This window comes from Bactrocera dorsalis, chromosome 5, assembly GCF_023373825.1.
Source record: "Bactrocera dorsalis isolate Fly_Bdor chromosome 5, ASM2337382v1, whole genome shotgun sequence".
NCBI classification, from domain to species: Eukaryota; Metazoa; Arthropoda; class Insecta; order Diptera; family Tephritidae; genus Bactrocera; species Bactrocera dorsalis.
The window spans coordinates 53202375-53330776 of record NC_064307.1 but is presented as its reverse complement, the minus strand read 5'-3'; the positions used below and the strand labels follow the sequence as shown (position 1 = coordinate 53330776).

Genomic DNA, 128402 nt, shown 5'->3' with positions numbered 1-128402 from the left:
GCAATGTTTGTGGCTCAAAGGTGGAGAAATGTTGTCAGGTGTTGATATAAGCCTAACCAAAGAGGCTAAGAGGCAAGTATATTGGCATAAGCCTCATAAAGTCTACAGGAATAGCAAAAATAATTATTTAGTGTGTACATAGTTATGCTGGGATAATCCTTTGACCAATTTTTTCTATTAAACTTTAGTATATTCAATATTAGATGTTCACATAATTTTGATAAGATATCTAAACCTACCAAAACTCTGAAATCCTTATATTGGGTATAAGGGTAAAATTGTTGTCGTATAGGTACATTATTATCAGAAAAACATTATTTCCGAATTTTAAATACAATATATATCTCACATGTTGACCAAGATTTTCGGTAGAAATTCAGATAGATATGGGAGTACAAATATTCACTTGAATACTTGTAGTCCAATTTTGACAATTTTTAGGCATATCTTAAATACACTATTTGAGCAAAGTTTTTTTCCGATATGTTCATTGATTTGTACACTGCAACATTGAAATGTCAAGATAGTGTTATGTGCCAAATTTGACAGGCCTTCTGTACCAACACGTTGTAAAAATTGAGGGTACATAGTTTTAAACACAACCGTTGTATATGAGAAAAGTATTTTTTGAGCAAACTTAGTTGATTAGGCTTTAGTAGCTTAGTAAACATACAGGGTTTATCTGGAAAGTAATGGAACTGATTGTCTTTCGCCGCGACTGTACTTCGAAGCGTGCGCGCACAGACTGGATTCGGTAAAGGGTGTTCTTAGCTAACGAACGAGTGGCTGGTCAGTTGTCCCCGAGCACCTAGAGAGTCAGGACAAACATTTTCGCGCGACGTGTTTCTGTGAGTGGTGCAAGCCGAAAATGCAGCGTTCGTTAGAGCAGAGGTACGCGCTTAAAAACTGTGTAAAACGCGGTAAATCTACAACAGAGACGTTCGATGTTATTAAGTAGGCTTACCCAGATGTTGCTTTAGCAAGAAATGGTGTGATTCGGTGGCACTAGACCTTTTTGAGGGGCGGGAAGAAGTCGCTGATGAAGACATCATGCTCATATTTTGTTTGATATCAAAAGCATAGTCAACCATGGATTTGTTCCTCCTGGATAACCCGTCAACGCCAATTTTTACGTGAAAGTTCTCAAAAAACTTAAACGAAGGGTCAATCGGGTTCGACAAGACATCACAGCCGATTAGAAGTTACACCACGATAACGCCCCGGCTCACACCGCCTTTCTTGTGAACAACTACCTAACCAGCCGGAAAGGCAAGGCTTTTGAGACGACAGAGGGGATCCAAGAATCATGCTCCTCGGCTCGGCAAATTGGTTGGTTAGAGTCTTATGAATATGTTTCTGCTATTTTATTTTTAAAACTGCTTAAAATTTAAATAATAAAAATAAAATGCAATCCAAAATAAAACTTGGAGAAAAAATTAACAGAAAAAGCTATTTTTACATATTTATTCTCTTCCATTTTCATAATCAATTTCATTTTCATCATCCCTAAATTCAGCCAAATTTTCTGTTGCGCTTTTTCACGACCTACTACATTCAAGGTTTGGTGCTTGATGGATTCCAAGAGTTTTGTGTCGGATCTGTGCTAGAGCTGGGCATTCACAGAGAAAGTGGAAAATTCTTTCCTGTTCCCTGCTTCTCCGCAGCCTCGGCAGATGTCGTTGTAGAGCATATCCATTTTGGACGCATGTTCCCCAAATGGCCAGTGCCCTTTTGTGGTAGCTGTTACTCTGTAGATACTTTTTCTTGACCTATTTAATAAGTCATTGGTTCTTAGTTATGACGCACTTTGTAATGTTTTCCCACTTTTTATTTGCAACTTGTTGAAATTGTCTATTGATCTATCCTTTGATCGATCCTAGCGGGCTTGGTTTTAGATCCGCCTCGGATTCGTTGAGGAAAGCTCCTTCCTTTATCAACTCGTCTGCTTTTTCATTACCGAAAATGTTCCTATGGCCGGGAACCCATATCAAGTCTAGTTGGAGCTTGTCTTTTATTGAGCTTAGTGCTCTCTTGCAGTTGTGAACTATACTGGAATTTGTCATGGGTGAAGACAAGGACAGGAGCGCCGCCTGGATATCCGTAAATATAGTTCTTCTTCTTCTTAATTGGCGTAGACACCGCTTACGCGATTATAGCCGAGTTAACAACCGCGCCAATTGGATATTCCAAGCAAAGCCAAAGTACTGCGTCGAATGCTTTCAGAGCTGGAGTGTTTTCATCCATCCGGACAACATGACTTAGCCAGCGTAGCCGCTGTCTTTTAATTCGCTGAACTATGTCAATGTCGTCGTATATCTCGTACAGCTCATCGTTCCATCGAATGCGATATTCGCCGTGGCCAACGCGCAAAGGACCATAAATCTTTCGCAGAATTTTTCTCTCGAAAACTCGCAACGTCGACTCATCCGCTGTTGACATCGTCCAAGCCTCTGCACCATATAGCAGAACGGGAAATATGAGTGACTTATAGAGTTTGGTTTTTGTCTGTCGAGAGAGGACTTTGCTTCTCAATTGCCTACTCAGTCCGAAGTAGCACCTGTTGGCAAGAGTTATCCTGCGTTGGATTTCTAGGCTGACATTGTTGTAAATATAGTTGCTTTATGTATATTCTCGTGGTTTTCTAATAGAACTTTGCAGGTTTTTTCTATGCCTAGTACTTCTGCTTGGAAGATGCTAGCCGAGTTCGATAGACGTATAGAGAGATATATGCCTAGATCAGCGGAGAATACCCCCGTGCCTACTCCGCAGTCCATTTTGAACCCGTCGGTATAGACTGAGATTGTATCCTCCTCTCCTATTGAACCTCTTCTCCATTTCATCTCGATGGTATCCTCACCTGGAAGTGTCTATTGAAATCCAGCTTGGAATAATACTATCGATAGTTTTTCCCTTGAAATTTATTTTCGTTTTTCTGGTTTAAAATAAAAGACCATTAAACACACTTCATTTAAATGAAATTATCTTTAGATTTAAGACCCAATTAAATAAGACCCAATTAATAAGAAATCTGAATTGCGGCTGTTTGTATAAATAACTGAGGTTATGCGCAGTCGACATTTCTGAGCAATAGAAAGTCATACCTAATTATAACTATTTCCGCAACATTCCAATACCTAATTAGGGTATAAAAGTTAACTTTAATAATTTGTATATTACTTTTTAAATTGCTCTATACACGATCTCTTATTTTCATTGGCCGATATATGCGGTACAAATTCAAACGAAAGTTAGAAAATATATATTGGGTTGTCAAAAAAGTCGTGCAGTATTTTCGCTAGTTGGAGCTGAAAGCGCGTAGTTCTAGTTTTATTCATCGCATCATTCATGCTATACCTTTTTGGAAAGCTCATTTGACGCGCTAACACATGTTTGATTGATTGTCGTTCCTTTTAAGTCGTTCGTGAGTTATAGCGTCGCAAACATGGAGCAAAATAAACAGAAAATACAGTATATTTTACGATAAAGGCAAAAATGCATCTCAAGCCGCCAATAAAATTTGTGCAGTTTATGGACCCGATACAGTTTCCATTTCCACCGCACAACGATGGTTTCAACGTTTTCGTTCTGGTGTAGAGGTGATCGAAGATGCGCCACGCTCCGGAAGGTCTGTCGTCGAAAATCGCGATAAAATCGCTGAATTGGTCGAAAGAGTAGTCATCAAATCGTTATAAACCATTTGAAGAAGCTTGGAGTCACTAAGAAGTTCGATATATGGGTGCCACACGAATTGATTCAATAAAAATACCGCAAGACTTTTTGACAACCCAATATAAGGGAAGTATTAGTCCTATTCAACCCATTTTTGATATACGGGCATACCATTATAAAAGAAAGATTATCCCTTAATATCAGTTATTTATATCACACATTGACCGACATTTTCGATCAAAAGCCAACTACAGGTACCAGGGTCTAAATATTCGGTACCTAGGGGATTGAACAGCATTTATTGGATTTAAGCAATTTTTTGTCATAAAGCGGCACAAAACGATTATTGATTTGTGTAGTGGAAACTGAACGAATCAAGTGGAATTTAAAATTGTGCTATTTTCACACTCTGATATTAGAAAGTAAGAAGAATGCCACATACTTAAATTTGTCGAAATAGGTTGGACGGGTCACGAGATATGGGATTTCACCAAAAAGTGGGTGGTACAAACGCTATTTTGTTATGTCCGTGCATAACGCCCGAACTACAGCATTTTTTTGTTTTTTTTTTTTGTTTCGAAGGGGAAATGTTTCATAGATACCGTCAGTCCTAGACGGCATGCACGATTCATACTGCACGCTAAGGGTACACCTCTTTCGGGACCACGCTCAGTATGAATGACCATGTTGAACTTGCGTAACAATACGCCTACGTACTAAACCCTAACTCCGACTGCGTTTCACTGATCCTACGGGACTGCCGTTAAGCATAATAATTTCTAAGTCTTTTCTTTCTGCTTCGAATTTCGGGCAGTGAAAGAAAATATGCTCTGCGTTTTCGCTGCCATTGCCGCAGAATGAACATTCTGTTCCGTTATCGTGACCGTATTTGTACAGGTACTCTCGAAAGCATCCGTGTCCGGTCAGGAATTGCGTCATGTAGTAATCAGAATTGCCGTTCTTGCTCTCCACCCATGTTTTCACGTTTCTGATTAGCTTATATGTCCACCTTCCATTTTCTGCTATGTCCTAGCGCCTCTGCCACTCACATAAGCTTTCCTCCCTTTCCTTATTTCGCTCCGCTGTTGTAAGACGCCTCATTGCGCTTCTTGACTTTTCGTAGACTCTTTTGAGCTCTAACGCCATTATCTGCCATTATCCGCCTCGTGTGACACTGTGCGGAATCCAGAAATAACTCTTATTGCATTAAGCCGAGTCAGAGATCTTGCTTTCTTCGCGTATGTTTTATTATACAGCGCTGGTCCCCATATTGGCGCCGCATACATTAGCACCGATTGACTCTCTTTAGCCAAGAGTGCTCGCTTGCCCTAGCTTTGTCCTCCAATATTACCCATCATCCTGGACAGGGCCACCGTTATTCGCGTCGCTTTTGCACATGCTTTTTCAATGTGCGTGTAATAATTAAGCCGCGTGTCTATTAAAACGCTTAGGTATTTTAACGACTGCTGAATCGTTATGCTATGGCCATCAATATTAAAAGTAGCATTTTCGACTTTTTTTCTGCTGACAATTAGCACTGCTTCCGTTTTTTGGGCTGCTAGTTGGAGCTTTTTTGTCGTGAGCCAACTCTTTATTCTTAAGGCGGTGTCTTCACATAAGCTTTCTACTTGACTGATTTCTTTCCCTACCACCGTTACCGCAATGTCATCGGCGTACCCGATAATTTGGACTCCTCTTTCTAATGGTAGCACTCCGTCATATAACACGTTCCACAGCAGTGGACCTAGCACTGAGCTTTGTGGTACCCCTCCCGTCACCCTGTACCGCTTTGGTCCCTCATTTGTATCGTAGAGTAGCAGCCTATTCGACAGGTATTTGGAGATAATTCTCAACAGATACTTGGATGTTCGTTTGCTTTCGAGAGCGCTCATTATATATGGCCAATACGCAGAATTAAACGCATTTTTAACGTCAAACGTTACGCCTGCGTACCATACATCCACCTCATTCCTTCGATGGCCTTGCTTGCCACATTTGTCACTTTTGTGATCGCATCGATGGTTGAACGGTGCTTACGAAAACCAAATTGGTTTTCGGCGAGTCCTGGATATTCTTGCTCCAGATGCTTCTCCAGACATACGCGTATTATTCTCTCCAAGGTCTTTTCAAGCGTGTCTAGCATGCAGAGAGGGCGGTACGAACTTGGTTCTCCAGCCGGTTTGTTTGGTTTCTGCAAAGCTCTAGGCGCTGTTTCTTCCATATTTTTAGAAAGACACCTTCTTGCATACAGCGGGTAAAGAGCTGTGAGAAGGGGCTCGCTTTGTATGTTATAGCCGTTTTTAAGGCCCTGTTGGGGATTCCGTCTAGACCCGGTGTTTTGGTATTTCCAAACCTTTTGGCTGTATCAATCACTTCATCGTCGGTGACCGATAGTGCGTCTATTATCGTATATATATTTGATAATACATATCCTTCGTTCCTCTGCGTAGGGAAAAGGGTTTCCACGATGCTTTTCAATAGGGTGGGACAGGTTGGTGCTCTCCCTTTGCTTCCTTTGAGTTTTGTCATCACTATTGTGTACGCATCGCCCCATGGATTCTCATCGGCATTTTCGCAGAGCTTTTTGAAACAGGAGAGTTTGCTTCTTTTGATTGCTTTCTTGAGCTCACGGCGTTTCCTTTTAAAACTTTCGCGCAGGTTTTCGTATTCTGGTGAACTTCGTCTTCTCTGGCAGGAGCGCCTGGCTTTGTTGCAGTCAGTTCTCAGGATGTCGATTGCACTATTCCACCAGTATGCAGGCTGTCTATAAGCGTTTGCGCCTACAGCATGGAAAGACGTGAAAATGTGCACGGGTATTCTTTTAGTCCTGGAGAAGGTCTTAACGACGACGGTTTTTGCAAAATCACCCTCGATTTCGCAATTTATGTGTATATTTATAACTCAAGGACGGCTACACCGATTTGCTGAAAATGAAGAGATAGCTTAAAACGTCGGGACGGGGATAGGCTACTTCCTATAGTTTTATATTAAAAGTCACAACAATTCATAAATAAAAACAACTGTATATCAAAACATAAGCATGTGTTTAATATTCACTTAAGAATTATTGAATATTTAAATAATTCAAAAAAAAATTACATCACACATCTACTGGCGGGGTTTTCATAAGTATGTCTAAGGATTATAATGATAGTTGTTCCTAAATAAAAAAAAGTTGAATCATAATTTGAAATGAGTGCATAATAGCTCACAAATATTCCTGAATCATTGTGTCAAGTTTGTGTCTTCTGGCGTGTGTGTCTGGGTTTTAGCTGTAACATTCGATGAATATTGAACAATACATTACCATATGATTATATAGTACCTAGGGCATTCGACGCGCCATCTTCTGCTTTATTCTTGCACCGTCATACATTATAACTACTATATACTGTCGATAAGTTATTGGTAAGGCAGAGTGCTGATTTAACCCTTCGTTGCATATATGCAATGTTAACTTCTCGTTGATCTGGCACCTACATCGTTCCTTAATTTACAGTTATTTTTTCGACAAATGAAAACCTTATCACTATTCTCCTTTGGTAGAGCTTCGAAAATATTGTTGAGTTTGTGTGAATATACGTAATAAAGAGTAAACTTCTTTCTGATATATTGAAAATGCAGTGCTAAATTTTCATTATTTTTTTTAATTATTGAGAATGTATAATAAATGTAAGTATTTCCTATTAAGTTGGAGAGTTTCTTGCACAAATAACAAATTCGGTCTTCACACGAATTATTTTTTTTTTATATTTTTATACAAAGCTTACAAAATAATTAATTATTGTGTAAACTAAAGCAAACGCAGCGCTAGCAGCAGAGGCTTTCGGCCGTTCACACGAATTATTTTTGCAAGAGTTATGATGTTACATTGCACATGTGCAATACCATGCAACAAGCCAACCGAAAAAATTAGTTTCCGAAATAGATGAATTGAGACAAAAATTGAAAGATCTAGAACAATTATGCGAACAATTAAAAAGAGAAAATCAAAAGCTTAAAGAACAAAATAATCGTCCACTTGTGCCTAATTATAGTCAATCTCAATACGAAGCTGATGAAGAAGAATTAGCTATGGAAACAGACTGGATTTTGAAGAAAAATAAAAGGCCTAGTAAAAAGCGTAAGGCCGAAGCTTCACCAGAAATGATCTTAAAAGAAAATACTTTTTCATCGAGTGAAAACCACACAGTTAAAAATGAAAAACCGAAATATGAACCGCGGCCTCCACCTATGTATTATGATTTCGAATATCTCTAATTATAAAGAACTAAATAACATAATTAAATATAATACTAAGGGTTCATTTGTATTTAAACTATTAAATAACCATATTCATAAGATAAGCGTTACATCAAGTGATGACTACAGATCAGTGACAAAAATGTTGTCTGCGTCGGGAGCTTCATGGTATTCCTTTGAAGACAAACAAACGCGTCCAATAAAGGTCATGATTAAAAATCTCCACCATTCGTACAGCATTAGTGATATTATCGCTGATTTAAAAGAACAAGGTTTAAATGTTATGAACGTCGTAAATAAACTCAAGTGGAAAACACGAGAACCTTTAAACATGTTTTTAGCCACTTGATTCTAATAAAGACATCAAGAAAATTTATGAAATCAAACACATTCTTCACACCGTTGTTCTTATCGAGCCTGTTAGGAATTCTAAACTTATTCCACAATGAAAAAATTGCCAGGCATTTGGACACACCAAGAACTTCTGTGGCAAAATGTCAAAGTGCGCTAAATGCGGTGGTAAGCACAAAACCATCGAGTGCCAAAAAACCAACTCAGAAAAACCAAAATGCTGTAACTGTGGCGAAAGCCATCCGGCAAACTACAGAGGATGTATTGTTGCCAAGGAGCTTCAAAGTATTCGTAACAAAGCCTTGAAGAAACAAAAAATTTCCACAAATTTGCCCAGTACATCAAAAAATCTACCCATTGGTAATAAAAGTACTGTCAACAAGCAGAATCGTGTACAGACGAGTAAGCTCACTTTTTCTGAAGTATTGAAAAACAACTCAAACGTGGTGAACGAAAAACAAAACACAAAGATTACCGAAGACCTACTAACTCAAATCCTTGAGAAGTTAAATAAACAAGAAAAATTCAATAACGATCTGTGCAGCCGTTTGGATAACCTCGAAAAAAATAAAAATAAAACAAAATCTAAGGTATGAATGGTGCTCTCCGAGTTATGACATGGAATGCAAATGGACTATTAAAGCACCAAGAAGAGCTTCTACTTATTTTACAAAAAGAGAAAATAGATGTATGTCTAATATCCGAAACTCATTTTACGAGACACAGTCATATAACTTTCCAAAATTACGATGTCTATCATACAAACCACCCTAGTAATTGTGCGAGGGGAGGCACTGCTGTTATTGTTATAAACAGCATTAAACATTATGAGGATAGAAAAATCAGTACGCACAATATTCAAACCACAAGTATTACATTAAAAGCAATGAACCAACCCTTGTCAATTACTGCAATATATTGCCCGCCGAGATACAAAATCCTCGTTGAAGAATACAAAGAACTTCTCAATATGCACAAACACAAATTTATTATGGGAGGCGACTTTAACGCTAAGCATGTTTACTGGGGATCGCGCCCAACGACAGCTAAAGGGCGAGACTTATTACAGGCAGCTCAGGAAACCGGGTGTGAGTTTGTATCGACTGGAACTCCAACTTATTGGCCAACGGACACCAACAAAATACCAGATGTTATAGACTTCTTTATAACCAGGAAAATATCTCGAAATTTCATAGAAATAGAAGGTGGGTTAGATCTAAGCTCTGACCACTCCCCATTATATTTAACAGTAAGTGAAACACTAATTCAAAGAGATACTAGTCTAAAGTTATACAACAAAAATACGGACTGGACTTCGTTCAAACAAATACTTCAGACTAAAATAAAGTGTCCGAAAATCACAACAATTGAACAACTAGAGTTAGAAGTTAACACATTTACGAAAGAAATTCAACAAGCAGCTAGGGATAATACTCCGGAGATGAAGCGGAAAATTATAGATTCAAATTACCCTAAAGAAATAAAAATCCTTCTAATTAAGAAAAGAAAGTTACGACGGAAATGGCAACAAACCCGCTCACCTCTCGACAAAACCAACCTTAATAAGGCAACAGCAGAATTAAAACGAGAAATTGCTCATATTAAGAATGAATCAATTAATAAATATTTATCTCAACTATCCGCTGACAAAAAAGATGATTACTCACTCTGGAAAAGTACAAAGTATCTGAAACGTCCAATAAGTCACGTTGCACCACTAAAAGTTGCTTCAAATACATGGGGTAGAAGTGATTGTGATAAAGCTAATGCATTTGCAAAACACCTAGCTGAAACTTTTCGTCCAAACGAAGATAGTGAAATCGCGTTCCTCAGTAGTATTCAACAGGATCATGCAAAAATCCCAGCAATCACCATTTGTGAACTTAAAAGTGAAATTAAAAAGCTTAAAGTTAAGAAAGCAGCTGGCTTCGATTTAATTACTGCTGAAATGCTAAAGCAGTTACCATACAAAAGTTTACGGAAGCTCACCTATCTTTACAATACAGCAATCCGTCTGACACATTTTCCAAGCCTTTGGAAAGTCGCCGAAGTTGTTATGGTTCCTAAGCCAGGAAAGGATCCTCACGTAGTCTCGTCATATAGACCAATTTCACTACTTCCACAAATCTCAAAACTTTTTGAAAAATTAATTTACCTAAGATTAAAATCTATAATCGACGAAAAGCAGTTAATCCCATCGCATCAGTTCGGTTTTAGAAATAAGCATTCAACAATAGAACAAATTCACAGAATAACATCAGAAATAGAAAAATCCCTGGAGGAGGGAAACGTATGCTCAGCTGTATTTGTATTTGTATATTATGGCACGAAGGCCTTATGCAAAAACTAAAATCATGCCTTACGGTTGAGTATTGTGCTCTTTTAGAATCATATATCACCACGAGATTTTTCCGTGTAAAACAAGGAAATGAATTCACAAAACTTAAAGAAATTGAAGCAGGAGTTCCTCAGGGAAGTATCTTAGGTCCACTTTTATATATTCTGTATACAAGAGACTTACCGTTAGCACCAAACAGTATGACTGCCACTTTTGCTGATGACACCGCAATACTATGCGTCGAAAAAACAGCAGAAAAAGCTGCGCTAAACCTGCAACATGCGATCAACTCTGTAGTAAGTTGGACTAAAAAATGGAGAATAAAACTAAACGGTGGCAAATCGGTTCATGTAAATTTTACAAACAAAAGAATCACTTATCAACCTATAAGTATTCTAGATGTCTGCATACCATACGCAAATACAGCTAAATATCTTGGCATCACGCTTGATGCTAGATTACGTTGGAAAGAGCATATTAAAATAAAAAGGATTGAACTTAACCTGAAATTGTCGAAAATGAAATGGCTAATTGGGCGAAGGTCAAACCTGTCCATATACAACAAATTACTTCTTTATAAACAAATAATCAAGCCGGTATGGTCATATGGTGCGCAACTGTGGGGGTGTGCCAATGATGGCAGTATTAATATTATACAACGTTTTCAAAACAAGGTGCTAATAGGCATTGTAAATGCTCCCTGGTACTGCAGAAATGCGGATATTCATCGAGACCTAAGGATGAATACAGTCGCCGAAGAAATAAGGAGTCAGGCAGATGCCCACTACAAAAGGCTTAGTGCACATGTGAACGAGGAGGCGAGAAATCTTCTTTTAGACACATGCCGCTCTAGTCGATTATGTCGCAAAAAACCACATAGCTTAGTTGGAAGCTAAAATATAAAGGAATTAATTAATTATTTACCATCTATGTATGAATATTACTATTAATTTCTATGTAATTCGTTTTTAAGTTATTCAAATCAAACTGCTCGTTAGTTTTGAAACTAGTTGTAGTGATATCAAACATTGTTAAAGTTTTAAAAATGTTTGTAATAATAAAAAAAAAAAAAAAAAAAAAATACCATGCTTTTAAGCCTAAATTTTTACTTTTTGGTCGCTTACTTGTAATGATAGCAAAAGATGAGTATTTAGATGAAGGTGATGAAGCAAATTTTAAATTAGATATACATCAATTCGAATATAACCAGGAAGAAGCAAGCCAATCAGTACATAATTTTAAAGAAGTTAATGTAGACGTAGGATGATCAGATGATTTAATGGATATTTACGCACTTGTCAAAAAGAGCCAAAATGAATGTTATCGACAAACAAGATCTGAAAAAGTTTTTACGGATATGTATTTTGATGTCTATTGTTCCAATCCCTAATATTCGAAGATTTTGGACGCCAAGAGAAGGGATGAACTGAATACAGGACACCATGTCAGTGAATAAATTCGAAAAAAAATAAATAAAAAATTGTATGTTTTGGCTGTTATATGTGGATACAATTACAACTCCGAAATATATAAAACAACAGCATCAATAGACTTCCTGAGGAAATTGATTTGAGATCAAGTCCCAACATAGTTATAAGATTACTAAAGGATATTCCCCCATAAAAGAACTAACAAGTTTTTTTTTGATAGATACTACACATCTTTTGGCACCTATGTAAATGTGGAATTTACTCACTGCGAACAGTTCGTGTGATTTGGGTTCTCAATTTAAAGCTTCTAGACAAGAAATTACGATGAAGAAATCCCTTGAATATGCAAAAGTGGACAACTTTCATATATCTGTAGTTTCCTGAAGAGATAAAACAATCGTTACTTTTAATTTCTAGTTACTGCGGCAAAACTCCAGAACTAGCAGTTTAACGGTTTGATGCGGAAAATAAGTGTCGCTTGCCCAAACGTTCTATCAAAGTATAACAAATTCATGAAGGGTGTTGATTTGCTAGATTTCTATATAGGCCGATACAAAATCAAAATACGCTCTAAGAAGTGGTATTTGCGACGTATAAGTATAATCCTTGTATTTTATTTCTATAGAAAACACCAGAGAAGTGGACCTATCACTGAAAATGAAGTACGGTTGAACCACATAGATCACTGGCCAACATGGATGGGCACTCGAGTCACTTGCAAATTACCAAGTTGGGACGGATATATGGTGCTACCTCAGAGTGTTCGGTGCAAAAACGTGAAATTACTTTATGTTTCAGCAAATCAAGAAATTGTTTCAAAAAATTTAATATAGAATAAACTGAAATTTATTGTAAAAGTAATGAATTTACTTTTGTCCACTTTTATGCAATAAAATAAAGAGCATATCCATTCAGTAACCACCTTGTAAATTTATTAGATTTACTGCATGATATTGCATATATGCAATGTTGCGTAACTCTGTTGCTAGAAACACGGCAATCATAAAATTTCAAATTTGTCATCTTATAAGAGCCCACATTAAAATTATGATTCAAAAAAATTTGTATTCTCACAGAAATTAAATCATGCAACGAATGGTTACGTACATAACGCCTGGGAGCAAACTCTCCTTTTGGTAGTTTAACAGCTCCGTTTAGATCAAGGTTTAGTAAAAATTTTTTGGTACTTCGTCTTCCATTCTTTTAAACCAAATCCCCACAGAACTTTTATTTTAAATACACTAAAGCACTGATCGGCATACTTACACATTACAATTAAATAAATAACGGGTGATTTTTTTGAGGTTAGGATTTTCATGCATTAGTATTTGACAGATCACGTGGGATTTCAGACATGGTGTCAAAGAGAAAGATGCTCAGTATGCTTTGACATTTCATCATGAATAGACTTACTAACGAGCAACGCTTGCAAATCATTGAATTTTATTACCAAAATCAGTGTTCGGTTCGAAATGTGTTTCGCGCTTTACGTCCGATTTAAATTTTGTTCAGCGATGAGGCTCATTTCTGGTTGAATGGCTACGTAAATAAGCAAAATTGCCGCATTTGGGGTGAAGAGCAACCAGAAGCCGTTCAAGAACTGCCCATGCATCCCGAAAAATGCACTGTTTGGTGTGGTTTGTACGCTGGTGGAATCATTGGACCGTATTTTTTCAAAGATGCTGTTGGACGCAACGTTACGGTGAATGGCGATCGCTATCGTTCGATGCTAACAAACTTTTTGTTGCCAAAAATGGAAGAACTGAACTTGGTTGACATGTGGTTTCAACAAGATGGCGCTACATGCCACACAGCTCGCGATTCTATGGCCATTTTGAGGGAAAACTTCGGACAACAATTCATCTCAAGAAATGGACCCGTAAGTTGGCCACCAAGATCATGCGATTTAACGCCTTTAGACTATTTTTTGTGGGGCTACGTCAAGTCTAAAGTCTACAGAAATAAGCCAGCAACTATTCCAGCTTTGGAAGACAACATTTCCGAAGAAATTCGGGCTATTCCGGCCGAAATGCTCGAAAAAGTTGCCCAAAATTGGACTTTCCGAATGGACCACCTAAGACGCAGCCGCAGTCAACATTTAAATGAAATTATCTTCAAAAAGTAAATGTCATGAACCAATCTAACGTTTCAAATAAAGAACCGATGAGATTTTGCAAATTTTATGCGTTTTTTTTTTTAAAAAAGTTATCAAGCTCTTAAAAAATCACCCTTTACATTATATGTTTTTAATCCAGTCATCTTGGATTAAAAATTAGAAATCCCAACGTCAAAAAATTAATTGATTTACAATGTCAATAAAAAATGGTGATTGCTTATTTAACTATTCCATTATATTATTATCATGTTTAGTGATATCCCTGACAACAAGGGGCGAGCGGAGCGGTGGATTTAGTCTAGTAACTCCTATAAAACAAAAAATAACTATGTATGTATAAATTTATTACATATAGCATATCAACTTAAGAATTAAAATAAAAAGGCAAAAGAAAAAAAGGAAATTTTAAAAAAATTGTCAAATCCAATAAATAGGGGACGCTACGATTTAGAGGTGAGAGAGATAACACCACGAATATCAAAAAGCGCATAGGCATTAAGTAAACATAAATTTAAAACCACTAATGTCATCATTAAGTAATCAAAAGCCATACAATTAAATTTGTTAGATGCAAGCACATTTTCCAGAATGTAAGCCTAGGTTTTGCCTGACTTCCCAAAATACCTGTAGTTGCAGCTGCATGACCCTAAATCCCTTGTAATATAGTTTTATTATTTCTAAAATGTTTGCAAATACAATGTCATCAATTCGAAGGCGGTATATGCAATCGTTAAGCTTAGGTGTTTGTTGATGTCGTTGTCATGTGTTGAGTTGTTGACGAATGCTCAGTAATCGCTGATATTAACTACCCTCCTACTTGAATTAAAGGCGTTCTCGGCTTCTTTCCGATCTTGTTCAATACCACGGTGTTGGTCTTTCTTCGTTTTAGTATGGTTGCTTCCGATTATAGCGACAACAAATGGGAATAGGAGAAGTGTGGCTCCTTACTTTAATAAACGCATGTTAATAAGATTATGAAGACTTCGTATGTTCTTTTACTTTCTGTAAATATGGGAGTGACAATTAATCAACATGTTCAGTAAAAATATCCTTTGTGAGGGTGCTACCTCAGAGTGTGACCGTGCCAATCTGTTCCAGTTAATTAGTGGCATTGATGATAATCTCGCCATTACTATAAAGAATCCTTTTGTTAATTCGGTCTCATTTGTTATTTGTATAAATGCTGGTTGGTCATTGATTACTATAATACCTTCCTCGACTTCTTCAATGGCAACGATATTATCGACTGATTTTCCATTACATTTTGTTGAATGTTGATTAAGCAAATGTAACATTGGGACAAATTCGCTGTTAGGCTTCCTTGCCCAATAGGATGTAACTTCCATTACATTCGGTTACAACGCCTGCTTCCGGAGAGGTTATTTTCCCATCATGAATAACTTTATATTATAGCAAAATCTAAATATTTTGGGGTATTTAATCACAAAATAAATGCATTGCGTATCTTGAAATAAATTGTAGAATTTGGCAATAAATCTCTTATGGTAATATCTGAAGAGTGTTCCTCAGCCAGTAAGCTACCGATCTTAACACCATCCAATAGCATTGAGTTACTGATGTTATAACATAACATCTCTTAAGTTTCTCGCAGCGCTCTATTTTCGTAAGAGTTCTATAAAATCTTTTAATCTAACCACAACGTTTTGGTGTGGGGCAGGTGGCATCATCGGCCGTTATTTCGCTTGGACTCTACGAATATCATCATCAACTCATCTGAGACGTAGCTGCGGGGAATATTTGAGAGAGATAATCTTCAAAAAATAAATGCCAAAGAATGTTCTTTTGAATGATATTCCCCATTAAATTTGAAGTATCTGTATTTTTTTTTTAAATAGGGATCCTCGAAAAGGATCGCCCTTTATGACTCTTGATTTTATTGCAAATACAATAGTACTCGTAAACTTAGAAAAATCTTAAAAAAATTTATCTTACGAAGTTAAAAAACGTTTTATCGGGGGAGTACATACATATCTACATAGAGAATATCTTCAGAATATGTTTGAATAGGACTTTCAGCAATTCCAAGATTTGGTCGATGACTTGGCCTGACTACAAATTCTGCATATTGCTATTATTGCTTTTGTTTTTTGGCGTGTGCATAGTAATTTTCAAAATTTTTTTGCTGTTCTAACGCAATGAGCGAAGCGCTCTGTTCCTAAAATATAATTTTTGTCCTCGTTGAAGATATCTATGAGTTGTTTTTTGTATGCGCATTTTAGCAGCCGGGATCTGAGTGAGAATTCTATTCTGAATTTTGCAAGAATTGGAATGTCACATAGTAAACAATTAATTGCATTCGTATTAGAACGATTATTCAAAGCTTGTATTAGTCCCCTTTATTATTTAAAATGATATGATGCCTCAATCCGGGCTTATTTTTATTTTTGAGCATTTTTTTAGTTTTCATTTCTTCAATTAGTTATTATCTGATTTCGAAAACATGTAAAGAAATTTTTCACTGTTAAAATGCTTTGTGTAAGGGAATCCTCAACAGCCAAATTCAAAAGCCATAACACTTTCCGAATCGTTTTTATCATCGAATATGTATATATATATATATATATATATATATATGTATATTGTCTAGATAAAACGTGTGGTACCAGGTTTTCCTTTCCAAGCCTGTAATGAAATTGCGGAGAGAGCTCTTCTACAAATGCACGGTATGGTTTTTATTTAGCGTTTGGGTGTTTGTCTGATGTTGAAAACGTTTATTGTTGATAATTTGTGGCGTAGATTTCTTCATCAGATAAATGGGTTCTAGAAATCATTGTAATAGGTCGTCCGCTTTGAGAGACAACAACACCTATACCATGAGAAGAGACATCTTTTGTTAGTTCGAATGATTTGTCAATGTTAGGGAAGAGGAGAAACATATTCGGAGGCAATAATTCGTTTAATTCTATTAAAAGCATCAAATGTATTGGTATTTAGTTTTATTTCAACTTTCTTTGACCGATTAGCCTTAAGTTTTTATTCCATCTTTTTATACCGTAAAGCCCAAAATCTCAATACTTTGTTGGAAAAATTTAAATTCTTCCATTGACAGTCGCATGTTAGCGTTAAATAATTTGGTGAGGACTTTGTTAATATACCTGCTAGTGATCTCTAAGTCGTGATTTTTTCTTGCCCTACTGCTACGAGTATCATAGGGTATGGATAACTCCTAAAGTAGACCGGAAGGTTATTCACGGTTCTAATTGTGGGTACTATGTTTTTGTTATAGGGCTAAGCTTCATCAGGATCGGCAAATACTCTAGCACGAAGTTAAAAAATTTGTGTGATTTTATCTTTTATTGATTCTGAATAAATTTTGTCTTCTTTTGTAAGTTTATTAATATCGGGGCAACGATAATTTCTCTCGCCATCCAGTATTAATAGCGTCAAAAATTTTCAGAGTATTTAATATAAGAAAATTTGAGTTCTTCTAAAAAATATTAATCAGAGGTTAGGTCGATTGGTCTTGAAGAAAACAGAATGTTCCATAATGATTTATTAAGACTAGAATTAAAGATACGAAACATATCTTCGCGATATTTCTTGCAGAGAGACTCAATAAGTAGTTTTTTCTCACCATGAGTCATAGTAGTTTTATTTTTCAGCATAGGTAATTTTCATACGCTCTCAGCATAGTACTAGATAACCAATGACGATCCTTGATTAAACATTGAAAACTCTAGTTCGATCAAATAAAACGCTTTTTCGTCCGAATATGTGGAGTCTAGTCTCGCAATTATCGCATAAAAATTTAAAGCCGTCTCCAGGATACGTAATGCGCCTATCTATTAGTTAATTCGTCTATCTTTAATTGAAATTTCGGCCTATATGGTATGTAGTATGCACGGCAGAAATTAGCAAAGCTTGAATAGTTGTTGCTTCCATTGTTAAATTGGAGAACATATAATGAGATGTTTTCCTCTATATGTAGAATTAAATACAGCATTCATGCAGTTGATTTTTATACCCTGAACAGGGTATATTAAGTTTGCCACGAAGTTTGTAACACCCAGAAGGAAGCGTTGTAGACCCTATAAAGTATATACTTGTACATATTATATATAAATGGTCAGTACGTTGAGCTGAGTCGATTTAGCCATGTCCGTATGTCTGCCTGTCCGTCTGTATATGTACGAACTAGTGCCTCAGTTTTTAAAATATCGTTTTGAAATTTTGCAAACGTCATTTTCTTTTCAAGAAGCTGCTCATTTGTCGGAACTGCCGATATCGGACCACTATAACAAACACATACAAACTGAACGATCGGAATCATGTTCTTGTATGGAAAACGTTCACATTCGGCAATGTATCTTAACAAAAGTTGGCACAGGTTATTTTCTAAGATAATAATGTAATATACGAAGAAATTGTTTAGATCGTCTTACTATAGCATATAGCTGATATACAAACTGAACGACCGGAATCTAGTGCTGGTATGGAAAACTTTTGAATTTGACAAGATATGTTCACGAAATTTTGTAAAGATTATACTCTAAGGCAACAATGTAATCTCCAAAGAAATTGTTCAGATCGGTTTATGCTATGGGCATATAGCTGCCATACACACAGAATCATCGAAATTAAATGCTTGTAACTTCCTCATTTGACGATATATCTTCACCAAATTTGGTATGAGTTATTGTTCATAGAAATAATGTAATATCGAAATATCGGCTCACTATAGCATATAGTTACTTAAGGTAATAACATAATCTCCGAAAAAAATTTCAGCTCGGATTACTATAGCATATAGCTTCCATACAAACTGGACACATAGTTACTAAAACAAATGCACATTTGAAGGGTATATTAGCTTCGGTGTAGCCGAAGTTAACGTTTTTTCTTGTTTTCTTTTGGTTGGAGAAATATTTTAGAACAAATTTTTTTTCTATAGATTTTAGTTTTTGGTTAAATTGCCTAAGTCTCCCTACTTAGAGCGGTAGATGGTATGAATGAACAAATATTTTTTACAGATTATTAAAGGTGAATATTTTTCGCGTTGTGTCACATACTTTACTTATATTATTATTTAAACAAAAGGACCATGAAAAAATATTTATAATGTAGCACGAACATTTTTCTTTGACTTCACAAAATCTCATCGATTTATCTCCAGTAGTTTATGAGAAAATAATTTTACACTTTTATCGTGCTCTAAATTTCAGCCTTCAATAACTTTAACAAAAAAAAGAATTTTGACGAAATATTAATATCACGGAGTATACGTCTGGTCCCCTTCCAAAATCGGAGATTTTTCAAAATTTTTATGGACCACTTGACGTGGTTTGACCCACACTGAACGTAAGCAATTACAAAAGCCCCACGCATTGGTATTTGAAGTATTCAATAAAGGAAAATATATATTTACACATATGTATCTTACACACAAACTTGCACATACATATGTATATACGTCGTTAAAAAATTAAATTTAGAAAATGTATAAAAGGAAGAGCAGACTACAAATAAGTTCAAAATCAAAAATAAACTCTCACAAAATACAGGCCTATATCATATAAAGTATTGGACATCGTGTACACCACACAATAATCACGATCATCATCCGCATTGAAGATCCTCTAAATTAAAATAGAAATCAATATAAAACAAGTAAGGAAGGGCTAACTTCGGGTGTCACCGAACATTTTATTCTCTCGCATGATAAAGTGATAATCGAGATTTCATTATCCGTCATTTACATATTTTTTTATTTTGCTGTAAAATTAATCAGAATTAAATTCTGAGAGATTTACCGATATTTTCGGTAAAAAATTAGGTTAGGTTAGGTTAGGCACTGAGTTCTTCGTGTTCGATATCAGGGACCTTGAAAAGTTATAGTCCGATCACGACAATTTTTCCACAAGGGATACCTCAGCTCAAATACCGTATTTGTGTAAAGTTTTATTTCGCTACGATCATTGGTTCCTAATGTATATATTATACAGAGAACATCAGATGAATCAAAATAGTGTTATATTGGAAGAAGGCGTGGTTGTGAACCGATTTCACCCATATTTCGTACATGTCATCAGGGTGTCAAGAAAATATTATATACCGAATTTCATTGAAATCGGTAAAGTAGTTCCTGAGAAATGGTTTTTGGTCCATAATCATTTTTGAACTGTATATGGAAATGCCTGAAGGAAACGACTCTATAGAGTTTGGTTGACATAGCTATAGTAGTTTCCGAGATATGTACAAAAAACTTAGTAGGGGGCGGGGCCATGCCCACTTTTCCAAAAAAATTACTTCCAAATATGCTCCTCCCTAATGCGATCCTTTGTGCCAAATTTCACTTTAATATCTTTATTTATGGCTTAGTTATGACACTTTATAGGTTTTCGGTTTCCGCCATTTTGTGGGCGTGGCAGTTTGCCGATTTTGCCCATCTTCAAACTTAACCTTCTTATGGAGCCAAGAAATACGTGTACCAAGTATCATCATGATATCTCAATTTTTACTCAAGTTACAGCTTGCACGGACGGACGGACAGACAGACATCCGGATTTCATCTCTACTCGTCACCCTGATCACTTTGGTATATATAACCCTATATCTGATTCTTTTAGTTTTAGGACTTACGAACAACCGTTATGTGAACAAAACTATAATACTTTGTTGCGAGAGTATAAAAATGCATACATAAATAAATAAGAAACATCGTCTAAATCGAAGTGAATTCAACAAAGTGAAATTAGTATTTATTATGCTTATTTGACAATAAAATAGTAAACAATTCACATATTTTTTATATTAACCCGTCTGTTTTTTGCGATTTGTCTGTTAGGACACAAAACTTTGGTAAGTTGGTATCTTAAGCAGCAAGTATTTGGTTACTTTTGAAAATCAAAATTCGAATTTTTGAATAAATATAGGGGTCAATATATACATGTACTAAGTATATAGTAGTACATATCAAATAAGCGTAAGGAAAATTTAAATTTACTTATTTCACTTTGTTGAATGCACTTTTGGCTAAATTAGCTCTTCATATATCTTACAATAACAGTTTTCTTTTATTGTTCAAAAGAATTAATATGATAAATAATAGCAGTAAGAAAGATGTCGAAATGCGTGAGTACGAACAGCTTGATAAGCTGGCCGACAGGGGTAATGCTCGAAAATTCTACGAAAAAATGCAGGGGCCTACGGATTGCCGGCCGAGCTATTCAAACACGGCGGCGAAGAACTGATAAGGAGCATGCATCAGCTTATTTGCAAAATATGGTCGGATGAAAGCATGCCCAACGATTGGAATTTAAGTGTGCTATGCCCAATCCATAAAAAAGGAGACCCCACGATCTGCGCCAACTACCATGGGATAAGCCTCCTCAACATCGCGTATAAGGTTCTATCGAGCGTATTGGATGAAAGATTAAAGCCCACTGTCAACAAACTGATTGGACCTTATCAGTGTGGCTTCAGACCTGGTAAATCAACAACCGACCAGATATTCACCGCGCGCCAAATCTTGGAAAAGACCAATGGAAAGAGAATTGACACACACCTCCTCTTCGTCGATTTTAAAGCTGCTTTCGTCAGCAAAACTAATACGGCTGTATAAACTGACGTTGAGCAACACGAAAAGCTCCGTCAGGATCGGGAAGGACCTCTCCGAGCCGTTCGATACCAAACGAGGTTTCAGACAAGGCGACTCCCTATCGTGCGACCTTTTCAATCTGCTGCTGGAGAAAATTATTCGAGCTGCAGAACTTAATCGAGCAGGTACAATCTTTTATAAGAGTGTACAGCTGCTGGCGTATGCCGATGATATTGATATCATCGGTCTCAACACCCGCGCCGTTAGTTCTGCTTTCTCCAGACTGAACTAGGAAGCAACGCAAATGGGTCTAGCAGTGAACGAGGGCAAGACGAAATATCTCCTGTCATCAAACAAACAGTCGTCGCACTCGCGACTTGGCTCTCACGTCACTGTTGACAGTCATAACTTTGAAGTTGTAGATAATTTCGTCTATCTTGGAACCATCGTAAACAACACCAACAATGTCAGCCTGGAAATCCAACGCAGGATTACTCTTGCCAACAGGTGCTACCTCGGACTGAGTAGGCAATTGAAAAGCAAAGTCCTCTCTCGACGAACAAAAACCAAACTCTATAAGTCGCTCATAATTCCCGTCCTGCTATATGGTGCAGAGGCTTGGACGATGACAACAACCGATGAGTCGACGTTGCGAGTTTTCGAGAGAAAAGTTCTGCGAAAGATTTATGGTCCTTTGCGAGTTGGCCACGGCGAATATCGCATTCGATGGAACGATGAGCTGTACGTGATATACGACGACATTGACATAGTTCAGCGAATTAAAAGACAGCGGCTACGCTGGCTAGGTCATGTTGTCCGGATGGATGAAAACACTCCAGCTCCATTGGCGCCACGTAGCGAAGAGAAGAAACGACTGGCGCGCTTTTGCTGACTCGGCTATAATCGCGTAAGCGGTGTCTACGCCAGTAAAGAAGAAGAAGAAGAATACCAAATTCTGTTACAATATCTATTTCTTTGGGTCCACTCAATGTGAAATATAAGTTCCAGTTTGTCCTTGAATAAGTTAATTAAAACGCTTAAAAATATATTCCGCATATTTATCTATATCTAGATAATTTTTTGTTAACAGTACTAAGCATCTTTGTATAGTCAAAATTGAAAAGAGTTTTAAATGATTATTATAGTGAACCTACCATTCGAAGGTTTTCACTGCTCCCTAATATTAAGCTCTAAAAACACCACACATCAAAAGTAAAGGGATGTCCAACTTATGCCAGTGTAAGAACGTCTCAAAATACATTTTCCCTTGTAACCAGATCAGACAAAATAATAATTTTTGGACATTTAAATTAAAGCACCCAATATTTATTACGATTAAAAATTACTATGTTTAATTTATGGGGAACTATTTAAATCTTTTTATTGTATATTAAAACAACTGACTTTTAAATTTTCACATTTAAATTTAACATTTTCTTTAATTTTTTTAATTTAACATTTTTATACTCTTCCAAACTGTTGCTACGGAGTATAACAGTTCTGTTCACCTAATGGTTGTATGTATATCCTAAAACTAAACGAGACATAAGATTATATACATATGTACATACTGTGAAAAAAAATTGAAAGAGTGGACGCGGTGCCGCCTTCTATTAAGTTTAATGTATGTACATATTTCCTAAACTACGAAAGCTACAACAACCAAATTTGCTCAGTGCAAGTATTACAAAAACTCCTACCGACATGAAAATGTATGAAGTCGGAAGATAACCCCGCTCACTCCTCATATAACGGTACTGTTCAAAATTACTAAAATAACAATAAATCAATAACTAATTACGTCATACATTAAATTTTACCTCCGAGATGGAATGAGAGGGATTTATGGGTGTGGAAATTGGACGATGGGCATGGCAACGCCCACTTTTTGGAGAAATCCATTATCTCGGGACCTAATCGACGGATTTTGACTAAATTTAGTACGTTGTATTTTTCACAATTCCTATGTTAAATGGGGCGAAATCGCACTACAACCACGCTAACTTATCATATAACATAATTTTAAATTCGCTTGACTCTTTTACTTTCCAGTACACAAATCAAGAAGTTATGTTAACGGGATAAAATTTTGCACTAATAACCAAAAATTTGTCAAATCCAATCAAAATTGTTTCAGCTTCTAGGTACCGAAAATGTAGACAGTATCTGTAGTTGATATGTGATATTTTTCGTTTTACACATATCTTACCGAATTTGTCAGTCAATCTATATGTTATATATAGTGTTTGATTTGTAAGATCAAACGCCCCTCCGCTGGTGGGGGAAAAATAAAGACCTTATTTGAGTGAGAATATATTCATTCTGATTTTATTTTTAAATTTGTAAACCTTATATACTATTTTAGAAGTCTAACTTATCTAATTGAATATATATATATTTACAGCACACCACATGGGGTTGTTTTCAACTATAATACATGTGTGTGTGTGTGTGTGTGTGCTGTCATACAAGTATAATTTATATTGCTTGGTTTGGGTTGTTTTCAAGTGCACATGTGCATTTGTAATCAATTGCCCAAACCTAAGTAAATATGTTTAGAATTTATTTCTTGAGTGCATGCGTATCACTTATTAATGCATATTTTTATGTGTTTATTTACGTATGTTCAATATATTTGAACATAGATATCTATTAGTAGTGGACTGTATGATTACAATAGCTAGATTACTTCTTATCTTATTTAACATTGAAATATATGAAAGATTTAAATATAATATTATGTTGTCCGTGCTTTGGCAGCAACGAACATGTTCAATTTTGAACATATAGTATACGTACACTTAAAATTGCTAAGATTCCGATACTTTAGTTGATGTTTTGCATCTTAAAATATATGTACATCTTAAAATACCCTGGTTTTGATTCTTGCAAGTTACAAGAGTATAAAATGTTCTGTTGTACGCAAACTTAAACCTTTTTAATTGTTTATTACGTTAATAATCTTGAGGATGGAGTCATGTGTAGAAGTTCACCATGGTGGGTGAACATCTAGCGACAATCCGCTTCAAACCGAAGTTCTTCAACATATCGCTTATTTGCGACGCCTCGACGGAAGAAAAGGACAATGTGACCAAAGGCGCTCTTGGAGCGCACTTATGAGAGTTGCCCCGCCACGATGTCAAAATCGTGCTTGGCGACTTTAACGACAATCTGAGCAAGGAAGGTATCTTTGGCACAACAGTCGGTAAATTCAGGCTCCACGAGAAAACATCCCCAAATGTGTTGAAGCTGATCGATTTCGCCGAAATATGGGTATCTCTTGTAATAAATTCCAGCATAGAAAAATTCAGCAAGCTACTGTCTCCGGATCGAAACACCACCAACCAGTTCGATCATGTTGTGATAGACGGAAGACACGTTTCCAGTGTTTTAGATGTGCATGCGCTCCGAGGTCCTAACATCGACTCGGACCACTATCTTGTTTCAACCAAGATTCGCAACAGCCTCTGTGCAGCAAAAAACGCACGCCAACAAACACAAGGAAGGTTCGACGTCGAGAAGCTACAATCACAACAGACAGCCGAACAATTTTCTACTCGGCTTGCACTCCTGTTCTCTGAGAGCACTTGTCCACAACTCGGTATAAGGGAACTGTGGGACGACACGATGGTACGATGCGGAGTGCCGTATTGCAGTGGAGAGAAACCAGACTGCCAACCTTGCAACGTTACAATCGACCACAATACGTGATGGGATAGACACCGAGAGTTGAAGAGGGAACTCGAGACGCATTTGCAGACAGAAAAAGAGAGAGGCCGAAATGCGTGAGTATGAAGACATACTGTTGTAGAATATTGTTGTAGAACCCCCAAAAGTGATCTAACAATTGATGCCCGGAGCATACTAGAAATATGGAGAGAACACTTCTCCAACTTGCGACGGGGACCGATGGATTGTCAACCGAGCTATTCAAACACGGCGGCGAAGAACTGATAAGGAATATGCATCAGCTTCTTTGTAAAATGTGGTCGGATGAAAGCATGCCCAACGATTTGAATTTAATTGTGTTCTGCGCCAATTATCGTGGGATAAGCCACCTCAATATCACGTATAAGGTTCTATCGAGCGTTTTGTGTGAAAGATTAAAGCCCACCGTAAACAAATTGATTGGACCTCATCAGTGTGGCTTTAGACCAAGCAAATCAACAACTTGGAAAAGACTCGTGAAAAACAAGTCGACGTGCACCACCTCTTCGTCGATTTCCCCGCAAAACTAATACGGCTCTGTAAACTGGCGTTGAGCAACACTAAATGCTCCGTCAGAATCGGGAAGCACCTCTCCTAGCCGTTTGATACCAAACGAGATTTCAGACATGGCAACTCCCTTTCGGGTGATTTTTTCAACCTACTTGTGGAGAAAATAATTCAAGCTGCAGACCTAAACAAGGAAGAGACTATCTTCTATAAGAAGCCTCAACATCCGCGCCGTAAGCTCTGCTTTCTCCAGAATGGATAAGGCAGCGAAGCAAATGAGTCTGGTGGTGAATGAGGGCAAGACGAAATATCTCCTGTCATCAAACAAATAATCGTCGCTCTCGTGAGTATGCACCCACGTCACTGTTGACAGTCATAACTTTGAAGTCGTAGATAGCTTCGTCTATTTTGGAACCAGCATCAACACCAACAACAACGTCAGCATCTAAATCCCACAAAGAATATCTCTTGCCAACAGATACTACTTCGGAATAAGTAGACAATTGAGAAATTAAGTCCTCTCTCGACGAACAAAAATCATACTCTATAAGTCACCCATTATTCCCGTCCTGCTATATGGTGCAGAGGCATCTGATAAGTCAACGTTATGAGTTTTCGAGTCTTTTGCGCGTTGGCCACAGTGAATATCGAATTCAATGGAACGATGAGCTGTAAAAGATATACAACGACATTGACATCCTTCAGCGAATTAAAAGACAGCGGCTACGCTGGCTTGGTCATGTCGTCCGAATGGACGAAAACACTCCAGCTCTAAAAGTACTCGACGCTGTACCCGCCAATGGAAGCAGAGGAAGACCTCCACTCCGTTGGAAAGACCAGGTGGAGAAGGGCCTGACTACGCTTGGAATCTCCAATTGGCACCACCTTGCGAAAATAAGAAACTTTGGCGCGCTGTTGTTAACTCGGCTATAACTGTGTAAGCGGTTTCTACGCCAGTGAAGAAGAAGGTCTTGAACGGCGGCAAGAGATCCATCCGTTTACATATTTTTTTAGTAGGAGTTCAATGTGGCCGACTCTCGTTTCCGATTGCTAAACGTTGTCAACTGACAAAGTTCAGAAGGTTGTGACATTTAGCAATTGCTCTCTCATTACCAATTAGAGATAAGTTGGTCATCTTTTTATCTCTGCCACACAATGCGTACATGTTGTACAATGAACATTTAAGGTAGTCGGCAAATGTTATCATTTAATGTATGTATATATAGTATTGCCGATGATATTGACAGAACCAAAAAATCGCATGGCTGACTGTTATTTTTGTTGTAAAATTAATGTTATTAATTTAATGACAAAGACTTTCAAGTATCAGCAACGCTTTCACTTTATTTCGAAGTGCTATATGATTAGAGACCTTCATTTTCCAAAAGTGTCAATAGTAGTATTTAAACTCAAAGAAGGAAATTTGTTATCTCAACTCGAACAAGAATTTCTTGAAATTTTTAGGTAATAAAATGTTATCGTTTATTGTAATTGTAAATCAAGTTAGAAAGTTGAAGAATAGAGAATGTTTATGAACAGTTAAATTTCACTATATATGTACTCGTATAAAATGTGACTATTGCTCAATAAAAGAAATAAAAAGTATCAAATGACTCTTGTTAAAGGAAAAATTTGTCAATCATTCACAACAAATTGTTATTTATCAGACAGCAGAGATATACCAGACCATATGAACTAGAAAGATTGTCCTTTGAAACATAATATGACGAACAAAATATTAGGAACTCTCCTGTAGTTTCTGGGCATAACATTATTTTGCCTTTATTCCATATCAAATTGAGACTAACGCATCAGGTGTTCTGGAATCTGATAGTTGTCGGAATCAGAATTGAAAAAAAAAAATATTGGTTTGATGTTCAAAACAAAATTTGTATCGGTTTTGGGTGTCACCGAAAATACCTGTCTCCAAAGAGGAAGGGCTAAGTTCGAGTGTAACCGAATCGTCAACCATAGGATCGGAATCCAAGCAATGAAACGCTATTTCGTTATGTTGCCACAGAACGTCTGAACCTCAGCACAGAAAAATGTGAAAATTCGCAAAATTATTCGTATTCTTGCTGAAGGTTCTAACGGAGGGTATTTTGGAAAATCCCTGTTGTTTTTGCAATCTATATATGTATGTATAAAAGAAAGTCGTATTATTTATACAATTTCTAATTAAAAAACGACTAGAACCAGCGGACGGACATAGGCTACTTTTTATTGTTTTTTTATTTCAAAATAACATTACACAGCTACTTAGGGTACGGTAATTTTGGTTTGAACATGGCAGTTTTTTTGGATACACCATTTGTAATCGGCAAAGCTTTTATATTATCACAAAAGAAACTCGCATTAACAAATTCATCGCCAGGCATTGCAGCTACTTTGTTAGATGATGGCCAAACGAAGCACAGCCATTCATAACAAATCAAACAGAACATGTCACATAAACAGATAGCCGAGTAGTCAATCGAAATTTGAGATAAGTACATCAAGCACTTCTTTGTCAATAAAGCAATAAAGATATGATGCCAGCCCCAAATTCCACCCCAGCGGAGCCGCGGGTTTAGGCCTAGTACATATATGTACATCACTCATACACTGACCGATATATTCGACGTAAGGTTTGTTAGAAAACCGAAAAGCATACATACATATGTTGGGGATTTATTCTATTTTTGCCAGTACTACACATATACTATTAAGATGTCACATTCCCTGAGGTTCATTAAGATGCCATCACCAATCATATGGAGTAAAGTCACTCAGATACCATATGTTTGTTATATGGGTGTTAGATCAAGTTTTCACCCAATTTTATCTATTAATATGAATAAAACACGCTCTCTTATTTTTATTGAGATAACTTGCATATTGGTCGATATATACGGTATAAAGTCACCTGGAAGTTCGAAAATCGTTGTATTAGGTTTATGGGAACTAAAGAAAGTATTGACCCGAGTCAACCTTACACCATGCCGATCCCTGTGATCCCCAAATAAGGTTAAGGGTAAACCAATACAAACGGACGAAATGGACACAGCGCTTGAAGTCCTGTAACCTCTCCACCGGTGTGAGTAAGTTTGGAATTACAGTCAAGGCTTTGTCTAACCCGAAGAGACATCATGACCGAGTTGAAATTCAATTCAATGATTCCAACTGCCAATAATCCTAAAACTTTAGGTGTGACTTTTGACAGCCTGTGCTTTCACTCCTTACACAACCATGATTATCGTACAAAACACAGAACCGCAACAAAATCGCAGGAATAATCCCTGCAGTCACCTGCTTGGAGCGGAACCGTCCCCTAGCAGCTTTCACCGACTCCCTTTCAGTGAATGGCATATTTGGAGTCAAACCACCACCCTTTGCAGACGAAGAACTCGAGTTGTCGCGAGAAACAAGAGCAGCTTCGTTCTGGATACTGTAGCAGGTTAAACTCCTACTTATACAGAATAGACCCCGACATATCTAATATATGTTCTGCATACAATGAGTCTCCGCATGACACTGTCCACCTCTTTGCATGCCCTCCAATCCCACTCATTTGACACCCTTCTCTCTTTGGTCTGATCCCGTCGAATCGTTGGATGACGTTGACCACAGCTTAGCTAACACTTACCATCCTAACGGGGATTACGTACCCGTTACAACAACAACAACAACCGATATCATGCTCAGCCTAAGATTAGTTGCCACAAATGCAACGAACTTTTTCATCTGCCTTGTGTCAATTTATCACAGGCTTATGTAGATTTGTTGTAAATTTCTAATGTAAATTTGTTTGCTAAATTCTGTCGTTGCTGAAGTTACTTCACTGAGAAACTCGAAGGCGCTTTCATTAATCAAAAACTATATGTATGATGACCGAAATTTCTTGTTTGCAAAGCTTAACGAATTGAAGTCAGAGATCTGCAATGTTCAGACCACATTATCTGACAACGGCAAATTCTCTGGATCGGTATCGAATGCTTTCTCTGCCGCTTCATCTGGTGCCAGCTCCACCCTCACTTCTGTCACTGTCATTGAGACAAATACTTATCCGTCCATCGTTGCTGCTTCTGCTAATAATGTGAGTGTGGATTATCTCGCTCCTGCTGTATCGAATGTATACTTTACCGCTCCATGTGTTGACAAATCCACTCTCAACACTGCCGCTTTTGCAAATACTTCTCCCTTCAATGTTGGTGATTCTATTTCTACTGATAATGTAAGTATGGATTTTGATATTTTCGTTATTGTTGAGACCTGCCTTCATTCTAGTTACTACGAGAGTGAGTATTTCGACTCGAATTCTATTTTTGTTGTCCGTATGGATAGAGATACCGAAATAACCGGCTAACTAAGCGGTGGTGATGACCTCCAAGCAATTCATCACAAATTTCTTTCTAATTTAATATGTATTATTTTGTAATGATGATTCTATTCTGAACCAACTATGTACATATGTGTTTGTTTCTTACATCCCTCCTAATAGTCCTATAGAGTTGTTTATATAAATAATGTTTCCTCACTAGCTTTAAATAAGTTGAAACCGAAAATATTTGTGTTTTTGGTGACTTTAATCTAAGTAATATTGTCTGGTCCAGTTGTTACCACAGACCTGCCTTATTCCCTTTATTCAAATCAACTTTTGTTCAAATAGTATTGATCGATTTCTTGATTTAGTGTTCATCCACACCCTTCATCATTCTCCTTTCAGGTTTGTTACTTATCTTTTCGCTACTGAGGGAATAGGTTTTAATTTTACTTTGTGTGATTTCACAAAACTTAACGATCTGCTCCTTAAATTTAAATGTGATGATTCATTTTCTGGATTAGATACTGCTTATAGTTTTTCGATTTTTAAGAAATCCATTTAAGAATTTTGTCGTTTATTGACAGCACGGAGTTGACATCTAAGTCTTTTATTTTAAATTTGTGAGGTCTAAAACTCGCATTCCTTCCGCTTTATGCTGGGGCAATAAGCCGGCTAGCACTCCTATTTCAAATTTTCAATTTGTTTACTGAATTCTTCAAATATTATTACATATGTAGTATACAGCCAACTCTTTGTTCACACGGTAGATACGTTCCTCAGAAATCCGTGTAAAAAAGAGGCGTTTCCTATAGAAAAAGGGGGGATACGTTCCATGTCATCTGAAAACCGTGTAAGATCAAATAACGAACTATATTTACTTCGAAAAACCGTGTAAAAAATGCTGAAAACTATAAAATATCAGATATGCATACAAATTGTATTTTATGGAGCATTAAAACTTAAAATACATAATTCATACAGGTGAATTGGTAGATTAAACAAAAAACAAAAGAAATCTGTTAATCCAGAACTAAGAACAGATAAATTAGAATAGAAATAAGGAAAAAATATTAACATTGGTACATAATTATTCGTCGCCACTTGATAACAAGCGCCATTGTTTGTGACGAACTGGACTAAAGTCGGTATATTGGCTGGAGATATCCATTTCAATAGACGTTGTGTTATTGTCGTTTGGGGTGTCATCCGATTCTTTCATTGCGTCATCGTTTTTTGTCCTTTGCACTGTTTATCAACATTTCCTGTTGTTTCTCTTTTGCTAAATATTTGTTATATGCAGATGACTTAAAAATATACCCAATAATAAAATAATCTTACAAAAGTAGTATTAAGTTTGGTATTTGTATTTCTATATGCATCCCTTATTATAAACATTGGGCGCCGTGTTTGTCTACTTAAACAATAAACATTTGGCGCCGCAGCTGTCTGCTTGTCTAAACTATAGCTGCATTTGGCGCCGTATAGCAAATTCCCAGACGCATTATTCTAGAAGGACACTTCGGCATCAGCGAGGAGTGCGTGGCTATATAAGCCGTGGCATCGCCAATGTAATCAACCAGTGCTAAGAGTAAACTGCTATAGTGTAGACAAGTTGTAAAATAAAGAGATTTTGTTGAAGTGAATTAAACGGTTTTATTTGTCAATCCAGAGATACGAACCTAGTAAAGTAAACTAGTAAGGAGTAAATTCGCAACAGTTGGTGTCAGAAGTGGGATTGTCAAATAATCAAAATTCAAGATGGTTAAATTCGGAGAATTGAGAATTCAGCATTTAAAAAAGGAACTGGAGGAGCGTAATTTGCCGATAAGCGGGCAAAAGGCGGATCTGCAGGCACGATTACGTGAAGCAATGGAAGCGGATGGAATTAATGTGGACGAGTTCGAATTTGATGGGCCAGAAACTTCTAAAAAGGTAGAAGAAAAAGTAGAAGAACAACGAACATCATCAAGTGTAGACATGAATATGCTGTTAGTGGCTATACAGCAAATAGCTGAAAATACAGAAAATGCAGTGCAAACAGGAAATCGTCTGGCACAGCAAATAGCTGAAAATACAGAAAATGCAGTGCAAACAGAAAATCGTCTGGCACAGCAAATGACGCAAATAGCTGAAAATACATCACAGTTAGAGTCTCGCCTTACACAACAAATGACTGAAAATAATACGCAGTTAGAAAAGCGTTTGGTACAACAGATTACAGAAAATAATACACAAGTGCAACAGAAATTTTCAAAATTTGAAGACGAATTAAGAACGTTAAAAAATGAAAAAGAAAATTTAAAATCAGAAGTTCTTCAATTGAGTAATCGTATGCGAGAACTGCAACTACATGACCCTGCACCATCAACAAATAATCCAAGATTGAAGGCACCCACATTCGATGGAAGTATTCCATTTCAAATTTTCAAACTTCAGTTTGAAAAGACAGCAATGGCCAATGACTGGAATGCAGTGGACAAAGTAGCGTCCTTATTTGTATCATTGAAAGGACCTGCGGCAGAAATCCTTCAGACTATCCCAGATTGTGAACGGGACAACTATGAGGCATTGATGAGTGCGATAGAAAGACGATATGGTAGTGAGCACCGGAAACAAATATACCAGATCGAACTGCAAAATAGGGGTCAGAAGACGAACGAGTCATGGTAAGAGTTCGCAACTGAAATAGAACAACTGGCTCATTTGGCAAATGCAGATGCACCTGTGGATTACATTCAGAGGGTAAAAATTCAAAGTTTCATAAATGGGATTCGTGATGTGGACACCAAACGCGCCACATATGCATTGCCAAAAAGAACGTTTGCGGAAACGGTTTCGCTCGCCCTCACACAGGAAACAGCTTCTCTACTAAATAAACCAGCACACAAAGTACAAAGAGTTGAAATGGAACAACCGGCGCTGATGGAAGAAATATTGAAGACTCTGAAGTCAATTGCTGCACCGCGAGTAAACACAACAGGAAGATGTTTCAACTGTGGAAAAGCGGGTCACTTTGCCCGAAATTGCAATATAAAGGTAAACCCATCAAAACGGAAACAACCAACAGAACACCGAAAGAGGATTCACCACAAAAATGCGGATGCATTATCACGTCGCCCTTGTCCACTGGAATGTAAAAATTGCTCCAAATCAGAAGGAAAAGAAGGTATAATCGACGTGCGATTACTGAATATAGAACCTGAAGATGATTGGACTCCTCACCGCATCAGAATCAATCAGCTGGAGGACCCTGATCTTGCAAAGCTAATAATAGCCAAAGAAAATGGGGTACGACCACCAAAGGAACAAATAAGTAGCGAGAGTCCAACTGCAAAAGCATATTGGGCCCAATGGAACAGCATAAACCTCGTTAATGGATACCTTCACCGTACCTGGGAAAGCGAAGATGGCAAACAGTCTCGTCTGCTGATCATAGTACCGAAGTCCATGATCCCGAAAGTATTGAAAGAATATCACAATGGACCTAGTGGAGGGCACCTTGGAATTACAAAAACAATAGAGAAGATTAAACAACGGTTCTACTGGATTGGTTGTCGAGATTCCTTAGCAGAATGGATAAGTAATTGTGCAAAGTGCATGGCAGCTAAAGGTCCCAAAGTCAAAAGTCGCGGTAGGCTACAACAGTACAACGTGGGATCACCATTTGAACGAGTCGCAATGGATGTTGCAGGTCCGTTCCCAACCAGTACGGCCAGAAACAAATATCTACTGGTTGTCATGGACTATTTCAGGAAATGGCCACAAGTGTATCCCTTACCAAACCAAGAAGCGAAGACAGTAGCCGAAGCGTTTGTAGAAAATTGGATAACGAGGTTCGGAGTGCCCGTCGAATTACACTCAGATCAAGGCAGGAATTTCGAATCTTCCATTTTCCAAGAAGTCTGTACATTATTGGGCATCCACAAGACACGGACAATAGCGTTACATCCACAATCAGATGGGATGGTAGAGAGATTCAACCGAACGCTCGAAGAACATCTGCGGAAAATCGTTGATAAAGATCAACGGAATTGGGACAAGTGCATCCAGATATTCCTGCTGACGTATCGTTCAGCGAAGCACGAAACAACTGGTTACACGCCAGCGAAGATTATTTTCGGATCTGATCTGCGACTCCCTGCTGATCTTAAGTTTGGAACGAATCCTGCAGCTGTAAGAAATGATGGAGATTATTGCTCTGCCCTAAAGGAAAAACTTAATGAATTGCATCTAATGGTAAGGCAGCGCACGCATCTGATGAGCAATAAGATGACGGATCGGTTTGATCAAGCGGCAAATTCAAAAGGTTTTGAAGAAGGTGATCTGGTCCTGTTGTACAATCCACTTCGAAAGAAAGGCTTGTCCCCGAAATTGCAGGCAGCCTGGGAAGGGCCCTAAATGGTGATGAAACGACTTAATGACGTGGTATACCGCATACAAAGAAATGGAAAAGCACGATGTAAAATGAAAGTAGTACAATTGGAGAGGCTCGCCCCATTTGGTTCAAGAGGATTTGTGCCTAATCGGGACGATTAGGCTTAAGTGGAGGGCAGTGTTACAAAAGTAGTATTAAGTTTAGTATTTGTATTGCTATATGCATTCCTTATTAAAAACATTGGGCGCCGCGTAACTTAAACAATAGCTGCATTTGGCGCCGCAGCTGTCTGCTTATCTAAACTATCAAAGCTTATCTTAATTGCTTCCTAAAATGTCTAACCAAAATCTGCGGGTAATCTTTCACAACTAAAAGGAACATTTTTTAATTATAAAATTCGCAACCCTCCTCCAAAGTATACTATGTAATATTTTTGTTCATCGAAACTTAGTGAATGTTAGTACTACTCCACGCTATTATTGCAAATAAAAACTGTGATATATATTTTTTTATTTTATGAAAATATCAAATTTTATTAAATATGTAAAAAATCATATATGTATATTGTTTAAACACAGAATATTATATAATAATATGATTATATAAGCATAAAGGAATTGCGATATTATTACATAAACAACATAATAGGCCTCCGAAAATGTTCTAATCTTCTCCTAAAAGTTTATAAGTATTTAATTTTTATCGTGTTAACCATTTAACAATAATACAATTTGAATTTCAAATAACGTTTTTTATCCAGTAAAAATAAAGAATATAATTGTTTTGCCATTTGGCAGACTGGATAACAGCCCTTTATGTAGTAATAATATTTCACGAACAAGTTTCTCAAAACGACCCGTAACCTCAAAACAAGTGATTATTACATGTATAACAATGTAAACAGTGAAAATAATGCAGATACAATGAAAATTTTAGTTCTTTAAATTTTGGCAGATTTGGCCAGATTTAAACCTTCAGTAAGCATTCTACCAAAGTCAGCATGTACTAAAGTAAAGTTCTTAACAGCGCGCTCCTGAATAAATTGACTGGCATTACTCAAATTGTCTACAATATTAGCTACCAAACGCTGACGTGCTTTATCATCTAAAACATAAACCCAAAAATCTGTCACTTGGCTGTAGTTGTCTTCGGTGAAGCCGCTGGTGAAGCGGTAAACCTCGCCCTGCACAGGGCAACACGGCATAAGGCTCTTTGCACGAGCACTTTCGTCTGGTCCAGAAAACGAGTTCGGGAAATAATTAGGAGCACCACCTTGATTATCGTTAACACGCATTGCGCCATCGCGTTGATAGTTAGTTACACTAACACGATAGGGACAATTCACCGGGATCTGCAAATAATTAGGGCCCAAACGATGTCTATGTGTATCGGAGTACGAGAAAAGTCGACCCTGCAACATCTTATCTGGTGATGGTTCAATGCCTGGGACCAAATGCGCTGGACTAAAGGCAATTTGTTCAACTTCAGCAAAGTAATTGGTCGGATTTCTATCAAGTACCATCTTGCCAAATTGTATAAGTGGGAAATCCTTTTGGCTCCACACCTTCGTCACATCAAAAGGATTATATTTAAATTTCTTAGCTTGGTCAAATGTCATCACTTGCAGATACCACGTCCAACTGGGATAATTGCCATTCTTAATAGCATTGTATAGATCACGAATACTATAATCTGGATCGGTTGCTGCTAACTCTTGAGCAATCTTAGGGTCGAGATTCTTGATGCCTTGATCAGTTTTGTAGTGAAACTTGGCAAAGATAGGCTCACCTTTGCAATTTACCAACTTGAAGGTATGAGAACCATAACCATTCATATGGCGATAACCATCGGGAATACCTCGATCGCCGAACAAAAAGGACACCTACAAAACGATTAGATTTTTTAATTAAGTATAACATTTGTATAGCCTTTACCCACAGCCAAATTAATTTAGTACATTCAGATTAAAATCGAGAAACCAATTTTTGCCTTTCGCACAGCCGTCAACTGGATTAACGGTAAGCTCGATTAACAATCACCTGTTATATATGATTTTTCATTTTGTGCTTTTTCTATTGATTAAAATTCATCAGCTGATTGCTATTTTATCAATCCACAAAACTAATTTTATAACCTGAACAACTACCCGCAGAGTTGCACTTCAGTTTCAACACTATTAGAAGGCGATTAAAAATGAATGTAGTAAATAAATAATTTTATTTTGAAAAGTAAATCGATCTAAATTAACGCTTTAATCGAACAAATGCCGGTTAATTGATCAGTTAACTTCTGTGCGAAACGACGAATATACTTTCGCAACATGTGACTTCTATCGTTTGTTTGTAACACTTAAACTAATCCAGATAGATATAGATTTATACATATATAAATAAATGATCAGAATAACAAGACCAGTTGGCTTCGGAATGACTGTCTGTCTGTCTGTCTGTATACATTAGATTTATTGGACTATTGCCACACCCAAAAATGCCGTTAAGGGAAAACATATAACTAAGCTCAAAATGGTACAAGGTATCGCAGTAGTAATGGACGTAACACCGACCACCTTGAGGTGAAAAACTATACCTTAGGAAGTTTTTGACTAATTTCAACCTGATTTGGTGCATAATATTGTCGACGTTGATATCTTAGTATCAAATTAGGCGAAATCGGAATACAACCACGTCTACACTCTATATAGCGAAATTTCAAATTCCATATATATCGTTCATTTTACAGTATACAACCCAAACCATAATGGTGTATCGGAAGAAAACAAATAATTCCATTAAGTTATGACATCTAACGTCTCAAAATGGTCGAAATAAGACCATTAGTTATCAAGTTCGCAGACACTGAAAACGTGGACCTGAGTGCCTATGCAAATTGCGAAAGTATAAAATATCGGTTACACCCGAATTTAGTCCTTCTTTACTTATATTTTCATATGTTCCCTTTATACCTGGTGAGTACTTTCCGGCCGAAGAGTTAAAAAGTCCCAGAACATATCAGGATCTTTCAAATGAGTTTGCGAATTACGCTTCTGAGTGTGGATAAAGCTGGGGAACAAAATTGGATCGCGAATAAAGAAAATAGGTGTGTTATTGCCCACCAAATCCCAAATACCATCTTCAGTATAAAATTTTACAGCAAAACCGCGTGGATCACGAGCGGTATCAGCTGATCCACTTTCTCCACCCACAGTGGAAAAACGCACAGCAATCGGCGTACGCTTATGTACCTTCTCAAATACCTTAGCCGCGCAATATTTTGTAATATCATGTGTTACTTCAAAATATCCAAATGCACCGGCACCTTTGGCATGAACCACACGCTCTGGTATACGTTCACGGTCGAAAGCAGCCATCTCATCTAAAAACTTGACATCCTGCAACAATACTGGACCCCTTGGTCCCACAGTCAGCGTGGCATCCTTAATACCAACAGGATTCCCAGCTCCTGTCGTAATTGTGCCAGGAGGTTTCTAAACAGAAAAAGTAATAAAAACAAAAATAATTAAATTAATGCAATAAACTAAGAAGAATCAGTATAACTAAGGAATAAAATTTTATTATTCAAAAATATTATATAATACTAAAGGATCCGGCCACGGGTTGCTGTGGTATATATTTTATACTATTATTCATATAATAAACTATTCTATATGAAATTTTCATTTACGAATAAAGGCGAAACCGTTTTTAACTTTCCTAACTCGAATCACAATAATCCACAAAAAATCTTCGAGTTATGGCTGAAAATTTGTATGCAATTTGACTTGTATTGCTAATTCAAGAGTTCGAGTAATGGAGAACTTCGAGTTATAGAAGTTTGAGTTATGGAAGTTCAATTGTATTATATTTTTTTGAGGGTTGTGAATACATTCGTACATTTAGAAATATATACAGTGAAATCTCCCATAATTAGACACTGACAAACCAGCCTTTCTGTCCAGTTATTAGAGTTGTCCGTTTAATAGATTGTATGTAATAAATATCAACAAATTGTGGGACCGGTCAATATGTTAATGGAGATGTTATCTTAATAGAGCGCCCATTTAATGCAGTTTTCACTGTATTTCTTATTTATGAATCGTTTTGACTATCCTATCTTCTAAGTTGCTTCAAACTGGACACAGTGTGCGCAGTTTGAGTAAAATTGGTTCAGTAGTTTAAGAGTCCATCGCGGACAAACAAAGTGACACGTAATTTTTTATATAAAGACTAGAGGACCCATCCACGCTTCACTGTGGCTGATACATAGATAATACTACTACCATCTATATCAGTGTTTCCCAAAGTGGGCGATAACGCCCCCTTGTGGGCGCTGCAGGTGTCAAGGGGGGCGGTAAGAGACCCAGAAAGAAAATGGGGGCGTTGTGTAGAGGCCTGGGGGGTTATTTGTAATCTTATTTAGCTAGGAGGCCTCTTAGGCAACGACTACATGAGCTCTCGACGCTCAATAAAACTTGTGAACATCAACTACTCGTAATATGAATTTAAAGATTGCTCAAACTCGGTTCTATATTTCTCTCCGCGAAGTTCATATATCTGTCTTATTATATTGAATATAGAAAAAATGAAAATCATGTCAATCGGTCGCTCCGTTTCATAACGGAGCATCTCGACAGGATAGAATTTATAGAATACTAACTGTCAAACGTATTGCTATTGCCATTGCCAAATCTGTATGTGGGCATTTGCTATCATAATCTAATCATTTGCGCAAAGGTGTAGGGTAGGTAGGTTCGAGCTGATGTAGCGCACGTTTTGAGCTTTTGAACTTCTTAAATCTTTTATGTGGAAAATAAAAAAGGGATCTTTATTCTTTCTTACAAACGTATTTCTGGAGAAAATAAAAAAGGATAAAGATAAGGAAAATAAGAATTCATATTTTTGGACTACTATATAATAATTGTGCTTAAGCATTCCTATATAAACAATGTAATATTTATTTTATATTCATTTGTGGTTTTGCGCGCAATAGATGAGCATTACTTACGCCTCCTTTACACTACTCGCGAAGTTAAACGTATTTCTCAAAGCAAAACAATGTCGAAAGTAAAAAAGAAGAGACGACAATACTGTGCGGAATACATTAAATTCGGATTCATTGAAAATCCCACAAACCCATCCTCGCCTTTGTATCTTCTATGTCTAAAAACATTTTCGAATGAAGCAATGAAGCCTTCATGACTGCAAGATCATTTGAATAAAATGCATCCAGATAAGAGAGACAAGAATGTAGCATATTTTCAAGACCTAGAGAAGAAGCATAATACTCAGCCAAGTGTAACAAAACTATTTTCGGCGGCTGCTAAGCAAGATGACGACGGACTTCGAGCTTCGTACAATATCTCTTTGTTAATTGCTCAAAAAGGCAAACCACATAACATCGGAGAAGAGTTAATATTGCCAGCAATAAATGAAGTAATAACTACCGTGCTTCATAAATCGCCGCAGATATTATCCGAAAAATTCCTTTGAGTAATAATTCGGTGCAAAGACGAATTGATGAAATGGCTGAAAACATTGAAGAATCATTGTGCGATCACCTGAGGACATGCCAATTCTCAATTCAGCTCGATGAGTCCACTTTACCAACTAATGAAGGTGTCTTACGTGAGGTTTGTTAAAGATGAGAAAATATGTGAAGAACTATTATTTGCTAGAAATTTAGAGACCGATACAAAAGGCGAAACCATATTCAATATATTGGAAAAGTTTTGCGATGAGAAAGAGATTCCTTTGAAAAATATTATTTCAATTGCTACGTATGGTGCTCCGGCTATGATAGGGTGCCATAAAGGCTTCATATCGTACTTAAAAAATATACTTCCAGATGTCCTTGTTGGACATTGCGTTATTCATAGACAACATTTAGTTGCTAGAAACTTAAGTGAAAAACTATTTTAATCACTGCAATATGTCATCAAAGCAGTCAATAAAATCCGCAACAGCTCTTTGAATGATAGATTATTTCATCAGCTTTGTGTTACTAATGACGAGGATTTCAATCGTTTGTTGTTTCATACTGAAGTTCGTTGGCTATCAAGAAGCAATTGTCTGACTTGATTTGGCATATTTGGAGTCAAACCACCACCCTTTGCAGACGAAGAACTCGAGTTGTCGCGATCTGGATACTGTAACAGGTTAAACTCCTACTTATACAGAATAGACCCCGACATATCTAATATATGTTCTGCATACAATGAGTCATGACACTGTCCACCTCTTTGCATGCCCTCCAATCCCACTCATTTGACACCCTTCTCTCTTTGGTCTGATCCCGTCGAAACAGCACATTTATTTAGGCTATCGTTGGATGACGTTGACCACAGCTTAGCTAACACTTACCATCCTAACGGGGATTACGTACCCGTTACAACAACAACAACAACCGATATCATGCTCAGCCTAAGATTAGTTGCCACAAATGCAACGAACTTTTTCATCTGCCTTGTGTCAATTTATCACAGGCTTATGTAGATTTGTTGTAAATTTCTAATGTAAATTTGTTTGCTAAATTCTGTCGTTGCTGAAGTTACTTCACTGAGTAACTCGAAGGCGCTTTCATTAATCAAAAACTATATGTATGATGACCGAAATTTCTTGTTTGCAAAGCTTAACGAATTGAAGTCAGAGATCTGCAATGTTCAGACCACATTATCTGACAACGGCAAATTCTCTGGATCGGTATCGAATGCTTTCTCTGCCGCTTCATCTGGTGCCAGCTCCACCCTCACTTCTGTCACTGTCATTGAGACAAATACTTATCCGTCCATCGTTGCTGCTTCTGCTAATAATGTGAGTGTGGATTATCTCGCTCCTGCTGTATCGAATGCATACTTTACCGCTCCATGTGTTGACAACTCCACTCTCAACACTGCCGCTTTTGCAAATACTTCTCCCTTCAATGTTGGTGATTCTATTTCTACTGATAATGTAAGTATGGATTTTGATATTTTCGTTATTGTTGAGACCTGCCTTCATTCTAGTTACTACGAGAGTGAGTATTTCGACTCGAATTCTATTTTTGTTGTCCGTATGGATAGAGATACCGAAATAACCGGCTAACTAAGCGGTGGTGGTGACCTCCAAGCAATTCATCACAAATTTCTTTCTAATTTAATATGTATTATTTTGTAATGATGATTCTATTCTGAACCAACTATGTACATATGTGTTTGTTTCTTACATCCCTCCTAATAGTCCTATAGAGTTGTTTATATAAATAATGTTTCCTCACTAGCTTTAAATAAGTTGAAACCGAAAAATATTTGTGTTTTTGGTGACTTTAATCTAAGTAATATTGTCTGGTCCAGTTGTTACCACATTCCTGCCTTATTCCCTTTATTCAAATCAACTTTTGTTCAAATAGTATTGATCGATTTCTTGATTTAGTGTTCATCCACACCCTTCATCATTCTCCTTTCAGGTTTGTTACTTATCTTTTCGCTACTGAGGGAATAGGTTTTAATTTTACTTTGTGTGATTTCACAAAACTTAACGATCTGCTCCTTAAATTTAAATGTGATGATTCATTTTCTGGATTAGATACTGCTTATAGTTTTTCGATTTTTAAGAAATCCATTTAAGAATTTTGTCATTTATTGACAGCACGGAGTTTACATCTAAGTCTTTTATTTTAAATTTGTGAGGTCTAAAACTCGCATTCCTTCCGCTTTATGCTGGGGCAATAAGCCGACTAGCACTCCTATTTCAAATTTTCAATTTGTTTACTGAATTCTTCAAATATTATTACATATGTAGTATACAGCCAACTCTTTGTTCACACGGTAGATACGTTCCTCAGAAATCCGTGTAAAAAAGAGGCGTTTCCTATAGAAAAAGGGGGGATACGTTCCATGTCATCTGAAAACCGTGTAAGATCAAATAACGAACTATATTTACTTCGAAAAACCGTGTAAAAAATGCTGAAAACTATAAAATATCAGATATGCATACAAATTGTATTTTATTGAGCATTAAAACTTAAAATACATAATTCATACAGGTGAATTGGTAGATTAAACAAAAAACAAAAGAAATCTGTTAATCCAGAACTAAGAACAGATAAATTAGAATAGAAATAAGGAAAAAATATTAACATTGGTACATAATTATTCGTCGCCACTTGATAACAAGCGCCATTGTTTGTGACGAACTGGACTAAAGTCGGTATATTCGCTGGAGATATCCATTTCAATAGACGTTGTGTTATTGTCGTTTGGGGTGTCATCCGATTCTTTCATTGCGTCATCGTTTTTTGTCCTTTGCACTGTTTATCAACATTTCCTGTTGTTTCTCTTTTGCTAAATATTTGTTATATGCAGATGACTTAAAAATATACCCAATAATAAAATAATCTTACAAAAGTAGTATTAAGTTTGGTATTTGTATTTCTATGTATATGCATCCCTTATTATAAACATTGGGCGCCGTGTTTGTCTACTTAAACAATAAACATTTGGCGCCGCAGCTGTCTGCTTGTCTAAACTATAGCTGCATTTGGCGCCGTATAGCATTATGTTCTTAAAATTCCCAGACGCATTATTCTAGAAGGACACTTCGGCATCAGCGAGGAGTGCGTGGCTATATAAGCCGTGGCAGCGCCAATGTAATCAACCAGTGCTAAGAGTAAACTGCTATAGTGTAGACAAGTTGTAAAATAAAGAGATTTTGTTGAAGTGAATTAAACGGTTTTATTTGTCAATCCAGAGATACGAACCTAGTAAAGTAAACTAGTAAGGAGTAAATTCGCAACAATTGGTGTCAGAAGTGGGATTGTCAAATAATCAAAATTCAAGATGGTTAAATTCGGAGAATTGAGAATTCAGCATTTAAAAAAGGAACTGGAGGAGCGTAATTTGTCGATAAGCGGGCAAAAGGCGGATCTGCAGGCACGATTACGTGAAGCAATGGGAGCGGATGGAATTAATGTGGACGAGTTCGAATTTGATGGGCCAGAAACTTCTAAAAAGGTAGAAGAAAAAGTAGAAGAACAGCGAACATCATCAAGTGTAGACATGAACATGCTGTTAGTGGCTATTAAGCAAATAGAAAATCGTCTGGCACAGCAAATAGCTGAAAATACAGAAAATGCAGTGCAAACAGAAAATCGTCTGGCACAGCAAATAGCTGAAAATACAGAAAATGCAGTGCAAACAGAAAATCGTCTGGCACAGCAAATGACGCAAATAGCTGAAAATACATCACAGTTAGAGTCTCGCCTTACACAACAAATGACTGAAAATAATACGCAGTTGGAAAAGCGTTTGGTACAACAGATTACAGAAAATAATACACAAGTGCAACAGAAATTTTCAAAATTTGAAGACGAATTAAGAACGTTAAAAAATGAAAAAGAAAATTTAAAATCAGAAGTTCTTCAATTGAGTAATCGTATGCGAGAACTGCAACTACATGACCCTGCACCATCAACAAATAATCCAAGATTGAAGGCACCCACATTCGATGGAAGTATTCCATTTCAAATTTTCAAACTTCAGTTTGAAAAGACAGCAATGGCCAATGACTGGAATGCAGTGGACAAAGTAGCGTCCTTATTTGTATCATTGAAAGGACCTGCGGCAGAAATCCTTCAGACTATCCCAGATTGTGAACGGGACAACTATGAGGCATTGATGAGTGCGATAGAAAGACGATATGGTAGTGAGCACCGGAAACAAATATACCAGATCGAACTGCAAAATAGGGGTCAGAAGACGAACGAGTCATGGTAAGAGTTCGCAACTGAAATAGAACAACTGGCTCATTTGGCAAATGCAGATGCACCTGTGGATTACATTCAGAGGGTAAAAATTCAAAGTTTCATAAATGGGATTCGTGATGTGGACACCAAACGCGCCACATATGCATTGCCAAAAAGAACGTTTGCGGAAACGGTTTCGCTCGCCCTCACACAGGAAACAGCTTCTCTACTAAATAAACCAGCACACAAAGTACAAAGAGTTGAAATGGAACAACCGGCGCTGATGGAAGAAATATTGAAGACTCTGAAGTCAATTGCTGCACCGCGAGTAAACACAACAGGAAGATGTTTCAACTGTGGAAAAGCGGGTCACTTTGCCCGAAATTGCAATATAAAGGTAAACCCATCAAAACGGAAACAACCAACAGAACACCGAAAGAGGATTCACCACAAAAATGCGGATGCATTATCACGTCGCCCTTGTCCACTGGAATGTAAAAATTGCTCCAAATCAGAAGGAAAAGAAGGTATAATCGACGTGCGATTACTGAATATAGAACCTGAAGATGATTGGACTCCTCACCGCATCAGAATCAATCAGCTGGAGGACCCTGATCTTGCAAAGCTAATAATAGCCAAAGAAAATGGGGTACGACCACCAAAGGAACAAATAAGTAGCGAGAGTCCAACTGCAAAAGCATATTGGGCCCAATGGAACAGCATAAACCTCGTTAATGGATACCTTCACCGTACCTGGGAAAGCGAAGATGGCAAACAGTCTCGTCTGCTGATCATAGTACCGAAGTCCATGATCCCGAAAGTATTGAAAGAATATCACAATGGACCTAGTGGAGGGCACCTTGGAATTACAAAAACAATAGAGAAGATTAAACAACGGTTCTACTGGATTGGTTGTCGAGATTCCTTAGCAGAATGGATAAGTAATTGTGCAAAGTGCATGGCAGCTAAAGGTCCCAAAGTCAAAAGTCGCGGTAGGCTACAACAGTACAACGTGGGATCACCATTTGAACGAGTCGCAATGGATATTGCAGGTCCGTTCCCAACCAGTACGGCCAGAAACAAATATCTACTGGTTGTCATGGACTATTTCAGGAAATGGCCACAAGTGTATCCCTTACCAAACCAAGAAGCGAAGACAGTAGCCGAAGCGTTTGTAGAAAATTGGATAACGAGGTTCGGAGTGCCCGTCGAATTACACTCAGATCAAGGCAGGAATTTCGAATCTTCCATTTTCCAAGAAGTCTGTACATTATTGGGCATCCACAAGACACGGACAATAGCGTTACATCCACAATCAGATGGGATGGTAGAGAGATTCAACCGAACGCTCGAAGAACATCTGCGGAAAATCGTTGATAAAGATCAACGGAATTGGGACAAGTGCATCCAGATATTCCTGCTGACGTATCGTTCAGCGAAGCACGAAACAACTGGTTACACGCCAGCGAAGATTATTTTCGGATCTGATCTGCGACTCCCTGCTGATCTTAAGTTTGGAACGAATCCTGCAGCTGTAAGAAATGATGGAGATTATTGCTCTGCCCTAAAGGAAAAACTTAATGAATTGCATCTAATGGTAAGGCAGCGCACGCATCTGATGAGCAATAAGATGACGGATCGGTTTGATCAAGCGGCAAATTCAAAAGGTTTTGAAGAAGGTGATCTGGTCCTGTTGTACAATCCACTTCGAAAGAAAGGCTTGTCCCCGAAATTGCAGGCAGCCTGGGAAGGGCCCTAAATGGTGATGAAACGACTTAATGACGTGGTATACCGCATACAAAGAAATGGAAAAGCACGATGTAAAATGAAAGTAGTACAATTGGAGAGGCTCGCCCCATTTGGTTCAAGAGGATTTGTGCCTAATCGGGACGATTAGGCTTAAGTGGAGGGCAGTGTTACAAAAGTAGTATTAAGTTTAGTATTTGTATTGCTATATGCATTCCTTATTAAAAACATTGGGCGCCGCGTAACTTAAACAATAGCTGCATTTGGCGCCGCAGCTGTCTGCTTATCTAAACTATCAAAGCTTATCTTAATTGCTTCCTAAAATGTCTAACCAAAATCTGCGGGTAATCTTTCACAACTAAAAGGAACATTTTTTAATTATAAAATTCGCAACCCTCCTCCAAAGTATACTATGTAATATTTTTGTTCATCGAAACTTAGTGAATGTTAGTACTACTCCACGCTATTATTGCAAATAAAAACTGTGATATATATTTTTTTATTTTATGAAAATATCAAATTTTATTAAATATGTAAAAAATCATATATGTATATTGTTTAAACACAGAATATTATATAATAATATGATTATATAAGCATAAAGGAATTGCGATATTATTACATAAACAACATAATAGGCCTCCGAAAATGTTCTAATCTTCTCCTAAAAGTTTATAAGTATTTAATTTTTATCGTGTTAACCATTTAACAATAATACAATTTGAATTTCAAATAACGTTTTTTATCCAGTAAAAATAAAGAATATAATTGTTTTGCCATTTGGCAGACTGGATAACAGCCCTTTATGTAGTAATAATATTTCACGAACAAGTTTCTCAAAACGACCCGTAACCTCAAAACAAGTGATTATTACATGTATAACAATGTAAACAGTGAAAATAATGCAGATACAATGAAAATTTTAGTTCTTTAAATTTTGGCAGATTTGGCCAGATTTAAACCTTCAGTAAGCATTCTACCAAAGTCAGCATGTACTAAAGTAAAGTTCTTAACAGCGCGCTCCTGAATAAATTGACTGGCATTACTCAAATTGTCTACAATATTAGCTACCAAACGCTGACGTGCTTTATCATCTAAAACATAAACCCAAAAATCTGTCACTTGGCTGTAGTTGTCTTCGGTGAAGCCGCTGGTGAAGCGGTAAACCTCGCCCTGCACAGGGCAACACGGCATAAGGCTCTTTGCACGAGCACTTTCGTCTGGTCCAGAAAACGAGTTCGGGAAATAATTAGGAGCACCACCTTGATTATCGTTAACACGCATTGCGCCATCGCGTTGATAGTTAGTTACACTAACACGATAGGGACAATTCACCGGGATCTGCAAATAATTAGGGCCCAAACGATGTCTATGTGTATCGGAGTACGAGAAAAGTCGACCCTGCAACATCTTATCTGGTGATGGTTCAATGCCTGGGACCAAATGCGCTGGACTAAAGGCAATTTGTTCAACTTCAGCAAAGTAATTGGTCGGATTTCTATCAAGTACCATCTTGCCAAATTGTATAAGTGGGAAATCCTTTTGGCTCCACACCTTCGTCACATCAAAAGGATTATATTTAAATTTCTTAGCTTGGTCAAATGTCATCACTTGCAGATACCACGTCCAACTGGGATAATTGCCATTCTTAATAGCATTGTATAGATCACGAATACTATAATCTGGATCGGTTGCTGCTAACTCTTGAGCAATCTTAGGGTCGAGATTCTTGATGCCTTGATCAGTTTTGTAGTGAAACTTGGCAAAGATAGGCTCACCTTTGCAATTTACCAACTTGAAGGTATGAGAACCATAACCATTCATATGGCGATAACCATCGGGAATACCTCGATCGCCGAACAAAAAGGACACCTACAAAACGATTAGATTTTTTAATTAAGTATAACATTTGTATAGCCTTTACCCACAGCCAAATTAATTTAGTACATTCAGATTAAAATCGAGAAACCAATTTTTGCCTTTCGCACAGCCGTCAACTGGATTAACGGTAAGCTCGATTAACAATCACCTGTTATATATGATTTTTCATTTTGTGCTTTTTCTATTGATTAAAATTCATCAGCTGATTGCTATTTTATCAATCCACAAAACTAATTTTATAACCTGAACAACTACCCGCAGAGTTGCACTTCAGTTTCAACACTATTAGAAGGCGATTAAAAATGAATGTAGTAAATTAATAATTTTATTTTGAAAAGTAAATCGATTTAAATTAACGCTTTAATCGAACAAATGCCGGTTAATTGATCAGTTAACTTCTGTGCGAAACGACGAATATACTTTCGCAACATGTGACTTCTATCGTTTGTTTGTAACACTTAAACTAATCAAGATAGATATAGATTTATACATATATAAATAAATGATCAGAATAACAAGACCAGTTGGCTTCGGAATGACTGTCTGTCTGTCTGTCTGTATACATTAGATTTATTGGACTATTGCCACACCCAAAAATGCCGTTAAGGGAAAACATATAACTAAGCTCAAAATGGTACAAGGTATCGCAGTAGTAATGGACGTAACACCGACCACCTTGAGGTGAAAAACTATACCTTAGGAAGTTTTTGACTAATTTCAACCTGATTTGGTGCATAATATTGTCGACGTTGATATCTTAGTATCAAATTAGGCGAAATCGGAATACAACCACGTCTACACTCTATATAGCGAAATTTCAAATTCCATATATATCGTTCATTTTACAGTATACAACCCAAACCATAATGGTGTATCGGAAGAAAACAAATAATTCCATTAAGTTATGACATCTAACGTCTCAAAATGGTCGAAATAAGACCATTAGTTATCAAGTTCGCAGACACTGAAAACGTGGACCTGAGTGCCTATGCAAATTGCGAAAGTATAAAATATCGGTTACACCCGAATTTAGTCCTTCTTTACTTATATTTTCATATGTTCCCTTTATACCTGGTGAGTACTTTCCGGCCGAAGAGTTAAAAAGTCCCAGAACATATCAGGATCTTTCAAATGAGTTTGCGAATTACGCTTCTGAGTGTGGATAAAGCTGGGGAACAAAATTGGATCGCGAATAAAGAAAATAGGTGTGTTATTGCCCACCAAATCCCAAATACCATCTTCAGTATAAAATTTTACAGCAAAACCGCGTGGATCACGAGCGGTATCAGCTGATCCACTTTCTCCACCCACAGTGGAAAAACGCACAGCAATCGGCGTACGCTTATGTACCTTCTCAAATACCTTAGCCGCGCAATATTTTGTAATATCATGTGTTACTTCAAAATATCCAAATGCACCGGCACCTTTGGCATGAACCACACGCTCTGGTATACGTTCACGGTCGAAAGCAGCCATCTCATCTAAAAACTTGACATCCTGCAACAATACTGGACCCCTTGGTCCCACAGTCAGCGTGGCATCCTTAATACCAACAGGATTCCCAGCTCCTGTCGTAATTGTGCCAGGAGGTTTCTAAACAGAAAAAGTAATAAAAACAAAAATAATTAAATTAATGCAATAAACTAAGAAGAATCAGTATAACTAAGGAATAAAATTTTATTATTCAAAAATATTATATAATACTAAAGGATCCGGCCACGGGTTGCTGTGGTATATATTTTATACTATTATTCATATAATAAACTATTCTAACTATATGAAATTTTCATTTACGAATAAAGGCGAAACCGTTTTTAACTTTCCTAACTCGAATCACAATAATCCACAAAAAATCTTCGAGTTATGGCTGAAAATTTGTATGCAATTTGACTTGTATTGCTAATTCAAGAGTTCGAGTAATGGAGAACTTCGAGTTATAGAAGTTTGAGTTATGGAAGTTCAATTGTATTATATTTTTTTGAGGGTTGTGAATACATTCGTACATTTAGAAATATATACAGTGAAATCTCCCATAATTAGACACTGACAAACCAGCCTTTCTGTCCAGTTATTAGAGTTGTCCGTTTAATAGATTGTATGTAATAAATATCAACAAATTGTGGGACCGGTCAATATGTTAATGGAGATGTTATCTTAATAGAGCGCCCATTTAATGCAGTTTTCACTGTATTTCTTATTTATGAATCGTTTTGACTATCCTATCTTCTAAGTTGCTTCAAACTGGACACAGTGTGCGCAGTTTGAGTAAAATTGGTTCAGTAGTTTAAGAGTCCATCGCGGACAAACAAAGTGACACGTAATTTTTTATATAAAGACTAGAGGACCCATCCACGCTTCACTGTGGCTGATACATAGATAATACTACTACCATCTATATCAGTGTTTCCCAAAGTGGGCGATAACGCCCCCTTGTGGGCGCTGCAGGTGTCAAGGGGGGCGGTAAGAGACCCAGAAAGAAAATGGGGGCATTGTGTAGAGGCCTGGGGGGTTATTTGTAATCTTATTCAGCTAGGAGGCCTCTTAGGCAACGACTACATGAGCTCTCGACGCTCAATAAAACTTGTGAACATCAACTACTCGTAATATGAATTTAAAGATTGCTCAAACTCGGTTCTATATTTCTCTCCGCGAAGTTCATATATCTGTCTTATTATATTGAATATAGAAAAAATGAAAATCATGTCAATCGGTCGCTCCATTTCATAACGGAGCATCTCGACAGGATAGAATTTATAGAATACTAACTGTCAAACGTATTGCTATTGCCATTGCCAAATCTGTATGTGGGCATTTGCTATCATAATCTAATCATTTGCGCAAAGGTGTAGGGTAGGTAGGTTCGAGCTGATGTAGCGCACGTTTTGAGCTTTTGAAGTTCTTAAATCTTTTATGTGGAAAATAAAAAAGGGATCTTTATTCTTTCTTACAAACGTATTTCTGGGGAAAATAAAAAAGGATAAAGATAAGGAAAATAAGAATTCATATTTTTGGACTACTATATAATAATTGTGCTTAAGCATTCCTATATAAACAATGTAATATTTATTTTATATTCATTTGTGGTTTTGCGCGCAATAGATGAGCATTACTTACGCCTCCTTTACACTACTCGCGAAGTTAAACGTATTTCTCAAAGCAAAACAATGTCGAAAGTAAAAAAGAAGAGACGACAATACTGTGCGGAATACATTAAATTCGGATTCATTGAAAATCCCACAAACCCATCCTCGCCTTTGTATCTTCTATGTCTAAAAACATTTTCGAATGAAGCAATGAAGCCTTCATGACTGCAAGATCATTTGAATAAAATGCATCCAGATAAGAGAGACAAGAATGTAGCATATTTTCAAGACCTAGAGAAGAAGCATAATACTCAGCCAAGTGTAACAAAACTATTTTCGGCGGCTGCTAAGCAAGATGACGACGGACTTCGAGCTTCGTACAATATCTCTTTGTTAATTGCTCAAAAAGGCAAACCACATAACATCGGAGAAGAGTTAATATTGCCAGCAATAAATGAAGTAATAACTACCGTGCTTCATAAATCGCCGCAGATATTATCCGAAAAATTCCTTCGAGTAATAATTCGGTGCAAAGACGAATTGATGAAATGGCTGAAAACATTGAAGAATCATTGTGCGATCACCTGAGGACATGCCAATTCTCAATTCAGCTCGATGAGTCCACTTTACCAACTAATGAAGCATTGTTGTTGTCTTACGTGAGGTTTGTTAAAAATGAGAAAATATGTGAAGAACTATGTATTATTTGCTAGAAATTTAGAGACCGATACAAAAGGCGAAACCATATTCAATATATTGGAAAAGTTTTGCGATGAGAAAGAGATTCCTTTGAAAAATATTATTTCAATTGCTACGTATGGTGCTCCGGCTATGATAGGGTGCCATAAAGGCTTCATATCGTACTTAAAAAATATACTTCCAGATGTCCTTGTTGGACATTGCGTTATTCATAGACAACATTTAGTTGCTAGAAACTTAAGTGAAAAACTATTTTAATCACTGCAATATGTCATCAAAGCAGTCAATAAAATCCGCAACAGCTCTTTGAATGATAGATTATTTCATCAGCTTTGTGTTACTAATGACGAGGATTTCAATCGTTTGTTGTTTCATACTGAAGTTCGTTGGCTATCAAGAAGCAATTGTCTGACTTGATTCTACAACCTGTTTGACTCTGTTATAGAGTTCTTGGAAACTAAAGATACAGAATTTCAAGACAAACTCATAACATCAAAAAATGATATAGCTTACATGACAGACCTGTATAAATTGTTCAACGACATGAATCTCCAACTGCAAGGCGATAAACTAAATTTAATTAAAACAAAAAACGTCGCACAGTGGGGTAAATGGTGCTCAAAATGGAGATTAATTCCCACAAGTCTTCTAGTTATGGAAAAGTTATTTTTTTTAGTTAATTAATCATAAAGAAGTAAGAAAATAATGCAATTCGAGTTTTTTGATTGTGTTTTTTTTATATCTTAAAAACAAAAATATGCTGAACATCGGTTTTCTAAATTTTTATTTTTTTTAAGCTTCAAATTTTATTTAAAATATATAAACTGTTTTTCATCACTATAATCATATTCATGATCATTGTCGTCTTCGCTTGAATTTTTATCATCGCCTTCATCATCATCGTCATCATAAACTTCATTATTATTGCCACTCTCTATCACGATCAGCTCTAATGCTTCTTCGGGTAAATCCTGCACTTTTTTTTGTAATTTTCTTGTGGTTGATATAACGGCGTCAGAACTTATTAAAAGTCTGTTAAATATGTCTTCATTTGCTTTTTTTCTGCTGCATTTGCGAGAAAAATGTTCTCTAAAATTCTTAAAATCTTTGTTTCGAGCTTCCTGAGCTTCTTTTGATAATTGTCCGATTGGCAACATAGCGTGCGATATTATCTCTGGTCCATGGATAAAATATTTGTGAAGAGTTGGATAACATTCAACGAAGTATTTTGCTGTATTTAAAGCGTAGTTACGAAACTTCTGTACCTCAATATCGTGCTCACTAGAAACAACTACGAGTATTGTATGCATCTTTTTAATCAAATTTATGTCAACTTAATAATTGCTGCTGACATCTTGGGATTTTGAAAGAAACGCCTAGCTGTATTGCCATCGTTAGAATTCCCAAAGCCAGGTTTCGGTTGGTCAACAATCAGACCAATTTTATCTTTAAATCCTTTTTGAATCCGTGCTTTATTTTCCGAAACTAATAGTTTCTCGCTTTCTGTTCGAGCTTGCCACTTTTTTATAGACAATTTATATGATAGGTGGAGAAGACATTCAAAGAACCTAATCCACCCATGAAGTATTGAAAGCCCAAATTGTAAATTTGCTGTTTTTACAACATTCTTCACCATTTCATCAATTTTATTAAAATCTTTCGAGGTAGCTCCACATAATTAACATTTTTGTGTAGGTGTTGTTTCTGTTAATGCGTTGCATACTTTTCCATCAACCATAGATAAAATGTAGTCAATGTCGGTATCGCTTTTACCATGTTAGTTAAATATGCATCACTATTGTTATTTCTCTCGACTGCACATGACATACAAACATTAGTAATAAAAATTGCGCAGGAAAAAACAATGTCGGTTATCATGATTTTACATATACCCTAAACCTTTTTTTGAACCTTATGCCATATTAATTAATTATTACAAAATGTAAGAAATCAAAATTTTATTTCAAAAATGTATGTGATGATGTTTATTATTATACATATGTAAGTAAAACGCGAATTTTAGACTATTCCGGAATATGTTCTTATGCATTTAAACTGCCGCTTGTCGTAACGTAGGGTGTGAACAAAGCAAACAGGCGTGCACTGAACAACAAAAACAATAACAAACCTTTTTTTTGCAATTGCTGTATTTGTTCTTCTTCTGCCTGGAGAAATTCGTGTATATTTGACCAGGCAGTTCGCATAAAGAAATGCATATACTGAGAAAGTGCGCAGTATTGGCGCAACTTTTTTTTTTTACAAAAAGAAACTACAACAGCCATAGATTACAGGAATGAAACAAGATTTGCTTTACCCCGCTTAACTCACAACTATATGTCTGCATATAAGGTCGAAATCCCAATATTTTAAGGCTTTCGCCCAAAAAAAAATTAAGATACTTAGAGACACGTAAAAACACAAATGAAATCTTTTTGTATTTACTAAATTATCTGAACAAGAAGGCTCTTTTACAATTTTCTCAAGATTTGTCCAGTTAAAGAAAATATAAAACTTCGTAAAATGAAAAAAATCACGTGTATCACTGTGCGCATACAAAAAGAAATAAACTTGTAATTTTCAGAGAATATTACAAGAAAACTGTAAATTTTTTGCCAAATATTTGTTCAGTCAGTGATGTAGAATTTTATCTACTTTTGTTTGATACCAAAAATTTATTTGTACCTTGAATTTTGATTTTTGAATTAATCTCCAAAATCGACACATTTTACCCCAATGTGCGTCGTTGCTGCTTTCGCAGCCAAACTACTTCTACACAAAAAAAATCTAGGCAGACGTGAGTTTCACAATTTTCCGAATTTATTAGTATCATGCAGTAACGACGAATTGTTTGCCTACTGCCAACATTTGGAAAACCTCCACATTGACTTTACCGAACGATACCAGGACATTTTGAACTTGGAAATACCAGACTGGGTGTTGGATCCGTTTTCAAATGTCAACACAGCAATGTCGCCTCAGCTGGAAGAAGAACTTATAGAATTGACACAAACGAGGAAATAAAAATGAAGTTCAAAAATGGTTACCAAGAATTTTGGCTACAAAAACCGATCTCGCAATAGTACCCTGGATTGTGGTCAATCGTTCAACGATTCTTGATAGCATTCCCATTGCCATATTTGTGTGAACGTGGATTTAGAGCTGTGAAAACACTACTTACTAAAAATATAAATCGTTTGCTTGTTACCGAACGTGGCGACTTGCGACTGTTCTTGAGTAAATTGGAACCTGATATTAACAAACTTATTAAACAGCATCAGATTCATCCTTCACATTAGTTTTTATATATGGATCGATTATTTTAGTTTTATTTTTAATAAAAGATTCTCTGTTGTGTTTCAATAATCATTCTTATTGGCAGGTGGAGCCCGTAAGAGTTAACTTGAGACCTAAGCGCCATTGTATGTTACCTACTGCGCTCAGGTTTCAAGTTGCTGGTTATAGTAAAAGTTTCGTTTAGAATTCTCCGTTAATATACATACATATATAGGTCACAATAATTAATTTGAAGTTATAGTGGTTTTTAAATAGGTGAAAAAATGGGGGCGCTAAAAAAATATTTATTCTCAAAATGGGCGGTAGACAAAATAAGTTTGGGAACCACTGATCTATATGATTTCTATTACCTAGTTGGATTATAACTATTAGTTAATAAGATATAATATTTTGTGAAGCAACTTTACAAAAAATGGACCATAAAGCATTTCGTGTGTTAATAAAGCATTTGGCTTTTTGGAGAAAATACTATTGAATTTGGGCTCAGGGAAATCCACCGTTGAAAATATATTTGCTAACCTGGAAACAGGCGAAATGAGCAAAGTAGGTGCCTCGCAAGTTCATAATCCAACAAAACGAATAACTGATTCTGAGAAGTGTTTATGTGCTCTCTAATCGGAATAAAGCCGAAATTTTTCGTCAGTGATAGAAACATAGCTCCATCATTTCCCACTGGAGTCCAATCGACAGTCATTCTAGTGGACTGCACATGATGAACCGTTTCTCAGGCGTGGAAAGACGAAAAGGTCGGCTGCAAAGGTTATGACATCAGTCTTTTGGGATGCACGTGGTATTATACATACTCAATTTTTACCGAGCCAGTTACAATCTATTTCACTGCATATTTGGTTGCTCTTCCTTTCTACTATTCCAAATACTTAGCAATTGTATTATTTATGAGGAAGAATCTGTTTAAAATTGTACGCATATATGTATGTATTCAAATGATTTCTACAAACATGAATTTTTAAATTATTTTTTTTTTTAGCCAAATCGGTTTAGCCGTTCTTGAGTTATAAATGGTGTAACTAACAACAATTTTCTTTTATGTATAATTATTTATTAATTTTGACATAAAGAGATAAAAGGTATTCTATGTCCTTACCCTGGTTTTAAGCTACCTCTCCACCAATTTTCAGCCAAATCGGTTCAGCCGTTCTTGAGTTATAAATGGTGTAACTAACATCAACTTTCTTTTATATACATATATAAAGATATAGATTATATATGTATGCATGTGTATATAATACTGTGTATATGGATGATGGAAGAACTCATAAGGAGCATGCCCAGCGATTGGAATTTAAGTGTGCTATGCCCAATCCATAACAAAGGAGACCCCACAATCTGCGCCAACTAACGTGGGATAAGCCTCCTCAACATCGCATATAAGGTTCTATCGAGCGTATTGTGTGAAAGATTAAAGCCCATCGCCAACAAACTGATTGGACCTTATCAGTGTGGCTTTAGACCTGGAAAATCAACAACGACCAGATATTCACCATGCGCCAAATCTTGGAAAAGACCCGTGAAAGGAGAATCGACACACACCACCTCTTCTTCGATTTCATAGCTGCTTTCGACAGCACGAAAAGGTGCTGCCTTTATGCCGCGATGTCTGAATTTGGTATCCCCGAGGTTCGATATCAAACGAGGTTTCAGACAAGGCGACTCCCTATCGTGCGACTCTTCAATCTGCTGCTGGAGAAAATAGTTCGAGCTGCAGAGCTTAATCCAGCAGGAACAATCTTTTATAAGAGTGTACAGCTGCTGGCGTATGCCGATGATATTGATATCATCGGCCTCAACACCCGCCCCGTTAGTTCTGCTTTCTCCAGACTGGGTCTGGCAGTGAACGAGGACAAGACGAAATATCTCCTGTCATCAAACAAACAGTCGTCACTGTTGACAGTCATAACCTTGAAGTTGTAGATAATTTCGTCTATTTAGAAACCAGTATTAACACCACCAACAATGTCAGCCTGGAAATCCAACGCAGGATTACTCTTGCCAACAGGTGCTACTTCGGACTGAGTAGGCAATTGGAAAGTAAAGTCCTCTCTCGACGAACAAAAGCCAAACTCTATAAGTCGCTCATAATTCCCGTACTGCTATATGGTGCAGAGGCTTGGACGATGACAACAACCGATGAGTCGACGTTATGAGTTTTCGAGAGAAAGGTTCTGCGAAAGATTTATGGTCCTATGCGCATTGGCGACGACGAATATCGCATTCGATGGAACGAAGAGAGGAAACGACTGGCGCGCTGTTGTTAACTCGGCTATAATCGCGTAAGCGGTGTCTACGCCAGTAACAAAGAAGAAGATATGGATGTACGAACTGGCATATAGCTTAGTTGTTGTTGTAGCTGCAGGATTATGCCGAGTTGACAGTCCTTGACCGGATAAAAATCCGGATCCGGTCCTGGCTACCCGACTTTCATGGAAACGACATATAGCTTTGCGTTTATAATTTCTTATTTTGCCTTATCTGCTTGACGTTCTGCTTTAAACACTGTTTTGTAGATACTGTCCAATAAAAGAGTACCAATTTAATTATATACATATGTAGATAAGCACATGCTATTGAAATTTCGTTTATTTTCATAAGTGTGAGCTATTAAGGCAGTCAAATAATGATAGTGCATACATATCTATATATTAAACTATCAAACCACAAAAATAAAATATTTAATTTGATAACCAATTTTCAGAAATGTAAGTATTGTGTTTTTTTTTAATACATTTTTTATCATTTTGTAAAAGTTTGATTCAAATTTTGTCAGCAATAGGACGAGGTAAGCACTACACTATCATCGTGATCTTATAAAAAAAAAATTATTTAAAAAAAGAAAACGTATAAAGAAGTTGAAAAATTATTTGGTTGTTCACCTATGAACAATAGCCTTAAAATACAAACTGAATCCTGGAAGGGAGGATGGAGTCATGTGTAGAAGTTAACGCAAGTGAGGAAAGTTCTCTGTTCGCTATTCACTTGGGAGTGGCCAGAAACGATCTTTTACATGTGGCTCAAGCAGCTCACGACTTTTACAGTATACAACCACGTAAAAACACCCCAATGAAAAGAAACAACAAGGCTCGGATGAGTGACCCTCCTTTTGATGGCGACTATGGCAAACGAATTAAGATTTATGATTTGAGGTCAGGAACCTGGAATGTCCGGTCCCTTAATTGGGAAGGTGCCGCTGCCCAGCTAGTTGATGTGCTCGTTAGAGTGAAGGCTGACGGTGATCGCCGTCCAAGAAATGCGACGGACGGGACAAGGACTGAGACGAGTAGGCCCTTGTGGCATTTACTACAGCGGCCATATAAAGGAGCGCAATTTTGGTGTGGGATTCGTGGTGGGAGAGAGACTCCGTCGCCGAGTACTATCATTCACTCCGGTGAATGAACGTCTAGCCACAATCCGCATCAAAGCGAGGTTCTTCAACATATCGCTGATCTGCGCCCACGCCCCGACGGAAGAGAAGGACGATGTGACCAAAAATGCCTTCTATGAGCGCTTGGAGCACACCTATAAGAGCTGCCCCCGCCACGAGTTCAAAATCGTGCTTGGCGACTTTAACGCCAGGGTGGGCAGATCGATCATGTTATGATAGACGGAAGGCACGTCTCCAGTGTTCTAGATGTCCGAGGTCTTAGCATCGACTCGGACCACTATCTTGTTGCAGCCAAGATTCGTACCCGCCTCTGTGGAACAATAAACGCACGTCAACAAACACAAGGAAGGTTCGACGTCGAGAAGTTCCAATCACAACAGATAGCCGAACGATTTTTTACTCAACTTGCACTCCTGCTCTCTGAGAGCACTCGTCAACAACTCGGTATAAGGGAACTGTGGGACGGCATTTCAAACTCCTTAGTGCGCGGCCACGTACTGAGCGATGAGCGACTGAGCGATGAGCGACGAAATTAAAACATATGAAATGCTATTGAAGTGGCCACGCAGTAAGCGATGAGCGACTGAGCGATTTCTCTGCGACTGAGCGACGTCGCTTAACAATTAAAACATGTTCTAATTTTCAGTTGAATGCTGAGCGACGAACAGAAAGAATGGACAAATTTAACATTGAAATGCTTATTTCTGAGGTGCAAAGCTACCCAGTTTTGTGGCAGGATAGCCACACAGACTTCAAAAATAAAAATATCACTGACAACATATGGAAAAAACTGGGAGAAATATGTGGTTGTTCTGGTGAGTGTTTTTTTTATTCATAAAAAAAAATTGATTGTTAACATATGTATTAGCATGATAAAATGATTTGATGAGCTTCATTAAAAAAATCGTTGTTCCGGTTCCTATGGATGGGAATCTTTCGGAACCAGAGCAATATCAATGTTGCAATCCTAATTATTCGACTTTGATTAACGATCTACTAAGTGAAGAAGACTCTGTTTTTAAAACTGTTGATTTCCCTGAAACCAGCACTTCTGTTTCCACCAGTTGCTCTACAAATGTGCCACCAAAAACAAAGAAAAGAAAGGGAAAAAGAAGCGAGTTTGAATCTGAATTTCTCCAAATTAAAAAGGAGCGAATGGAAATTTTAAAAGCTGAGGTAGAAAAAAAGGAAGAAGATGATGATGATCTTCAGTTTTTTAAAAGTTTCTTGCCATTTATGCGGCAATTTAACAATATTGAAAAATTAGAAGTCAGAGGAGAAATACAAAATGCAATTTTAAACAAATACCGGACATCGTACATGTTGAAAGAATCTATCTGGAAGTTTACGTAGATTTTGATATAAATGATTAAATTCACCGAAACTCCATCTTGTTTGGTTTATAGGATGAACACCATACTTTCTTTTTTTTTATACGTAGCAAGATTCTATAAACATGATATGTATTTTCAAGTGGTAATATACGCTGTACAGCCCTTGACAACGGCATTTTAGCAACTAATCGCTCAACAACAGTCGCTCAGTAAAAAGCCATACGTCGCTCAAAATCGTCGCTCAGCAGCTCATCGCTCAATCGTTTACTGCGTGGCCGCGGCCTTACGTACAGCTGCAACAGAAACCATTGGTTTTCGAAAAGTGCAAAAGGACCGATGGTACGACGAGGAGTGCCGTGTTGCAGCGAAGAAATGATCTAGTGACCGATGCCCAGAGCATACTTAAATTATGGAGGGAACACTTCTCCAGCCTGCTGAATGGCAGTGAACGCACAACGCCAGGAGAAGGCGAACTCGATTCCCCAATCGATTAACATCGCGTATAAGGTTCTATCGAGCGTATCGTGTGAGCAATTGCTTTAAATACAAGACGAGAAATTATTTCTGAGCTACAAAGGGTTTTCCATCAGCATAACGCATTAGTTCAATTGTTCAAAATTGCTCTCGATCGTATGCCCTCTGATCATCACAAAATCGTAATAAGGGCTGATAGAACACCTTTTGGAGAGCATGAAAGGCGATTCAATGCACCGACAATTGATGAGGTTGCAATTGTAATTCGTGGTGATCAGTTTCAATCGCGTGATATTATACTTCATCGTAGAAATGACCAATTGCAACGTGTTTCGAAACTTACCCAATATTGCATTGGAAAGGTGACGATGGCTATAATATAAATATACCAATAATTGATCCACGAACAGGTAAATAATATTTTCAGTGTGTTGACATTTCACCATTTGTAGAAATTTTTTAAGTCACATTTTCCACTTATTTTAAGGTCTACATGTACAGAAAAAAGTTAGTGCCATGAATTTTTATTCTTATCGATTGATGGTTCGTCCACAAGAACAAAATTATATCTTGAGATGTCGTAAACTATATCATCAGTACATCGTTGATATGTACGTCAAAATAGAAACAGAACGTCTTAATTTTATTCGCTTCAACCAAGCAAAATTAAGATCTGAACAATATATTCATTTGCAAGATGCGATAGCGAATGATGCTAATATTAATGACATCGGACGTTTAACTATATTGCCATCTTCGTATATTGGTAGCCCACGGAATATGAACGAATATGCACATATGTTATGTAAGAAAATACGGTCGACCGGATCTGTTCATTACATTTACCTGTAATCCGCAGTGGGCTGACATCAAAAACAATTTATTTGCAGTACAGTCGACAACCCATCGTCATGACATTACTGCGCGTGTTTTTCGGCAAAAATGTAAAGCAATTATGGATTTAATTGCGAAATTATATGTATTTGGGGAGGTGCGTTGCCATATGTACTCCATTGAATAGCAGAAAAGGGGATTGCCGCACGCACATATACTAATTTGGCTGGTACATAAAGTAACTCCGGATCAAATCGATAACCTTATATCAGCTGAAATTCCTAACCACACTGCTGATCCTGGCTATTTTCGGTGTTGCTGGTGAGAATAGAAATGATGAAATTACTCTTGAGAATGGCCAACGTGTTTATTTTAATGTAGCAAATTTATTGGAAAGAGCAGCGCAACCACCAGCAACTACGTTAACAGCTTTTTTTGCGATAACTTTATTATATTCTGAAGTGCCTCAGTATTACACATGGAATGTGTCTTCGAAAAAATTTCAAAGATGTAAACAAGGAACAGCAGTTCATGGGCATCCAGGCATTTTCCAAACAGATGCAATTGGCAGAATATATACAGTACATCCAAACAATGTTAAGTGTTTTTATTTGAGATTGTTATTACTTAACGTGAATGGCCCAAAATCATTTCAAGAATTGAGAACAGTCAACGGTCATTTGTGTGAAACATACCGTGAAGCATGCCAACTTTTGCATTTGTTGGAGGATGATGCTCATTGGGATTCAACACTTCATGATGCATCTATTTCGGCTCATCCTCAACAATTACGAATGCTGTTTGCCGTTATATTATCAACATGTATGTCATCAAATCCACTTGAATTATGGAACAAATATAAACATAATATTGCAGAAGATATTTTAATTCGTATACGACATCATGCAAGAAATCCTGATTTGTTGATAACTTTGGAAATGTACAACGAAGCTTTGATAATAATTGAAGATATGTGTCTAGGGATTGCAAATAAAACATTAGTACAATTGGTATGACCGCACCAAATCGTGATATGCATGATCTGTTTGATCGTGAATTGCAACGTGAGCAGGAATTCAATTCTAATGATTTGCGTTTATTTGTACAATCGAATATAACCAAAATGAATATTCAGCAAAAACATGTCTATGACACAATCATGCAAGCCATTTCCAATAATGCAGGTGGGTTATATTTCTTGGATGCACCTGGTGGTACAGGCGGTACGTTCGTTATATCACTGATTTTAGCCACTATTCGATCGGAACAGAAAATTGCATTGGCACTTGCATCTTCGGGAATTGCTGCTACATCATTAGAAGGTGGTCGGACAGCACACTCTGCATTAAAATTGCCATTGAATGTACAGGTGATTGAAACTCCAACTTGCAATATTTCAAGAAATTCTGCTATGGCAAAAGTTCAGCGATTAACGTCAATTATTTTATGGGATGAGTGTACAATGGCGAATAAAAAATTACTAGAAGCATTTAATCGAACAATGCAAGATTTACGTGGTAACCAACAGCTTTTTGGTGGTGCTTTGATATTACTGTCAGGGGATTTTCGACAAACATTGCCTCTCATTCCTCGGTCAACTCCTGCTGATGAAATAAATGCATGTTTGAAGTCATCAGTTCTTTGGAGATATGTACAAAAATTGACACTGAACATTAATATGCGTATTCACCTACAAAATGATCCAGCTGCCCATGAGTTTTCAAAACAATTGTTACAAATTGGTGATTGCAAAATACAAATCGACAGAACCAACGGATTGGTCACTGTACCGAACAATTTTTGTACAATTACGAAATCGATAGATGAATTGATTGAATGTGTTTTTCCAAATATTCTTCAGAATTACAGAAACCATGATTGGTTGATAGAACGCGCCATTTTAGCACCGAAGAACATTCATATCAATGCCATTAATTTTCAAATTCAAGCAAAACTCCCAGGCGTAGTCACGATATATAAATCAATTGACAGTGCTATGAATCAAGATGAGGCAATGAATTATCGAACTGAATTTTTAAATTCATTAGAACCGGCTGGTATGCCACCGCATTGCTTGAATCTGAAAGTGGGTTCTTTGATTATATTATTGCGAAATATTAATCCACCAAAACTGTGTAATGGCACCAGATTGGCAGTGAAAATTTTATTGCCAAATTTGATTGAAGCTACGATCTTAACTGGTAAATCAAAAGGAGAAGTTTGTTTAATACCGCATATCACTATGATTCTAACTGATATGCCATTTGAATTCAAACGATTACAACATCCTGTGAGTTTATCATTTGCGATGTCCATCAACAAAGCTCAAGGGCAAACACTTAACGTTTGTGGTGTGAATTTGGAGGAATCATGTTTTTCACATGGCCAACTTTATGTTGCCTGTTCCAGGGTCGGTACCCCCAGCCGTTTGTTTATTCATGCTCAAAATGGAAAAACAAAAAATATTGTTTATCCAAATGTTTTGGATAGCTAGCAAATAATTAAATATATTTTTTTTTATAAATGAGTTTGATTTAATATTTCACTTTATACGTAGCGAAGCACGTACCGGGCCGCTATAAATATTATATGTATTTATTGTATTGCTTTCAAAAAATCATAAAGTTCTGCTTATTTGTAACACCACATTCATTGACTGTTAGGCGGTACAAAGTTCGCCGGGTCAGCTAGTATTATTATATTTTTGAATTTGGTGTTTAGAAAATGTGTGAAGTAACTATTATCACTTATCACCGAAGAACACTTATTAGAAGCTTCAACAAAAAACTTGATATTAACAAAACAAGGTAAATGCTATGATAACAGTTATCTTGAGCAAAAAAAAAGTTCTCAGAATCGGATGTTGAAGTGCAGATAAAAAAATTATTGGACCACATAGTGTCACAAATGTAATTAATGAACGGAATGAGTCCTTTAATTACCAATTATCAATTGGAATATGTGGCTTTGGTGACAATTTTGGTCAGAGCGAATATAAGCAGAAATTTGAAAATAATAATTTGGAAGACAATAATTTATTTGCTACGACATACGTAGTATGTCCCTGTATAACTGATAATAAAATCGCAAAATGATGAAGAGCACAAACAAATTTGGAAAAACTGCAGACCTTCGTCCACCCGCTATTCTATTCGAATTTCAAAAGGAATCAGTTTAATGACCATAAATGCATTAGATTTGCGCTAGATCCTGCTCAGGAATTAACTTCAAATTATTCCTGGTATTATCTTCCTTCATCATCGCTCCCGATGTTATTCAATATGCACCAGTTTCAATTGGAGAGCTCTCATAAGAATCTGCTGGGTCAAGCAATAAGAACGTTAAGATGTATCGACTCATCATATACGAAAGAACTAACGGACCGCTACAAATCAGGACTTTCTAAACCGATTGCTTTTGAGCTCAGATCCTTTATTCACCAGTCAAAGAAAATTATAATGCAAAAGTAAATCAATTTTATTAAAATGAGTTTTTGATTTAGTTGAATAATATTCAAAAAATTCCATTTTTCGCTTATCAACTTTTTTAATTTAATATAATTAATTAAAATTTGTTACCATTTGTTACCAAGGTCCGTCAGGATCGGGAAGGACCTCTCCAAGCCGTTCGATACCAAACGAGGTTTCAGACAAGGCGACTCCCTATCGTGCGACTTCTTCAATCTGCTGCTGGAGAAATTAATTCGAGCTGCAGAACTTAATCGAGCTGCAGAACTTAATCGAGCAGGAACAATATTTTATAAGAGTGTACAACTGCTGGCATATGCCGATGATTTTGATATCATCGGCCTCAACACCCGCGCTTTAGTTCTGCTTTCTCCAGACTAGACAAGGAAGCAAAGCAGATGGGTCTGGCAGTGAACGAGGGCAAGACGAAATATTAATCTCCTGTCATCAAACAAACAGTCGCCGCACTCGGCACTTGTCACTCACGTCACTGAGTGCCTGAGCCTGCACAATCTCCAAAATTCTACCCTATAGAATTTGTGGTTGCCGAAGCTAATCCAACTAATAATAATCAACTTTGAGAAACTCTTGAGCGTGCATGAAAATGTTTCAATACATCGTCGATGTGCCGTTGCAATAGCCAACAAAGAGCATGTTACTAATTTATATATACTTAAGTTAATTTTGTTATGAAAATCTTTAATTTTCAAATTAGTACCAGAAACATGTTTACTCATCTGAAATATAACTACGATTATTTTGACAGTCTTTATATGCAAAATTAATTCGAAATTAAAATTTAAATACAAGGTGCGTTCCAAAGTAAACAGAGCTTTAAACAAAAACAGAACAAATGTTTTTCGGCAAAATCAATTTATTTTATTCAAAATAGTCTCCTTCTGCTTGAATACAGCTTTTTGCACGGTCCAAAAGCTTGTCGAAGGAGTATTTTAGCTCGTTGGACGGTATGGCCGCCAGTATGCCGGTGCAAGCCTTTTGAATGGTCTCTACGTCTGCATAACGCTTTCCTTTCATAGGCAAATGCATTTTTCCGAAAAGGAAGAAGTCGCACGGTGCCATATCAGGTAGATACAGGGAGTGGTTAATAGTTCACAAGCGTCGATCAAATGCTGGATTCTGAGCAATTTTCGGTCACCAGTCAATTTGTGCGGAGCAAACCATGCACACACCTTTCGTTAGCCCAAATGTTCGGTCAAAATGCGATAAATCGATGTTTTGGAGATGTTCAATTCCATTTCCGAATTTCAATGCTGATTTTTGATGAATTCACGCAGTTTCGGTGGAATTTCCGATAGCAGATTGTAACGCACTAGTCGACATATACATATGTAGATGGCGACACCAGGGGGTGCTGGATTCAAAAATTCCTCTTTACTTTGGAATGGACCTCGTTATATTAAAATTAATTAATTTCAAAAGTTGCTAAATAAAAAGCAATGTAAAAATTTAGTAAATAACAAATCGACATTTTCTTTATTTTTTTCATTATGCATACTACTGTTATTTTAACCGCAACTGTACATACGTATGCACGAAATTAAACACTTATACATTATACAATGCTTAAATTTGTGATTGAAATCAAAAATAAAAATTTATTTTTTCCACCTCCATATCAATGCTTTTTTGCTTATTTTGGCAGATAACATGTTCAGATAATACATTGCAAGCGTTAAGATAAGAGGAAGTGGTGTTGCACACCCAACCTTCTATTTACATATTTATGAATATGTCCTCCGAGTAATAATTCTCTACCTACACATATGTATAAATGCATATGTAAGTACAAACATACGTTTGTTTGCTTGCATTTTAAATCCAATATTAAAATACACTATCTCGCTTTGACTTTGTGCTCTGCATTCATCTTTCATCAGTTCAAGGCTAGAAGCGTTGCCGTTAAAACAAAGTTCACTTAAAAGTACTGGAGAATGTTATCTATAAAGAAGTATACTATATATTTTTTAACTTGGTCTCTTGCAGAAATAACTTTATAAATCTTGAAGTTTGTGCAATTTTTTTGTAAATTATTAAGGTAAACTTTTATTTTCATTGCAAAAATGTAACGAAACATTGGTACTTCGATTTTATTACAATCTTATAACAAATATTCTCATTTTCTAGCTTCTTGTTTAAGCCACTATATATGTACTTACAATAAATGCCCGTATTTGGAAATAACTCAAAGATATTCTGAAAATTACTTATAAGTATGTATCATGTACATATGTATATGTTTTTTTTCATATTTTAGATCGTATCTAATACTCAATTAATGCCTCCATTTCCACCACAGTATACATACATATGTATGTATATTAGGGTGATTCAAAAATTTTTTTTTATTTTTTTTTCAATTGGTACTCGCAAAAATAGGTTCCTAGACACCTCTAAGAAAGCCTCTCCAAATATGAGATTTTAATTGTAACGGGAAGGTCCTCCGCCTAACGGTTTTCTATTTTTTCTTATTATCAGATAGAAAAATTTATATCTCGCTTCCAACTACTTGAAAAAATATCTTGTTAATTAGGTTTTGTAGGAAATTGAATGCTCTAAAATATGGTCTCTTATGATTTTTTTGTAAACCCAACCGTTTAAAAGATATTAACAGTTAAAATTTGATGATTTTTGGGAAAATTTTTTATTTCTTAATAATTTTATAACTCAATGAAAAAAAGTTATTACGAATAGGTTTATGGAGAGGCTAACTTAGAGGTGCTTAGGAACCTATTTTTCAAAGTACCAAACGAAAAAAAAAAAATTATTTTTTTGATCCACCCTAATATGCACTGATTTTTGACGATGAATATCTCGTAAACGCTTAACTTTATCGAAAAATTACTGTAGACCATTTTTATAGAGCAGTAAATTTCCTACAAAACTATGAGTTTCATCATTCATAATAATTTTTTTTCATTGAGTTATAAAATTAATAAGAAATAAAGAATTTTTCCAAAAATAGTCAAATTTCAACCGTTAATATCTTTTAAACGGTTGGGTTTACGAAAAAATCATAAGAGACCATATTTTAGAGCATTAAATTTCCTACAAAACCTAATTAACAAGATATTTTTTCAAGTAGTTGGAAGCGAGATATAAATTTTTCTATCTGATAATAAGAAAAAATAGAAAACCGTTAGGCGGAGGACCTTCCCGTTACAATTAAAATCTCATATTTGGAGAGGCTTTCTTAGAGGTGTCTAGGAACCTATTTTTGCGAGTACCAATTGAAAAAAAAAAAAAAAAATTTTTTTGAATCACCCTAATGTATATGCATTTTATAGTGTACTGTAGTAATTTAAAATTAATAAACGTCAACAGTGCTGGTGCGATAGAGAATTTGAACTTATAAAATTTTGTATTATTTCATTTTATTTCACCACACATTTTAATCACATTTTAATGCTGTCTTTATCAACTTCGGTGCAACTCAGTCCAGTGTACACATTGTTTTATTATTTTTACTTCGTTCAAAATTTATAATTAACTGTAATATGTACTAATTAATATATACATATGCATGTATGTACGTATGTACAGAAAATGATGCAAATTGTTTAAAGTTGTAAATGTAATTGTACAACAGCCGAAGGTTACACCGTTGATAAACAGGTTGTATTCTGAAATTTAAACTTTTAAATATAGCTTCGTAATTAGGTAATTTACCATTCTCGCCAAATTCAAGCAAATGCGTCAAAATGCAAATAATTAGCTCTAGTAATACCAATTTCGTTGCGACTTAGCACGCACAGGCATGTACTTATATATATACTTACATACATGTGTATGTAATTTTATAAAGACGTGATTCCATTCGAAATTTCAATACGTGCATTGACAATGCCAAAACTGCAAAATTTTAACAGTGTGTGGTATGTTATGTAATTAAGTTCATGTGTTTCTCAAAGCAAGTCCTATAGCATCTATTACAAGCCATATCGGAAGAAAACTATTTTAACATACATACCCTGTATACAGTTCAACAGTTCTCGGACGCGAACAAATTCGTGAATATACACATTAAGCTACTTGAAAGGAGTTATAGTATAGTTGTAGCAGCAACAACAGCAGTATACACTAGCATTTCTACTTACATATATACACCACTGGCAGTCAATGTGATTATACGAAAATAACTTCATACCAGTTTTTACAATCGTGGAATGAAGTGCATTGACTTTTATATAAACTGTGCCATGCTTCAATGAAATATAGAGTACTCGAAGGTGCGTTTTGTGGCTTTGATTTGCGCATTCAATACAACTATGACTAGTAAAATATACCACATAAGGTTTTACATAATCGTATATATAATTTAATACATTTGATTATTTTTTAAAAAGGTTTCACCATATGACCATGTATTTTAAACAAAGACATACGAGTATATATGTAGATGTATGTATATATTCAACAGGTTTCTGTTTATATTATTGAGTGCACTTGCATAAGAACACAAGGATATATGAGGAAATCTGACATTATTGCTTATTTCACTTTGAACTAAGTGTAATATCTTGTACTAAATTAAAACAGATTTATGCGTAATTTGAACATGCAATTTTTGCATATAAAAACCAGGAAACCCAATTAGTTTTATCTGGATATTATTTTTATTAATACGTGTACATAAATTTAACAGGCCCCTTAAACAATAAATGCAAAACTTCTGGACACATAGCTAAAAACTTGAATACATCAAAATAAAACTACATTTCTGAAAGACTGACATATGTATGTATGTACAAATAAAAAAAATTTTATTCGAAAGTCACATTTTGCTTTCACAAAAACCTCAAATTATTCGGACATTGATCTTCATTGATCAATAGCAGCACGCACAGTTTCTTTTGCTATTGACGACGCTGCTCGAATGCTGGAGCAGAATTTTGGTGGAAGATCCAATGTTCTTTATTGAAAATTCTTTTGCCTTACTGTTTTACCACTCCTTCTAAAACACCAGTTTTAACTCCTATTACAGAACCTGGATGGAAACCATGGAATAACATTTTTTATTTGCTTCTCAGGAAGTTTTTGCCTGGATTTTGTCATTTCCCTTATTAAATCTTTTTCAACAGTGAACATTTCTTCATCTGTAAAAATGATACTTTCATGCGCCTGTGATAAATTGGCCCTTTCAAAAAATTCCCTTAACAAAAGTTTGCGTTTTTTAAAAGGATTTCTGCGAATGCAGCCTTCTTCCGTAAACATTTTGGAAGAACTGATTATTAAACAAGGGTTGCGTTTTATATTTCGGGATTCTCCATTAAGATCTGTACACTTTTGCATGCGTTTGGACTAATTATCGAAGCACTTTTGCTTAATTCTGAACGTATCATCCACCTCTTCAAGCGTCGAAAAACGTCGATGTCTTAGTTTATTTTTTTTTTTGAATTTTATGCGGCCAAGGACCGTACGATTCTTTAAAATTGTTGAAATATGGCATTAGGGGTATTCAGACCAGTTTTGTTAATTCGTTAGTCGTTACTCGGTAGTTTTTTACGTTGGTTTTGTTTTTGTAAAATTAACAAATTATCGTTTTACCGAGAAACGAAGTACCAGACTGGCAAGCATGATAGTTTTTTCGTTACTTGGTAACATCACTCAGCTGGTTTGTTTGCGTTATTGCCTCAAAAGTTAACTTAATTCAATGCAAAAAAAATACATTTTCTGACAAATTAGTTTCTGACAAATTTTTCAAAAGTAAGTATTTAATATAATTGAATCAGCTGTTTTGAAACAAAATTTACACACACTACTGATGTACAGCAAAAAGTATGTTCACAGTTAAGTGTTTTAACCCTTTCGCGGACACGTCGGCAAAATCAGACACAACGAATGGCTTAAATTGGACACGTCGGTATATGCCGACATAGAAAAAAAATCGTATATAAACACGTCGGACATAGGCGACGTCTACTGCATTGGTTTTATATGTAGTAGCTTATTGTGTGCCACTGCAGAAGCAATCAGATTTAAGTTAGTGTCCCAATTCGATTTGTTTTGTTTTTTTTTTTTGTTAATTAAATATTCACTAAACCACAAACCCAAAACTGAAATCGGAATTCAATTATCGGTTTTATAAGCCAGATAAATGCATCTGTCATTCTGATAACAATTACTAAATTTCGTGTGTCCGCGAAAGGGTTAACGAAGTATCAACTAACGAACTACCAGATTAACAAGTTCGATTTAAATACAGTATACTCTCGAAAAGTAAATCGATTGGTATTTTGGGTAATTTACTTTTTCGAATAATTTACTTTTCCAAATACATATATACATAAATTATCTGTTTTTATAATATTAAATGCATTTTTAAACTTAAAAAATTCATTCATTTATTTTCTTCAATAAAACATATGGATTTACATGAAAAACATATGTATTTATTATGAAGAGAAAAAATTTTGAATATTCTTTTGTTTTTTTTTTTCTTTTGCAATATATTTTCTGACCATTTACATATGTACATATCTCAAAGTTTATTTACTAAACAGACGCGATAAACAAGAGAGTAAGTGTTTTTGCAACATCGTAAAAAACGCTGCTTGCTTCGTTTCGAATTTTTTATCACACTCTCTGAAAAGTAAATTAAAAAATTTACTTTTTCGAGGTGCATGTGTAATCTTAAAGGTGATTTACTTTTCCGCGATTATTTACTTTCTGAGAATTTACTTTTCGAGAGTATACTGTACCCCTATTGTTTAAGAATGGAGCAATAACAAAAACGCACACAAAGTTGAAAAGTTCTATACCCCGACGACTGCAACTGGTCAAAATTCATGAAGCCAATATATTTCTTATTAAAATAGCCATTAAAATCTGAATAGGTATTTTTTACAATATATATGGTAAAAAGTGTGCTTTTGCACATATAGCATTTTTATACAAGAAAAATCAACTAAATCTGTTTTTAGTTTAATATGCCTGCTCTTTATGAAATATATTCATGTTCTTTTATATATCGATATAAACGTGTTACTTAAAGAAACGTATCATAAATAAAAATATGTTGAAAACTGACATCAAAAAACATTTCACATATACATAGCTATTTTACTAGGGTACATGTCAAACGAAAGCTCACCACCCAGGACTGCATCCATTTGCATGCAAAATTTTGAAATTATTTAAAGCGAGTTTAACACTTGCACAAAAAAATAATAATAATATTGGGTAGTCGAAAAAGTATTTTCGTATTTTGTTAATAGATGTTACAGTCGTATGTCTCCAGTGATACCAATCACATTGTGTCATTGTGTTGTTGAAAAGGTGAGATTTTAAACCTCATTTAACCGAAAAAAAATTGAAAAGAAGAAATTCGATATATATTATAACATTTCTGAAGTTTACGGAGACGATTCTGAATCAATACGTGTAGCACAACAATGGTTCGCTCGCTATCGTTCTGGAAATTTCGACTTACACTGATGGAACAATGTCTCTAGCGGAAAAATCGCAAAATGTGGTGGACCAAAATGGTACATATTTGTTAATTTATTTATTATAAATAAAAAAAAAATAATTAAAATTTTATTAGTAATACGAAAAGACTTTTTCGACAACCCAATAACTGATATAACATCAAATAACAAATAATATCTAACTAGTATTGAACAAATAAGCAAAGTAATTCAAATAATCATTTTAATAAAGTAATAACTTGCATTACATAAATTTTATTAAATGGTTGGTCATAAAGCTTTAAAATTTATATGCATGTAGCTTAAATGTCAACACAACACCCCAAATACCACAAAAGTAGGAATAAAAAAGTTTTACACAACGCCCTAAAATTTAGCATACATATAGTATGTCAACAAAACCCAAGGTTTATTACTGTATCTACTGTGCTAATAGTGCAATTCAGCGCTTCTGATAAAAAAAATTTTAAGACGTTATGCCTACCAAACTTAACTACCAAAACTAAAGTGGTAACACTGATTGAAATTTATGAAATCTAGACATATGTACATATATTATGAGGATTTACTATGTATAGTAATTATATAGAAATCTTCCCGGCGAAAATATGGCGTTAACAAATATCAAACACATCTACAACAAAAAGCCACATGAGCTATTATAGGTAAACGTTAATTGTGGGCGAAAGAAAAAAATAAATAAAAAATGATTATACGGTCAATACAAATTAATTATATTGTGATTAGTAACGCAAAATGTTTCAGAATTTGTTTCTCTTGATAAATCTTGGGATAATTTTTGAAGTACGACCTTTGGTCCAACCAGGGTATATTTATGAAGCGCGGCCGTCTATGCAGAAAGGAATTCTACGTGAAAAAAATAATAATGTGCTATTTACTTCCTGCCTTTGGGGCATTATTTGTTTTCTTTATTTATTTTGGTGACTTTGTAAAATATATAAACTGTTTATATGCTAGAAAGCAATACTTTTGTTATTGTGGAAACAAAAAGAATTTATTATACATTGAATAAATGTTATTTTTGCACTGTTTAATATAAAATAAATGGGTATAAACGAATAAATGAAGTGCTAGTGAATATAAAAGGAGAAACACACAATTTAAATTTTTGAACATTAAATGTAAATAATTCAAAAACCAAAAGTCAGCAGCACCTACATATGTACATATATAGTATATACGTATATGTAAAAACCGCTGTAAGTTAAAAACGGAGGTTAAGAATACACTTTTTATTATTTCATTGATTGTTCTTATGAAATCAAAATTATATATATTAATGAATAACTAAGTATGGAATGGTAGTGTAGTGTTTGTATGCATAAATTGCAAGTCATAATTAGACTGTTAATGGAAAATAGCTCCAAGCAATTAACACGAGAGAAATCAGCTTATACATCTAAAAGGAATTTGTGAGAAGCTCTACCAAAGTACAAAATAAACTATTAAGGTGCGAAAATTGATTCTTTTGCAATAGTTATTACGCTTTTCAAATAAGAATACATGTACATATATATGTATCTACATATGTATATATATGTATGTAGATAGGTAAAATGGCTGTCTTACGACGCACCTAGGGCTTTAGAGCCACATTGTGATAATACATATCGCATTTTTTAAAAAAGAAAAATTTTACAAGGGGCCAATTTCGTAAATACATGTACATTAAATAGCTTAAATTAAAGCTTGGGAAATAAAAATTAGCAATGGTGTATTGGAACTTAGATGTTATAAAAACTAGTGTTATGCATATTTAAATATAATTATGTAAAATTCAAAAAATTATCTAAAATCTACACTTAAAATATAACGGAAATTCTACACATATTTAATTTAGTTTTAACATTCATAGTTAAAGGGTTAAAACGACAAAAAAAAGTTTAGATAAGTATAACTACAAATTCTTCCATAAAATCTACGAATACACTGAAACCCCAACTAAACTTTAATTGATTTTTAAAATTAGGTGATTTTAACTTCATAAAACCCTTATCTCGATATTAGCACAACACTTACCGACAAATTGTTCTTATAGTCGATTAGTTGGTTTGTGGCTGCGTCACGACTAGACATATTTTCTAAGATTAGCTTCAAACAGTTTAAAGAATCACAAACGCTAAACCGGCAAAAGTACGTAATTTAATTTCAGAATTAAAATATATTTTAAAACCGCCTTTACACGGAAAAATGATATGCAGGTGAAAACTGGAAGCTCTTTTATACGTTCTGACATTCAATGACAATTACTTATCAGGGTTACATTGACTCAAAACGGAGTAGACGATACTGTGTTGCCGTATATATATAATTTATTTTAATTTCTGAGAAGTGGTTCACGGTTTCAATAAAATTTATTTATTATATAACTAAAGCTTATAGCCCTGACAGACGAGAAAAATTAATGCGCTTTAAGCAACCCTAATGTACGTTGAAATTTTATGGTGGCAGACGGTAGGCTTGTGCATTTAGACAGCTGATAGTAAAATTTGTTTATTTATTAGAAAAAAAGTGAAATAAGAATGAAAAAGAAAAATTATTAATAGAAATTTTGGTAATTTTGGAAAACCATTACAAATTTAACGAAAAAATTCGATTATTATTAAGGTTGGTACGCAGCTCTCAAGTAATTGCTCAAGAAAAAAAAATACATTATTTCTCAAGTAATTTTGACAGCTGGTTACGCATTGTGAATGATCACATTAGAAGACCAAAAGAGAATAAACAAAGAAAATAAACTTTGTGTTTAATAGTATGTATGTATGCATGTATGTATATATGTGTATCATACACAGTGTATGGTAACATAAATATTTTCATTGAGATTTAAGAAATGTTGTTGATGATTGGTAGGTTTTATACAACATTTCAAAATGGAATATATTTCATAATAATGATCTCAACTAATTTAGAATGAATTTGACGATTACTTCGAATTCCCTTCAAGAAACAATTGTTAATTTGATGTTTCTTCGCAAACCAGGTTTGCCATATTCACATTTTATTGAAAAAAAGTATTAAAAATTAGTACTAACTAGATCTCTTGAGAGCTGCGTACTAGCACAAGTAAATTTATCGCAGGAAAGTTTCTTGACCGTTTCTTAAGCGTTTTTTTATATGAAGTTTTTACGTTTCTTAAGAGCTGCTACTAAGCTTTATCTACGTTAAAAGAGTGAAATTAATAGCAATAATTGATTGTAATGCGGAAAAAGTGTGCAAAAAAGTTAAGAATATTGGAAAAATGGATAGCAAAAGTGCGACATCTGTCAATAAATGGCAAAAATCGGCCATTTTTGAGCAGTGTTGCCTACTCAAATTTAGTAAATTCAACCAAATGCACGGAGTTCTTGTGCATTACAAACTTGCATTAACATGGGTCAAATGCGCAAATAAATGTAAATTAAGCCCGCTAATGCATATTAGCGCTGTCGTCTGTCAGGGCTATAAGAGATGTGCTCCATAGCTTACGCATTTATAAGCAACAAAAAATACCACATTTAGACAAACCATGAAATATGTACATCTTTCGTAATAAGGTTGGTACGCAGCTCTCAAGTAATTGCTCAAGAACAAATATACATTATTTCTCAAGTAATTTTGACAGCTGGTTACGCATTGTGAATGATCCACACTAGAAGAGCAAGAGAGAATAAACAAAGTAAACAAACTTTGTGCGTATGTATGTATGTATGTATGTGTATGGTAACACAAATATTTTCATTGAGATTTAAGGAATGTTGTTGATGATTGGTTGGTTTTATACAACATTTCAAAATGGAACATACTTTATAATAATGATTTCAACTAATTTAGGATGAATTTGACGATTACTTCGAATTTCCTGCAAGAAACAATTGTTGATTTGATGTTTCTTCGCAAAACCAGGTTTGCCATATTCACATTTTATTGAAAAAAAGTATTAAAAATTAGTACTAGCTTTCTTAAGAGCTGCGTACTAGCACAAGTAACTTTATCGCAGGAACGTTTCTGGACCGTTTCTTAAGCGTTTTTTTATATGAAGTTTTTACGTTTCTTGAGAGCTGCGTACTAAGCTATACGATGAAAATTTCAAAAAATTGCGAATAAACATACATATGTATTTTTCTAATTTTTTTAATGGCTAAATATTTGTCTTCATTTCAATATAAAATATCAATCAGAGATATAGAGATGCAAATCTCGTCTCTCAATGAAAATGAGAGAGCAATAGCTAAACGTCAAAATCTCCTGAACTTTGTCAGTTGACAACGTTTAGTAATAGAAAACGAGGAACGACCACTTTCCCTGCAAGACGGAGATAATAGATTGCACAAACACATTGAAACTTTTCCAGCTGTTCACCAACACTGTTACAATTGCAACTGTTTTTCAATTGCAAGTGAGAAAGTCTGTTATTACACGAAGCAACTTTTGTTGCTAATTCTCGGGCGATTCTCTTTTGCTGTCGCAACTTGTGTTGCGCAACTCTGTTCGATTTTTTTTCGCATTCTCTTTCACTTTACTTTAACCCATTGTCGTTTTTTTTTCCTTATAGGTATTTGGGTGACTCTATCACATATATTAATTCAAAATTAGAACAAAGATTTTATGACAGACTTTCACATATATCACCCTTTTCACTATCGTCTGAATCAATTTGTATGGCTTTCTCCATACATTTCACAATATCTTTAATTGATTCGATTTTTTCGTCATACTCCATTTTCTAAAATATTTATATTATATTATGTATATCTGTATACATATTTGCAAATTACTTACCAAAAGATGAAATTAAATTTTTTAAATATATTCAAAATATTAATTTCAAAAAAATATACGCAAATGCAACTATGTACCACGAAAAAAAGAACACGAATGGCGAAAAACGTCGCAGCGATGTACTGAACACATAACGACGACAGACGACAAACGACAAACGAGAGTACGAAAGTGAAATGAAAACAAAACAACGCAAGTACACAAAACAACGCAGCTGTCCATTTTGCATGTACACAATTTCGTTGTGGCCATACTAATACCTTGCACTTCAATGAAATTTTAATATTTTGTTCAAAGTTAAATTTTTTATGCAAAAAATAAGTAAATAGGTATATATTTTTGTTTTAAATTATCAATTGAATCATCGCCTCGAATAACGTTGTAAGTGCCATTCATAGCCGATGGCACTTACAACGTTATTCGAGGCGATGCTTCAAATGTTATTACAAATGATAAAATAGAGCTATTTTATGCTTTTATTTGTAAAATAACGTCAAGTTTGTAAGAGCTGTGAATAATTTTACATATTAGTGGCATCACCACTCTTCCTCATCTTTCTTCTTCATTCTACTGTCGTTGGCAAATAGGAATTAGCGAGAATGACAACTGTCGGCCTACAGTCGTGTTTTCGTGTCGTCGTCAAAATAAGTGTCCATAAGAACGTGTGTAATATTTGACAGATGTCGTTTGTCATCTGTCGTCGTTATGTGTTCAGAGCACGAACTTACGAATAAGAACACAAAGCGAGTTGCTGAACACTGGAAACTCGGCGCGATTCTCCTCTCCTCGTCGCCCCATTACCTATAAACCAAGAGTTGCCGCAACAAAAGTTGCTTCATGTAATAATAGACAAAGCGTTGAAGTGCTGAACACATAGAGCGCGACAGACTGCAAGCGACATCCGACAAATAATAAAATACACACGATCTTAAGGACACAGTTCTTTTGACAGCTGGCCGACTACACGACTGCAAACCGACAGTTGTCGCTCTCGCTATCTTCAATATATTCCTATATTTGCCAACGACAGTAGGACGACAGAAGAGTTGACAATAGAATTGAAGGTAGAGAGATGAGGGAGAGTGGTGATGCCACTAATATGTAAAATGTAAAATTATTTACAGCTCTAACAAACTTTCCGTTATTTTACAAATAAAAGCATAAAATAGCTCTATTATATCATTTGCAATAACAATTGATAATTTAAAACAAAGTTCTTTTTTCCCTTTCTTACTTGCGCTTTCTCCCATTTAATTGAAAATTGCAGAAAATGTTACAGAGATGGGGCTCTACAAGACGGGAGTAATAGCCGACAGACGAACAAAATTAATGCGCCTTAAGCAACGCTAATGCGCTTTGAAATATTATGGTGACAGACGGCAGTCTTGTGCACCTAGACAGCTGATAGTAAAAATTGTTTATTTATTAAAAAAAGTGAAATAAAAATGAATAAGATAAATTATTAATAGAAATTTTTGGAAAATCAATATAAATTTTACGAAAAAAGTCGTTTATTATTAACTACGTTAAAAGATAATACAATGATATTAAAAGCAATAATTTATTGTAATGCGGAAAAGTATGCGAAAAAGTTAAAAATATTGGGCAAAATGGATAGCAAACTGTGCGTTGTTTATTTTCTGTCATCTAAAAATATGAAAATTTGTTTTTGTTAATATGTATGCTTGCACATAATTTAATTAACAATATAAAACTGCTTTCCTCTGATGCTCTAAACGCAAGGGAAGCAGCAGATTTCTAGCGACATCTATCAAAAAATAGCAAAAGTTGGCCATTTTTGAGCAGTGTTGCCTACTCAAATTTAGTAAAATCAACCAAATGCACGGAATTCTTGTGCATTATAGCCCTGACAGACGAGCAAAATTAATGCGCCTTAAGCAACGCTAATGCGAATTGAAATTTTATGGTGACAGACGGCAGGCTTGTGCATTTAGAGAGCTGATAGTGAAATTTGTTTCTTTAGGGAAAAAAAAGTGAAACAAAAATGAATAAGATAAATTATTAAAAGAAATTTTGGTAATTTTGGAAAATCAATATAAATTTAACGAAAAAAATAATTTATTATTATCTACGTTAAAAGAAAATAGAGTGAAATTAATAGCAATAATTGATTGTAATGCGGAAAAAGTGTGCAAAAAAGTTAAGAATATTGGAAAAATGGATAGCAAAAGTGTCAATAAATAGCAAAAATCGGCAATTTTTGAGCCGTGTTGCCTACTCAAATTTAGTAAAATCAACCAAATGCAGGGGATTCTTGTGCATTACAAACTTGCATTAACATGGGTCAAATGCGCAAATAAATGTAAATTAAGCCCGCTAATGCATATTAGCGCTGTCGTCTGTCAGGGCTATTAGACAGCTGATAGTGAAATTTAGTTTCTTTATTAAAAAAAAAGTGAAATAAAAATGAATAAGATAAATTATTAAAAGAAATTTTGGTAATTTTGGAAAATCAATATAAATTTAACGAAAAAATTCGTTTATTATTATCTACGTTAAAAGATAATAGAGTGAAATTAATGGCATTAATTGATTGTAATGCGGAAAAAGTGTGCAAAAAAGTTAAGAATATTGGAAAAATAGATAGCAAAAGTGCGACATCTGTCAATAAATAGCAAAAATCGGCCATTTTTGAGCAGTGTTGCCTATTCAAATTTCGTAAATTCAGCTAAATGCACTGAATTCTTATGCATTACAAACTTGCATTAACAAGGGTCAAATTTAAATTAAGCCCGCTAATGCATATTAGCGCTGTCGTCTGTCAGGGCTATAACCAATTCACAAATACATTTGTAAAGTTCCATCACTTATTTTAATACATATCCATTTGTAACTTTTTGTCTTGAAATGGAAAACTCTATCGTAAGAGTAGCAACATTCATCATACGAAATTTTTGAATGTGTAAGAATGAGACACCATATATCGATAATGAACCCGTTAAAAATTGCTACCAATGAATTGCCATTCCAAGAAAAATTTGAAGCATCGTATGTTATTATTTATAACTAGCTGACCCCGCAGCCGTTGTCCTGCGTGAAGTTATGTGTTTTGAAATGAAAAGAAAGTTAAATTTATCCCTTCATTTTTGTTTTTTTCAGTGTAACGCAGCTTGAAAAACAACAGTTTTTGGTTTCTGTTCCGGTGTACAGAAAAGATGGTTTTCCAACTCGTGACCACGTCACGTATATCTGGCCGTGTGAAAAACATAGCACTTTCAAATTTATGCAACACAATATGCGGCTATCCTTGTGTCCTGTTGATTGTCATCTTAAATACAATTTTCACTGAGAACGGAATACATTTGATCGAAAAAGGTTAAAACTCAAAGGAATTCGTAAAATCAAGCATTCTGCCCCCTTGTATTCGATAGCTGCGTCACAATCAGTCAGGTTCCATTACCCAGTTTCGGTGCATGAAGATTGCGAAACATAATAACAAAAGATCTAACTTTGAGACGCAAATGATGCCGCGGCATACTAAGCCTCTCCAAAGAATTTAGAAATTACACTGGATAATTCACGGCGTCGGAATTGATATTAAACCACCGGAATTGACCCATTTCCAATTCTTAGTGAATACGATGAAAAATGTCTTCGGCAATATCATTTTTGTTGGTATTCCGTAATTGACGCGGGTTTGAAGGCTGATATATCAAAATGATCATCGCGAAAAGTGTGCGACCTTCATTTGCATTCCAGTGATTATTATTTTGCAGCAATTGCAACTGCTGGCTTGCTTCTCAAAAAGTTGCACACGCCGTATCATTCACAGTACGCAATGACTCAAATGAAGTTGAATCGCGCCAATAGCAACCGAAGGTAGAAACAATTGTCGTTTTTCGGTTGGATTGTGTAAATTCGTCCTAATGCATTAGTTGATAACACACCTGGATGCCCATCTACTGCTTTCTGTGTAAACATTTCTTTGACGATGCATTCTATGTATAATATCAAGGTATTTCCTAATGTCCTCGCAAAGGGTTCATTGACGAAAGTTGAACAATTTTGTTGCTGGCGGTGTCTCCACTGGCTGTACTGCATTCTTCTTCTTTACTGGCGTAGACACCGCTTACGCGATTATAGCCGAGTCAACAACAGCGCGCCAGTCGTTCTTCTCTTTGCTACGTGGCGCCAATTGGATATTCCAAGCGAAGCCAGGTCCTTCTCCACTTGGTCCTTCCAACGGAGTGGAGGTCTTCCTCTTCCTCTGCTTCCCCCGGCGGGTACAGCGTCGAATACTTTCAGAGCTGGAGTGTTTTCGTCCATTCGGACAACATGACCTAGCCAGCGTAGCCGCTGTCTTTTAATTCGCTGAACTATGTCAATGTCGCCGTATATCTCGTACAGCTCATCGTTCCATCGAATGCGATATTCGCCGTGGCCAACGCGCAAAGGACCATAAATCTTTCGCAGAACTTTCCTCTCGAAAACTCGCAACGTCGACTCATCAGATGTTGTCATCGTCCAAGCCTCTGCACCATATAACAGGACGGGTATTATGAGTGACTTATAGAGTTTGGTTTTTGTTCGTCGAGAGAGGACTTTGCTTCTCAATTGCCTACTTAGTCCGAAGTAGCACCTGTTGGCAAGAGTTATCCTGCGTTGGATTTCAAAGCTGACATTGTTGGTGGTGTTTACGCTGGTTCCAAGATAGACGAAATTATCTACAACTTCAAAGTTATGACTGTCAACAGTGACGTGAGTGCCAAGTCGCGAGTGCGACGACTGTTTGTTTGATGACAGGAGATATTTCGTCTTGCCCTCGTTCACTGCCAGACCCATTTGCGTTGCTTCCTTGTTCAGTCTGGAGAAAGCAGAACTAACGGCGCGGGTGTTGAGACCGATGATATCAATATCATCGGCATACGCCAGCAACTGTACACTCTTATAAAAGATTGTACCTGCTCGATTAAGTTCTGCAGCTCGAACTATTTTCTCCAGCAGCAGATTGAAGAAATCGCACGATAGGGAGTCGCCTTGTCTGAAACCTCGTTTGGTATCGAACGGCTCGGAGAGGTCCTTCCCGATCCTGACGGAGCTTTTGGTCCCGCTCAATGTCAGTTTACACAGCCGTATTAGTTTTGCGGGGATACCAAATTCAGACATTGCGGCATAAAGGCAGCTCCTTTTCGTACTGTCGAAAGCAGCTTTAAAATCGACGAAGAGGTGATGTGTGTCGATTCTCCTTTCACGGGTCTTTTCCAAGATTTGGCGCATGGTGAATATCTGGTCGGTTGTTGATTTACCAGGTCTGAAGCCACACTGATAAGGTCCAATCAGTTTGTTGACGGTGGGCTTTAATCTTTCACACAATACGCTCGATAGAACCTTATACGCGATATTAAGGAGGCTAATCCCACGGTAGTTGGCGCAGATTGTGGGGTCTCCTTTTTTATGGATTGGGCATAGCACACTTAAATTCCAATCGTTGGGCATGCTTTCGTCCGACCATATTTTACAAAGAAGCTGATGCATGCTCCTTATCAGTTCTTCGCCGCCGTGTTTGAATAGCTCGGCTGGCAATCCATCCGCCCCCGCCGCCTTGTTGTTCTTCAGGCGGGTAATTGCTATTCGAACTTCTTCTTGGTCGGGCAATGGAACGTCTTTTCCATCGTCATCGATTGGGGAATCGGGTTCGTCTTCTCCTGGCGTTGTGTGTTCACTGCCATTCAGCAGGCTGGAGAAGTGTTCCCTCCATAATTTAAGTATGCTCTGGGCATCAGTGACTAGATCACCTTGGGGGGTTCTACATGAGTATGCTCCGGTCTTGAAACCTTCTGTAAGCCGCCGCATCTTTTGGTAGAATTTTCGAGCATTACCCCTGTCGGCCAGCTTATCAAGCTCTTCGTACTCACGCATTTCGGCCTCTTTCTTTTTCTGTCTACAAATGCGTCTCGCTTCCCTCTTCAACTCTCGGTATCTATCCCATCCCGCACGTGTTGTGGTCGATCGTAACGTTGCGAGGTAGGCAGCCTGTTTTCTCTCCGCTGCGACACGGCACTCCTCGTCGTACCAGCTGTTCTTTTGCACCTTCCGAAAACCAATGGTTTCGGTTGCAGCTGTACGTAAGGAGTTTGAAATGCCGTCCCACAGTTCCCTTATACCGAGTTGTTGACGAGTGCTCTCAGAGAGCAGGAGTGCAAGCCGAGTAGAAAATCGCTCGGCTGTCTGTTGTGATTGCAGCTTCTCGACGTCGAACCTTCCTTGTGTTTGTTGGCGTGCGTTTTTTGCTGCACAGAGGCGGGTTCGAATCTTAGCTGCAACAAGATAGTGGTCCGAGTCGATGTTAAGACCTCGGAGCGCACGCACATCTAAAACACTGGAGACGTGTCTTCCGTCTATCACAACATGATCGATCTGGTTGGTAGTTTTTCGATCCGGAGACAGCCAGGTAGCTTGATGAATCTTCTTATGCTGGAATCTAGTACTACAGATAACCATATTTCGGGCCCCGGCGAAGTCGATCAGCCTCAACCCATTTGGGGATGTTTCCTCGTGGAGGCTGAATTTACCGACCGTAGTGCCAAAGATACCTTCTTTGCCCACCCTGGCGTTGAAGTCGCCAAGCACGATTTTGACATCGTGGCGGGGGCAGCTCTCATAAGCGAGCTCCAAGCGCTCATAAAAGTCATCTTTGGTCACATCGTCCTTCTCTTCCGTCGGGGCGTGGGCGCAAATCAGCGATATGTTGAAGAACCTCGCTTTGATGCGGATTGTGGCTAGACGTTCATTCACCGGAGTGAATGATAGTACTCGGCGACGGAGTCTCTCTCCCACCACAAATCCAACACCAAACTTGCGCTCCTTTATATGGCCACTGTAGTAAATGCCACAAGGACCTACTCGTCTTTGTCCTTGTCCCGTCCATCGCATTTCTTGGACGGCGGTGATGTCAGCCTTTATTTTCACGAGGACATCAACCAGCTGGGCAGCGGCACCTTCCCAATTAAGGGACCGGACATTCCAGGTGCATGCCCTCAATTCGTAGTCCTTATTTCGTTTTCCATGGTCGTCATCAAAAGGGGGGTCTCTCATCCGAGGCTGGTTGTTGCTATTCGCTGGGGTTGTTTTTTTACGTGGCGGGTCCCAAATCCAGCGCACAACCCTATGTAGGGGATATTTCGCCTTCTCACGTTAGCTCGCCTTCAAACGGATGTTCTTAGGCTACCCAGAGGATACTTGGTCAAAGACCGGAAGTCGTGAGCTGCTTGAGTCATATGTAAAAGAATCGTTTCTGGCCACTCCCAAGTGAATGGCGATCAGAGAACTTTCCTCACTTGCGTGAACTTCTACATATGACTCCATCCTCTGGCTGTACTGCATTACCTGGGTTGAAATACATTCTTTGGCCATTCTCCAAAATAACTGCGAGACGCACAACAGTCGGAAAACGTTCATGAATTGCAAAAGTAAATATCCTACAAAGCGCTTTGTAGCAGTTCGCGTATCGACCGAATCGTTCAAGACCAATAATCGCCATGTTGCTTCCTTTAGTGACGTACTTACAAACGTATTTTATCGATTACACCAAACTGCAATATTCAACATTGATATGAGTTTTGAATGTGAATTAGACTATAATGGTGAATATAGTACGATCCATGTGTTGTCAACTTCGATATTCACTCTTCTAAATTGAATACTGAATGTTCTGTTATTGTCAGACATACAAATCGAAATGGGATTGTAGTGTCCACAAAGCCCATAAACCTTATTGGTTTTTATCACTTCGTATAATATTGGATCTTTCTTTGCATCAGGAATTTCCGTATGATTGAATGATTTCATCAATTTGATCTCGTGTAGCCACCATCCACCATCCAAAGAAGAATGTGTGCGTGCGGCAAACCTCTCTTTTGTCACTCAACAGAGTAGATCTCGCATCTAACAGGGCTTCAAGATAAAGCCCATCGAAGCTGTTGCTTGAAAAGTCTTGCTGTGACATCGTGACGATCGCTTGCTAATTGACCGCGATCCATAATACGGCACGTATGTCATCGCATCCTGGGAGTACTCGGTCATGTGCCTTGGGCTGCTAATGTATGTTGATGCCAAAAAGAACGCCGACCGATATTAGCGCCACTTCTTCGTGGCATCGTGACAAATTTCAATCTGCAATTGATCACTTTGTGTGAAAAATACATAACATTTTCACGGAATAATTTTCAAAAATTTTTTAAGCAAACGCCAAATTTGAGAGATTTAAATAATTGAAAAACAAAACAAAAAAAATTGAATAAAAAAATTTGAATGGAAAAAATTAACGTTTTGGAATTGTTCAATTTTCCGACTTTTCCTTATGAAACACATACAGGTTTTTTATTTCTAAACCTCCCCCGATCTTCACAGAACATTCTCTGAAAATTTCATCAAGATTGGTTCAGTCGTTCTCTCAGCGTTTCTAATAAACAAACATTCATTCGTTTGTATGGGAAAAAGAAAAGGGCTGGTTTTAGGGGTTTTCCGGCAATTATTAGAATTTTTCTTACCGTAAAAACCATCCTTGAGCCTCAACGAACATTTTAAAAAAAGAATTGGCAAAATTGGTCCAGGCGTTTTTGAGTTATGCGCTTACCAACACATTTTTCGATTCATTTTTATATATGTACTAGCTGACCCCGCAGCCGTTGTCCTGCGTGAAATTATGTGTTTTGAAATGAAAAGAAAGTTAAATTTAACGTTGCATTTTTTTTTTTCAATGTAACGCAGCTTGATATACTAAATTTTTTGGTTTTTGTTCCGGTATACAGAAAAGATGGTTGAGTACGCCACGTATATCTGACCGTGTTAAAAACAGAGCATTTCCAAATTTATGCTACACATTATGCGACTATCCTTGTCTCCTGTTGATTCTCATCTCAAATGCAATTTTCACTGGAAACGGAATAGTTTTGAGACGCAAATTATGCGGTGGCATACCAAGCCTCTCCAAAGAATTTAGAAATACCACTGGATAATTCACGGCGTCGTCTTCATTGTCAAGACGAACCATCGATTTGTATGAGCGCAAGTCTCGCAGAATTTGTCTTTGAATCTTCCAGTTTAAGTCAACAATATCGGCATTTTTGGCAGCTAACATTGCGCGTACACTTAAGGAATCGTAGTTACGATAATTTGGCCAATGTCCGAACATTTGTGATGAGTTATCTTTCGTGAGTTGATAAACGGCAGATGTAATTGATATCAAACTACCGGAAGTATCACCCGGAATTGATCCATTTCCAATTTTTAGCGAAGACGATGTAAAATGTCTTCGGCAATTTCATTTGTGTTCGTATCGCATAATAGACGCGGATTTGAAGGCTGAGGTGTCGAAATGATTATCGCGAAAAGTGTGCGAACTTCATTTGCAGCTTCTCAAAAAGCTGCACACACAGTACGCAATGACTCAAATGAAATTGAACCGTGTACATTTATCAATAGCAATAGGTAAAAACAATCGTCGTTTTTCGGTTGGATTGTGTAAATTCGTCCTAATGCATTAGTTGATAACACACCTGGATGTCCATCTACTGTTTGGCCTTGCTTTCTGTCTAAACATTTCTTTGACGATGCAATCTATGTATAATATGAAGGTATTTCCGAATGTCCCTGGGTTGAACACTCTTTGGCCATTCTCCAAATTAACTGCGAGACGCACAACAGTCGGAAAACGTTCATGAATTGCTAAATTAAATATCCTAAAAAGCGCTTTATTGCAGTTCACGTATCGACCGTATCGTATTGCTTCCTTTGGCGACGTATGTATTTACAAACGTATTTTATCGATTACACCAAACTGCAATACTCAACATTGATATGAGGTTAGAATGTGAATTAGATAATAGTGGTGAATATAGTACGATCCATGTGTTGTCAACTTCGATATTCATTCTTCTAAATTGGATGCTGAATGTTCTGCCATTGTCGTCTGGTGAGCAACGCCGATAGAGTGGATATCCATCATTTCTAGTTTGTGTTTCCGAAAGAAAAGCACGTGGATACTGTTTCATGCATTTATTGTGAGACATACAAACCGAAGTGGGATTGTGGTGTCCGCAAGGTCCATGAAGCTTATTGGTTTTCATCATTTCGTATAATACTGGATCTTTCCTTGCATCAGGAATTTCGGCATGATTGAATGATTTCATCAATTTAATCTGGTGTAACCACAATCCACTATCCAAAGAAGAATGTGTGCAGGCGCAAACCTTTTTTTTGCCACTCAACAGAGTACATCTAGCATCTAACAGCACATACATATGTACGTTGCTTCAAGATAAGGTCCATCGAAGCTGTTGCTTGAAAAGTCTTGCTGTGTCATCGTGACGATCGCTTGCTGATTGACCGCGATCCATAATACCGCGCGTATGTCATCGCATCCTGGGAGTACTCGGTCATGTGCCTTGGGCTGCTAATGTATGTTGATGCCAAAAAGAAAGTCGACCGATATTAGCACGATCTCTTCGTGGCATCGTTTACAATCTGTAATTGATCACTTTGTGTGCAACGCATATAACATTTTCACTGAATAATTTTCAAAAATTTTTGAAGCAAACGACAAATTTGAACGATTCAAATAATTGAAAAACATAACAAAAAATATTGAAAAAAAAATTGTATTGAAAAAATTAACTTTTTGGAATTGTCCAATTTTCCCACTTTTCCTCATGAAAAGCATACAGGTTTTTTTATTTCTTAACCTTCCCCGATCCCCACAGAACATTACCTGAAAATTTCATCAAGATTGGTTCAGTCGTTCTCTCAGCATTTGTAATAAACAAACATTCATTCGTTTGTATGGGAAAAAGAAGAGGGCTGGTTTTAGGGGGTTTCCGGCAATTATTCGAACTTTTCTTGCCGTAAAAACCATCCTTGAACCTCAACGAACATTTTAAAAAAAGAATTGGCAAAATTGGTCTAGGCGTTTTTGAGTTATGCGCTTACCAACACATTTTGCGATTTATTTTTATATATAAAGATGTATAAGATAAGAATCTTTTCAGAACAAGAAAAACCGAATAATTGGAAGAATTATTGAATTTTTATGCAGCCACACATATACATATGTATATTTATTTCCTCGGTTAACCTTATACTACTAAAAGTCTTTGTACAATTGCGAAATTGCGATCAACTCAAATCTGTCATCAATAGTAACAGATTTACAGGCTAGTTCAATAAGAAAAAGCTTAAAGATGCAATTAATAGCGTTATTAAAAATCGTGGATACTACGAATACCATGGAACAATTCGACATAAGTATAGGGGTATTCTCTTGCTCTTGCAAAACCCGGTGCACGGTGCAAGCATTGCAAATTTACAACGGCACAACAACAAACACACACAGAAAAATATTTGCAAGGGCTGTGAAATATGTCAGACCAAAACCCATGTATATTAGCGTGCAATGTCACGCAAAAATAAAATTGCAACCCTGTTGTAGTTGCCATTTTACATAAAGACATATTACGTCGTTAAACTGTTGAGAAAGGTAAATTTTAATTAGATTTTATAATTTCTATTTAAATTATAAAGTTTTGTTACAGTTTTTTTGTTAAAAATGCATTTACAATAACAATTACAATAAATTGACTGAATCAGTCGCTCATATATCACTAGATTCTGCAATGGGTGCTCTCGTGCCCTTGTATATTTCGGTGTAGTATTTTTGCAATCTGCAATCTTGCAAGAGCAAGAGAATACCCCTTATGTTATTAGATTTTGGTTAGTCTCAGTATTAAATACAGCGCACTATACCAAAAAAGGGATTAGCAAGAACAAACGCGTCGCATATTAGAGAGTGCAGCTAGTAATCTCAATAAAAAAGCTATTAAACTCCATGTTATTTGAAAATGTATGGCGAAAGGGTGCTTGTGCGTCGTTAAATAACGGTAATTGTAAGTACTTGATTATATATTGCCTTTGCCAGAACAACAACAAAGAACAGTTTTCCAGTCACTTAAATCCAGAACAAAAAATGTATCAGAAAATGTTGGGTGAAGATTTAAACAGCAAATGAACAAACATTTTGTACACTATTTATGGACGTGCAATTAGCTGCTGTAGTGTAATGTCCCCAAAAACAGTTTAACATATGTACATATTTTCAAGTGTTTGCCTTTAGTTCACCGACGGGGAGGCTTAACAGACATTAATGGGTATCAGAGACCTGCATTGAGTATGATCGATCCGGTTTGATCAGCCTCGCTCAAAACGGTCACAACTCAGCACAGCGGTTCGCAACAAAATTGTTCGATCGAGTTTCGTGCTCAAAACGAAGGAGTTCGATCAGTTGATTGGATTGCTCTGCTTACTGATTGAAACTGATTGGTTGGTTCCGGTATGATGATTGGAAATGATTGTACAGAAAAAGACGATCAAGTCCAACGATGCACGAAAACTCAGACATCGATCAAGTTGCATTTGAATTGATTGTGATTAGACCAATCAGATCGAGAATTGCCCTGCGAATGTGTATATACGTACATAGTTTGTTTGTACATATTTGTGTGTTTTAACGGAAACAAGTTGCGATGCATAAAATTAACCAAAACATTACTGCATATATTTCTTCATTTTTAACGCTTAAAACTAAAATTCAATTAATGCTTAAAATTAATAAACAATGGTAATGCTTTGGGAACACAAATTTCTAATTCTAATCACTTCTTCATTGAGATCCACAAAAACTTAAAATTAAAAAAAGGTTTATTTTTTGGTTTCAATCTTAATCGCTAAAACTTTTATAAAATGAATTTAAAAAAAATAAGCTTTCAACTGAACATGGTCCGAGCCTATTTCTTTTTTCAGTTATAATATTTCAAGCTAAAGAAAAAGAACGCTCAGCGACTGCGCTGCTGGCAGGAACCAACCGGTATGACCAAACGGTATGATTGTGATCGATCGGAATGCAAGCAGCATTCTCGAACATTCTTTGCTGCTCACACAAGGCTTTCGATCGAGAAAAATCATGACGAAACAAGCAAGAGTGATTGAAACTGATTGTTCGCTTCGAGCACGCTCGCTTACGATCATTCATTTTTGTTGAAGCAAAGTTTTCCGTCACAAAAAATCTGAGTCAATGATCGGGTATGATTGAAAAAATTGTGATCGTTGCAGCTCTCTGATGGGTATGAATGGCACAAATAGTGAAGGCATTGCGACGAGTCCGTTGGCGGAATGGGTGTAAAAAATGAGCTGTTTACCAATGCCTGAAGGTGATAAAACAAAACTTGACGAATATTTTGATGAAATCATACTTCATACTAATATTATAAATGCGAATGTAAGTTTGTTTGTTACGCTTTCACACAAAAACTACTTAACCGATCATCATGAAACTTTGTACATATACTCCTGAAGGTATTAGAAGTAAAATAGGGTACTTTATATTAAAAAAAAAGTTTTTAAGAATGAAAAAAATACATGCAGTATAAAATTATTAAAACTTTTGAGGTAATCCGTAATTTTTGTGGTTAGCTGTCACTTTATTATTTTAGATCTTACTCGCTGATGTTAATTCTTAATCTGCTTTTCTTAGCAAATGCCTCGGAAGCGGAAATCTGCTATATATCCAAACCATACTCATACTAATATTATAAATGCGAAAATGAAGTTTAAATATATGTGTGTATATATAAATACATTACAAACTGAATTTTTTTTCACAATCGATTTTTTGGAAAAGTTTATGTATGATAATTACTATATTATCATTATTTTTTTTAACTTATACTATATGGGTATATTGTTCTATTGTATAATTTACAATACTAAATAAATCAATTTACTAATTCTTAATATTCACATAATTTGTACATATGTAAGTTAAATTAACAATAACATTTTAAATTAAATAGTATTGAGTAATTTAAATATAATAATAATAGTTATTGAGTCCGACTTACTAATATAATACTATACTATTTAACCCTTAAATGCATTGTTTTTCCTTTTTAAATACCATAAATTGTAACAGATAGAAAATTAAGCATAGATTAAGGGAAAAATAAAGAAAAAAATTTTATTTTCTCACCCCCCAGATTGGCTGTTGTAGTGTGTAATTATATAATTCATATGAATAAATTATATATTTATAAGAAATAAGTCAAATATAAAAAAGATATTATTGTACCCGCAGTAAAACTATTATTTGCCGATTTTGCTTGCTGATGTATTTCTACATCACAATTATAACGCTCGTATTTACTATAACTGTTATTGAATTCTAAATAAAACCAATGTAATGTGTTTTTCTTACCTTTATCCTCTCATAACTAAATCACTTATAGCACGTAAAAATACTATTAACTAACCACCAAAATGAGATTGCAATTTTACCGCCAAAGTATGTATTTGTAAGTGGCGCGCCAAGCTGTCAAATTATTAAAATTAAAAAGTGAAATGTCATATGAAAGTTTGCGTTCAAAACCAACACAGATACTTTTAGCACCTAATAAAAGTAAAAAGTACTGTGTTTGAGTTACCGTTTAGAAATTATGTAAGGAAGAAAACACTGATGTATATATACATCATCACGCATTTAAGGGTTAAGTTTGTACACTCCAGCTGGCGCTCATCCAAGTTAGGTATGCAAATTTCTTAAGCAACTTGTATAGGTGCTACCGTTTTCAATACAACTATGTCGATTGAATAAGGAAATGTCGAATGAGCGCTTGGAACACAACTGTGGTTATTCTTGCTTTGAAGTACATAAAGTCCAGTACCCTCAATTTTGAGAAATTACCCCGCGACTTTAAAGAATACATACATACATATGTATGTATACGTGTGAAATAATAATATGAAATTTGAATATTACTTATAATAATAGAGATGAGTCAATAATAACTAAATTTTATTGCTTGGTTGAGATCAACAATTCTTAAAAAATATTACAGGCAATGAAGTTTCAACACCTTAAAATATTGTTACAAAAGTAGTATTAAATTGTATTTGTATTGCTATATGCATCCCTTATTATAGCTGTAGGTACATATATGGTCTTGTAGGTACATATTTGTCTTGTTGTAGACATCTGGCGCCGCGGCTGTCTGCTTGTCTACTTAAACAATTTCTGAGTCTGGGGCCGTGGCTGTCTGCTTGTCTAAACAATAGCTGCATTTGGCGCCGTATAGCATTATGTTCTTATAATTTCCAGACGCAATATTCTAGAAGGACACGTCAGCATCAGCGAGGAGTGCGTGGCTATATAAGCCGTGGCAGCGCCAACGTAACCAACCAGTGCTAAGAGTAAACTGATATAGTTTAGACGAGTTGTAAAATAAAGAGATTTTGTTGAAGTGAATTAAACGGCTTTTAGTTTTATTTGTCAATCCAGAGATACGAACCTAGTAAAGTAAAACTAGCAAGGAGTAAATTCGCAACAATATGCATATTGAAATGCAATAACAAATGTTAAAATATATTTCACCATAACAAAAATAAATAATTCAGAATTCTTACAATTTAAAAAATAAAATACAAAGTATTAATCTAGGATATTTTTGTAGACAATGTTATAAGTTTTCCCGTCGGGTGCGAATATATGCAAATACTGGGCATTAGATACACGTGAACAGGCTACATAAAGTTGACCATGAGAGAAGCATGGGTTTTCTAAATGCCCTCCTGCTACCTGTAATGTTTGTCCTTGTGTCTTGTTTATAGTAACAGCAAAGCTAAGCTTGAGAGGAAGCTGAACCCTTTCAAATTCAGTGGGAATAATTGGTATCCGAGGTGTTATAACACTATTTCCCTTACCGACACCTGTTAAAACATTAGCACCAAATTTTGTTGTAATTCCGGAAAAACATTAGCAATGAGATCCACATCACTTTCTATTAAATTACAAAATTCTCTTGACAGTAATACATAGCCTTCAACGTCAACATCTAAACAACCATCACCAATTTTCAACAACATTTCTGCGTAAAGTCCTGAATCCACGTCATTATGAAGATGCGCTTCATATTCGTTTTCAGGCGGAGTTTTTCAACTGTCGACCATAAGCGTGATGATTTAATGCACGCTTGAGTTTCATGTGCTGGTGTCCCCCTCTGAATCACTTGGAGGGTTATAGGAAGTATTCATTGTTTAAATATTTAAAAGCTAATCTAAAACAATTGCGAAAAATTTGTAAAAAAAAAATTGCAAGAAGAAAATTTCAATTTGTAATGTATGTATATATGTATATAAATGCTAATAATTAAAAGCGAATCCTAAATAATTGCTGGAAATTTGTAAAAAATAGAAAGGAAGAATATAACTGTTATGTATAAACATATAAACTTCAAAAAAGAATTAAATAAAAAAATATAAAAAATCAATTGTTTTATTTATAAGAAAAAAGTTAACTAATACGATAGGCAGAGGCGATAACTGAATAACCAAACAAATAACCCATAGCAAGTTGCGCGATAACCACACAAATAACCTATCGACCAGTTTTCTGTAACACATGGGTGACCATAACAATAATCAAACAAACTATTTTCAGTAAGAGAAAGCGAACCAAACAAATGCGCAAAATCATTGAGAGAGAGCGAATAAGCTAATCACACCGACGTGTAGTGAAAAGAAGAAAAGGTTACTTTTTTCCCGAAGCCAGAACCAAAATTACCTATCGTATAACGAAGGCATTAATTACTGTTAACCTATCGGTGACCAGTTACTTAACTATTACTCATCATTACTCATAAGTAACTTATCCACAACTTGGTGAAACCGGTTTTGTCAATTAAAGCTATCTTTCAGTTAAGCTAGGTGAAGGATAATATTAACCGTGTATTAAGAAAACAGTTCTGAAGTGGGTATTAATCTGTATATACCGTTGGCATATATAAGCTGTCTTACGGGGCATCTCGACACGATAGAATTTATAGAATACTAGCTGTCAATCGAATTGCTATTGCCATTGCCAAATCTGTACGTGGGCATTTGCTAGCATGATAGAATCATTTGCGCAAAGGCGTATGGCAGGTAGGTTCGAGCTGATGTAGCGCATGCTTTGAGCTCTTGAAAATTTTATTTTATCATTTGCGAAATGCCGTCGGGTAGGTAGCTGATGTAGCGTACATTTGAAATCTTTTATGTGGAAAATAAAAAAAGGATTAAGATCCTTTTGTTTACAAATGTATTTCTGGCAAAAAGAAAATAATACCAAGGATAAAGATCTTTTTTTTTACAAATGTATTTCTGGGAAAAATAAGAAAAGGAGAAAGATCCTTTTTTACAAATGTACTTCTGGGAAAAATAAGAATTCATATTTTTGGACTATTATATGATAATTGCGGCATAAATTTTATATACCAATTGAAATAATATATTTAAAATGCGCAATAATATTTTGATTTATGCTTGTAGTTTATTAAATTCAAGACTTCGCTCATTCCCAACCCAATTTGCATAATTTTTCTGTAAATTAACAATATTAAACTAAATATTAATTTTTTGAAAGAATGTTATTTTGAAAATGTACTTTATTTTTATAATATAACACAACCGTCTTAATACTTGCTCTTATAAATTTCATATTTCCAAATTGAAAATGCCGTCGGCATATGTGCAAATGGGATATGTTGCCTCTTCAAAATTTTCATAGAAATGAAAACTGCGCTGTCAAACTGCTGAAGTGACAGCTTCTAGCTTACTAGACATGGCAAACTAGATAGTATTCTATGTCTAGCAAGCTATGAGCAATGTGGAGTCTCCACAGGCTATGTGCACGGCAATGCAGCTAGTATTCTATAAATTCTATCGTGTCGAGATGCCCCGTTAGATTCGACCAACATTGGAGAGTACCCAGCAAGACACAGCTACCAAAACTCCAATCCTTTTAAAGGTAATAACGACCTGCATAAAGTATGATGAGTTTCAATTAGAATTGTCAATTGAACCTTAACTGGTCTACCTAAATAAAAACATTGAGCGGCGCGTTTCTACCGCTCACAATTAAAGGCGACGCGACATCTCTAAATAAAGTGCTGAACCCATAGAGCTCTCAGTTGTCGCTCTGACTAATTTATTTATTTATTTATTCACGCCAATCGGCTTTGTACAGAAAAGTGTAACAAAAATAAAAAATAAAACAGAAGGCATACCCATGACTAGGCAAATCACACATTAATGATACTGTATTGATACATTATTAACTAATTGTCTATTTACTAAGTCTACAACCCTGCTCCTCCTTTAAAATTATTTCTAAATTTGCCAACGACAGTAGAGAGAAGAGTAGAGAATGCCACTGATATGCAAAATGTAAAATTATTCAAATTATTCGTCCTACTGTCGTCGGCAAATTTAAGAATATATTGAAGTTAGCGAGATCGGCAACTGACGGCCAGCAGTCGTGCAATCGTGCAGCTGTCTAAATAACTGTGTCCATAAGAACGTGTGTATTTTAATATTTGACAGATGTGGCGCTCTATGTATTCAGCACTTCAAAGTTGCTTGTCGTTTAAAGTTGCAATAATAATTTTTTAAAAATTTTATTGTGTTCGAAACTAATAAATTTCTCAACCCTGACAAATTTTATATTCACCATGTACGACACTGTTGCATTTATTTCGTATTCTATTGGATATATATATTTTTTCACTAATATTAGAATTTTTTATTTGGAAAAAGTCACAGTAATTTTTAGAAAGTCTAGTATTTTTAAATGTTAATTTCCTATTTCAATAATCCTCAAACTGAAGGCCATATCATTGATGTATACTTTTCAATGCCAAGTTCGAACAGGGTTGTACGGTTAGGATGTAGGGAAGCGCACATTGGTAACACTGTCGTCATTTTCATTTTTATATCTCGTCGTCGTTGTCTCGTTTGGTGAAAATGAAGCAGTGATTTTAAGAAAAAGTAAAGAAAATGATAATATATACAAATTTGTAATATTGTTTAAAATTCGTATTGTACATATTATTTGTTTTATTTAATGTTGCTTTAGTATTTAAAATAAGTACAATCGAACGTGAGTAAATCGTGAAATTCGTCGCCAAAGTAGGCCAAACAACAAGACAAGCAGGCAAGCACCCGATCAAAGAAGACAAGTAGAAGTAGAAATTTTTTGCTTTTGGTCATTGAATTTTCCTCAGTAGCAAGTTGATGCACAGCTTAGCAAAGAAAAAACCAACGCAAAGACAATTCAAAAGTAAATGCAAAGCTAAACGAGTCGTCGAGTTTATATTGTAATTGTGTCGTAAAGCAAACGAAAAATAATGCAAAGCAAGGAGTAATTAGGAAAGTGGAAGTGCTCAACCATAATGTGCAAAGTGAATTCTAATTAAAGAAAGCAAGAAGAAAACAAAAATGATTAGACATTGGATTAAAAACAAAATGAGTAAATAAAAAAAAATAATAGAAAGATTTGAAGATCATCAGACTTTAGTTAAATTATCTCTGTTAACACCAATAAAAAATCGGTAATCTTTACTTCCTACATTCCTTGCTGACACAGCAAAGTTGTGGAAATCAAAACTTGCGTCGAGAGCTGCTGGTGGCGGGTTGAAGTAAAAGTAAAAATACCTACCAACAAACCATTATTGCGAAGGTGTAGTGTTAAATTTTATAAAAAAACTTAATCGGAACATTCTTTGTTTCTGTAAGCTATTAACGCATGTAATTTTTAGTATATGTATATAAACCACATTCATTTGTTCAAGGTGATATTAAAATTTACCACCGCTATTTGGAATGCACACTTGTTTAAATCTTCAATTTTCTTTAAAATGTGGTTATACATATATACATATTGTATTTATTGAAAAATAAGAGGTACGAATTTTCTCATGTTAATCATGTTACAAATTTAATTAATTCGAATTGACCAAAATTTCTCACATGTAGTATATAAACATTAAAACTAAATACAAAATTAAAAAAAACGTAAACCTGTTCTCGGATACAGTCAGATGTACTAAACCCTCCAGGATATTTAGGGAATCTTATGTGCTGATACAACAGTCAAAATAAAAATTTATATAAAAAACTTTTCGTCCTCAAATCGCGAATTCTCATCTCACACGTGTGTATGTATGTATATACAGTTCTTTAAATGACTACTCAATAAGTAGGGTGAGAATATATAGTAAGTGATACCAATTGTTAATGATATTGTTATACAAGTAATTTTTTCGGAAAATATGTGTATATAAAATGCATGTTTTAAAATCCTGCCAAAATATAGTCGTTTCTTCGATTTTGAATCAAGGGTCAGCAAAGTATTATTTATATGTTTTTTCTTGGTACTACAATTAAAAAAACAATGTAAATGCGCTAAAATACAGACCAATAAGATGAATAAATTATAATTACATTTTTGAATAGTAACACCTGTTGTAAAAGTGTTAACTTGCACAGAGTTAGAAGTAGAATACGTTTGTTAAAAATACATAAGTTACAACAAAAAAAAAAATAAAAAAAAAATAAAATATAATTTGATGAAACAAAACTACACTACACATGAAGAAAGTAAGTGAAATTCGAACTTACATAGCAAAGCGCCACAACCAAATAAAATACTGGTTTTCAACACGCATACAGATAAAAACAGTTATAATGCCTCGAAGGCCTTGCTACAAGCACAAAGTTTTCGTTAAACCGAAGAAAGTGTCGGAGGAAAGAAAAATTATATCAAAAACTATAAATTTAAAAAAGCGTTATATTGAGTATAGAATGAATTCAAGGCTTATTAGAAATTATAATTTTACATTATTTATTACTTGAAATCGAAATTTTATGTAAATATAAGTGTATGTCAATTATAATTAATATAATTTTAAATTTTATGCGGGGGAATTTTAGAATAGCATCCACCGATTTTGGATACGTTCGGATAGAGGATGCTCTCCAGATTAAGAAAATGTGTATGTATATATGGTTGCTGCTGACTTATGTTTTTTGAGATATTTATATTTAAAATAAAAAATTCAACTATTTAAATTTCTTCAATTTATAATGAATTTTTTACATTACATTTTTGATTAATTCGTTTCTAACCATTTATATTTTATTAAATAGTTTGAAAATAACTCCTTCTCAGTTCAAATCGGTGGATTTTATTCTAAATCCCAGCCTTTTGTGCTCTTATTATGTATCTATATTGATACCATTTGTTTAAGGTTATTTATATAAGTGGGAAATCTCTTTGGTTTGAGAAATATGTAGTTATTTTTGGTAATTTCTTTTTCTTATTATAATTGTTTGCGATAAATACTTACAAACATATACATATATGTATGATTAATGTACATACTTATTATCATTTAAGATTCTTTAAGGAATATTATGGATCCAAATAGACATCACGAAGTCATTGGTGGCGATGACGAAGGGCAAAGTGCAATGTATTTTACTAGAGGAATCAATGATGGTCGAACGAATACTCAATATTATTCGCATGAGAGAGTTATCGTTAATAATAAATCTTGTGTGTGCCCAAACATGTCAAATAATATTACGTGCAATGCATGTTCATCGACAGCAGATGGAACCTGGAATTCAGAACACTCTTTAAGAGTAGATTTTCAAAAATCAGGTTCATCGCGAGATAAAATCAATCAAAATTCAATATATCCACACGATAGCAGGCAATTTTTCCATTCAAATAGCAACGTAACTTACGGAACAGAAGTAATGCCTACCAACAGAATTATTGTAGGATTACAACAAGAAAGAAATTCAGTGTCTAATAAAAGCTGTGCCTTGGAGTCGAATTGTAATTTCAAGCAACAACTTCAGCATCAACAATCTCACCACCAATCGCAGCCGCCAAACCTTATACAAATGCCAACACATTCGAATACAGCCAATGCAACAAATTTACCACCTCAACAACTGCAACAAAACCATCATCAACATCTAAGTGCAATAAGTAATTATCCTAAAGGCAGTATATATGACGATATAGTGAGTTACCATGCATCGGTTCCTGATCACGGGTCGACAAAAGCAACAATATACAGTGAGGTTATACAGAGTCAAAAGACAGTTGCAACAACAATGGACTTAATACATAACAGCAAAAGGGATGCTAATACCATTATAAATCCAAGTAACTCATTAGCTTTGAAGGAACAGCAAGGAAGCCCAAACTATGCCCGAAAATGTCCGCAAATCTTTGCACACAGCGATCATAGCAACACGCACACAAGACATCAGAGCTTATATATGTCGACACCACAATTTAGTTCTGATAAGTTCGGTAATATTCATGCGCAAAGGAAAATTGTACATGACTCAGAACTTATGGTCCGTGGCTATGGTTCTGAGGTGAAGCAGAACGAATTGCAAATGTCTTCTATTAATAACTATTCGCAGCATGGTAGTGGTAACAGCTATCATCATAATGCTCACGAGAGTTCATTGCAACAGTCGCAGTTAAATATTCAGCACCAAGAAACATTATTAAACAATGCCAGACCACATTTGTCTCGAAGTCAAAATTATTATATGCAAGGTGCCGAAATACCTACCATCTCAGAAAAGCCACCGATTACAACAAAACAGACGCAAATTATAAGTCAGTATTCAAAAAGCCAGAAAGCCTTACCATCTCCCTCCCAAGTGCACTCATTATCACTTCCTCGCCACCCTACGAAGACGACTACTCATGATTTGGTGTTTAAAAATAAAGAAGAAATATATAGCGACACAATGCATCATCAAAATAATGGCTTATATGCTAATCCATACAAAACGTCCTCGCCTTTGGATACCTGCTGTAAGGACGTAACTTCCCCTTATAACAGTATAACTAATAGCTTTAGTGAAAGTAATGTACAGCATGGTTATTTCAAAATCAGTAAAATAGCGAAAGAGACAGTCACTAAAAACAGTTTTTGTACGGAAAATCAAAATACCCCTCCTTCTACTCCTGTTCACCGTTCGTCTGGATACAAAGCTCAACCATATTTTTATGAAGCACAGCATATAAAGTATGATAACAATACGCATAGTACAAATTATATGTCGCCATCTACTGCTGTGGCAGCTTCACCGTCACCTTCGCACACAACGCCGCCATCTCACATACAAATGCATCACACAAGCCTAACCCCACAGAGCCAATCACAATCACCGTCGAATTATACACAATTAATTCGTCAACAACATCACAATCAAATTGAAAGTCATCGGTCATCCGCGCGTACACATCAGGAAAGCGCCGCAGTTCATCAAAATCCGAATTATTGTGGTTTTGAACGACATCCCCAGAGTTCCAAGACACTGCCCTCTCATTCGCTGACTATCCAAACTTTATCGCAGTCGCAATCGATAGATCCACAGATGCAATCTAAACAAATTTCAAACCTCTCTAACCAAGGACCAAAGCAAAATGCTATAAAGAAAACCCAAGTCCAAAAAACCAATTACAGGGAACTTATTAACCAGGTAGTCGCAATGAGAAGTGCTACATCGGAAAAGGAATTGGATTTACAGATAATCAAGAAAGCCTTAAACTCAGCGTCAGGTCAGACAGGAGTTTCACCTGTGGACAAATTATCTCAAAGCGAAGCTCCTCTAAACAACGGTTGTTTATCATTGCCCATTAATGCCTCAATATCTAAAGACTATGGGGCTGGGTCAATAGAAAATGGGTATTTAGTGGAAAATCCATCCATGTCTACACGCAATATAGCCAAAGTTTGTAACGATGCAAACTTACCTGAAATGCATCAGAGGATCAAGATAGAGGAGCCATTAACTCCATCGCCTCTAGATTTATCGATGCGTACAGTTAAAACGAAGGCTGATTCTACTGAGTATCGATATAATCAAGCAATTTTAAAAAATTCCCAAACTGATTTTAGGCACAGCCTGCCGAGAGTAGATTTCACCCCAAATTTTGCGTTGCACTCGGATGAGAGATTAGAGGGCTCTAAAATAATAGTAAGCCAACAAAATGAACAATTCTACAGTTCATCGGAGGTTACAAGGCCAGTAATAATGCCTGCTGATTGCAAGTTAATTGCAGCACAACCAGAACTAAAACGGAATTTGCAGCAATTTTCCGCTGAAATTTCATCTAAAGTTTGCACTATCTCACCCCGGATCGGCCCAACTCCAATCAGTAACCTGAAGACAAATTCTGTGGCATTTAAAACTTCTGAAAAAAGCTTACAAATATGTCAGATGCGTCCAAGTGTTGTAGAAACAAATCCTTTTGCGACAGTAAAAACAATAAAATCTGAACCACTTTTAGTGATTGGTAGTAATGTACCTGCAACAGCCGAACAATTTAAACCATCTACTAATATGGGGACAATATCGAAAACTAGCTCTGAACTTACTATTTCGCCAGCTTATTCTGGTGGAGTTATAAAAACTGCTGATCCCATTTCTCTAGTAAATACCAATCCTTCATCCAATACATTAGTTCGAGAACAGCGGAATCCTAATTATCTTGGTCGTAAACGCCATCTTCAAGAGTACTCAAATTCTCAACGTAATGAACCCGTCGTTAAGCAAAGATATCAGGAACATATCGTTCAACCAAACGCTATATTAACACCTATAACTCCCACTTCAACGGCGGTTATAACAGTAAATGATCGAGTAGTAAGTGAGGAAAAAGAACTAGATGTGAAAATAGTTGGAAAGTCAATACATGCCGAAATTATTCCATGCTTACAAAGGGAAAACTCCATAATTGTTAACAACAATGTACCTATTTGTAAAATAGAGCCACTGACGCCGACAATGGATACTCCACCGCCAACAATTCCACAACCTGTTCCAATTGCACCAATAAAAACGGAGGCAAATTTAATAATTGCAGCCCGCATTAGAACTAAAGCGGAACTGAAAGGTTTTACTTTCAGTACACCAATAAACGTACCCAGTACTTTTAAAGAGCCCATTAAAATAAAAGAAGAACCAAGTATTTCTTCGACATTTAACGCTGAGCTGCCGTCCATTCCAGGTCTAGACGAAAAATACGATTCGATTGATATTTTAGATTGCAATTGGAATAATAAATGTACTGATTTTATGGAGCAGTTACTTACAAGTTCACGGAAAAGTAATGCCAAATGCCGATTTGTAAGTGTGAACACGGATTTAAGGGTAGAGAGTCAAAAATCTTCAAATGATATTAAAGACCCAGAAACAAGGGACATAACAATAGAAAATAATTCATCAAACGTTAGTATTGAATCGACAGAAAGCAGTAAGTCTTGTGATATAATTGACGTAAGGGTTCAAAGTACCATGACAGGAGAACGTCTTACAGGTAAATCCCCAGAAGGTCATTCTTCTCAGTCAAATAATGTCGTTATTCAAAAAAAGATAAGTAAAAAAGATAGGGGGAAAATGAGATTACAGCAAGAAAAACGTATTGCTGCTCGTTTGCAAGTGGAGAGCAGTTCGGAGAGTGACGATGAAATTATTAAAAGAAAATCGGATCGTTCGAAGAAACCACTAAAGAAAATTAAAGCTCGACAAAGCAATCACACTGATACAAATCAGTTTTCTGATTGCGGCTGCGATTCTTCCGAGAGTAATGATAATAATAACGTTAAAAACATTACTACAAAAACATATGTTCAAGGAAACGATGACAAAGGCGTACAAGAAAAGTTATCACCAAAACTGCATAATTTACAGGATATAACGACGTTAGCGGATTTAAATCAAAATACTGCTATTACAAATATCCACTCTGTAACCAATGAATCAAAATCTCCCGATAGTGCGCAAGAATTAGACAGAAAGAGTATTGGGGAAAAGGAGACATATAATAATATGCACATTGAAAAACAAACAGGAAAGGGTACGGCGATAACGTCGATGCAAAATAATTCTAAATATAAAGAAGTCATTGAAGAAAAGAAAGGTGAAAAAAAAACAAAAGTGCATTTAATGGTAGGTTTAAACACAATGACACGCTCCAAGCAGAAACGAGAAATGGAACTGCAATTGGCAAATAGCAAAGTATTGCGCAATGATAAAATTATTCGTAATTCCACTACCAAAATTAAGTCAATCAAACGAAAGTATGTGCGGAAATTTGCCAACAATCAGAGCTCTGCATCGACAATTTGCAAAGAGCTTTCAAACAAGCATTGTGATCGCGAACTTTCAATGCGGTTGCGTTCTAGAAATGAAAAGTCGGGGAAAGCTGGCAAAACTGAAAAGGTACCTGATTCCAGTTGTAAGAAATTGAATAAGGCAACATTGGCTATCAACAAAAGTGATATTCAAAATAGCAAGCCTAAAGATAAAGAAAGTCAATTGCTTTTAGAAGCTTACCGTTATAAACGTTCGCTCAAAATTCCTCCCAGCTTAATTACTATAGATCATCCACACAATCTGAAAATGGCCGCTTCTCTACCAGATTTGGAGCGTGAACAAGATCCTTTATTATCAAATACTAATCGAAACTCTAAATTTGCAAAATCTATAGAGAGATTGCTTCAAAAGTCAACACCAAATATCAGCAAAAAGTCCTTATTAACTACTAGAACCCAACAAGAAGAGCAACTGTGTCATGAAAGGCGGTCAATAATTGATGTACTGCATTCGCGTGTCATAAATACAAACGTTGCCTTCAGTACAAAGCCCAAAAATAAAAGAAATGTAAACCATTATGGTGTTTCGAGCCAAATTCATAGCGATGTTTCCCACAGTGCAGAATCGAGTTCAGTTACAGAACTATTTTCTATACCTGTGAAAAAAGATTTTGACGAAGAATCTAGTGATGGAAAGAAACGGCATTTTAGCATTTTTGAAACAACTGTGTTAAAAACTAAAACACGAACAGAGTCTAAAATGCAACAACGAAAAGAGATTATTCGAGAGATTTTCGTAGGCGATGATCGGCCAGCATCTGCTCCACCTGAAATAATATCCCAGATGTCAGATGGAAATGACAAAATGACATTCGAACAGAAATACGAACAATTCTTACAACAATTAAACATTGTCATAAACGATTCTGTTCCGGGCTTAGTTTCTGCATCAACTTCGACAGCGAACCAACATATTAAAGATGAGGAAGACACCTTGGCAAGTATTGGTGTACCTGAAACCGACGATAATACATCACTAAACTTAAAAGTTGCTAACCGAACCACGCCTGAAATAGATAATACAGCATCTGGTTTTAGAAGAAGACGGCCGGGAAAGTATCTGCGGCGTAAAGGAAGTTCCGGTTTTGATTACATACGTAAAAAAAAGAAACCTAATTCAACTCTATCCGGGAACCAGAGTTCCGCTCAAAATTTGCAAATGTTAGCCAAACTAGATAGGAAAACGGAGGAAGAAAAGTATGAAAAGAAAGTGAAGACCGAGAGTGATGTGTGTCGTGAAATAAATAAATGGGTGCTAAACAAAAGCGTTGGCCAAAGTGCAATGCATAAAGCAGCACGTCTAGGTTACATAGATGTTGTTGTTTACTGTTTGGACCGTATGGGTATGAATCCAGATCAGAAAGATAATGCTGGTTATACCCCGCTACATGAAGCTTGTACAAAAGGTTGGCTTGAGATTGCTAGAACACTCTTGCAGTACGGTGCGAATCATTCAGAAGCGGCTCATTCAGGCATACGACCGTTGCACGAGGCAAGTGAAAATGATCACGAAGAAATTGTAAGGTTACTGCTATCTTATGGTGCCGATCCTTTACTCGCTACGTATTCAGGTTCGTTGACATTTTATATTTAATATTTTTTTTATAATATGTCCAATTCTATATATACAAATCTGATTTTGTAAACAGGTCAAACGCCTTTAATGCTTGCTTCAAGTACTGCTATGAGGGATCTTCTAAATAATCACTTGAGTGATGTCCAAAACGTTGAGTCAGATAAAAAACCTTGGCATTTTAGGGGACCATGGGAGATTTTAGGTAAGTAATATTACTCTTGGGGTCGTTTTCTTAATGTGTTTCTTTAAGAAAAGGAGTCTTAGTTAAGTTAACCTGAACTTAACTGACAGATGGCTGCTAACCAGACATTGAGCAAACGACCCTTAGTATAAAAATTTAATATCATAAAGCAAGAGTAGTTTGATGGACGCGGATTTACCTCCGACTGAGGTTAAAAACATTTATTTTTTGTCCACTTCTCTAGAAATATTGGGTTGTCAAAAAAGTCTTGCGGTATTTTCGCTAGTTGGGCTGAAAGCGCGTAGTTCTAGTTTTATTCGTCGCATCGGGTCATGCTATACCTTTTTGGAAGGTATGGAGCAAAATAAAGAGAAAATACGGCATATTTTACAGTACTACTACGATAAAGGCAAAAATGCATCTCAAGCCGCCAATAAAATTTGTGCAGTTTATGGACCCGATACAGTTTCCATTTCCACCGCACAACGATGGTTTCAACGTTTTCGTTCTGGTGTAGAGGTGATCGAAGATGCGCCACGCTCCGGAAGGCCTGTCGTCGAAAATTGCGATAAAATCGCTGAATTGGTCGAAAGAGACCAGCATAGTAGCAGCCGTACCATCGGTCAAGAGCTGGGCATGAGTCATCAAAAATTCATTTCAATTTCAATAAAATAAAAAAAAAATCTTAAAAATACCGCAAGACTTTATTGACAACCCAATACCATATACTAATTTTAAAATCCTTTTGTGCATTTGTAAAACCATATTTATAACTTCCAAAAATAGTTTTAACACACATATTCTGATCGAAACCATTATAATTAGTGACGAATTGATTTCGTGAACTCATCAAAATCTAAATACATATTTCGTATTTTGTATAATAGGTGTGTTTAAATTGAATATCAGCTGTTTGTTCTTGTTCGCATTGCCAGCACAATCCATTTTTATGCGAACATATGAAATAAGCTAAGTGCGTACTATTTGTCTATGATTTCGCTTATGATGGCCAAATAAAAGAGGAAACTTTAGTGTACCATCCCACGATTTCAGGGTTTAAAGTGGTATGGTTGGATAGAGCTGATGCTCCAGACTAAGAATAATTATAGCCGCCGCAAACTTATAGTTTTCGAGATATTTGCATTTAAGTTTAAAATTTCGCAAATTTTATTTTGCAATTTCTCGGTAACTCTTTCTTTCATATTATACAGTTTTATACACTTACACTACACTACAATGTTTCTACACATTTATTTTATATTAATTATTTAGATATTTGCTTAAAATAAGCATTTTATTTTTTACACAAATTTCACTATATGCACAATAACATAAGTGTTTCGTGTTGTCAAATAATAAGTGTTACTATATCCAAACGATTGAAAACTATAAAATTAATAAAAAAAACTCAAACGCAGGAAACAAATACCAGTTTCAAAATATTCTGAAATCCAACGATTCTGCACCGAGGTGTGTCAAGTGTTTTTTTGACTAAAACTCCTTTTTTCAAAAAATTAACTCTGGCCGATCCAACACCGGGGTAAATATTATTCCATTCCCACTTTTTTTTGCATTGGCTTCATTCGACCGCACTTCAAAAAAAAATAACCCTGGCCGATCAAACACCGGGGTGTGTCAAGTTTTTTTCGAGTAAAACTATTTTCTAATAATTTTTATTCGTTTGATAAATGTGTAAATATGGCAATACTTGTTATTTGACAACACGGAACACTTACATACATATGTTATTGGGAATGTTATAAAATTTGTGTAAAATATATAACAAAATTTTTATTTTATGTAAATATCTATATATTTACTGAAAAATAAGTATGTAGAGACAATGTAGTGAAGTGTAAGTGTATAAAAAGTGCATAATATAAAGAAGGAGTTACTATAAATCGAGAAATTGCAAAATAAAATTTGCGAAATTTTAGACTTTAAATGCAAATATCTCGAATTTCGATATTGCGGCGGATTTATATTCTTAATCCAGACCATCAGCTCTATCCAACCATACCACTTTTCACCCTGAAATCGTGGTATACTAAAGCCGGCCCCAATAAAACATCAAGTGTTGTAAGAAGTCAACGTCAGCGAAATTTTTCTTTAAAGAAAAATTTGACCTTAACCAGAGTGGGAGTGGGGAACTTTCAACAAGTTTTGTGGTCCGGGAACTTTTATTTTCTGACTTTGAAATCGGAATTATTTTTCTTATGATCTTAATTTTCAATACTTACCCGATTATTATTCTGGCTATACTCTTGCAGAATGTTGCTACATATTATAATAGTTTTGCTCACCTAACGGTTGTTTGTATAACCTAAAAATAATCGAGTTAGGTACTTATATGTATATATATAAATGATCAGGATCAAAGCTGTAACTTGAGTAAAAATATATGTAGGTATCGCAATGAAATTTTGTACATGTGTTTCTTGGCCAAAAAAAATGAAGGCGAGTTTGTAGATTGGCATAATCGCACCACTTCCACGCCCACTAAACATCATTAATAATTAATGGCATCATAATTTGAATGCCATATATTGCAGGCAATGAATTGTTACTTCGCAGTGTGACAGATCAGTTTTCATTTCTATGAAAAGTTCGAAGAGGCAACACAGCTCATTTTACATATACATATATATATTGTTACGAATTTACTGCTTGCTAATTTACTTTGTTAGGTTCGTATCTCTGGATTGACAAATAAAATCAACACTGTTTAATTTAATTCAACAACTCTTTATTTCACAACTCGTCTACACTATATCAGTTTACTCTTAGCACTGGTTGATTACGTTGGCGCTGCCACGGCTTATATAGCCACGCACTTCTCGCTGATGCCGACGTGTCCTTCTAGAATATCGCGTCTGGAAATTACCAGAACATACGGCTATACGGCGCCAGACGCAAGCAGACAGTCGCGGCGCCAGACTCAGCAATTGTTTACCTAGACAAGCAGACAGTGCGGCGCCAGATGTCTATTGTTTCGACGAGCAGACAGCCGTGGCGCCAGATGTCTACAACAAGACAAATGCTATTCCATATACCTACAGCTATTGTTCATAATCAGGGATGCATATAGTAATACAAATATAACTTAATACTACTTTTGTAACACTGCCCTCCACTAAAGCCTAATCGTCCCGATTAGGCACAAATCCTCTTGAACCAAATGGGGCGAGCCTCTCCAAATGTACTACTTTCATTTTACATCGTGCTTTTCCATTTCTTTGTATGCGGTATACCACGTCATTAAGTCGTTTCATCACCATATAGGGTCCTTCCCAGGCTGTCTGCAGTTTCGAGGACAAGCCTTTCTTTCGAAGTGGATTGTACAACAGGACCAGATCACCTTCTTCAAAACCTTTTGAATTTGCCGCTTGATCGAACCGGTCCTTCATCTTATTGCTCATCAGATGCGTATGCTGTCTTACCATTAGATGCAATTCATTCATTTCTTCCTTTAAGGCAGAACAATAATCTCCATCATTTCTTAAAGCTGTAGTATTCGTTCCAAACATAAGATCAGCAGGGAGTCGCAGATCAGATCCGAAAATAATCTTTGCTGGCGTGTAACCAGTTGTCTCGTGCTTCGCTGAACGATACGCCAGCAGGAACATCTGGATGCACTTGTCCCAATTCCGTTGATCTTTATCAACGATTTTCCGCAGATGTTCTTCGAGCGTTCGGTTGAATCTCTCCACCATTCCATCTGATTGTGGATGTAACGCTGTTGTCCGTGTCTTGTGGATGCCCAATAATGTACAGACTTCTTGGAAAATGGAAGATTCGAAATTCCTGCCTTGATCTGAGTGTAATTCGACGGGCACTCCGAACCTTGTTATCCAATTTTCTACAAACGCTTCGGCTACTGTCTTCGCTTCTTGGTTTGGTAAGGCATATACTTCTGGCCATTTACTGAAATAGTCCATGACAACCAGTAGATATTTGTTTCCGGCCGTACTGGTTGGAAACGGACCTGCAACATCCATTGCGACTCGTTCAAATGGTGATCCCACGTTGTACTGTTGTAGCCTACCGCGACTTTTGGCTTTAGGACCTTTAGCTGCCATGCACTCTACGCAATTACTTATCCATTCTGCTATGGAATCTCGACAACCGATCCAGTAGAACCGTTGTTTAATCTGCTCTATAGTTTTTGTAATCCCAAGGTGCCCTCCACTAGGTCCATTGTAATATTCTTCCAATACTTTCGGGATCATGGACTTCGGTACTATGATCAGCAGACGAGACTGTTTGCCATCTTCGCTTTCCCAGGTACGATGAAGGTATCCGTTAACGAGGTTTATGCTGTTCCATTGGGCCCAATATGCTTTTGCAGTTGGACTCTCGCTACTTATTTGTTCCTTTGGTGGTCGTATCCCATTTTCTTTGGCCATTACCAGCTTTGCAAGATCAGGGTCCTCCAGCTGATTGATTCTGATGCGGTGAGGAGTCCAATCATCTTCCGGTTCTATATTCAGTAATCGCACGTCGATTATACCTTCTTTTCCTTCTGATTTGGAGCAATGTTTACATTCCAGTGGACAAGGGCGACGTGATAATGCATCCGCATTTTTGTGGTGAATCCCCTTTCGATGTTCCGTTTCGAAGTCGTAATTCTGTAATCTTTCGATCCATCGTGCAATTTGGCCTTCCGGATTCTTAAACTGTAATAACCATTTTAATGCTGCATGATCAGTCCTCAGCAAGAATCGTTGTCCATACAAATACTTGTGGAAATGTTTTACACATTCCACCACAGCTAGTAGTTCTTTTCGCGTCACACAGTAGTTTTTCTCTGGTTTCCCGAACACTCTGCTGTAATACCCAATTACTCTTTCTTGTCCGTCGATGAGCTGAGACAGGACACCTCCAATTCCATAAGCGCTCGCATCTGTATCCAGGATGAATTTCTTTCCAGGTATTGGATAAGCCAACATCGGCGCCGTACAAAGTAGTTCCTTAAGCTGGTCAAACGCTTTTTCTTGTTCCAACTGCCATACAAACGGGCGATTCTTCTTTGTTAAATCATGTAAACTTCTAGCCACGTTCGCAAATCCAGGTACGAAACGGCGGTAATACGTGCATAAGCCGAGGAAGCTGCGGAGTTCATGAATGTTGGTGGGTCGAGGCCAATCTTTCACTGCTTTTATTTTCCTTCCTCGGTGTGAATTCCCTCAGTTGACACTTTATGTCCGAGATATGTGACCTGCTTCTTCCATAATGAACACTTTTTGGGATTCAAGCGTAATCCGGCTGATGCTATTCGCTGAAAGACTTCCTCTAGATTTTTCAGATGATCATCAAAACTTTTTCCCATGATGATAATGTCATCAAGATACACCAAACATGTCTTCCAGTTGAGTCCTTTTAACACATGTTCCATCAGTCGCTCGAACGTTGCAGGCGCATTACATAACCCAAATGGCATCACAGAGAATTCCCATAACCCGTCGCCCATACTGAAAGCGGTCTTTTCACGGTCACATTCATCAATCTTGACTTGCCAATATCCACTTTGTAGATCTAATGTAGAAAACCATTTCGCTCCAGACAAGGTGTCTAATGTATCGTCGATTCTCGGTAGAGGATAACTGTCTTTCTTTGTGACATCATTCAACTTCCTATAATCTACGCAGAAACGGGTGCTACCATCTTTCTTTTTAACTAAGACGATAGGTGAGCTCCATGGACTTATTGAAGGTTCGATTACACCGTTTTTGTGCATGTCTTCAATAATTTTGTTAGCATCTTCACGTTTTGCTAGTGGAACCCTACGCGGAGCTTGCCGGATTGGTTTAGCGTCTCCGGTATTTATGCGATGTTTGACAATGCTCGTTCTTCCTGTGTTGTTTCCTTCGTTTGCAAATATGGATGCGTATTTTTCTAATAGTTTTTCTGCTTTTAATTTTTCATTTCCATGCACCTCATTCAGCAAATTGTTTAGGAGTGTAGGACTTATCTGCTGTGGCTCAATAGTAGGCTTCTGTTGTGACCGTTCGCATCGTGCTATTGCACTTATATTCTGGCACTGTCCAATTACTGCTCCTTTCTTCAGCCTTATAGGCGTGTTGAATTCATTCACTACTCTGACCGGAATGGTGGCGTCTTCTCTAATTTTCACAAGCGTTCTTCCTACCAATATGGGTGTATCTATTTTTGTTGGTTCCACAATCCACAATTCTTCCGTCCCACCTCCTCCATTCACTTTAGCCCATACAATCGCCTCAGATTTTGGTGGAATACTCTGATTATCATCAACAATCACCCTCTTACTTTCAACGTTGGTCACATATCCGGTGTTTATAGGCATCTCCATGTTCTGGCAAAACAGCATTTGCTTGTTTAAATCCAAAGTAACCCCGTGATCAATCATGAAATCTACTCCCATTATAATTTCATCCGTGATTTCTGCTACGATGAAGGTGTGATTAACTTCCAGGGTACCAATCATTACTTCGCAAAACACTTTTCCCGCGACAGCTGCTTCCTCTCCGGTGGCCGTTCGAAGCTTGCAACCGACTAATGGTTCAACCGTCCCTCTTACCACATCCGGTCGGATAATTGAATGTGTGGCACCAGTATCCAAAGTAAGCGTTGACAGTCGTCCATTTACGATGCCGTTGATAGTAAGATTGTTGTCATGGCGACCTATTTGTGATATCGAGATGGTGGGGCAAATAGTTGTGGGAACCAGCTCACGCCCCTTTGAACTGTTCCGTTTTAGTTTAACGACTTGTGAGATGTGGATGCTCCGTCCTCGTTATCTGTTGGTTGTTTCCGTTTTGATGGGTTTACTTTTATATTGCAATTTCGGGCAAAGTGACCCGCTTTTCCACAGTTGAAACATCTGCCTGTTGTATTTACTCGCGGTGCAGCAATTGTCTTCAGAGTCTTCAATATTTCTTCCATCAGCGCCGGTTGTTCCATTTCAACCCTTTGTACTTTGGGTGCTGGTTTACTTAGTAGGGAAGCTGTTTCCTGTGTGAGGGCGTGCGAAACCGTTTCAGCAAACGTTCTTTTTGGCATTGCATATGTGGCGCGTTTGGTGTCCACATCACGAATTCCATTTATGAAACATTGAATTTTTACCCTCTCAATGTAATCCACAGGTGCATCTGCATTTGCCAAATGAGCCAGTCGTTCTATTTCAGTTGCGAACTCTTGCAATGACTCGTTCATTTTCTGACCCCTATTTTGCAGTTCGATCTGGTATATTTGTTTCCGGTGCTCACTACCATAACGTCTTTCTATCGCACTCATCAATGCCTCATAGTTGTCCCGTTCACAGTCTGGAATAGTCTGAAGGATTTCTGCTGCCGGTCCTTTCAATGATACAAACAAGGACGCCACTTTGTCCGCTGCATTCCAGTTATTGGCCATTGCTGTCTTTTCAAACTGAAGTTTGAAAATTTGAAATGGAATACTTCCATCGAATGTGGGTGCCTTCAATCTTTGATTATTTGTTGATGGTGCAGGGCCATGCACACGATTACTTAATTGAAGAACTTCTGCTTTTAAATTTTCTTCGTCATTTTTTAAAGTGCTTAATTCGTCTTCAAATTTTGAAAATTTCTCTTGCACTTGTTTTTGTAGTTGTGTAGTATTTTCCGTAATCTGTTGTACCAAACGATGTTGTTGTGTAAGGCGAGACTCTAACTGTGATGTATTTTCAGCTATTTGCTGTGCCAGACGATTTTCGGTTTGCACTGCATTGTCTGCTATTTGTGATGTATTTTCAGCTATTTGCTGTGCCAGACGATTTTCTGTTTGCACTGCCTTTTCTGCATTTTCAGCTATTTGCTGTGCCAGACGATTTCCTGTTTGCACTGCATTTTCTGTATTTTCAGCTATTTTCTGTATAGCCACTAACAGCATGTTCATGTCCACACTCGATGATGTTCGTTGTTCTTCTACTTTTTCTTCTACCTTTGTAGAAGTTTCTGGCCCAACAAATTCGAACTCGTCCACATTAATTCCATCCGCTTCCATTGCTTCACGTAATCGTGCCTGCAGATCCGCCTTTTGCCCGCTTATCGGCAAATTACGCTCCTCCAGTTCCTTTTTTAATTGCTGAATTCTCAATTCTCCGAATTTAACCATCTTGATTTTGGATTATTTGACAATCCCACTTCTGACACCAATTGTTACGAATTTACTGCTTGCTAATTTACTTTGTTAGGTTCGTATCTCTGGATTGACAAATAAAATCAACACTGTTTAATTTAATTCAACAACTCTTTATTTCACAACTCGTCTACACTATATCAGTTTACTCTTAGCACTGGTTGATTACGTTGGCGCTGCCACGGCTTATATAGCCACGCACTTCTCGCTGATGCCGACGTGTCCTTCTAGAATATCGCGTCTGGAAATTACCAGAACATACGGCTATACGGCGCCAGACGCAAGCAGACAGTCGCGGCGCCAGACTCAGCAATTGTTTACCTAGACAAGCAGACAGTGCGGCGCCAGATGTCTATTGTTTCGACGAGCAGACAGCAGTGGCGCCAGATGTCTACAACAAGACAAATGCTATTCCATATACCTACAGCTATTGTTCATAATCAGGGATGCATATAGTAATACAAATATAACTTAATACTACTTTTGTAACAATATGTATATCGATGGCAGTTTCATTTCGGTAATTTAAAATTTAGTAGCGCGAGTATTAAGACGGTTGTGTTAAATAATAAAAATAAAGTACCAAATTATAAGTACATTTTCTAAATAATTTAATATTCAGGGGTGTTGTGAAATCCAAGACAGAATTAGCTGTCAGAACTGCAAACCAATTCTGATTTTAAATGGTGTCACAGAATCTGATTGGATTTTCGTCTTTTCGAATATACGCAAAACCAATATTCGAATCAGCTGTTTACTAATGTGACAAATATTGTGAATGCAATTTAAATAAAATTTGAAATGAGTTCGGCAATATTAGCTTTCCTTTTATTAGAGGAAGAAAGAAATAAAAAAATTAAACGTAAAATATTAAGGGATCATAGTAATCCACTTGATGCTCCAGGAGAATCGTAAGTAGAATTTATTTTGTATTTACTTGTGTGTTACTTTACACGCTTACTTTACAGATTCATATCACATTATCGGCTGAATGTAGAACCACATTTGCAGCCCTCGATTATTCCGCCAATAATTCAATTGGCAGCAACACTGCGTTTTTTAGCAGAAGGGGCTTACCAACGAGGAGTAGGCCGTGATTCGTGTATCAGTTTGGCAAGAAGCACGGTGTCGCAAATTTTAACAAAAGTGATGTGCCTCTTAGAGAATTACATTTGCGGTCAGTGGGTAAAACTTTCTATGGATGAAAGCGAAAATATGATTTCAAGAAATCACTTTTTTGGAAAGTAAAAAATATCCGGAATAGTCGGTTGTATAGATGGGACACATATAAAAATAATAAAACCACCTGATAATAAGCATTTATATTTTAACGGAAAGGGATATTTTAGCATAAATGCAATGATAGTAAGTATAAACAATAAATTAATATTCAAACGTATTTATAAACCTTCTTATATATGTATATGTATTTTTTTCAAAAGATTTGTGACAATGATATGCAAATACGTGCCGTTGATGCGCGGTATCCCGGTTCAAGTCAAGATGCTTTCATCTGGGGTATGAGTCACGCTAAACAATATTTCCGTACACAGTATGAGAGTGGGCAGCGTTCATTGAGGTTGCTGGGTGATTGTGGCTACGGAATTGAACCATTTTTGTTAACACCTTATAGAGATCCACAGTTTAACTCAAAGGAGCATAAGTTTAACACAGCACATATGGCTGCACGGATTATTGTGAAAAGGACAATCGGAGTTTTAAAAAGCCGTTTCCGCTGTTTAATGTCCACGTCACATTATCGCCCTGAAAAAGTGGTTAAAATTGTAAACGTCTGTTGTGCCTTACACAACATCTGCAGACGTTACAACATTGATTATAATCAGGAAGAAGTAATTCTTGCAAATGAGACTGACGAGGACAATTTTTTCCAATCCGATAATGGTTCAATGCAGAGCGAAGGCCGGAGAATAAGAGACGAAATAGCAATTACTTTGTAACTCAATGGATTTATTTCTTAATTTAAAATATAACAGCCTTCATAACGAAACTAAAATCAGTCTTAAATTATAAATTCAGATACTTTAAGTATATTTCACAACCAGAATCTTTAATTGAAGAATATACTTATTAATCAATCTTTTTTTTCGTTATATTCAGTGGTGTTATGGAATCTGATAGTTGTCGGAATCAGAATTGAAACCGATCAAAAAAAGTAGTAGGTGTCATGAATGTCTTTTGTGTTCAAACTTAAGAATTTCGAGATTTAGTTGTTCTTTTCTAATCTCATTTTTTTCTACAATAGCTTTACGTAATTGAGTACTTATACTTACAAACTCATCTTTTAATTCAGTAATAGCTCTTCCAACAGTTTTATTATTATTCTCTATTGCTTGGTATATACGTCTCAAGCTGCTAACATTTTTAGATTGCAGTTCTATTATCTGATCAAATTTCTTCAATATACATACATATCTCCATTTTTTTATCTTCCTCATCTAAAAATCTTTTTAAGCGATCTGCTGTACTATCTAATTTTTGCCTTCTAGGTACACTAGCATTTATTTCGGGTTGCCCTTGTGACGTGGAGGGTATATCGTCGGCATCTTTTTGTCTATTGGATGCATTATAACTTAAGTTTATATTTTAATGCTCTAGCGATTAGGAAGACAAATCTACATTCACCCCTGCAATTGTCATATTTAAATTATCATTTACGGGTTGGGTGCCAAGAGAAACGCCTGGTATGCCTTCTATAGTTTAAGAAATGCCTCAAAGACGCACAATAGTTTCCTTGTTTGGAGATTATTTTAGAAAATGGGCCACCTCCTGTTGCTCGACTCTCAATTTTGTTGTATGCTAATTTTCTTTTGATTTGACACTTCCACTCAGTTATAACCTATAGAAATAAGTTTAACGAATCTATTGTCGGTTTATTTCGTTTCGTAAATCCTCTTATAATATCTGGATTTTTTTCCATAAATTCAATTATGATCGTATTTTGCGTTCTGTTCTTATGTTTTCCCCTACGAAAATAAAGTTAATTACTTCTTAACAATAAAATAAATAAATTTCTTAACTTACATTCTGTCAACGTCTGACAACACATAGAAATGTATACTAAATATTCAAATCTGTTGGCGATTATCTTCTTGTTTTATTTCTGATAGCAAAACCGATAACCCAAAACCGATACAAATTATGTTTCGAAAACCAAACCAATAATATCTGAATTCATGACTCCTACTACTTTTTTTGATCGGTTTCAATTCTGAATCTGACAACTATCAGATTCCACAACACACCTGATTATTAATTTGCAGAAAAAATATAAAAATGGATTGGCAAATAAGCGAAGTCTTAAATTTAATAAACATATATCATCATACATCATATTAAATTTATTAATTTAATTGGTATATATAAATTGCATACACTTATTATAGTATATTCCTACTTTTTTTATTTTCCACTTAAATTTTTTTCATCCATATAAAAATTTTAACGGTTCAAGACTCAAAACATCCTGTATAGTAGCTCGAATCTCTGATTATGTTATGATAACAAATGCCCACATACAGATTTGGCAACGGCAATGGCAATAGATTTGTCAGTTAATATGCCATAAACCTTAACTGATATTGAGTATTTTGAAACGATCGGCTGACATTAGTTGCACTGTTTACAACTCAAGAATGGCTGAAGCGATTTGGAAAAGTGGAGCAAATGAATATTAAAAAATATTTTCGAATAACACTATTGTATTAAAAAATCAAATTTTGCAATGGGTAACCAAGCAACTACTGAATTACAAAAAGTCATTTAAATCGGAGAAATAGTGTGAAGAAACCATTGCACAATAAAAATAGATTTTGATAGAGCGCCTTGCTGACATCGAAGCGCGATCAATACTACGAAAATTAAAAGCAAATCCGGTTTAAAGTGCTGTTCAAATATCAAAATATAGAACCGTTTGAAATTTTGCTTAAACGTATATGAGTGAGACTACAAACTTCTCGGAAAACATTTTGTACTCAGATGAAAATTTGGCTATCTAAAAATATAGACTTTAATGATAGTGTGTTACCGGTTATGGTCTGGGGCTGTATGACAGCATCTAGTATTGGGAATCCACGATGAAAAAAAATAATTATTTATAGGATTTTGAGAAGTAACACGGCTCCTGGTATTGAAAAATTTGGACTTACAGAGAATTGGATCTTTCAACAGCATTGATCCTAAGCATAAATCTAAAATTGTTTGTAAGTGCCTGGTATACGAGTATTGAACAACACAAGCGCTGGATAACCCTCTGCAGAATTGCGAATCCGCGATGAAAAAAATAATTATTTATAGGATTTTGGGAAGTAACACGGCTCCTAGTATTGAAAAATTTGAACTAACAGAGAATTGGATCTTTCAACAGCATTGATCCTGAGCATAAATCTAAAATTGTTAGTAAGTGCCTGGTATCCAGACCAGAATACTGAAAGCACCTTGAATGAAAAATCAGGCAGAAAAACATTTCAAGAAGGGACGATCCAAAAAGACCTTGATTGAAGAATGGAGCAAAATCTCTCCAGAATTTAGAAAAATTGTGTAAAATTCATGCCTTGAAGATTAAGTGAGTTTCTGTCCGAAGGAAGGCAAACAAAACACTAGCATCATTTTTGTTTATTATACTGAGTTAAACTCTAATATAAACCTTGCATTCTGTAACAAAACTTTTGGTTGTTGTATTAAAGACTTCCTTGTAATAACATGCTCAACGTTGTAAGAATTCACAGTCCATGAATTATACTAATTGTTGCTACTGAACAATTCTGTTTGTTTTTAGCATGTGGAACCGATAAACCATTTTTAATAACACAACAGAAAATCGCATTGATAGTTTGAGACGCACTGGCATTTATTACAAACAGAAAGTTACATTTAACATTTAAAATAGCAGAATAGATGCAGTGTTGATAAAAAGTTGAACTATGATTGGAAATGAGCATAATGGCTCGTTCAGAAATATAATCGAGCTACAACCAAATACATACATTTTACTGCCAGACCATTTCTTCACGACAGATTAATTAATTAGTACTATATTCTTGAAAAGAAATATTAAATAGTTGGATCATAACCAATTGAAAACCTTTAGGGGGAGCTAAAGTAACGAATTGGGAAGCAGTTAGGATCAGTTAGGAAATTTTGTTGAAAAATCCTGATATGAGACTCCAATTGATACGTGCCTTAAACTAGTCTCCAGTATGCCAAAACGAATCTCAAATAATAACGAATAAATATCAAATAGGAAACAGAAAACTCAAACTGACACATTTTTTCATTGACAGATAACTGATGTACTTATTATTTTGTCCAGCCATTTTTTTGTCTTTTTATTATTTGCTAGAAATTTAAGTTCCTATTCCAACTATTATTACAAATATCTTTGTTTTTGTTATTTAAGCCATATATAAAATGAAATATAATATTATTTTTCTTTAAACATGAATAAAAGAGAATTTATTAGTCATTGAATGTTACACGGGCGTATATACCTATTATTTTGACCATGTGTGTACCTCATTTTAGGATGATTTAAGTATAAGTTAATATGATACCAAACTTGATTTTAATCTATTCACGATTTCCCCATAGTCATGAAGTGCGAGCATTCGGGCTTTAATTTGCTAAAAACTTAACTGAATCCTTTTTTCTTAGGCATTTTAAATAAATTATTATTTACGACTTTTAATCTAAAAACACTCGATCTAAGAAAAATCATAAAAGTCCGTAGAACACGTATTTATGAATTATCTTTCCTTAAGAGGGGGGTCCTGCTTTAGAAGCTTCAAAAAATCGATTTTCTACCCTGAACAGGGTATATTAAGTTTGTCACGAAGTTTGTAACACCCAGAAGGAAGCGTCGGAGACCCTATAAAGTATATATATCAACGATCAGTATGTTGAGCTGAGTCGTTTTAGCCATATCCGTCCGTCAGTCTGTATATATACAAACTAGTCCCCCCGTTTTTAAGGGGTAACATACGTCCAGCAGCACCACAAATGCGCTAAAAGAAAAACTGTTTTCAGAAGGGATAACAATAGAAATGAATATAAAGAAATTTTATAGAATGTTTATTGGTACTTAAAGTTTATAAAAAAATTTATTTTAATTTTTCTTTACAAAAATGAGTACATAAAATATCACGTGACCCAAAGTACAATGAAAAAAAGTTGCTCCGCGGTCTACATGATAACTCATACAGTTTTTAACATTTTTTAATGTGATTTTTTTTTAAATATTCGAAAATGTTTTCTCTATAGTCTGTCGAGCCGAATTTTTAAATTTCGAAAAATTTTCCAATTTACGGAATTTAGAAAAAAAGGTAGGCGTTTTACGTCATAAATTTCACACTTTAATTATGTTTATAAAATTTTTTAATAAAAATATCGAAAATCCGGCTCGACAGACTATAGAGAAAACATTTTCGAATATTAAAAAAAAATCAGATCAAAAAATGTTAAAAACTGTATGAGTTATCATGCAGACCGTGCCGGGAAAAGTAGTTTCGAGAAAAACGCGTTTAAACTTTCACCTGTGTGTATAAAACCCTCGCCGGGCGGTCCGATTTGCTACCATAACTTTGTATCTATGGGGAATTTTTACAATCGACTTTCACAGAAATACGCCTAAAACTATAAAGAATAATAACCTATAGAAAAATATACATATATATTTTTTGAAAATTCTGGACGTATGTAACCCCTTAAGATATCGTTTTGTCATTTTCTCTTCAAGAATCTGCTTATTTGTCGCAACTGCCGATATCGGACCACTATAGCATATAGCTGCCAAACAAACCAAACGATCGGAATCAAGGGCTTGTATGAAAATCTTCCGCATTTGACGTGGTATCTTCACGAAATTTTACAAGGATTACTGCTTAAAGGGTTAGGGGTAGTTAGAATTTTCAAAAAATTATTATTTTTTTGCATTTTCGTTAAGTGTAATATCGTAAAATTTTTATTTCTTTATTTATTTAAAAGAGAACTAATTATAAATAATTAATCCACTTGTAAGAATCACCACTGGCTACCAGGGCCTTCGGCTTTTAATACTAAGATTATGGTAAAAAGAAAATATTTAGTAAGGTTATTGAGTTGTATGTGGTGTTATATGTCTTTGATGTTACACAGTTTAAGAAATTTATTAATGGCACTGATGTTATCGCTATTTGTTGCTTTGAAGGCCTCTTATTCCCAAAGGTTGATTTCCTTAATAAATGCAGTGCAGGACATTCATCGATGAGGTGAATGACTGATTGGGTGGGAGTGTTGCAATGGTGATTATGGAGATGCATATGATGGCAGTATTTTTTATATGTTCTTTGATGTCTTTAGTAGTAAAGTGAGGAAAGAACACCAACGGCTCTACCTTCTTTTGCATGTTTATCTGCTGTCTTATTGCCTTTTATACCACCATGCCCTGGTACCACATTATTTTTATGCTGTTTTCATGATGGAAGAGTTTGTCGCGTATATTCTGTATTAGCCATGAATTATTTGCTGAGTTTTGAAGTGCATCAATGGTTGATTTGCTATCGCTACATATTATATGTTTTTCTCCTGTTGATGAGGCGAATAGAACCGCTTCGTAAATTGCTGCAGCTTCTGCTGTAAAAACCGAGCAATATGTTGGCAAAGCACCGACTGTAATAGCGACACCCTGCAAACGTGGTAGTAGTATCCGTTTTCGACCCGTCGGTATATATGGGTTCCCATTCTCAATAGCCTCGTTGAAGAGCAGAAAAAATTCGTTGGAGCTGGTTTTTAGTTTCTGGTACTTTGACAGAGTGTTTATAAAAGAATGTTTGGGAGTCAACCATTGTGGATGGTCAGGCTCGACGAGCAATTTGGGTGTGGATATTAAATTGAGGTCGTTGACCAGGGCTATGCATTTCATGAGGGTGGACTGTTTGTTCGATGCATTCATCCTTGTTGGAGACGTCTCGAGGATGTTGAAAAAGGTTTTGCTCCTATTATGGAGAAACCTAGGTAGAAGCATCATGGTATTATATTTAGTTCTTTGCTGGATGCTCGGTAGGCCTGCTTCGGCTAAAACGGCTCTGATCGGAGAGGTGGGGAACGCGCGTATGCTTCTTCTTACTGCTGTGTGGTAAGACGCTTGGATGCATGCGAGATGAGATTTTGCGCAGTGTCCATATATCGCGAGTCCAAAATCAATTTTTGATAACATCAGTGCTTTTACAATATTTACAAGATTTGACATATGTATATGACAGTGCTTAGATGATAAATACTTAATAATGTTAAGTCTAGATATTAAATTTATTCTAACATATTTACAATGTTCCTTGTAAGTTAGTTTTTTATGAAAAATTATACCAAGTATTCTGAGTGTATTAGTGTGAGGAATTTGGGTATTAGAAAGGGATAGGATAGGGAAGGTGCATTTATGTTTTCTGCAGATGTGGAAGGTTGAGCTTTTGTTAGCTGAGATTTTACATCCAGAAGTTTTTGACCAGTTGGATATGTCATCTAGAATTCTCGTGAAAGTTTCTGTCATTATTGTAAGGTTTTTGAGAGCGGAAGATATTAGAACGTCATCAGCGTACATTAAATGCTCAACCGTATCGTATTGGGATAATAGGGAGCTGAGTTCATTAAAATCAATTATAAATAAGGTGACTGAAAGAGGTGAACCTTGTGGCACGCCGTTGTGCAAGGGGTATATGTTAGAGTTTTGATTATTTACGCTGACAAAAATTTTACGATTCAGGAGGAAGGCTCTAACAAAACTGTAGATTTTGTCTCCAACGCACCAGCGTTCTAATTCTCGTAAAACTATATGTGCACCAATTCTGTCGAAAGCCTTTTCAAAATCTAGACTAAGGACGGACAGGTGGTTTCTTGCGGAGAGCGTTGTCGAAGCACAGTGTTCAAAATACAGAAGTGGGTCGATGACACCGAGACCTTTTTGAAATGCGAATTAGTTAGAGCTTATCAACCCTTTTTTCTTGGCGTACCACATTATTCTCACGGACATTATTTTTTCAAGCACCTTAGATATACAGGGTATTAGGGATATATGTAGGTCTAAAGTTGGGGACGGAAGGGCTGTTTTTGTTAGGTTTGGGAATAGGTATATAGATAGGGCCTTGTGCAGAGTGGATAAAATCGATTTTATGGTGTTTAGATGCGCCCGACAGAGCTTTTATAGCCGACCAAACCTTTTTTGGACTAGAGGTAGGCTTTATGTTAGCTGTAAATTGTCTTTTTGCATTTTTTAATTCCTTTCGAAAAGTGGCATTGGCTTTTTTTTATTGTATTAAGTTGTTGATTGTTCGGTTGTGTTTGTAGGTAGCTCATAACGTTTGTTTTCTATTTCTTAATACAGATAACATTTTAGGCCAATATGAAAGCTTTGTGGAAAACTGTTTAGTATTAGTTTGGGGAATGGCTAAGTGTGCAGCTGAGAGTATAACAGATTTTATTGTGGATGCTTCCGCGTTTATGTTGCTAGATATAGCTTTTTCTAGAATAAAAGGGGAGATAAGTGAACAATACTTAGCTCTCAGTTAAAAATTTTGCTCTCGGTTTAATGGTATATAAACTGGGAGTAGACAGGGTGGTTACGATGGGGAAATGGTCACTACTATGTAAATCTTTAAATGTCAGGGACGAAAGTTTAGGAGCAAATGAGGCCGATGAAAGGACAATGTCTACGTGGGTGAACGAATTATGTGTGGAGAAGTGTGTTGGTTGTCCATCATTTAGAACGACAAGGCTTTTGGCAAGTATGGCGTTTTCTATGTAACTCCTGACCTCTGCGGTTTGTAGAACCAGAGCCCCAAAGAGGGCTCCAGGCATTGAAATCGCCCAAAATTATATATGGTATAGAAAAGGGATCGGCGATCTTTATGATTTCTCTGGAGTTAAAATTTTGGTGCGGTGGTATGTAGCACGTAATTACCGAAAATTTAAAGCCTATGTCGATTTCTACTGCTAGGGTGGCTATGCTGGAGGAAATAGGAATTTGTTTATGTATAACAGATTTTTTTATAAAAATGGCTGTTCCTTGTTTAGCTGTTTTATTGCGGGGGAGATTATAAAAGTAACCTACGTAGTTGTTGGGAGTGTAAGCTGTTTTATTAGCGGGGAGGTGTGTTTCTTGTAGTCCGATAATGTGTGGTGAAAATTGATTGATAAGGAGATTAAGGTCAGCGCAGTTGTTAAATATACCTTTCAAATTCCATTGAAGAATACGCATAGTCTATTCAGAACTGAGAGTATCTATTTGTGCGGAGGGTGAGTGAGAGGTTGAGTTGTTAAGGTGAGTAATAAAGTTGGAAATGAGTGGGATCGCTGAAGTGTAGTCGAGAGTCATCGTGGAAGAGTCATCGACTGCCGTTGAGGTTGTAATGAGTTTAATGAGTAAATGTTGTTTGTTGAGTTTGGTGAATTTGTTTCTTTTGGCTTTTGTTCGATGTTATTATTTGAGCTGAGAGAGGGAGTAACTGTGTGAATTTCAGGTTGGGTTGTTGTTTTCTTGTTCTTGTTATTGTCTTTGTTGGTTGAGTTGTTTAATATGTTAGAGAATGAGGGAGATGAAGAAGTAAAAGTTGGTGGAGTTTGCAATTTATGTATGTTTACTGCTTCGCGATATGAGCATTTGTTGTCTGTTTGGATAGTGATTATTTTTTTTATTTGTTCAAATTTCGGGCATTCTTTACTGGAAGATGAGTGATTACCTGAGCAATTTACGCAAAAGGAACGGGTGCATATGTGTCACATACAGGGGGTTTATTACAACGTTTTTTGGTGTGACCAAGAACTTGGCAGTTTTTGCACCTCATGGGATTGGCATAGTAAGGTCTTACTTTTGTTTTGTACCACGAGATGTCGATTTGTTCCGGTAAGTAGTACAAGTCGAATGTAAGAAGAACTACTCCGCTCGGAGCAGATTGACCATTTACATACTTGGGGAATTTGTAGATGGACGACACACCCTGTTCCTTCAGATTTTCAACTATTTCTTCGTCAGGAACGTTGTTTAAGCAAGGAGCGTAAATTGATCCTTTGCTAGAGTTCAGATTTTTGTGTAAGTCAATTTTGACGTTGCAAACTCCTAATAGTTGTTTTGTAGACGTGAACTTTTTGGCGATAATGTTGTTTTTCACAAGAAGAAGTAGGTTTCCGTCCCGTAGCTCACTGATTTTTATTATTTCAGAGCTTATGTTTAATAAAGCTTTATGGACTGCGAAACAGGAGTATTTGTTTAGAGGTTTATTCGTGTCTATCGCACTTACCACCAAATATTTGGGATGGTCTTTTGCTTTTGTTGGTAGAGTGGGGAAGAGGTCTAATTTTGTCGCTTTGGTTATTTTCTTTTTGGTTCGGGACTTGAATCTAACAGGGCGAACGTATTATTTCCCAGTTGGGTCCCACCAGGGGACATTTTGAAAAAATTTTACCTTTGGAGCTGACTGTATTGAAAAGTTAGAAAAATTACTATAGAAAGAAGAAAAAGCTAATTGCAAAACACGTGAAACGAATTAGCTCGTAAGCGCGCCGTACAAAGTAGACAACGAAAACACTGAGAGAACAACCGTATGCGTCGAGTGGCAGTCGATGACTGTATCTTAAAAATATTCTCTGAAAATGTCACGTTGATCCGATAATTCGTTTTTGAGTCATTCGAAAAATAATATATAAATACGAGGTGTGTTCAAAAAGTATCGCGAATTTTGAATTTTCGCGGGTTACGTATATTCGAATTTCGAATTTTTTGTAGCGTTATGTTGGTACTCATGTCTCTCACTTATGCCGACAAGCTCGGCCATTTTGAGTGTTCATTTAATTGTTGACAGCTGCTTTGCTTGCGCGTGTTTTGGATCGTCTTATTCCTATTCAAAATGCTATTCAAGATGCTCACACACGTTGCTTGTGCGCACACCAATGATGCCGCAGCCACCGTATTCCCCAGATCTGCCCCCTGTGACTTTTTCTTGTTCCCTAAACTGAAGAGGCCCATGAAAGGACGACGTTAAGCTTCTCTTGACGAGATAATGACGGCATCGAAGGAGGAGCTGAAGAAGATAAAAAAAAATTATTTTTTGAAGTGCTTCGAGGATTGGAAAAACCGTTGGCACAAGTGTATAATATCTCATGGAGATTACTTTGAAGGGGACAAAATAGCTATTCATGAATAAATAAATAATTTTTGAACTGGCGACAACTGTAACTCGAAAACCGCTCAGTAGATGTTAATGAAATTTATACAGCTATCTATAAAACTAATTTTTTTTGTCCAATTAATTTTAGATGAATCTCCAAAGACTTATTGTTGTTACCGCAAGTACCTTTTTTTGGAACTGGGTCAACACAAACAACTATAACTTTGGAAATTATATATTTATGTCAGAATGGAAGTCATGTTGACTATTTGAGCTCCTATTGACCGTGAAGGTCCTCTGTTGGCCACTCGGGTGGAGTGGCGGCGCAGTGCGCGAACTAGGAGCAGGCTGCACAGCCATAGAGGCTAAGGTTGCAGTAGTGCGTTGGCAACATGAGGCCACCTAACTTTTGGTCCACTTCCTGTGTGTCTTAAGGCCTGACCATGTCTTAACATGGCTTAATCCTGACCAAGGTGAAGTTTGGATGGTGCCTTTTAGCGCAAACGCAGCAGAAAAATTCCTCCGGACCCGGGGTGGATTCAATACCAGCACGAGTCAAGAGGATACGGTGGCCACAAGCTTAAACTAAGACTTACCGATCTAAAGGGGTTAGATTTCCGAAATAACAGCCCTTGGCTGGATAAAATCCGGGTCAGTTCCGGTGCATTGAACCCGCTGTTGTGAGAATTGATACGTCATCTAGTCCCTTGAACTGCGAAGCTCCTAGATATCTAAGCCGAAGTTCTAGTCAAAGATACATTTTCTATATAAAATACTAAATATTTATTTATTCACTAAAGTCTGTCAAAAAAGAGAGCTTACCAACTATTATAATATTACAATTAAATATGTACATACATTGTTTAAAAAATCTCATACAAAATATTTGTATATATTTTTTAACATTAAAATTTTCTAGTTTACGGTATATTACTATAAATTTAATCGCCGCCAAAGCGGCTTAAAACGAATAAAATAATATATATGTAAATTCTTAATTGCAGATTCGTCAATATATGGTTATGATATATTCGGAGGAGCGCCGAATTTTACATGTGATATGAGCAGAGCTCTTAGAAAAAGTTCAGTATCTAATTCGATAACGAACAAAAAACAATTAAATTCATTTGTAGAGGTGGGCAATAATTGTAAGACTAAAATGGAAAGTTGTGCAGTCGTGCTTGACAATATTGATCGATTCAACTCCGTTCGATTGTACAATGACAACAAACCGGAATTTTTAGTAGAGAACTCAGACAGTGAGGGTGAAATGTTTGAATTTGAAGAAGCTGATATTTTACTACCACCCTTATATTTACTAAAAGATGAAGGAACTGACAAATGGGTTTTATTGAGTGATTTGTGCAATTTACTAAAAGTCAAATCTAAAGATACACTTTTGAACAAGGTAATTTATAAATTATTTAAATATCATTAAAATTCTGAAACATGTTTTATATTTTTCGTCTTTAGATATATCCATCTTCTTCACCAGCATCTTCCGCACACAAAAGTCTGATGAGGGAACTTAAGATGTCAGATTTCTTGGAAAAAGCAACGTGTTTGCAACTTTTGTGCGCTGGGGAAAAAATAAACATTTGCGCTTCAAAAGTTGTTTTAATTAAATACAACGACAGCGTTCGAAATTTATTAGGTGTTAAAACAATATTGATGAAGTTTTAAGAAAGAATAAAATAAATTATGTATAAAGAACGTGATACCAAGGTGCTATACGGAAAAGTTATTGAAAGAAGTGTAGATAACCTGCATATTTATATAAATGTGTTTTAATATAAAAAAGGAGATAATCAATGATTATGAATATTATAAAGATTGTGACGAAAGCAAAAAAAGCATATTATTGTAAATGTATTTGTAAGAAATAGGCTATAAAAATGATGTTTATGACGCAACATTTAGCTACAAAAGTGCATAATATTTTCATAATACTATAGAGATGCAGTTTTAATACAATGTATATGCTAATTTTTATTATAAAAAATAACAGTTTAATTAAAAATACAATGATACCAAACCTAGTTTATCTGTGTTCACAAAAATAACTGGACGTAATAAAAATGTGGTGTTAATTATAAATGTGTCAGAAGAATTGAATCATATAATTTGATAGATTTTTCTTGGAAGTTCAGATATCATTTTATATTTCAATCATTAACAGAACACATCGAATAAAGTCGTAAATTTGAATCACAGCGGCGCATGCTTTAATAGCTAATTTGTTTCTACATTTTGTTTTGATTAAATTTTCATCGAAAGTATACACTCACACACACAAACATAGAAAGTTTCCAACAGTCCCTGGGTGATACGAAAAACATTTGCAAATAAATATTCGTTCAATTCATTCTTGTTATTTTCCCTCTGAATAGGCAAACAATGCTCTATAGTCGTAATTAATTGCTTTAGCACTTTTTGCTACGAAGAGAAGTCGATATATGCAAAAATAATAGAACAACTTTTGCCTTTTTCCGCTAGAGACATTTTTCCGTCAGGGTAAATCGTCCACAAATTTCATTAATAGTTTGCGTGGCATTCTTCCCTTTTTTAAACCAAAATTTCAAAATATAGCGAATTTCTTCATTATTGTCACCCATTTTTGAATAGCTGTAACTTTTTTTCAACTTCCCCGAATTTGAATTTTGGGTAAATGAAGCTTAAAATGCAGCTTTTCCAACAATATATAGTATGATACAATGTAATTGGTAGCACCAAGACATCTAGAAAAAACTACCCAATAATTACGTTAACAAAAAAGTTTGAGTTCCCATTTTTCACGTTATACCGTTGGAAAGGAGAAGACGTGTACAATGTTCTTTTTTCGCATAAAAGTTGACGGAAACACAGGTAAAAATTGATGCCTCAAAATTAATGACAACATTAACTACAAGCGCGGTGGGGCGTTTTCATTGGTCGATGTTATTTCTCCTTTACGCGTCACACTTAACACCGTTGTATACATTAGTACGTTTTGACGCTATTCTGTATAAGGAGAAAAGAAAAAGAAATCGAGTTGTTCCATTTAAGATTGCTTTTGTTGCATGTAAACAAAATCATAAGAAGATGTTCCTACATACAATGGAATTGTTCATAGCACATTTATCGAAGGATGTTGATAGAAGAATTGGGTCCAACGATAATGAGTGGAGAGATTGTCTGAATGAAGTTGAGACATTGAATTCAGCAAAACAAATACGTAATCTGTTTGCAATTATTTATGCCTTAAATGCTCCTGCATAAGCACTGATGCGAAGATTTCGTTAGAGATGGTTGTAGTGTAGTGGTTAGATCGATAGAGCATTATTGGAAATGGAGTATATGTATGTATTTTGTTATCACATAATGTTGCATGTACGTCACTTGGTTTGCCTTTTTCTTCTTCTTTACTGACGTAGACAACGCTTACGCGGTTAGAGCCGAGTTAACAACAGCGCGCCAGTCGTTTTGTTTTTTGCTATGTGGAGCCAATTGGAGATTCGAAGCGAAGCCAGGTCTTTCTCCACCTGGCCTTTCC

The 128402-nt window shown here is 36.1% G+C and overlaps 2 protein-coding genes across 4 annotated transcripts; one reads left to right on the top strand and one right to left on the bottom strand.

Annotated features, from left to right (window-relative positions):
* Positions 1-35099: 35099 nt before the first annotated feature.
* Positions 35100-74257, bottom strand: LOC105227717 (catalase). 2 transcript variants are annotated; one of them, XM_049458105.1, is made up of 3 exons: positions 74012-74232; positions 37560-38081; positions 35100-36479 (listed from the first exon to the last, which is right to left on the bottom strand). In XM_049458105.1, exons 1-3 carry the CDS (start codon positions 74066-74068, stop codon positions 35538-35540), a joined length of 1521 nt encoding a protein of 506 aa, XP_049314062.1. In that variant the 5' UTR covers positions 74069-74232; the 3' UTR covers positions 35100-35537. The 2 variants fall into 2 exon arrangements, with proteins under 2 accessions (XP_049314062.1, XP_049314061.1); XM_049458104.1 differs by lacking the exons at positions 35100-36479; positions 37560-38081 and adding exons at positions 46550-47929; positions 49010-49531 and having other exon boundaries at positions 74012-74257.
* Positions 74258-95504: 21247 nt separating this feature from the next.
* Positions 95505-126909, top strand: LOC105224092 (uncharacterized). 2 transcript variants are annotated; one of them, XM_011202094.4, is made up of 5 exons: positions 95505-95617; positions 98028-104399; positions 104478-104606; positions 125875-126278; positions 126344-126909. In XM_011202094.4, the coding sequence occupies exons 2-5, from the start codon at positions 98045-98047 to the stop codon at positions 126551-126553; spliced, it is 7098 nt and encodes a 2365-aa protein (XP_011200396.2). In that variant the 5' UTR covers positions 95505-95617; positions 98028-98044; the 3' UTR covers positions 126554-126909. The 2 variants fall into 2 exon arrangements, with proteins under 2 accessions (XP_011200396.2, XP_019845169.2); XM_019989610.3 differs by having other exon boundaries at positions 95566-95783.
* Positions 126910-128402: the final 1493 nt, after the last annotated feature.

Coding starts and splice junctions, on each gene's coding strand:
- LOC105227717 (XM_049458104.1), bottom strand. CDS start 74,068: ATGTCTAGTCGTGACGCAGCCACAAACCAACTAATCGACTATAAGAAC. Junction 49,532..74,011: donor ACTATAAGAACAATTTGTCG/GTAAGTGTTGTG, acceptor TTTTCTGTTTAG/AAACCTCCTGGCACAATTAC. Junction 47,930..49,009: donor GGCCGGAAAGTACTCACCAG/GTATAAAGGGAA, acceptor ATCGTTTTGTAG/GTGTCCTTTTTGTTCGGCGA.
- LOC105224092 (XM_011202094.4), top strand. CDS start 98,045: ATGGATCCAAATAGACATCACGAAGTCATTGGTGGCGATGACGAAGGG. Junction 104,607..125,874: donor GGGACCATGGGAGATTTTAG/GTAAGTAATATT, acceptor TCTTAATTGCAG/ATTCGTCAATATATGGTTAT. Junction 126,279..126,343: donor AAGATACACTTTTGAACAAG/GTAATTTATAAA, acceptor TTTCGTCTTTAG/ATATATCCATCTTCTTCACC.